The sequence below is a fragment of the Rhineura floridana genome, chromosome 3 (assembly GCF_030035675.1).
Source record: "Rhineura floridana isolate rRhiFlo1 chromosome 3, rRhiFlo1.hap2, whole genome shotgun sequence".
In the NCBI taxonomy this organism is placed as follows: Eukaryota; Metazoa; Chordata; class Lepidosauria; order Squamata; family Rhineuridae; genus Rhineura; species Rhineura floridana.
In genome coordinates, this window is record NC_084482.1 from 37,666,807 (window position 1) to 37,777,102 (window position 110,296).

The 110,296-nt window shown below is 42.2% G+C and overlaps 1 protein-coding gene, 1 long non-coding RNA gene and 1 other non-coding gene across 5 annotated transcripts; all 3 read left to right on the forward strand.

Moving 5' to 3' along the window:
- Window positions 1–1,147: 1,147 nt before the first annotated feature.
- RAB11FIP4 (RAB11 family interacting protein 4) lies at window positions 1,148–63,939 on the forward strand. 3 transcript variants are annotated; one of them, XM_061615337.1, is made up of 13 exons: window positions 1,148–1,617; window positions 28,408–28,631; window positions 32,386–32,577; window positions 33,599–33,733; window positions 36,978–37,013; window positions 43,448–43,547; window positions 44,334–44,437; window positions 46,324–46,464; window positions 50,458–50,539; window positions 52,728–52,865; window positions 54,780–54,938; window positions 59,453–59,596; window positions 61,693–63,939. In XM_061615337.1, exons 1-13 carry the CDS (start codon window positions 1,390–1,392, stop codon window positions 61,807–61,809), a joined length of 1,800 nt encoding a protein of 599 aa, XP_061471321.1. In that variant the 5' UTR covers window positions 1,148–1,389; the 3' UTR covers window positions 61,810–63,939. The 3 variants fall into 3 exon arrangements, with proteins under 3 accessions (XP_061471321.1, XP_061471323.1, XP_061471322.1); XM_061615339.1 differs by lacking the exon at window positions 1,148–1,617 and adding an exon at window positions 2,166–2,221; XM_061615338.1 differs by lacking the exon at window positions 1,148–1,617 and adding an exon at window positions 22,661–22,755.
- Window positions 63,940–81,531: 17,592 nt separating this feature from the next.
- On the forward strand, window positions 81,532–86,118 carry LOC133379657 (uncharacterized). The gene is made up of 3 exons (XR_009761234.1): window positions 81,532–83,409; window positions 84,304–84,467; window positions 85,296–86,118. It is a non-coding gene; the product is annotated as an uncharacterized LOC133379657 (long non-coding RNA).
- On the forward strand, window positions 82,646–82,717 carry TRNAT-CGU (transfer RNA threonine (anticodon CGU)). The gene has a single exon. It is a non-coding gene; the product is annotated as a tRNA-Thr (tRNA).
- Window positions 86,119–110,296: the final 24,178 nt, after the last annotated feature.

The following is a 110,296-nucleotide window of genomic DNA, read 5'->3' on the forward strand; positions in this document are numbered from 1 at the left end:
AAAGTGGAGATGGGGTGCAAACCAACCAACCAACCATGTACTCCCATCTTGGGAGCTGGACTTAAACGGAGATCCCAAGTCTGAAGAGAGTGAAGACCACTTTGCATGCAGAAGGTCTCAGCTTCAGTCCCCCAGGACTGGGGAATGTTTCCAGTCTGAATCCCTGGAGCTCTGGCCTGTGTAATAGACAATACTGGGCTATGTAGACTAACAGCCTGATGCAGGATTGTAAGAAGCTGCTCAGTACTGAGTAAAATATGCTTATGACAGCCCAGGCTATAGGCGGTATAAAAATTTAATTAATTAAATAAATAAAATAAATAAATATTGTGGTGTATAGTCCTAGGCAAACTTCCTCACAAGCAAAGGTGTAGTCACCCAGTGTCTCAGGGTTCTTAGACCTTTTACTATTTGGGGAGCAAGGTCCCTATGTCTCCAGCATCCTACAAACCAATTAGCATGAAAGGGGAGTGTGTTAGTCACTGAGAAGAGTCTGCTAACATGCTTCCTTGTCCTTTCCTGCTGATTGGAGCCAATCAGAGGGAAAGGTGAGTCATTCATTCTCTGAGAAGACTCTTCTCAGTAGCTAATACTATTCCCTTTCATGCTGATTGGCTCCTAGGGTTGTCTGTTGTAGGAGAAGGCATTAGCCAGGTTCTCATTCTTAGCTCAACAGCAAAAAATGGGAAGGGGCTGGCTGTGACTATCATGAAGGGACCCTGCACTTACGAATTTGCCACTACACTATAGCTCACGAGTAACACTGCAATCCTAACCATGTCTACTCAAGTACGTCTTGGTGAGTTCAGTGGGGCTTATTCCCAAGTAAATGGGGTCACGATTGCAGCTTTAGTTCCGCTGAACTCCTTTGGATTTACTTTTGAGAAATCTTTCACCTTGTGCTGCAGAAAGTCCCCAGGGCTATGCGACTTCAACAGCCGCCTGCAGTTCCGCATTTCCCTCGTCGATTGCAAGATTGTTTCAGACGGGAACGCCACCGCTGGTTAACGCAAGCCCGTCGTCGTTTATAACCGCCTACCTGGGGATCAAACTGTTTCACTGAAGAAATTGATAAAAAGCGCGAACCGAAGCACTCACAAGGACTCCCTACCGAAGTCAATTGGGCTTCCTCCCTAATGAGAATGCGGGACTAGAGCGTGGGAAAGCGCAGTTTCGATTTCGGTCAGCCTCTCTAGCGAAGGAGGACTGTGGCATATTACAAGGAGCTACACAATAATACCACTCCCGAATGTCTATTGCCTGCAGCCTGCTCCCCTCCGCGACCGTCTGTCTTGACCTCTTCAGAAGTTGTTACCTCTGCCCTCCTGGCCCCTCCCCTTTTTGGAATCTTCGCACCCCCTGCCATTGTGATACCGCCGAACGGATACAATGAAGCGCCCTGGGCGCTTAGCAACGGCCTGCGGGGGCGTGGCTGCCGCACAACGCCAACTGTTGCCCAAGGTAGGGAGGAGAGAAGGAGGAGGGCTGTTTCGTGAGCGTGTGGTGAGAGAGCGGGCGAAGAAGAAGAAGGGGAATGCGAGGACCTGCGGCTGCAGCTTCTTCCCTTCCCGGCGGCTGGGGAGCGCAGGCGTCGCCCAAGTTTCGCTACTGAGCCAGGTGAGAAGAGGATGGAGGACCCGAAGAAGGAAAGATGGACGGATGGGATTGAATGGGGATGAAAGAGGCGGAGTTAGGGATGCACGGAAAGAAGGAAGAGGAGGGGAGGCTTGGGAGAAGGAAGGAAGGAAGAGGGGGGTCTTTCCTCGCCTCGGGCTAAGCCCTGGCTGGAAGTTGAGGGTCTACCTAGCAAGCAGGGGTCTGGTTTCTTTGTGCCGGTGCGGCGCCTCCCTTCGCCCTCTTTACGAAGCCCGGGACCCTCTTCGGGCTGGCCGCTTCCTGATGCATCAGCTTTACGCCACCTGCCTTCCCCCCCTTTTGTCATTTCTCCTCCCTCTGTTGTACGAGCTTCTGGGGGCTCTTTCCTCCCCCACGCCCCCGTTTGTTCCTCTTCTTCGCTGGAGGAGGGAGGAGCGGCGACTGGCGCAATTGCATCTCGCCTCCAGATTTCTCTCTTCTCCTCCCGTCCCCCTCCCGCGCACTTTCGAATCTCGATATACTATCAAAGCAACATTCCAGACGGAGGGGGGGTCCCTCGGGCTGGCGGCGACTACTTTTCTCTTTCCTCAAGCGGGGGGGGGGGAGTCGTACGCTGCAGCACCAGGCAAGTGGATTAGACACAACTCCTACAGATTTCATTTGGTTTTTCTTTTTAGTTCCTCGGATGGCTTGCTTTGGTAGGAGGAGGGAAGTAGGGAGACCGCGTGGGAAGGGCGTCTGATCAGTGACCTTTCAGGTTGCTGTTGCAGCGTGCGAGAGCCTGGCGTTAGGAGAGGCAGCCAGGCAAGACGGTGCAAAAAGCATCGTTAGTTTGGTGCTTAGTGTTCTTCGTCCCTCTTGCATGTCGGGCGTGTGAGAGTGGGGATGTCTTGAAGTCTGAATCCATCGTAAATACTGATTGTCTCTGTACGTTATGACTTTGGGACGGGTTCTGACCATAGAATCTAAATCAAGGCCTGGCTGAGTCCCGATGACTGATTTACTCTGATGGTTTGTGGGGCAAAGCGCACAAACAGTTTTGAGGAGCTTGCATGCAGTGTTTGATATTTCAAAAGCTAGAAATCGGTAGACCCTACCAAAACAAAGATGGGGTAGCCAACGTGGTGTTCTCCAGAGCTGCTGGACTACAACTCCCATCATCCTTGACTGTCGACCATTCTGTGTTGGGGTGATGGTAATTGGAGTCCAAACAACAAATGGAGGGCACCACATTGACTACCACACAATGTTTGCTTGAAGGAAGCTATTTTGAGGTAATCTCAGATTTTTTTTTTAAATTGTGTGCAGTTTGATTAGTGGGGGTGTCGTAATTTGTTGCCATCACTGGTAACATTTGTGCTAGGCAACCTGTAATGAGTGCTAGTAGTTTTAATCCAATCTTTTGAAATAAAAAATGAGGGACATTAACGTATTTAGTGGTAATCCAGAGAGACTCCAATGTTTTCTAAGATGCTCATGTGAGACACTTTTTATGGTCAATCATTTCTGTTACAATATAGGAAATTCCTTATGAATTCCTGACTTATTTGTTTCTCACAGCAGCTCTGGGAAGTAGGCTGAGACCAACATGGGAGGTGGAGGGCTTCCTGACTGAACAGACTTGTAAATCTGGGTCTTCACGCTGAACACTCTAGCCCTGTGTCACAATGGCTTTTTAGGATGGATCAGTACCCTTGTATCTTGGTAGGAGTGTTTGTTGTGGCTCCTTTGAATAGAGAAACGTTTGATTCCTGAAATGTGTGAACAATGCATGAAAGTGAATGGTAGCCACATGGTAGTTAACTTACACTGAAGCATGCTGTACAAACAAGCAGTGTGTGCAACTGGTTTTGCTGTGCTTATTCCCAGGACATCGGTTTCTGCAAGTTAAGGATTTTAATATTTCAACCCAAGTTACCATTAAGTTGTTCAACGAGGCCTGTGTTTTGCAATTGCTGCATAGATATACTTGAGAAGGCAGTTTCTCTTTGTAACTGTATAAACGTCCACTTTAAAAGTTTTTGCTAGCAGCAGAGAGATTTTGAAAAGTCTTGCCTGTTTGTAGTTCAGCATGTTTTAGGACCACTCATAAAAATTGAAAGTTTGATTCAGTGTTCTGTATTTTAGATTTTTTTTATGCCATAATACTTTTTATGAGTTACAAAAATAAATAAAACAAAGTTCTTAGCTGCTGAGTTGAGCAAGTGGCTGCATTGCCTGTTGGAGATATTCAGTACATCTCTGCAGTTCAGTAAAGGTGTATCAGCACTCAGGCCTTGAGCCCTATTGCTGTATAATCGGCAGGTGCTACCAGCAGCGAAGGAATACAGTGAAAGATCTGGGATCCTTTTGGCCATGGCTGCCTTAAAATGATGTCAGCCTGACATACATGTAGATTAGTTTGGAATATGTTTTTAAACTGCATGTCAGGGTGCCCCTGGGATTCCTCAGAAGCTTGGGGTATTCACTCATGATTCCCATCCATTATTGATCTTTCTCTGCAGTGTCCTACCATAAGGGATAGTTGGGTATAACCTGAGGAATTAAGACTGTGTTCCCCATGGGTGACAATGAGGGAGATAAGTGAAGTTAACACCAGGCTGTTGCTTCAACTAGACCAGCTTTCCTTGACCTGGCGCTCTCCAGATGTTGTTGGATGCCAATTTCCATCAGCCCCAGCCAGTGTGACCAGTGGCCAGGGATGATGGCAGTTGTCAAACAGCACTTGGAAGGCTGAGCTAGGCTGTTCTCTCTCACCACAAGACCATCTACTATCCACTGCCTTTGGGGAAGGAATAGATGGCTAAGCAAGGCAGAGCTTGCATTAACTGGACCCTTACCCCCCCCCCCAAATCAGGACTTTCTAGAACTACTAGCTGCACTCTGTTGGAAGGAATATCTGATGCCAACTCACGCTTCAGTGGCTTTGGTATTTGTTGTTGTTGTTGTTTTGAGTATGTGGTTCATGCTGTATCTACTGCATTTCATGAATGTTGTAAGCCACTAATCAAAAAGAATGTAAATCTAATTAATTGTGCCCAACAGAGCTGGCCTACACTTGTATCAGCTGTGCACTCTGGAATATTCCCGTTCCCAGACTCCTTGATGTTGTGCAGGGATTCCTTGGCAGGCAAGCCACTAAGAGATGTGTTCCCTGAAATGAGAAGGGGTGAAAATCAATGGTGTTGATGAATATAGGATATTTGCCCAGATATCTTGGGCTGTTCCTTCTTTGGCAGCTGTGAGAACTTAACCCTGCACTCTGCCTGTGTCTGTGGTTCAGCTTCCTGTTGAGCTAGTAATGCAAATGAAACACATGTTGGAATGAGAAGCTTTTGTTGCCCTCTTTTTTTTCCTCGAGTGGAAATATCACATTTCATGAGAGACTGTGAAGGTGCTTTGTTTTTATTTTGTTTTTTTGCAAAGACAGAAATGACAGATATATGGTTCAAAGTGTGCTTACAGTACATTCCCTTGGGAAGGCTCAGGAAGCATGGATTGTTGTTTTTTGCTTCTTTCATTGTTGCTCAAACTTGCGGTTTAGAAAACCTGATCAGATTGGCTCACTGTGACCACTGGTGAGTTTTTACTTTCCCTGTGACATATGCTATAGTTTGATTGTTTTAACCAGCTTTCTCCAGCTTGGGGCTGATGCACGTTATTGTCCAAAGCATTTGGGGGGCACTAGGTTGGGGAAGGCTGGTTGGTAGTGGGGCTGGAGATAATTGCCTTGGAATTGGTCAGTGGATAACTGACTTAAAACTGCCCACTTGGCTATGTTCAAGCAGGCTGCCACCAGGGCAGGACATGAAGATACTTGCAATTTTCGTAACCTTTTACATAACAGTCCTCCACTTTTCCCGCCCTTGTACCTGCATGGCTAAGATATGTACAGAGCAACATGAAGGAAACTACGACTGGGAGGGCCTTGAACATGCGTTGAACTGCTTTCCCCTTGGGGTGGGGGGATCCTTTAAGCTATGTCATCCATGCTAGCCAAACATGGATCACACAAACAGCTCAGGGACCAGATCAAAAGCAGAGGAGAGGCTAAATCTGGCTGAAGTAGGTGGGTTACACAGGGTTAAGATGATGAATCGACCTGGAGTTTTCCACCACATTTATCCAATATGTTGTATTTTTATCCTCCTTGTTTGAGTTCTTTCCTGCTTCTCTAATGCTCAAAGTGTCCATGGTGCCCCAAATAAAACAATAAAAATAATAGGAGCAATTTAAAAAAATCTCTCAATAAGATGAACCCAACAGCAGCAACATAGGGCCACAATGTTTACTTTGCAGACATAGATTTAATCCTCTCTGAAAAGATTTTAAGACCAGAACAGCTCTTGAACCTCTTTATGCCCGTGGAACAACTATGGTCAAGGCCCTGTTCCCTGCTATAGATATCTTTCTCATACTGAATGGGTACCTGGAGACTTGCTGTGGAGGATGTTGTCTATAACTGAGCTTATATGGGAAAAGACTTTCTGTGAGGTATGTTGATCCCAAGGCATAAAGATCTTTCAAAACACAAACCAGCACCTTGAATGAAAGCTAGAAAGCTGGCTAGTAACTAGTGCAGTGGCTACAGAATAGGGTGGATATGTTTAATCTCCCAGCTTCTCCCAAGAGGTGAGCAGCAGTATTCTATTGGTCCAATTCTTTAGGATACTATAAAGAGCCACAGCTCAATGGCAGAACATTGCAGACAGAAGGTCCCAGCTTCTCCAGAGGGGGCTGGGAGAGACTCCGGCCTGAAAGCCTTGACAGCTACTGCCAGTCAGTGTGGACAGTATTGAACTAGATCAGTGGTTCTTAACCTGGGGTGCGAGACACATTTTCTAGGGGTGCAAGGCATTGTTCAAGAGATTTTAAAAATTCATTTATCTTAGCTAAGTTAGGCTAAAACACACATTAAAATAAAATAATGTAAAAATAATGTAAAATATGAACAGTATTTTTTCAGGGGGTGTGAGAGCATATTTTGGAAATCCAAGGGGTGCTGGCAGTGGAAAGGGTTAAGAACCACTGAACTAGATGGACCATTAGTCTGATCTCAGTATAAGGCAACTTACTATGCCTCTGTATTCAGTGTTAATTGTCCAGTTCAGATCATGCCTTGATGTTGAAGTGAATTCCAAAAGACATCGCATAAATCCAGTAGATTTGACATTTCCCTTAGTTAGTTGGCCAGTTGAGATAACTAACCACACCAGGTCAGACCTATGAGATCAGTTTGATTGGCAGATATTTTTCTGAGTGTAGCAGTCTGTGCCCTTTTCTGATATTTCCTGCTGAATATCTACTTTTACAGCCATCAGAAATGATGTGGTTTCTTACAGAAATGTGTAAACTTTCCCCCCAGAGCACCATGTTGGTTTAATCACATTTTTGCCCCATTCATGTTTAAAGAGGTCTGAACCTTAAGATCCAAACGAGGCACAGGTTGAAGGGAGCCAAACCCTTCTACCTTCCCCATTCTCGATAGTTCCAGGAACTTCTTGCCCAGCCTAGTTTGTTTCTAGTATTCGATCCAGGCTTGGAGAAAAAGGAGCTTGAGCAGCAGACTACAGAGAGTTAAGGTGGAGGAAGGCTCAGCTCCTCTTATCCACATGCCTCTTTTGAGGATAAAATCAGACTTCCCACCTCACTTCATATGTCCACCCTATTCACATATAATTTAGCAAACGGCTGCTGGTGTTACATCAAGTTTGATCCTAGGATACAGTTTCATTTAACACCCCAATTACTAGAGCTACAAGAGGCCTGAGAGAAACATCACGGTGGACATATATTTCAAGAAAGTCCAAAATGGTGGTACAGTAAACTTGTGCAAAATAACAAAAATAAATTCAAACGCATCTTGAAACACTGTCCCATTTTTGAACAGAGATCATATTTGTTTCATGTGGTAAAAAAGTATAAAGAACTCTTGCCCTGTTTGGTTCTACAAAAAATATGCTTGTTTACAAACAGAAGGCAAGTGCAGACATAATACTTAGCTATGATTAGCTTTAACTAGTTTGTTGCCTTATGCTGCAATCCTATGCATGTCTACTCAGAAGTAAAACCACTGAGTTCAGTTAAGTTTATTGACAGGTAAATGTGAACAGGATTGCAATATTAATCCTGGTTAGGATCCCAAACTTACAGTGCAATAGAAATATAGAAAGTTACCTTATACCAAGTCAGACTTTTGATCCATCTAGCTTAGTATTATATGTACTGACTGGCAGGTGCTTTCCAGAGTTTCAGACCACTTTCTCTCACAGATGCCAGGGATTGAAGTTGAGACCACCTGCATGCAAAACAGATGCTCTACCACAGAGCCGCAGCCTTTCCTCAAATCATGTTTTATTTTGCTGAAATAACCCTGTTCCCTTGGAAGTGTTGATAGGGAGGCATCAGTAAGGTCCAAAGAGGTTGGAGAGGCAGAGAAACTCTTAACCATGGCTTGCTCACTCCAGAAGTAATGCTGGCCATGGTTAATGCAAACCATGGTTCTATAACCTGCTTGGCAGCCAATCAAGCATGGCTTAGATATTCCGTTTCAACCATAGTTAAAGAAAACAACCCATGGCTAAATGTTATGTCTGTAAAGGGTCTGAAAAGTAGACACACCCAAGCTGCCTTCCATTGCAGCTTCATGGTGTGTGATCACCATATGTTGTTAACCATATAGGTCATAAGACATGACTTCTGTATAAAGTAGGAATTGTATTTCAGAGCAGTCTTGTGTATAACTGCTGTCAGTTGAAGTAAAACCAACTAGTTGTATGGTTTCAAGTTGCTTAGAATTTGGCACCATGTGTCAAGAATCCTTGCCTGTGCTTTTATTCTTGCCCTGAACTGGTCAAGATATCATTGTATCATTTGTTGTCTGTGTTTGTTATGCCACAACGAGAGATCCGGTTTCCTGACTGGCTATAATCCCGTTCCGTGCCTGGTACTGCCAGGCAAAGGGGCGAGCTTGCGGCCGCTGCCGAAGCACAGGCCGCCATCAGGGGGGGTGTGTGTACGCGGTGCGTCGGCGCGCCGGCGTAACACGCAAAAGGAGGCGGGGCAGCTGAAGGCCATTTAAGGCCACTCCACCAGCCTTGGTTGTTTGTATAACTAATTCCTTTTATATGCTCTTGATCATAAAACATTGCATTCATTAGGAAGTAAATCAGTTGCAAGCGGCACTCTCAGAGAGTGGGTATGAGTTTTAGGGAAAAATTTACCCCATCATACAAGAATAGCAGATGAGCTACTCCTCTTTCCTACTTTGCTACATATGCGGTATCTCTTTCTGGTTGCCCTTAATGTCACTAAGTGATGAGAGACAGACTGGGGATATCTCAGGGGCTCTGCAGTGGCACAAAGCAGTTGGGAAGTAGATGGAGTTGCAGCTAGGATTGCACAAGCATCTCATTGCTAATCCCCAAAGGGGTTGAACTTGCACTCTGTTCAAGCACTTGTAAAAGGCTCATAAGCACTTAAAGTGTGCTTTGCTGCCTCTCCTTCCGTTTTGGAACAGGAGAAGAGGAAAGAGGTGGTGGGCATTGCAGAAGCCCTGGTGGCGGTTGTTTCGCTGCAGGAATGGGACTGATCTGGCCCATCAGCCCTATGCAAGGTGAGACTGGATCAGCCTGATCTCACTTTCTTCATACTCATTAATTGGACTTTTGCATTGACTGCCACCTATCTTTTCCAGAAAGGACTTGTATGCCTTATTATATGCTGCTGCCTGCTGTTACTTGCAAAAAAGAAAAAAACTTTCTGCATGCACACTGATTCTGCAGGAATGATATGTACTGATTTACTGCCTGTATAGTGATTTGTAATCAAACATACATTCTCTAATAAAAAGATTAATCTCCAGTGGAAAATTGAAAATATATGTGTGTTTTATTAAATGCTTGTTTTACCATTGATATATACTCTTAAGTGTTGGGATGGAACAGTTTAGAAATTAAACTAAATAAATCCAGAAGTGGTCGCTCTGTGTGAAAATGCCAATTGCATTGAAGTTAACTTAATCTCATCAAAAGAAGACTTCAAACCAGGGCTGTGGAGTCGGTACGCCAAACCTTCGACTCCGACTCCTCTATTTTTCTACTCTCTGACTCCAACTCCTCTATTTTTCTACTGTCCGACTCCGACTTCACCCAAAATTGCTTCTTGTCAATCAAAATTTATTTGGAAGTCAGAGTTGGTACATTTCTACCGACTCCGACTCCACCCAAAATTGCTCCCGACTCCGACTCCACCCAAAATTGCTTCCGACTCCACGACTCTGACTCCACAGCCCTGCTTCAAACCACAGTCCATGCTGTACTCACTGTAAGGATGTCACTGAACATGGCATCCCTTTGGTGACTTTTCCATCTTCATCTCTCTAGTTTCCAAAGGGCTAGCTCTATTAGTTTGTTGCAGCACAAACAACAAAGAGAGCACCTTAAAGAATCACACATGTGAAAATTTGTTAGTCTTTATGGTGCCACAATACTGTTGTGTTTTTACCCTCTAATTGTAACCTATGGAAGAGCTTGTCATGCAGGTGGCCACCCGTCATATAGCGTCTCCACACACATACACACGTACACACAGCCACCAAAAATGTGGAGTAGGGGTGTAGACTCATATCACATGGTGGTAGCCATCTATGAAATAAGTCATGCCACATACTTATTTTAATGTATTTTAACAATCTAATATTTTTTGTGGACAATTGAATGTGGTTTAATATGTTAAAGCAAAGCAGGGAGTGATAGAGAATTTAAGATGGGTATGTTTTCAGTGATATCCCAGGCAAGTGTAATTTAGTGTGCTGTGGCTGTTGATGATTGCATGGTGTTGACACCAGGCTTTTTAAAAAAAATCCCTCAAAAGATCAAGTTTCAGTTGTACTTCAATTTTAAAATAAACAAACACATGGCTCTCATGTTTGTCAGTGAGTGAATGTGTTGGGGATGTTCTGCCATTGCCTTTGAATGTGCCAGATACTGTATACAATAGCCCAAAGGAAACTATTGTGGTCCGCTATAATGTCAGCCTATGTTCAGCCTTTAGAAAGAACCACAAGTGGAGTCACAGGTCAGGCAGCGGTTAGCATATTTCAAATCCCAAATACATATTCTAGGCTGAAAAAGAGTGACAGATCAAGTCAGAAGCTCTGATGGCCTTGCCATCAAGCCATTCAGTTTCTGCTACCTATAACATACCATCTTCTTTGGTCAAATGCCTTTTTTATTACCACACTTTGGAAGCATCCCCAGTCTCTTTGGGTTTTTAAGCCAAACTTGTATATTAGTCAGTGTTCTTGTATTTTATATTTAACAGAGAACTTCATTTTCATTTTTAGTTCTGGTTAAGTTGGCACCCTTTGCCTTGTAAGCTGAATGGTTCCTCCCTCCCAATAAGCTTTGTCAATTTTCACACTTAACTATGGTGTTGCAAGAAATGTGGCTTTTATAAGCATGAACTTGAAGCTTGTAAATGAGATGTAAATTGTGTGATACACTCAATGCCTTGGAAACATGTGAGTGGTCTAATTGTGTTTCATTTTAAGACTCCTCTGAGTCTTGGCAATCTGTTGGTAATATCCTTTGTGTGAAGGCAGAAACATCTTGCCCAAACATTTTATATCTTCTTGAAGGCATGTTAGTTTTAAAATTTGTTGATCAAATGAATGAATGGATGTTGCTGTTGTAACTTTAAATTTGGTGTCTTGGCTGCAGTCTGCAAAGGCAACTTTTCCCTGAAAATGTGTCATCCCATATAGGTATATTGCTTTTTCATTAAGTGAGCAAGGGGTTCATAGTATGAATAAGAGCAAAAGTTGCTTCAGACAGTTAAAGAAATTCATGAAGTAGTAACTTAAAAAACTGTCATTTTGTTTCAGTTCAGAAAACATGTTTTTCTTAAATGGACAGATCCATGTGTTGTTCTCTTGCCCTTCTACATTTTCATTTGAAACATGCTGATAGCTTTAGAACCGCAAAATGGGGTGCCTGCTATTAAAATGTAAGGGCCAATTTTCAAGCAAGACGAATGGTGTTGCACCTGTCAAATAGGTATATTTGGCAGGTGAGTTCCAGCATTCAATACAGTGGGGTGGGGTGTTCTCACTGGGATAGATGGTTCACAGGTGGCTCCCTCAACTTTCCTCCAAAGCAGCTGGCAGTCTCACCTTACTACATAGCTGGAGGGTAAAGAGACACAAGCTCTCCACATGAAAAGCTTTAAGCTTCAACAGCATTGTTAGTAGTCATTTGATATTTATCTCTCACTACAAGACTGGCTGGTATTGTGATGTTAAAAGTATTGTTAATTATTTCTTTTTTTTTTTTACAATAATTTTTATTCAAATTTTCATAAAACATACAAAACAAAATCATAAAACATTCAAAGACAAAAAACAAAACAAAACAAAAATAATTAAACAAAAAAAATAAAATATTGACTTCCCATTTGTCACAGATCAAATCAGTTATAGGTCTACAATATATAACAATCCTGTCTCTTAAATCATATTATAAAATCACTTTCCTCCAGTAGTTATCTTAATTAATCATCAAATCTCATAAACATTACTTTATTCTTTCCACAAAAAGTCAAAGAGAGGTTTCAATTCTTTAAGAAATATATCTATCAATTTTTCTCTTTATTTTTTCTTTTCTTCTCATCTCTGTTCTCATTCTCCTCTCTCACAGGATCCCCTATTTCTTTAAGCTCCTGCGTCATTTTGCTCAGTTCAATTTTCAGCTCCTTACTACCCTGTCGCAGGGTTTGTTTCATTATCTCAATCTCATCCATTATTTTCTGAAACATAGTTACTTCCAGATTCTCAGCCACTTTCTTGATTGCCATTTTTAAAACCACGAAAACAAAGCAAAACAAAAATAAAGAAGAACCACTTCTTATTTCAGCAACAATTGGGTTAATATTCCAGGCTTGATGACATCACAGTATAAACAGAGCAGCCTGCCTTATCTCTCTATGTTCAAGAATGCAAAACAAATTTAGTTCCCAGCGTCAAAACAGCTAGTGGCGTCGTGAAGGAGCAGATTTTGAGGTTAATCTCTACGTTTCTCCCTGCCCGGGAGAAATTTCATCGGTCAAAAAAAAAAAGTTCTGACTGATTTATATCTGAATAAGCTTCTTTTGAGGCGGGAGCCCGTCCCAAAAGCAGGCACAAGCGAAGTCACCCTTCCCGGAAGTCCTAAAAGTATTGTTAATTATTTCTGTGGCACAATTGTATTCCATGTTCCACCTGTCCTTCTAGACAGATGCATACAGGGTGAGAGATGATAGCTCAGTTCACATGTAACACCAAATTGTGGTTTGGTGTTAACCCAACTGCACTCATGTGTACCACCTTGAACATCTTTAGAGGAAAAATAATTTCCTCATGGCCATCTAGTGAGGGCCAGAATGGTAGGAGATTGTAATCAGATTTCTCACTTATGTTTTATGGCTGAGTGTAGCAACAGCCCCTTCCACCCTCAGTTTGGATCAGAGCCATAGACTGAGAGAGGCAAATTGATCATTTCCATTCCTGTGCGCCATTTTCCCTGTTACCAAGAACTGCTGTTTGCCCTGTGGGACAAAACATGCAGATATGCATATGGTATCTTTAACTTTATAGTTAAGCAGGATTTTAAACATGTGTACAATATTTTGTCCATTACACCAGACTGTCTTTGATGTGCTACAGCTTTTTCCAGAATAACCACATTTTTAGATTTTCTAGATCTAATTCTTTCCTTTCCCCCTTTTTACCTTAAGTTCAACTTGCCACAAAGTTCTTAAAAGCAAGTGAACAAGGCTTCCCTATCCATCTGCCATGTTCACTCCACAAGCAGATGTGTTGCAACTCTGTATCTGGTTCTTCAACCTTGAGCCTTCTCAAAGAAAAACGTGCTTCCCTAAAGTGCTTCAGCAAAATGCTGGCTTGAGCCAAGATCATGTACAGTACTAAACTAAGACACCTTGGAGCAAATTTCATAGTGATTTTTAAAATTAAACAAATACTGATGATCTCTTTCTCTCTCCCTCACCCACATTCATTTGTGTGGGTGAAAAAGATACTTTGGAATAAATTGCAGCTCTTTTGAGTTTAGATAAACAATTACCTCTTTTTTTCTTGTTTACTCTGAGAAAGGAAGATGAGTCAAGGCAGTAAATGCAGGGCGAGCCTGGTCTTGCTACCAAGTCAGTCAATCCTGGCTCTCTAGTAAGTGTATGATGCAGGTTTGTAAACAATGCATCCATACAATTGGCACATCAACACATAATAATTCACTAATAGGCAAAAAACCTTGCTGTTTAAGAACGTACCTATAGCCCACAGATATTTCTATCAAACTTTAAAAAGCAGGGAAATTGGGCAGCTATAGTGAATGCACCAGGGGAGCAGGAGACCTGACCTCCTCTCTGAGATATTGGACTGCCCTACAAATTTATCAGAATGCAAACACAATTTGGGTTGTTCTTTCACAGTCTAATCCACTTGCTGTGTATCTTGGAAGAATTTGGTAACATGTGCCTCTGAGCATATGGTGAGTGGTGGCAACACCTGCCATCTCCAAAAGTAGAGAATTATATTTGTGTATGTTTGTTGGTGTTCTTATTACTTTGCTTCTTTCCTGTGTTACTAATGTTTCTACAGAGAATCTAAACCAGAAAATTTTATTTCCCTCATTATTCATCCTAGAAATCTGTGTCAAATTTATTTTATTAATTTCAAAGTCTTTTTATTGGTCAATGTCATATGATGGTGCAGACAGCCTTTTGTGTTTCAAATTGGAGGTTATGTTCTATTTCTATTTTATTTATTTATTTATTTATTTTATTAAATTTCTATACCGCCCCATAGCCGAAGCTCTCTGGGCGGTTCACAACAAACAAGACAGCAAAATACAATTAAAACCATTTATAGAACAATTTCAACATACTAAAATACAAATATACTAGCATACTAAGATGCTAAAAATAAGTTGAGATGTTAAAATGTTAAAATTAAAATTATTAAATTATTAAATTTATTTTGGGTGAATTAACAGTTGAATCTGAAACCGCAGTTTGATGTAAAATCAGACTGATTCCAATATGTTGCTACTTCAATAATGCCTCTTAGCTGTGGGAAAAAAGAGGATGCATGTTTTCAGCCTCCTATGTTTAAACCACTTCATTTAAGGCAAGGTGGGCATGGACAATTAAAAACATAGAGCACACCTAGAATTTTGCTAGAATATATTTCACCTCCCACTGTTTTTTTTTATCTTGTGCAAATTGAGACACTCCTGAGGTCCACTGGAGACTATTCTGCAGAGGTCAGTGCCATTATTCCACAATGATGTTTGGAGTTCTTTTAGTGCAAATTTTGCTGTACTTCACATATTCACAGAAATAGAAACAAAAGAAAATGATTTCCTATAGGAAACTTAACTAAAATTGCAAAGTAAATCAGACATACTTAAAGTGACCATCTGAACTATATCAACTGTCTTAATATGGTTGCTTCCTCCCTGCTAAAACAAGATCAGCACAGCACATGTCTTCTTTCTATTATTTGGGCTGATTGCAGGTGTTGCCACCACTCACCATATGCTCAGAGGCACATGTTACCAAATTCTTCCAAGCTACACAGCAAGTGGATTGGACTGTGAAAGACCAACCCAAATGGTGTTTGCATTCTGACCAATTTGTAGGGCAGTCCAATATCTCAGAGAGGAGGTCAGGTCTCCTGCTCCCCTGGTGCATTTACTAGAGCTGCCCAATTTCCCTGCTTTTTAAAGTTTGATAGAAATAGCTGTGGGCTATAGGTATGTTCTTAAACCGCAAGGTTTTTTGCCTATTAGCGAATTTCCCTGCTTTTTAATCCGGGAGGTAAGAAATGGGATCCTGTCCAAGTTTGCTGAGAATGGATTGATCATTTGCATGCTTATTGAGTTCAGTGGGATTTACTCCCTTGCAATCCTGCTTAGGATAGGTGAAACTGACCACAGGGGATGAGGAGAGGAAACACAGAGGGAAGGACTGGGATGGGAGCAGGCAGGATGGGGAGGAGAGAAGGACAGTTTTGATCATTTGCATGTTTATTGAATTCAGTGTGATTTACTCCCATGCAATCATGCTTAGGATAGGTAAAACTGACCGGGGGGAGGGAGGGAGGGCTGGAGTGGGCAGGGGAGGAGGAAGAGGGGAGGGGAGAAGGAAGGTAGAGGGGAAGGAGGGAAAAAAGCAGGTCTGATCATTTGCATGCTTATTGAGTTCAATGGGATTTACTCCTATGCAATCATGGTTAGGATAGGAAAAACTGACCATGGGGAGGAGGAGGGGGAGGAGGAAGGGGAAGGAGTGTATTGGAGGAGGCAAAGGAAGGGGGAGGGGAGGGCAGGTTTGATCATTTGCAGGCCTATAGAGTTCAATGGCATTTACTTCTGTGCAATCATGCTTAAGATAGGTAAAACTGACCATGGGGACAAGGGAGGGGGAAGGGGAAGGAGGGGATTGGAAGGGGTTGGGGATGGGGAGGGAGGGGAAAAGGAAGGGGGAGGGAAGAGGAGGGAGGAGAAGGGAGGGTGGGTTTGATGGTCTGCATACTTTTTGAGTTCAATGGGATTTATTTCTGTGCAATCATGTTTGAAAATGGAAATGGACTGTCTTCAAGTCATTTGTGACTTATGTTGACCCTATGAATAGGGTTTTCATGGTAAACGGTATTCAGAGGTGGTTTTACCGTTGCCTTCCCCTGAGGCTGAGAGGCAGTGACTGGCTCAAGGTCGCCCAGTGAGCTTCATGACTGTGTGGGGATTTGAACCCTGGTCTCCCAGGTCGTAGTGCAACACTGACCTGGGGGAGGGGCAAGGAGAGGAGGGGGAGGAGATTGGGTGGGTGGGTGGGTGGTTCTTCTTTATTTTTGTTTTGCTTTGTTTTCGTGGTTTTAAAAATGGCAATCAAGAAAGTGGCTGAGAATCTGGAAGTAATTATGTTTCAGAAAATAATGGATGAGATTGAGATAACGAAACAAACCCTGCGACAGGGCAGTAAGGAGCTGAAAATTGAACTGAGCAAAATGACGCAGGAGCTTAAAGAAATAGGGGATCCTGTGAGAGAGGAGAATGAGAACAGAGATGAGAAGAAAAGAAAAAATAAAGGGAAGATACAAGCTCTGGAGATTGGAACAAATGTGGAATTGGAAAAAGATCTGGAGTTTATGGATATTAGAAATAAAATCTACTGTTTGGAATTTAACGTTATCTCTGAAGAAATTAATGAAGATATTAGAGATAAAGTTATCAATGGCTTGGATAATCTTCCGGACTGGAATGACGTGATGGAGCTTGATATAGAGAAAATCTATGGAATTAACTGCAGCCATGTGACAATGGAAAAACTCTCAAGAGATGAGCCAGTGCATTTTGTAAAAAAGAAGAACAGAGATATGACTTTACAACAATATTTCAGCAACTTATTCAGAATGGATGGCATGAAAATATTTGGGATAGAGGAAATTCCCATCAGACTCTTATTATATGACTATGGCTACGACAGCAAGATTATTATGGAATACTGATAATGGAAGATTGGACACTGAAATTACTGGACTTAACAGGACTACTGAAGATGGAAGATGGAACTAATAGGGATAATGGAATAATGGCTATTGAAATTATTGGACCTAACAGATTTTGATGAGATGGATTAATCGAAATGTTTATTTGGACTATGGTTATGACAATAAGATTATTATTATTATTAACGAGATGGATTAATCGACATGTTTATTTGGAGGAAAATTGATAGATATATTTCTTAAAGAATTGAAACCTCTCTTTGACTTTTTGTGGAAAGAATAAAGTAATGTTTATGAGATTTGATGAATAATTAAGATAACTACTGGAGGAAAGTGATTTTATAATATAATTTAAGAGACAGGATTGTTATATATTGTAGACCTATAACTGATTTGATCTGTGACAAATGGGAAGTCAACATTTTATTTTTTTGTTTAATCATTTTTGTTTTGTTTTGTTTTTTGTCTTTGAATGTTTTATGATTTTGTTTTGTATGTTTTATGAAAATTTGAATAAAAATTATTGTAAAAAAAAAAAAAGACAAAAAGTCTTCAAAAGGCGCCAAAAAGATAGCAGAGAGCAAAAGGAAAACATTGTGACCAGTTATCATTACTTTTCAGAGTTTCCCCCACCTATTTATTCTACAGCAGGCACATGTAGCCTCCCACCCAAATTTAAACCCAAGCTTTCCCTGGCCACATCCATACCAGGCCTTTATTTCACTTTGGACAGTCATGGCTTCTCTCAAAGAATCCTGGGAAGTGTAGTTAGTGAAGGGTGCTGAGAGTTGCTAGGAGACGCCCTGTTCCCCTCACAGACTTCAATCAGAGTGGCTGACTGTTAAACCAGTCTGGCCACTGAAGCTCTGTCAGTGGAATAGCAGTCTCCTCTCAGCACCCTTCACAAACTACACTTCCCAGGATTCTTTGAGGGAAGACATGACTGTCTCAAGTGAAATCAAATCTGGTGTGGGTGTGGCCCTCTGATTAGCCAAGCCAAGTAGCTGTGAGGCTTTTAGAACTCTGACAGTTGGTCCTTACTGAGCATGCTCTGCGTTATCATTGGGTTCCAGCCAAAATTTCTTAAATTAATTAAAAATCAACCAGGCATTTTTTTAACTTTTAAACTGCAGAAGATGAAGGTCAGAGTGTAGGGCAAGGTCAGTATTAAGACTACAGGTACTCTGTGATCATGGCTGAGTTTTAATGAATTTTAACAGATTATGAGCACTCTCAGAGAAAAAAGTCCAAAAGGGCTCTGAGGTTTTTTTCTCTCTTTTTAGAATTTGAACTCTCAGTTCTCTCTGACTGTTTTGTGTATCGCCATGAAAATTGACAGGGTTGTTAAGCAAGCGTTTCTGAGTTCAGAACCATAAGTTTTGTAAGGTTTTGTTTTGAAATGAGCTTATGGGAAGCATCAGAATGGCATGCGGGGGTATTTTCAAATTAACATTGCAGAATGTGAAAAATCCCCGCTGGCTATAGTATACAGCCACTCTCGTGGCTGTATAATAAACCAGACTTTCTGGCTTAGTGGGAGCAAGCAGTGTGCTAGTGCATGATACCTGATGATTCCCACTTTACTCCTTCCTTGGCATGTGCAGGAAAAACAATCCAAACTAGGGATTATGGTTTGTTGCTCCCTAACAAGTCATGATTGCTAGCCAACCTAAAGCTGTGATTTGTTTATCCCACTCGTATCAGGGGAGGAGTAAAGTGGGGGCAATTGGACAGTCTGCACTGACACACTTCTTGTTCCTGATGGACTTGCTTGCTTAAAATTATAATTTTAATATGTAATGTATGACGAGGCTCCTAGAATACCTTGATGGACTGACACCACTGTAGAATGAGCTTGTCAGGAGTCCCCTGCCCACCCCATAGTGGCTAATCATCAGAATGCTTATGGTTAAAATCAATATGTAGCAGATGGTTAGCATTTTCTTGCTTCAAACCTTTGTAAGGGAAGTGTATGCTATTAATTTGTCATATCTGGAAATAATTATAAACATGCCATTTAAAACAATTTCCCAAGAAAAGATTTGCATATAACACTGAAACCACACTCAATGCATTTTGCTTATTTTTTCCCTAATCAAATATTTCAATTCAATTATTTTTGGCTATTAGAAAAACTTCATAGTTATACAGCATGTATGCTTGACGTGAGTATATATAAGGCAAATAAACATGCTAGATCAAAATTTTCTGATTTAAACGTTTTCCAGAAACCACACATCAGTGATACCTACTGAGCAAGGAGGGTGTAAATATCAACATTTATCTTATTTTGAAAATTTCTATGCCGATACACTCCAGAGCACATAGATTAAGATGTCTCGCATATATGAAGAAGCTCTTTGCTCGGCTGATACCAGGGTCCAATGCACTCTCAAATCCACAATTTTGTCTTCCCCTACAAAGAGGGTCTTGAAGCAGCTTCCTACCATCTTCCTGGGCCTCCCTCTCCAGACAACAATTATGCCAGCCAGCTGTCCCCTCTTAAAAGTGTCCTGTCTTTCTTTATTTTTATTTATTATTACATTTATATCTCCAAGGAGCACAAGAAGGCATACATAGTTCTCATCCCCATTTTTATCCTTCCAACAACCCTGTGAGGTAGGTTAGGCTGAGACTGTGACTGGCCCAAGGCGACCCAGTGAGTTTTATGGTTGAGTAGGGATTTGAGCCCTCGCCTTCCAGGTCCTAGCCCAGCACTCTAACCACTACACCACAGTGGTCTCTTGTCTCATACCATACCACTCTCTGCATCAGTTCATGTTGACCTTCGCTATGTATACATATTTTCAGGTCACAGGAACAGGCTAACTTGGTGGTCTTCCTTTTAATATCTCTCCTTGTGGTCTCTCCCTGCTGTTGCCCATTCCCTGGCCTGCTAGTTTTCTTTTGCGGGGTGTCTGTCTCCCCCTTTAAATCCAGTTCCCCTTTGCTTCACCTAGGGAAGAGGCCACTTCTGCCAGTACTCCCTGCTCTCCTGATAGTCTGCAGATAAGGCTTGATCTCTCTGGAATCATGGGTATTTTTAGGACCACATTTTTCTCACAGTGGTAAAACTTGTTCTGTGCCATGGTGATGGCTGTTCTTGTGCACTTTGGGTGTTTTTCCCCCCATGGCTGTTACTAAGGTTACTTCTGCAGCATACTTGCTGGGTGGAAAAATCCAACAGGTTTGGCGTAGGTGTTAAAGCATGTTAAGTGTGAGTTATTCTGTTTTCAATCGACAGATGCTATACCAGGGATGTGATTTTAAGTTGGGAATAAGACTGGGTGTTGCCGTCCCTCATATCTTGAGATGACATGTGATCAGGCAGGACCAGGGTCAGGAGCTGGCATTGCTGGGCATCTGCCAAGACCTGTGCCCCAGTAGGAGGTCCTCGGCCAACCTCTGGAGCCCCTTGATTCAGCTGCATCTTCCTGTTCACCACCATAGCTGTTTCTCTCCTTAACCCCTCCCTCTGTGTCGATTGGGCCTGGAGTAAGCCGGCAAATTAATGGGTCGAGGTAACAGTGACAAAGAGGAGGGAGCCTATTGCAGATGAAACATGAAACCAGCGCTTTGATCAGGCATTCAGTATGCCTATATTTTGGTCCTACACACTGACTCTCTATACAGAGTAACTATGGCTGCAACCCTGTGAATAGTTACCTGACAGAAAGTCTCATTGAACTCAGTAGGACTTCCCTTTGAGTTGACAAATGTAGGATTATGCTGGCAACGCCTTTATCACTTGGACTCAATTGTCTTGTCTAGGAACTAAGTGTGGGTTACAACCTGAAACTAGCTTGCAAACCAAAATGCAACTCATTTGTTAATGGGAGGGGCTGTAGCTCAATGGTAGAGCATCTGCCTTGTATGCAGAAGGTCCCAGGTTCAGTCCCTGCTGTCTCCAATAAGGTTGGGAGAGATCCCTGTCTGAAACCCTAGAGAGCTCTGCCAGTCAGTGCCAACAGTACTGAAGCAAGATAGAGCAATGGCTTGACTTGATATAAGGCAGCTTCCTACATTCTAACTGACAGACAAGAAATTGATTTCATTCCCAAGTCTGCTCCTTTTGTCTCTTGAACATTGTCTGCTTCATTCTGGCCCTCCACAGGGAAACATGGGGGCGGGATTCTGAGATGGATCTTGCTGTGTTCCTAGTATGATGAGAGATTACAGGTGACTAGCAGCATTGTACCAATGTTGCTTGGGAATTCTAAGAAACAAAAAAAAGTGCAATTTTGAAGTTGGTGATTAAAATCAGTGCAGTTTTGCAGGCTTCAGTTTGCCATCTTGATTCAAAATGGCATCCAATTGTATCTAAGCATAGACAAAAATCTGCTTCTTGATCTTGGGAGCCATCGTGCAAAATCTGGCTAAGAGGTGTCCAAATACATCGTGAACAAGCAACTTTCCAAAATGTGTAGCAATTACAGGCCACCTTCTGTTTTCAACCCTACCAGATTACTGGTGCTGTGATATGTCTCTGGGGCAGAGAGGAACTGCTTGGACTGAACCCAGGAAACCCTCACTGCTGAAGATATAATGCAGAGTGCCTACAAAATTAGAGCTCAATTCCCACTTCTTACCTTTTTTAACCTTTGTAGAGCTGTTTTTGTAGATGTTGATCAGTTAACCCTCCAACAGTCACTCCTGTTAATTGGTGAAGAAAATTACTTGCTTAGCAAAACTGGAAACATCATGGTATAGCAAATTGGCTATACAATTTTATACTCCACTGTGAGATTATCAGGATACTCTCAGATGTTGCTGGGTTTTGAGAGGGAGACATTAATCTGCATTTGTAAAAGTTCAGCTTGGTATTTATTAGTTGAAATAAATAGCCTTCAGAACCCTTGTAATAAAAGTGCTGATTTTAAGGCTGTATGATCAGATTATTTGTCCTATTGTTGTCCAACTGGTATTGTCTAATGCCCAATGCAGTCTATTCTGATGGGCAACAGCTCTCCAGGTTTTCGGGAACAGGACTTTTCCATCATCTGCTCCCTGGCCCTTTTAACTGGAGATGCCAGGAATTGAACCTGAGACCATTTTGCCACCAAGCTATGATCCATCCCAAACTTGGCAGAACTGCTGTAATAAATGAATAGCCCCATTACATTCATATATCATTTCCTCTTCAGACATCTAGATGATTTTGCATCATACTCCTGTGTTTGGTATAATGAGGGTTTTAACTACCACTGTACCACTAAAATGTTTCCTACCCATCCTAATTTTATTTTGGAAGCTTTTTAACAGCTGCCATCCCTCTGGTGCATTTGAAGTAAAGTCACAGCAAATACTACCCAGTGTTTTTTTTTTTTTAAGAAGCAGTGCTTTTGATAGGACCTTGCATGCTAAGCAGTCCTAGCACTTCTGCGAACTGCCAGTTAAAATGACAGGTAGTGTAAATACAAACATTCCTGCAGTTTCTGGCCTAGTTCCTGATTCCAGACCAGTTTTTCTTTTTGGCTTTTACCTCACCAGAAAAACACAGTCGGTCTCAGTTGAAACTCTCAGGAGCACGAAGCTGCTTTTCATTTGCTGTCCCTTTTGCCTTCTACCGAAGAAGAGTAGACGGGAGAGAGCAAGTGAGTTTATTTACAGGGGTGCATCTAGATTACAGCTCTTTAAAATAATATACTTCCCACTGAGTTTATTTTTCTTCCACTTCAGCGTCTGGACTTGCATAGTGTTGGTTAACTCCTCAGTAGAGGTTTTCAGCTTCTTAGAATTATTTGTTCACCTTGTAGCTTTAGCTGTGGGACCCAGTGCAGGTAATTAATGTAATTTTACTTTGGGGGTTGTAGAATTGGGGTGGGCTTAGCCCCACTCCTGGTTCAATGGCAAGATGTAGATGGGAGACAGTCAACCTCCAAAATGCAATCCAGTGTATATACAGGGCTGAATTCTGGAATCAGTGCACCTCTCTTCCCACTTGCTTTCTGCCCATTCAATCAACACAGTTTAAATGGTTCTGGGAGAGGTGGGGGCCAGCTGTCAGAATGCAGCACTTTTGTTTAAAAAAATAGGCCTGTTTACGAGGGATTGCCTGCCAGGTGCAGAACAGTGACCACTAGCCGTGTGAATTTGAGCTCCCCATAATCTCCCTCCTGTTTTCTGGGAAACTAGAGAGCGAGTGGTGTGGCATACAATGAGGGAGAGATCTGTGAGTGGCCATTCAGCATGGCACATAGAACTTGGGAGTGGAGGCTCAGGAAAGGAGCAGTCAGAATCATCATCTCTTGGACTTTTTATGTGCATGGCTAGGCTAGACTGCCCTTTTCTTTTTATTTCTTTCCAAGATTTAACTTTTATACTACCACACACTACAATATCACATTGCATACAAATTCATTTTTAATTAACATATCTCAAGAATTAATTGCTGCACTTTTCTAACTCATCATATTAGTTTTATTAGCTGCCACAAACAACATAAAAGGGGGAGAGGGTTAGCATTCCAAACTATATTCTGAGGGAGCAATGTTCAGGTTTCCTCTCATGCTCTTCCCCACTACTACCACCGCCTTGTTCCCATCTCCCAGACTCTGGATTACCATCTTAACTATGATCTGCATTTTGGCTTCCAGGGCCCCACAGCAGAATGAGCCAGAGAGACCCCAAGCACAGCAAGGTTGGCTTGCCATGTTTTGAATTAAGTAAAGTAATGCACATTACCATCTCATCCCCCCCCAGCACTGCATAAAGAATTCAGTATAAGCAACCGTTAAACTCACGCAACAACATAAAAGAAGAGGCAGTAATTGTTTCCTTTTTTAAAAGCAGCAGTAAGCTAAAACCAACTAAGGTTGCAATCCTGTAGCTCCTCGGCATCCCTCCTTTCCTTAGGATAGTGGCCTTTGGCTGAAATTCTATGCATACCTGGGAGTAACTCCTACTGAACACAGTGGGATTTAGTTCTGAGAAAATGGGCAAAGCGTTACACTGCACAGCAATGGACCATTGTTTGAGTCTAAAGCTCATTTGAACAGCCAGTGTCTTAACCTGGCATCTAAAACCAAGCAAGGTGGGGAACCAAGTATGGACCCTGTGGCAATGAGTTCCACAGCCTGGGCAGTACTTTGCCATTAAGGCCCTCGCATATGTACTAGCCCAAAATATTATACAGCCACAAGAGTGGCTGCATACTATAGCCAGCGTGGATATTTCACATTCCGCAATGTTAAATTGAAAATACCCGCATGCCATTCTGATGGTTCCCATAAGCTCATTTCAAAATAAAACCTTACCAAACTTACAGCCCTGAACTCAGAAACGCTTGCTTAACAACCCTCTCAATATTCATGGCGATACACAAAACAGTCAGAGATAATAGAGAGTTCAAAGTCTAAAAAGAGAGAAAAAACCCCAGACCCCTTTTGGACTTCTCATAATCTGTTGAAATTCATTTAAAATCAGCCATGTTCACAGAGTACCCGTAATCCTAATACTGACCTTACCCCATACTCTGACCTTCATCTTCTGCAGTTTAAAAGTTAAAAAAATGCCTGGCTGATTTTTAATTAAGAAATGTTGGCTTGAACCCAATGATAACGTGGGGCATGCTCAGTAAGGACCAACTGTCAGTGTTCTAAAAGCCTCACAGCTGCTGGGCTTGGCTAATCGGGGCCACACCCACACCAGACTTGATTTCACTTGAGACAGTCATGTCTTCCCTCAAAGAATCCTGGGAAGTGTAGTTTGTGAAGGGTGCTGAGAGGAGACTCCTATTCCCCTGAGAGAATGGTTTAACAGTCAGCCACTCTGACTGAAGGTCTGTGAGAGGAACATGCTGTGTAGCTTGGAGGAATTTGGTAACATGTTCCTCTGAGCATATGGTGAGTGGTGGCAACTCCTGTAATCAGCCCAAATAATAGAAAGAAGATATGTGCTGTGCTGATCTTGTTTTAGCAGAGAGGAGGCAACATTATTAAGACAGTTGATATAGTTCAGATGGTCACTTTAAATATGTCTGATTTACTTTGCCATTTTAGTGAAGTTTCCTATAGGAAATCATTTTCTTTTGCTTTTATTTCTATGAGTATGTGAAGTACAGCAACACTTTGCAAAATTTTCACTAAAAAAAACTCGAAATATAATTGTGGAATAATGGCACTGACTTCTGCAGAATAGTCTCCAGTGGACCTCAGAAGTGTCTCAATTTGCACAAGATAAAACAGTGGGAGGTGAAATATATTCTAGCAAAATTCTAGGTGTGCTCTATGTTTTTAATTGATCGCAAACACCTTGCCTTAAATGAAGTGGTTTAAACATAGGAGGCTGAAAACATGCATCCTCTTTTTTCCAACAGCTAGAGTCATTGCTGAAGTAGCAACATATTGTAATCAGTCTGATTTTAAATCAAACTGCAGTTTCAGATTCCACTGTTAATTCACCCAAAATAGAAATAGAACATAACCTCCAATATAAAACCCAAAAGGCTGTCAGCCAAGGTCTTAAGACATTAGTGATGGCTTGATAATGGGTCAGAGTCTCCCCCTCCGAGTTCAGAAGTTTTTGCCTAAGTGATTGTAGGGGCTCACGGGACAGGACAATGCAGTGTGTGCATGCTCTTCTAGGGCTGCATAGCTGCAACACTGTTGATTGTCATCTTGTCTTAAATATCTTTACTTCTCCAAAACCAGCATCAAAATGACACACTGAGGATGCTTTCCTCAAGTGGTAAATTTAATTCTTGGCAGGGCTCCCTTAAGACATTTTTCTGCCTGAGGCAAAGCCACAAATGATGTCCCTCCTTCCTGAAGTCGAGATGTTTACTACCCAGGGTTGGTCAAATAATTTTGGCAACTGAGACAGAAAATCCTAGAAGGGCATCTCTCCCTCCGTGGTAGTAGAAATACAATGATAATAAATTAGATGCCTAACAATTTGCTGCCTTTTCGTGACATCCAAAATAATGTCTCACTCTGCCTAATGGTAGGGCTGGCCCCAATTCTTGATTTAACTTTGTTGAACCTTTTAAACTGGAAAGCAAATTCACACATCTGTCCAACTCTTAATTCAAAAAGCAGATGTAGGTTCTTCACTTGAATATGGGTTCCACTCCATTGCTGCCTCCTTACCTCACCAGTAGTGAAATTGAAGCAAAAAATCCCCAATATGTCCAGGTATAGAAACTTGCATTTGTTCAGATCATATTCCTATACGTGTATGTTGAAATTCAGCAACATAATGATTTATACAATGCTTTAAGGCTGGAGAAGTAAACTTAAATTTGTTTCACTCTGTTTCTAAATTTAAGTTTACTGACTATCACCTGTACAGCTAGTATAGCACAGTGGGAGGAGAGCCTGGCTTGGAGTCCAGATTCTGTGAGTTCAAATCCCAGCTCCTGTCTCCTGGGTGTCAAGGGCCAGCTGAAGATCCACCCCACAGTGAGTAGCTCAGGGGTTATGTGCCCTGCCACCTGTGCAGCCGTGGGCAAGCTGCATAGTCCCAAGGAGCCCAGTTGCCCCCCAGCTGGCAGTTGCGGACAAGGAAGGGGCCGGCTTGTGCAGCTGTGGCAAGCTGAGCAGGCTCTAGCCAGCTGGGGAGGACTAGCCTCAGAGGGAGGCAATGGTAAACCCCCTCTGAATACCACTTACAGTGAAAACCCTATTCATAGGGTAGCCATAAGTCAGGATCGACTTGAAGGCAGTCCATTTCCATTTCCAACTATCACCTGACCTATTGTTAGCCTGGGCTTGTTTATCTTGCCTAGATTGCTTCTTGTAATGACTTCAGTGTCGTTCTTGAAGTTAACAATTTTGCAAAAAGCTCCACTGTATTGAACAGCTCAGATTCAGCATAGTTTATCTTGTTTATCTAGAGGTCTCATATTATGAACAGCTGATGATAGGATTGAGCTGTCCTCGATCATAGGTTTCAGCACTGACACACACACACCGTTTGTTCTGGCATGTAAAGGCCTAGCACTAGTGCAGCAACAAGGAATTCTATACATTTAAAAGATGTAGCTTGTCATTCATCATCAGACTTAATGGTTCAAAATATGCATTATAGAGGCTGAGTTCAAAGGTCTGTAATAGTAGTGTTTATACTTGAACAGGAGAATTGCCTGTAAGTGCATGGGATTCTTTTCTCTGACAGAAAACTCTGAATAAGATTTTAAAGCTTAATGCATAAATAAAAACACATTCTTCTCCTGTGCCATTTTGCTTACTTTGGTATTTCTGATGCCAAACTCCCACAATTGGCTTTATTGACAGACTTCCAGGAAAAAATGGGGAGATAAGAACTTGTGTTTCTGGTAGTTACGGTACATGTTGAAACTTAAGGTACAGTCATTCATCTTATCAGTTTTGAAATTGCAAGAGAAACCACTAGGTCAAAAGTGGATGTTTATGCTTTCTGGAGCATATAGAACATTAAACTATAGATTTTTTGGTTAGCTTTGTACAATTGACAAGTGCTTACAGCTCCTATTCCTGTTTAACATATTATTTTACGTGGGACTCGGTGGGGCTTCTTATTACAGCTTGACATATAGCTAGGTCTTCAGCTAGGCACTGAAAGGAACTCGAGGCCATCTATGAGCTTGAAATCTTGGGCTTTTCTAATGTAAAGCACTTTAAAACTTGGGAGTTGAAAGATCCTAGTACAGTCCTGGAATTACAAGGCTAGAGTCCCGAAAGTCATCAAATGTAAAACTCTGCTGCCTCACAGGAGGCTCTTTCATATATCAGCAACAGTCCACATAACCCATACAATGGATTTTTGTGTACAGTCTTGGTCCGGTGAAAATTCAAGACGTGTCCAGATTGTGATTGGGGGTGGGGTTTGGGTTATAGCACAAGTGGGTGAACTAAAATTTGACAAGGTGTGATTTCTGTGTCTTCAGAACCCAAACCATTCACACTGACTTTCATTGAATAGGAATGGTCCTTGAACCCTCTTCTCTCCCTCTCCCACCCACCACTGCTACCAGGTACAGGCATACCCCGCTTGAACGTTCGCAATGGGACCGAAGAGTATACTTTAAGTGAAAATCTACTTTAAGTGAAGCAATTGTCTTCACTTGTACTGCACTCAATCACCACTAGATGGCAGCGGCGTCATGCCAATAACATGTACGTTATTGCGAAGCGCACGAACGTTAAGCGGGGTATGGGGACGAATGGAGCATGTACGTTATAGCGAGGCAACGTTAAGCGGGGTATGCCTGTACTTTTATCTTGCTGCAATCCTAAAGTCTCTCTTGCTCTCCCACTCTCCGCTAGTGTCCTGAAATTCAAGACAGTGGCTATTTGGACAGCGAAAGTGTGTACATTGAAGCCGATCTCTTTCCTGATGAAGACAACATGACCCTGGCCCAGCAGGAAGTCCACCATGAGTCTGATATGGACAGTGCCATTGAAAGCGCCCACAGCTCAGAGGCATTGGATGTGTGTAGGAGTGAGGCGAAGGATAGCATGCTGGGTGGCCTCTTCCTGCCTGGAGATAAGTGAGTAAAAAGCTCTTGAGTGAAGGGCTGCTTTATATATACTGCTTTTCATCTTAACACACTGACCTGGTCCTTCCAAAAACATCATACTTGTGCCAAGTTCCCCTCTTCTTCCCTATGCGTGAACAGAACAGCTGAGACAAGGACACAAGCAAAGAAGCGAGGCAGGGCCAAAGCTGGGCAGAAATCAAGTGAAGATTTTGTAGCTGCAAACATGATGTAGCAGCAAAATACAGAATATGCTCCATTGCGCAGATGGAGACTGCAGGAGGCAGAAGATTCAAAGCAGGAGTAGCCAACATGGTGCCCTCCAGATGATGTTGGACTCCAGCTCCCATCATCACTGACCATTGGCCATTCCAGCTGGGGCTGATGGGAGTTGGGAGTATAACAATGCCTGGAGAACACCAATCTATATTATCCTAAGTTCAAGGCTTCCACCCTGAGGCCTCAGAAGTCTACAAGACTTATGTTCAGATATTTATTTATTACATTTCTATCCTACTCTATCTCAGCATACACCATTCTCTTTTTACCCTGCAACATGCCTGTGAGCTAGGTTGGGCCAATTTCTCTTTCTCAGCCTAAAGTCACTGAGTTTCATGGCTAAAGTGTAATTTCAGTCTAGCCTAATCAGAACTTATAACCATTGTACCACGCTAGCTAGCTCTCTTATCAATGTATGATGTGCATGGTGCAATTTTCCTCCCTCCCGTTATGTCTTTATGATGCAGGAAAAAGTAATACTAAAAGCAACCTTTGAGGTTAGCCAAGTACAGTTTCAGAGAAGGCTGCATCCAGCAATCTATATGCCCGGCCCAGTAACAGCCATTATAAAGCTAGACTAGACTATTGTGGAGTGAATTATATATGTACAATAAGATTTGTTAAAATGTGTTAGGATTGGAATAACTTTTCCAGGACATATTTAATATTCTGTTTGCGCTGGATTTTTCTATGAGAGCCTAGAGCTAGTTAGTATCTGTTGTTGTTGTTTAAAAACAGCAATGTGGGCTGTCTCATGAAGTTACAAACAATTACTTAGGCCAGTGGTTCTCAAACTTTTTTGGTTCGCGGCACACTGTAAAACATATAAAATTTTCTGGCGCACTTTGTGTACAAAATTAAAAATATATTAATATATTTTAGGGCCTAGCCTAGATATTAATTGGTCATGGATGCAATAAATTTCTATACAAATGGGTTTCTTCTCATTTTTAAAATACACTTTCATAATATTTGCGGCACACCTAGCCACCTCTTGCGGCGCACCGTTTGAGAATCACTGACTTAGGCAAATGTCAAGGACACCATTTCAGATGAGAGTGGGGAAGAGCTTTCATCAGGGAAGAGCGACATTCAGCTAGGATAAATCACTAAGTATACATTAAGGGTGTGTGGTTGTGATTGTTGCCTTTTTACATATATGCACACACACAGTGAGTTTAAAAAAAAGCGCAATGGACAAGTGTCAACATACATACCAAGTGTATGTAAATTGACAGGCTGACAGCATATCATGTATATATAACAGTAGTCACTCAGTATTGTAAAATCAGTGAAACTGTCAGAGAAATAGATGTTCTCTTTATGTTTTATGGGAATATATTTCTAGATGATTTTTATCAAGTTTTCAAAAACATAGAAATACAAAAAAAAAGATCCATAGATAAAGAGAACATACAAAGTGAAAACAATCATGTAGAATAAATGCATGTGGTCTAAAACCTGAGTAGAGGAGGCTTCTCTTCTCTTCCCCCTCCCCCCTTGGGACAAAAGCTGGATTGTCCCATTAATCTTAGGGTGGCTATTATAACACATCTCTTGCCCCATTTATCCCTACCTTCTCAAAATAAGCAATGGCTGTGATCCAAATTTTGAAAGGACCTTCTGGTCTTGAATTTGGAAGGGGCCCTGTTAGAACTGCAGGCAAAGAGAGAGAAACCCTCGACGTGCTGAGCCAGCAACCAGCCAAAAATAAAAGTGGTAATTGTTTATTGCAGCCTGATGCATTTTGTGTATCAAAAAACACTTTGTCAAGGGTAATCTGTAAAAGTATACATATGAACAGCATTCAAATCAATTATAAGTACTTAAAATTTAAACTATAATACAAAGTTTATGAATGTATCTATTAAAAATGAACAATACCATCATACCTGAATGTATACATTTATAAATGTATCTATTAAAAATGAACAATACCTGAAAGCTGAGTCATGAACTATAATCAATAAGGAAGAGGGACAACTAAACTGGAACAAAATACAAAATAAAACTTCACAGGATTATACATACACCCCAAATTGTGAAATTCGTACAGAGCTTCTCTAATTTGAATAAACCTGGATTAAGCAAGTAAGTGGAGAGGAATACAGAGGTCCAATATCTTGTATACATAACATGCTGTTATCTAATCAATACAACAAACTGAATTTTTGGGAGTAGCTGGTGTGATGCCCCTGTATTTCGATTACTGTAAATATGGTAAGTGCAGGTTTTGTAGGGTAAAAGTGGTAAGTAGAGTGAGTGAGAGGGGGGAGTACATGGGCTAGAATGCTGTATTGTGATTGGCTGAGTGTTTGAGTGGCTGAAGGTATAAATGAGAGGATGACAGCTGAGAAAGTTCTGTTGGTTGGGTCGGTTGGTTGTGGAGTTTGGGTTTTGGAGTTGGTTGTGGGTTGGATTATATTTGGCTGGTACTGAGGCAAATTATATATGACTAGAAACATAAAGAGGAGCACAATATCTGAAACCATACGCTTGTTAAATACACCTAAAGTAATTTGTTATTTCCTGGTGTTTATAAATAAATATTTTATTGGTTTACCAAAAGTCTGATCCTTGGCTGGGGCTTTCACAGACCAGAAGGGTGGGCAGGGTAATTACCAAGGTTGGGAAACAGTATCAGTGGTAGCAGTGGTGAAGAGATAGTGTATCATCAAGTATCCAGGGCAACCCAGGGCTGTATGCTTTATAGGCACAAAGATACAGGGGGGTTGTGGCCTGCAAGTGCACCCAGACACAAAGTAACAATAAGCCAGAAAGGGACTAAGGCAAAGTCCCAAAGCAATATTGTGAAACAGGGAGTGGTTGGTGGTGCTGCCTAGCAGTGGGATCTTGCGAGATCTGTGCTAGAGCCGGTGAGAGAACAAATAAAACCCAGGATCCTGACTGGAGGGAACTGACAGGTGGAGGTCTGAGGTGGGATCTTCACAGCTGGCTCTTAGAGAGGGACAGATCAAAAACATGCAAACTTCAAAAATGAAATCAGAAAAAGCTCTGCAAAAAATCTTTTTAAATCTTGAGTGCATGTTTACTTTCAGTTGTTTGTGAAGTTTTCATGTTTTTGATCTGTCCTTCTCTAAGAGTATTATGTTCCATTTTAGTTGTCTCTTTTCCTTAACGATTATAGTTCATGAGTCAGCTTTCAGCAGATCAAGGTATTGTTCATTTTTAATCGATAAATTCATAAACATTGTGTTATAATTTACATTTTTAAGTACTTATAATTGATTTGAATGTTGTTCATATGTATACTTTTACAGATTACCCTTGACAGAGGGTTTTTTGATACCCAAATGCATCAGGCTGCAATAAACAATTAGCAATGTTCTTGCTGGTTGGTGGCTTGGCACTTTGAGGGTTTCCCTCTCTTTGTTTGTGGGGCATTTGGGGTGCCTCCCTCTTCGCTCTCCCGCCCTGTTAGAACTGCCTCTTTGCATATGTTCTGATGTTCTCTTTTCACCCCAAGGTCAAGCTCCCTCAACCCTTCCGCAGCATCTGACCTCTCCACCTATTCCACTGCCTCCTTGATCAGTAATGAAGAACAGTTTGAAGACTATGGAGAGGGCGATGACGTAGACTTCACCCCAAGCAGCCCTTGCCCTGATGATGAAAGCAGAACAAATGCCTACTCGGACCTTGGCTCATCAGTTTCTTCCAGGTTGGGTATTTCTGTTTTGATATTAACCTTTCTTTCCCCTTCTTGGGGGTTGGGGAAACTGTCTACATATTCTAGCCCAGTGACGTTTTGTAGTTGCTTCATTTTTCATGAATGCAAAATCCAGGTTTTGCCTTTGCATCCCCTTTTTCAGAGAAAGCTTTGTAACTATCTTTCCCAAACCCTAAGAAGATTTATGGAAATGTGGCACATCATGTAATCCCAGCTGAAAAAAATAAAAACAACAACACTACGAGTGTTTTCCTCTGTGTGCTATTTTTTAAATATAGTCATTGAAGACAGTCTTGGAAAAATATTTAGAAAGCCTGAATAGCAAAATAATTGCATCCTAAATCATTGTTCGTTTAAATAATGAGAGGTGATTGTTTATCTGCACAGGGAAACGCTAGAGCAGCTTTCCCCAAGCTGGTGCCCTCTAGGTATTCTTGGACTACATATCCCATCAACCTTGTCCATTTGGCTGGGTGTGATGAAAGTTGGAATAACATCTGGAGGGCAACAGAATGGGGAAGGCTGCTTCTAGAGGCCTTTCATCCACATAACCTGCATTAGTCACTGAAATGATATTGTTCATTTGATAACATATCCTAAGATAAAATGGAGGTGTGTAGAGGAGGGCCAGAGGAGCCTAGGGCCTCTACAAAATTGCATATATACATGTAAAGGCCAGAATCAATCCTGCCAACCCATCTGGACTGTCAGCCTTGGACACAGTTTAGCATCCATAAAACTGGGCCTATGGAAGTGTGGAATTACTGGCCAAGGACTGTGATTCTCAGTTTCACCTTCATGTAGAGAGATCAGAGACTGAAGTGAGGTAAATAATAATAATAATGTTAATAAGCAGAAATTTAACTAGGAAGGAAGAAAAGCATCATGGAACATTTACAGCAGAATCTTATAGATGTTTACTCTGGAGCAAGTTTCATGAGTTCAGTGGACTTACTTCCAAGTAAATTGATATATTTAACCCATTTTAATATCTCTGCCTTTCCACCAACAGTGCTGGTCAGACCCCAAGAAAAATGAGGCATATTTATAATAGTGAGCTGCTGGATGTCTACTGTACACAGTGCTGCAAAAAAATCAACCTGCTCAATGACTTGGAAGCCAGGCTGAAAAATCTGAAAGCAAACAGGTGAGTAAGAACAATGGAGTGTCAACAGGACCTGCTGGAGCATACATATTGGGAAAGGGGGGCTTCAGGCATGTTGATGGTGAGGTTGTATTACTTCTAGTAATAAACCAGGAATGAAGGATATAATTTCATCATGGTTGTCAGCTGGAATAACATTTTGTAGGCTGCAATCCTGTATGCACTTACCTGGAAGTAGGTCCCATTGAACTTGATAGGCCTTGCTGTGGAGTGGACCAAGGTTGGATTGCACTGCAAGTTGATTTTTAATTGATTAAATAAGTGTATGTTAGTGAAACCACAATATTAGTGTCCTTTTGAGGGAAGTACAAGATGGCTTATTCCGGGATAAACAAAAGCTATAGTACATATATTAGGCGGAAAGTCATCTAAGACAACTTTGAATGACAGTCCAGCCAGTTTAAATTTGGTTTTTATTTCTGAATTCAGTAAAGTTTTATAGTTCACTCCTGTATGTGTCTACTTGGCAATAAACCACTACTGAATTCAGTGGTGTTTACTTCCAAGTTGGGATGGATGATCAGCCTGTTTTTGTCAGTTTCTCATGCAGTCAATTATAAGCCCCCCCACACAAATATGTGCATTTTAATTGTACATATTTAATGCATTCTTCCCCTAAAATACACATTTTGTATGCTTTTCAATGTTTCCCCTAAAATACTATTTTTAGGCATTATTGTAAATCTGTAAAATATCTGTCAAATATGCATATTGGTGGATAGTCTTGGAACCAGATTTGCATTGCTGTATTCTGAAAAGCATGTAATCTGTCTGGAATATGTAAAGATCAGACTGGACCAGTGAATTAGGTCAGTTTACTTCAAAATGTGGACCAAAAGCTCATTTCTTTTTCTCCTCTGCTTCCAAGTTAGTGGGTACAGGATTGTAGCCTAAATGTACTGATTAAACCATTTAAAGAATGCAACTATAAAGTACATAAAAATATTGACTATACACAAATCAATCACTATGTTTTTGTGAGATTTCAACTTCTTATCATACACATCTTGGCTGGCATTAATCACTGCCAAAGGCTTTTAGGCTGTTTCAATCTATCCTGTCTTAAAGCGGGAAGAATACCAAGAGTTATTCTGTCCACTGCGGCACTATAGGATGAATCACTCTGTGTTGCCTTTGGTTTGAGGCTTCCTTTCTCTTCAGAAGCCAGAGCTGCTGTTTCTTGCTTGACTATTAAGCACAAACTGATCACTGTGTTCTTCCAACATGTTTGTGGCAACTTTTTAGAAGAGCTTAAAACATTTACCGTTCCTAGGCCTTTTGAGGGACATGGTCATAGCTTAGTAATCAAGTACATGCTCTTGCATGCAGGAAGCCCCAGGTTCAATCCTTGGTCACTCTGTTTATAATTCTCCTTCTCCTTACACTCTACCCACATCTAATTCCAGGAGCTAGTCTGTCAAGCAGAAACCTCTGAGCTTCCTCAACTTGCCCAGCACTGCTAGGCAACCCTACCATTGCAAGCTAGGCCCATCCTCAGAAAATTCTGAGATTTTATTTTGCTGTTTAGTTTTTCTCAGGATTCAGTTCCTGTTGTGTCTGCCTGAGAATGTGCCATTGCAAAGACTATTCACAGTCCTGCTTCTGTTGCACTGAAGGAAGCCATCCTTCATATGAGTTGGGGGTGGAGAACCGTTTTCTTTTTTTTGTCAAGGACTGCATTTCCTTGAGGCTGACCTACTGGGGTCACATGCCAGTGACGAGCAGGGCCAGAGCCAAAAGTAGGTGAAGTTTGCAGCATTGTAAGGTTGCATAGTCTCTGTTCTCCCCACCCCATCTCTCCTTCTGTTTTGATTCCCCCCAACCCCCAATTAATACAGTTTGTAAATGATCACTTGCAAGAGAGCCCATGTCATTTCAACTGTTTGTCAGCTCTGTCCATTTCCATTTTCTTTTCTCCCACCCTCCTTCACTTCCCCGGGTTTCCCCACCCCATGGTGTACTGCAAGGCTTCCCTCCCTCCTAGACTCAGCTTGCAGAAGCCACAAGTCCTTCCATGTACATGGAAGAGAGAGCAGCTCCCAGAAGGGTGGAGAGCAAGATTGGGGCTGCAGAAGATTAGGTCAGGGCCGCAGGTCCCTTACCACTGATCTAAATGCAACAGACTTCACAATCTGAGCATTGAAAGGGGAGAGAGATTCTACACTCTGCTGTAGGAAATAATTTTTGCCATCTTCTCACTATGCCCTAAAAAAATAGTAGTGATTCAAGCTTCTTAAAGCCTCTCAGACAAATGTAAAAAGCACATTAAATGCCTTTTCTGAATGCTTCTGTCTTTTTATGTTACTGTATTTCATTTGCTACATAGTTCTTATTTATACAGTACCTTGAGTATGCATGGTATCTTAGACTTGCATATAGGCCCCTGTTCCCAGGGAGCTGTCAATCTTAAATGGACAACAGAGGAGAAAATAAGAGGAAGTGAAGGGGGAGAGAAGTGTACTGAGGGATGAAATTTAGCAAATTTTGCTATATTTTGTGATTAAGGAGATAAACCAAAGACCATGCGGGAAAAGTGGGTTTTGAAGGAGCGAGTTTTGTATTGTTTTAATCATTAGTCTTCTGTGTACCCAATGTGGCGTGATATCTTCTGAAGTCCAACATTTGCAAATTTCTTGGGCAAGCTATCTATGGTTCTTACTTCAATTATAATATAATAATAATGGGTTGTGTTCTGTGATGCTGTTCTGCTAGTGCCACAGACTTCTGCTTGTGCAAGAAATGTTTCCTCTTTTCCCTGCAGCTTCCCACACACCCTCAAAATCTGTTCCAGAGAGTTGGAGGACCCTCCAGAGCAGATCTTGAGGGTGCACAGGGAGAAGGAGAAGAAGGGGAAGTCCAGTTGTGAGAGTGGAACTCAGCACATGCAGCTTCGGATACAGTCCTACATTCAACATCACCATACTTGGTGCTTTACAGACTACCAATCTCCCTTAAAGATTTGCGACATCCTATTTAAAAATTGTCCTGCTGTCGGCTCATGCTTCTCTAGGAATGCAGTGATCACTCCTTGAAATGAAAGGAGATTCAGTGTGATCCACTACTTGGTGGGACAGACTTAAGCATGTTGACCCAAAAGCATATCCCACTGAGTTCAGTGGGACATGCTCACTGGTAAACTTTCTTAGGATTGCAACCATAATGCAGAAACTGCAGATTAAGGTTAAACCTAATGTGTCCTATGTCATTCCTTTTTTGTTTCTCCTAGCCCAAACAGAAAAATATCTAGCACAGCTTTTGGAAGGTAAGTAACATTACACATTTCTACATCAAACTTTGCATTTACAATTAACCCTCCTTGAATACAAATGTGCACACAGTTGAGTGTATAACAAAGAACTGTGTGGGGTTTTTGAATGGTATCTAAATTGTGTCAAAGCACTACACTCTGCCCTTATCGGGGCCGGTCCTACTGTTAGGCTTGAAGTGACAGATGCTGGGGACAGCAGAGGCAGTACTCTTGCTGTCCCTCCTAAGCTCCCTAGCCAATTTCCTTCCAATGGAGGGGCAGAGCTATAAATGCTATCCAGCGTGTCCTGTTCCCCCACACACACACTAGCCTGCTGCCTCAGGTACAGTGGAGGACACAGTTCTGTCACCAGGGTTGAAGTAAGATTCAGGGAGGAGCCGGAGGTGTTGGAGGAGCCCAGAATAGTGCTGGGTGATTTCAGTGTCCATGCTGAGGCTGCCTCTAGTATTCCGATTCGGGACTTCATAGCCTCCATGACAACCATGAGGCTGTCTCAAGTTGTTACTGGCCCAACGCATAGGGCAGGGCACACCCTCAACTTGGTTTTTGTTCCAGATGGAAGAAGGGGTGGTCTGGAGATGGGTGGTGGTGGATGTCACCCTATTGTCACGGTCAGATCACTTCCTGGTGAAGTTTACACTTACGGCTCCAATCCTTCCCTGCAGGGGTGGTGGACATGTTAAGATGGTCCACCCCCGGAGCCTAATGGAATCCACAGGATTCCTGAATGCCCTGGAGAAGTTCCCAGTAGATAGAGCAGGTGACCCTGTTGAAGCCCTTGTCACACTGTGGAACAGCAAGGCAAGTTGGGCTCTTGACTCGTTTGCCCCCGAGCGCCCTCTCTGGCATTGTGGAGCCCGGCTTGCAGCTTGGTACACCAGTGAGTTAAGGGCAATGCAACAGGCTGGACAACGGCAAGAGCCCAAGTGGCAAAAGATGTGCTGTGAGGCTGATCATGCACGAGTAAAACATCATAACTGTGCCTACTGTGTGGCGGTGAGGGCGGTGAAGAAGGCCCACTTCTCTGCCTCCATCGCATCCTCAAGTAGCCGTCCGATGGAGCGTTTCCATATTGTCAGGGGTCTGTTGACATCAACTCCAGGAAATGGAGTTTTAGACCCTTTGGAGGCCCACTGTGAATTGTTTGCAAGGCACTTTGAGGGTAAAGTTGCTCGCCTCCGTAGCAGTCTTGATGCCCCATCCACATCTACTGTAGTCCCCAATGAGATGTCCAGTGCAACGTCTGCTGCAACTTCTTGGGAACGGTTTCAATTGATGCGGCCTGATGGCGTGGACATGGTGCTTGCGATGATGCGGCCAGCAATGTGTTCTCTCGACTTGGCTTATTAAAACTTGCCGAGGGGGTCTGACCGAGTGGATCCAGGGTGTGGTCAACACATCATTGCGGAAGGGAGTGGTTCCAGCCGCCTTGAAAGAGGCAGTGATCCGACCATTCCTGAAAAAGCCCACCCTGTACCCATTGGTTTGTGACAACTACCGACCGGTTGCAAATACCCCCTTTTTAGGGAAGGTGATTGAGAGGGTTGTGGCAGTACTCTTGGATGAAACAGATTATCTTGACCCATCCCAGTCTGGGTTCAGGCCTGGTTATGGGACTGAATTGGTCTTGGTCACCCTGATGGATGACCTTTATCAGGGGAAGGAAAGGGGAAGTGCGACCCTGCTTTTCTTACTTGATCTCTCAGTGGCTTTTGATACCATTGACCATGGTATCCTTCTGGGCTGACTTGGTGAGATGGGTATTGGAGGTACTGTTTTACAGTGGTTCTGATCCTATCTCCAGGGTCGCTCTCAGAGAATAGCATTGGATGACTGTCTTTCGGCCCCCTGGCAGTTGTGCTGTGGGGTGCTGCAGGGTACCATCTTGTCCCCCATCCTGTTTAACATCTATATGAAGCCCTTGGGAGCAGTCATCAGGAGATTGGGGGTGAGGTGTCAGCAGTATGCTGATGATACCCAGCTCTATTTCTCCATAACATCCGAATCGAGAGAGGCCATGCAAACCCTGGACCACTGCCTGGACTCGGTGGTGGGCTGGATGAGGGCCAATAAACAGTCTGAATCCTAGGAAGACGGAGGCACTGTGGGTTGGTGGTTCCCAAATTCAGATAACTGGTCAGTTGCCTGCTTTGGATGGGGTCGTCCTCCCTCTGAAAGAGCAGGTCCTTAGTCTGGGGGTGCTCCTGGATCCATCTTTGTCACTAGAGGCCCAGGTGACCTCCGTGGCTAGGAGTGCCTTTTATCAGCTTCAGCTGGTAAGACAGCTGTGGCCATTTCTGGACCAGGGTAGCCTGACCACTGTTGTCCATGCACTGATAACCTCTAGGCTGGATTAATGTAATGCGCTCTGTGTGGGGCTGCCCTTGAGGTTGGTCCGGAAGCTGCAGCTGGTGCAAAATGCGGTGACGAGACTGCTCACTTGGGCAGGGTATTGCCGACATGTCACTCCGCTGCTGAAATAATTGCACTGGCCAAGTTCAAGGTTCTAGTTTTGGTGTACAAAGCCCTATACTGCTTGGGACCAGAATACCTGAAACACCGTCTTACCGCTTATATACCCATTCGATCACTGGGCTCTGCAGGTGAGGGCCTCCTGCAGATACCATCTTATCAGGAGGTTTGTTCTGCACAATATAGGAAACAGACCTTTAGTGTGGCAGCACCTACCCTGTGGAATTCCCTCCCTTTGAACATTAGGCAGGCGCCATCTCTGCTATCTTTTTGGCGCCTTTTGAAGACTTTCCTCTTTCAACACGGCTTTTAAGTTGAGACCTATCCCAGTCTGCATCTGTGTTAGAATTGCTTGTAGACCACTTCCGGGAAGGGTGACTTAGCCTGTGCCTGCTTTTGAGACGGGCTCCTGCCTCAAAAGAAGCTTATTCAGATATATCAGTCAGATTTTTTTTTTTTTTGACTGATTAAACTTCTCCCGGGTAGGGAGAAACGAAGAGATTAACCTCAAAGCCTATTTTTGTTGGGACGACCAGATCTCATTGATTTATGGGACGAGGTCCAGCCGACGAAGGTGGGACGGATTTTCAACAACAAGCTCTATCTGATAAAGCGAACGTTCATCTTGTCTTCTAAGAGAGAACGCACTAACAGGCAAGCACCCTTCTTTCTATATTTTTCTTTTACTTGACTTAAATTGTTGCTGTTTAAAAGAGATTTGCCAGATTGATCGGTTTTTGACATCTCACTGGGGAGCCATAACTTCTCTCTGCTACTCACTAATTAATAGCTTATCTCTGTTTTTGTTGCAAAAAGCTGTCCTGGATTTGCATTCTAAAGATATACACAGAAGAGGGATTTCTATTCCAGATTTTTATTTTGAAGAATATTATATTGTCTGAGACTACTCTCTTTTTGGTCTATTTTATTTTGACGAATCTGTTTCCTGACGACCGCCATTAATTGTTTCGATCCTGGGAACTGCATTTTGTTTACTTAAGCATGGAGAGATAAGGCTGTCTGCTCTGTTTATACTGTGATGTCACCAAGTTTGGAGTATTAACCCAATTGTTGCTGAAATAAGAAGTGGTTTTCCTATATTTTTCTTTTAAAATGGCAATTAAGAAAGTGGCTGAGAATCTGGAAATAACTATGTTTCAGAAAATAATGGATGAGATTGAGATAACGAAACAAAACCTGCGACAGGATTGTAAGGAGCTGAAAATTGAATTGAGTAAAATGAAGCAGGAGATTAAAGATATAGGGGTCCCTGTGAGAGAGGTGACCCTGGAAGGGGTCCCTGTGAGAGAGGAGACCCCGGAGATTGGAACAAACGTGGAACAGGAAAAAGATTTGGAGTCTATGGACTTTAGAAACAAAATCTATTGTTTGGAGACACAGGAGATTAAAGACATAGGGGTCCTTGTGAGAGAGGAGACCCTGGAGACTGGAACAGGGGTCCCTGTGAGAGAGGAGACCCTGGAGACTGGAACAGGGGTCCCTGTGAGAGAGGAGATCCCGGAGATTGGAACAAACGTGGAACAGGAACAAGATTTGGAGTCTATGGACTTTAGAAATAAAATCTATTGTTTGGAACTCAATGTTATCTCTGAAGAAATTAATGAAGATTCTAGAGATAAAGTTATCAATGGCATGGATAATCTTCTGGACTGGAATGATGTGATGGAGCCCAATATAGAGAAAATCTATGGAATTAACTGCAGCCATGTGACAATGGAAAAACTTTCAAGAGATGACCCAGTGTATTTTGAAAAAAAGAACAGAGATATGATTTTACAGCAGTATTTCAGCAACCTATTCAGAATGGATGGCAAGAAAATATTTGGGATAGAGGTAATTCCCATTAGACTCTTACTATATGACTATGGCTTTGACAGCAAGATTATTATGGAATACTGATAATGGAAGATTGGATACTGAAATTACTGGACTTAACAAGACTACTGAAGATGGAAGATGGAAAATGGAACTAATAGGGATAATAGAACAATGGCTACTGAAATTACTGAACCTAACAGATTCTGATGTGATGGATTAATTGAAATGTTTATTTTGACTATGGTTATGACAATAAGATTATCATAATTAGTAATGAGATGGATTAATCGATATGCTTATCTGGAAAAAAAAATTGATAGATATATTTCTTAAAGAATTGAAACCTCTCTTTGACTTTTTGTGGAAAGAATAAAGTAATGTTTATGAGATTTGATGATTAAGTAAGATAACTACTGGAGGAAAGTGATTTTATAATATGACTTAAGAGACAGGATTGTTATATATTATAGACTTATAACTGATTTGATCTTTGACAAATGGGAAGTCAATATTTTACTCTTTATTTTTTATTTTTGTTTTTTTTTCTCTTTTTTTTTTTTTTTTGTTTGTTTAACTATTTTTGATTTTGTTTTTTGTCTTTGAATGTTTTATGATTTTGTCTTGTATGTTTTATGAAAATCTGAATAAAAATTATTGAAAAAAAAAAAAAAGAATTGCTTGTTAATATGTTTTTTTAATAATGTTTTTAACCCTTTTTAAAAGATGTTTTAAAGCTTTTAAAAAATGTTTTTAACATTATTTTGTTTTAATGTATTTTAAGGTCTGTTTTTATCATGTTTTAAAGTGTTTTAGCACTTCTGTTTGCCACCGTAGGCTCCTGCTAGGAGGAAGGGCGGGATATAAATCAAATAATAAATAAAATAAAATAAATAAATAAGATTCAGCTGTCAGCATCTATATCCGGAATGGGGCAGGGGCACAACCTTGTCCTTCATCTCAGGTAGCAAAATGTCTTGGGCGAGCCCTGGCCCTGATGTGGAGATCTTCTTTGACCTTCAAGCTGCTTCACTTCATCTTGACCAAAAGTCAGAAGTCCATCTGGTGTTTTGTGTTGGTTAATAATGCCTGCTGGGAAAAGCTCCCACATGTTGAATTTCTGCTTGTCATCCTGCTTTTACAAAAGCAAAAAGGCTTGACTACCTTAGGTCCCAGTTTCACACTTTTTATGGTCAAACAAGGTACACAGTCCTTTTCTCTCATATCCTATGAGTGTTTCCTCATTCTGGATTTACCACAATATTTTCCTTCTCTTCCAACACGAAATGTACATTGACATAGCAGAATTGCTGCTTTAGCTATTGGCCTGCTTTCTTTTTTCTGTGAAAGATCATCTTAAGCAAAACAAGGGCTGGACAATTTCTTGATGCGTAGGATCACACTGGTCGCTGTTTCTTTGAGAGCGTGGCTTTATTAAAGATGATGTGGGCATGCAACATTGAGAATGAGGCAAGAATAAGAATAAAGTAGAGCATGGCCCAACGCTTGCCACCATGACCTCTCAGGTATTTTCCTTATCTTCTGTGAATGGAAATGCTCCAGCATATATGGACATTCACAACTGCACATGCAAATGTGATGTATAAGGATGCTCCATTCATGCTGTGGAGCTGCAGACTCACAGCATTATTGTGACCTAAAAGAAAGTTACTACAGAAGTGGTAAAATATAGCCAAGTTCCTAGGAAGTTAATATCAATATTTCAAGAAGCCTTTTAAGTAGGGACTTTATCTCAGTCTGCGTCTCTGTTGGAATTGCTTTTTTAATGCATTTTAAAGGTTTTTGTTTTTTAAAAAAGATGTTTTAAAACCTTTTTGTTAAGAAAAGATGTTTTCCAAGGATGTTTTGTTTTAATATATTTTAAAGTATGTTTTTATGATGTTTTAGAGTGTTTTTAGTGCTTTTGTTTGCCGCCGTGGGCTCCTACTGGAGGAAGGGCAGGATATAAATCAAATAAATAAATATCTGCATTGGTAATTGTTCTGATTTGTGGCTTTTCAACATCAGAAATGTCCCCACTAAAGTGACATGCAAAGCCCTCTTCCTTTCCAGGTGCCTTACAAAGAGTCACAACAGCTGTCCTCTTGTCTTCCTGACAGGCAACTTTTCCATAACAGCAACTTCAGCAGCAGCAATGGCAGCACTGAGGACTTGTTCAGAGATAGCATAGATTCATGTGATAATGATATCACAGAAAAGGTGAGGTGCTTTCACATCACAGTGAAGAAAGGCTCTGGGCCTGGGGGGGTGAACCTGTGGCCCTCCACATAGTGCTAGACTACAACTCCCATTATCCCTGACCATTGGCCATGCTGGCTGGGGATGATGGAAACTGGAGTTCAACAGCATCTGGAAGGGGCATAGGTTCTCTGCCTTTGCCCTAAGGATTTGTCAATACACCCAATATACTTTTTTATGTGTCAGTTTATAGGATTGAAGCTTTCCTGAACTATAATGCAGCCTTACCCAACCTTTGGGTCCCCAGATGTTGCTGGACTACAATTTCCATAATACCTGACCATTGGCCATGCTGGCTGTGGCTGATTGAAGTTATAGTCCAGCTGCATCTGGGGACCCAAACGTTGGGAAAGGCTGCTGTAGTGCAATATATGAGTATGATACATATCGAAACTAGTGAGTAGTTGGGGAAGTGTGTAAATAATGCCAAGTTTTTAATATGGTTTTTTTGCTAGGGCTGGTAAATCTACAGCCTGCATGACCATTGCCAGCCTGCAAGGGCAATTAACCAGCTGCAGTGAAATTCTATTATGGTAGCAGAATGGACACTCTGACTCTGTTCCCTTCACGCACTCACTGCATACAGGTCAGAGCACTCCCAAGACACCAAGGTACATTCCAGTATGGTCCGATGTTTCCTGAGCCGTTACCTTAATAAACTGTTAAGGTCAAACTTGCTCTTTCCCCAGTTCTGTTTCCCATAAGCCATGTAGGGGAAGAAGTTTACATCCTCTTTCCTTTTTATAGGTTACCTATTTAGAGAAAAAAGTGACAGAACTGGAAAATGATAGCATGACAAATGGTGACCTGAAGAGCAAATTGAAACAGGAGAACACACATCTGGTCCACAGGTAATCTGGTATGCTGCCTGCTGTTTCCTTCCTGCAGTCTCCACGGAGCTATAAGGAGAGACCAAAGACTCTAGCAAAAATTAAGTGATAATGATCAGTTGAACCTGCTGGCTAAATGCTTTCAAAGCTGAAGAATTTCCTCAAAACAGATGCTCTGAATGTTTGTAAGAGTTGTGATATGAGGTTGGGCGAGGAAGTCTCTTAAAAAAGAGTCAAACTAGATGCAATCCTAAATGCATTATTAGAAGCTATGCCTATTTAAAAAAAATGTAGTGATAGATTTGGAGAGGGTGACTTTCATTGGGGCTGCTGCAGATGGGGAGGGAAAATTCCCAGTCATGACTCCAATAAATATTCTTTCAGAGTGGTTTAATAGTCCCTCTTCCCAGGGAACTCTGGGAATTGTAGCTCTATGAGGGGAATATGGGTCTCCTAACCACTCTCAGCACTCTTCACAAACCAAAATTCCCAGAATTCTTTGGGGGAAGACATGACTCTTTAAAGTGGTATGATGCTACTTTAAATGCACAGTGCAGATGCAGCCTAGCCTGACTGTCATCTTTCCCTCCTTTGTCAGCCTGCCACCACCCCCACTTTCAGTTAATAAATCATGAAACAGAAAGCCATAGTCAAGAAGAGGTGCAAGTCAGGATCGCCACACCCACAGTGGCGACAGAACAGCTAGCTCAAGCAGACACATTCTTGAGGCAGTGTTCATTTTGGGCTCAGCCAGGCTAAGTTACCAAGGCCAGCAATGCAGGCTGCCCAAATGGCTTGACCACTGCTGAAGTAAAGGGTCATCAAGCAAGCAAGGGAACAGGAAGTAGTGAAAGGAATTCAAACGGGGGAATAAAAGGTAAAGAGGCAGGGTGGGCAGTAGTGGGAAATTGGAGCTGCAGAGCCACCCCACTGACACTGTGAGCTTTGCAGCAGCTTAATAGGGCTGGGATGGGCAGGGAGGTTGAGATTTTGTGGGTGCACATTGGCTCCCCTGGTGCATCCACACAGTCCTGATCTTGCCAACACCCTGTCCTGCCCCAGCCCTGTCCAGGCAAGCTGCAGTGATGCTGATGTCAGGATGGCGGCTCTGCAGTTCCGACCCACCAGCTGCTACTGAGGGTGGGAGTAGATGTCTAAACCCCACTCCCAAACTCTACCAGATGTGGACTGTGTTATTACTTTGGTCAATAGAGCAACAACTTCTCTCGCTGCTTGGGATCAGATGATATCTTTCAACTTGATACATACATACTTGTGTGTAGACAAAGGATGGATGGATTTGGGTGGGATAATAGGCAGAGTAAGCAAGTGGAGAGTCCAACTGGATCCTAAGAGCAGGCCCAATTTCCCCTAAGTTGGGTAGCCAATGAAGTGCCTTCCGAATGTTGTTGGACTCCAACTCCCACCATCTCTGACCAATAGCCATTCTGGCTGGGGCTGATGGGAGTTAGAGAACACCAGGCTGTATTATCCTGATAGACAGAATAAAATTGTGTAGGGGGGATGGGGAGGAGGATCCACTTGTGGCCAGATGCATGAGTGAGGTGAGAAACTCTGGAGAGGGCTTCACAGGCGACAGATTGCCATTGTGTGCCATCATCTCCAGGTTTGCTGCATCTGTTTATCATACATTTTTTTAAAAAAAATACAGTGGTGTCTTACTTTTTGCAGAAATTGTCATAAATTGAGTATTTTGTGAATGTTCAGGAGATGGTGTCTTGGAGAGGATACTGGAAATTGTCATCTGATTGGGGGGGAAATATATTGTGCTGGCAACAGCCGAGTCCAACAGGGATGCTAAAAGAGCTGTGTGCGCTATCTCCAAGCATGCCTGTTGAAATGGTTGTAGTTAAATAAGTGACATGTTGTTGGTTGTTTTGCTTTAGAGTTCATGAACTTGAAGAACTCTTGAAAGACCAAGAGACGTCAGCTGAGCAGACTCTGGAAGAAGAGATAAAAAGGCACAGAGAAGCATATAGCAAGTACGAAAAAGAGAAGAGCACTGAAATTGAGTTGCTGAGTACAAGGTAGGAGCTATAACTGTGCCCTTCCTCTCTGGATGGCTTTGTTTCCAAGGTGCTAAAGCACGTTTTCTTGTGTTCCCGTTAACAGACCAAGAACCAGCAAACCTGTTCTTTTGCCCCACAGTTCCAACTTTCACCTATTTATTTATTTATTTTGAAAAAGAATCTATAAAAGCACTTGTTTTTTTTTAAAAAAAATTGCAAAGCAACATGTGAAAGATAAGAACAGCGCATAATAAAATAGCATAAAACCAGTATAAGAGAACATATTCACATGTTACTCCTGAATATACAAGCAACATAAGTGTTACTAAACACACACGGCAATGCCGTCTACCATTGTATGCCATCCATAAAGTTCTTCTGTGATGATGGAACTTGTTCTGTTTCATTTATATCCCACTTTTCCACCGTGCTCCATAGTTTTCTTGTTTCTTCCCTGCTGCTCCCTTGCAGGACCCCCATTTTATCCTCTGGACATGCCTGTGAGGTAGGTTAGCTTGAAAAAGAATGATTGGCTCAAAGTCATCCACTGAGTTCATGGCTGAGTAGAAATAGAATCTGGATCTCCCTGGTCCTAGTCCAACACTAACTGAGGGGTGGGAATCCTAGGCTCAGGGGCCAGTTTCAGCCTTCCAGGCTTCTCCGTCTGACCCTCAGAACTCTCCTCAGGCCACACTTCTCACTGGCCCTGCTTCACCCCCCCCCCAATTGTTTTGCCTGGCTGGAGTGTGTTCTTCATCTCTGATAATGCCTCCTGCTTGCCTGGATGAAGAGAGAGCGGTGTGTGAGTGTGTGCAGAAACCAGCCTACTGTGTAAAGGTGAAATTTACATCTGTTGCTCTACCCACTTTTACTTCTGACCCTGTCCGTTGCTGGCATGTGGCCCTTGGAGGATTGCCCAGAAGAAAATACGGCCCTCAGACTGTAAAAGCTTCTGTATTCCTGTTCTAACCTCCTACACTGATATATCAGTTTGGTGTTGGTGTTATCTGCCTATTCTCATGTGATTTCCCCCCCCTGCATGACTGCATTCCTGGGAGCACTTGGAAATAAACACATGGGGAACAAAATGTGTGTGTGAACATGCCCTAAGACTAGGGCTTATTAAAGTTAGCCGGAGTGGGGTGACTGAATTGATCACTGGTGTGGTAAATGCATCTTTGTGCGATGGTGTGATGCCCACTGTCCTTAAAGAGGCAGTGGTGCATTCACTTCTTAAAGATAGCTCACATTGGTCTCAATGGAGTGTAACAACTATAGACCAATCGCCAACACCCCTTTCTTGGCAAAGGTGGTGGACAAGATGGTTGTAGAGCAACTGCAGATATTCCTGGATGAGAATGATTATCTAGATCCATCACAATCTGGTCAGACTCAGTTTTGGAAAAGGATCAGTCTTGGTCGCCCTGATAGATGACCTTTATTGTGAGAGAGATGGGGAATGTGACCCTGTTACTTCTGCTCGATCTCTCAGTGGCAATTGATATCATTGACCATCATACCCTCCTAGATGAAATCAGTGGAATGGAAGCACTGTATTATGGTGGTTCTGCTCTTACCTTCAGGTCCATGTTCAGAGAGTAACACTGGGTGAGTGTTCCTTGGCCCCCTGGCACTTGTGCTATGGGGTTCTGCAGGGTACTATTGTCTCCCCAGTCTATTTAACATCTATATGAAGCTGGTGGGAGCAGTCATTAGGAGTGTTGGAGCAAGGTATGCTGAGACACACAGCTCTATTTCTTCATAACATCTAAATCGGAAGAGTCTGTGAATGCTCTGGATCAGTGTCTGAATGCTGCAGTGAACTGGATGAAGGCCAATAAACTGTTTGAATCCTGGGAAGATGGAGGCTCTTTGGGTAGGTGGTTCCCCTATCTGGGAGATAGGCAGGTTACCTGTTCTGGATGGGGTCAAGCTCCCTCTGAAGGAGCAGGTCCGTAACTTAGGAGTACTCCTGGATTCATTTTTGTCACTAGAGGCCCATGTATCCTCTGTAGCTAAGAATGCCTTTTCCCAGTTTTATCTGGTGCATCAGCTACAGCCGTTCCTAGACGAGGAAAGCCTGACCTCTGTAGTCCAAGTGTTGGTGACCTTGAGGCTGGATTAATGCATGTGCTCTAAGGGGCTGCCCTTGGCCCTGGTACAAAATGCAGTGGCCAGACCACTGATGGGGGCACATGGCCAACAATATGTGACACCACTCTTAAAACATCTGCACTGGCTGCTCATCTGCTACAGGTTCACGGTCCTTGTTTTAATTTACAAATCCCTGAACAACTTAGGTCCAGGGATATTTTAGGAACCGCCTGAACTCGTACATCCCAGCTCAGTCACTGAGATCATCCACAGGAGCGGCTTTGGTCATCCCCTGAGTAGGTGAAGCTCATTTAACATCAACATGAAATCAAGCCTTCACTGTCATCAGTTCAGTTCTCTGGAATGCTCTGCCAACAGATATTCAGGCGGCGCCTTCTGTTTTAACTTTTAAATGCCTGCTGAAACCCTTTCTGTTCAGCCAGCCTTATGCACGCAATTAACAATATGTCTTTCTGCAATAGTTGATCTCTGTTTTTACTGTATTTTTAATGGCTTTTACTGTATGGAATTTTTAAAGCTTGTAAACGGCTTTGATTTTTTTAATGAAATAGCGGTATACAAATTAATTAATAAGACTTTGCAGTCATGCAAAATGTGGAGTGTGAAGTTTTGGTTATACGTAGAAGCATATGGTATAAAAACTCTGCAATTCAATGTTGTGTATTCAGGATATGAAATGGACATGCATTTACTTATCTGATACTAATTGTTTTAAAAGAACAAACAAAAATGCAGAATTATGTTGTTTAAATATAACATTTCTAACCATTCTTATGTCTGAACAGGCAAATGTGCAAAAATATATGAAAAGGGAAGAACAAATATCACAAGCATAGAAGTGTATCTGTGGCATAATTTATATTGTGGCAGGGCTTTGTTAACATTACACCATAAAATTCCATGCCAAGGAAAGCTGTATTTTCAAATGTGTGAAAAAATATGTAACTTTCTCATACCTGCCATTACTTTTTGTTCTTTTTACATAATTCTGCACTATTTACATGGACAAGGAGCTACGGAGGATGCTAAAACCCTGTTCGTAATCATTAGAAATTTTATATTGGGCTGCCCTTGAGGTTGGTCCAGAAGCTGCAGTTAATGTGTAATGCTGCTATGTGGTTGCTCTCTGGAGTTAACCATCATAATATATCCTGGCATATCTCTGTAGCTGTAAGGCCTAGAAACTTGCATACGTTTCCAAAAAGAAAACCTGAGATTCTCAAGAAGCTGAATTTGGTGGTCAGTACCACGTTCTGCGCTTTCTCTATGCTCCTGCAGAATTGCTGCATCCCCGCAGCCCTAATTAGTCACTGGCTCTGAACTGTTTTATTTAATTAATTGATGAATTCTGATGTTGATCTTTTATTGCTGTTTTCAGCTTTGTTCTTGCTTTAAGTCATTGTCTTAGCATGTTGGAAGCTCACTGGAATGGAAAAGCAGGATTTAAAATTCTTGTTAATGAATGAAATAAATTGTGGCTCAAATTCTTATGATTAATTTGGAGAAAGACCAAGTTTTGGTATAATGACTCCTGAGCAAGGTGTCCTGCGTTAACTTGATATGGTGTGTTCAACTGACCATGGCTGAGGGCTCTGTTAAACTGAAGATGTCATGGGTCTTAAGACCCAGAATTCATTTCATCACAAATTCGCATGGGGGGGGGGAAATAGACAAGCATGAGAATCTTAGAACTATTCCTTAGGCCAATGGGAAAAACTGATGAGAAAATAGCCCTGATCTTAGAAAACTGATCCGATTTTTAAAAAACCAACCATTATCTTAAAATTTAGCTCCTCTGTAGTTGATGTTTAGCTATATGTTGCCAGATGGTGACAGAAACGCTTCATGTACGCTTTTTGTGTAAAGTCATTTCCTCTTCTACTACTTCAACTTCAGGGTTCAGCAGCTTGAAGAAGAAAACTGTGAGCTCAAAACCACTGTCTTACGGCTGAAATCACAAACTGAGAAACTTGATGAGGTAATGGACCTCTTGAATGTTTGCCATGTGGTCTCTTTTTCAAGCCAAGCCCATTCATGACCTAAGCCAAGCATGTGGATTGTAGCATGTCTTACACTGCTTATTTGTAGAACAAAGTTTTGTTTTTATTTCATTTTATTTATAAACCACCAGCTCCTAATAAAATGTCATGGCATTGTACATCAGAAAATACAGCGACTCATTAAAACATCATAAAATTGTTAAAGTACAGGTTCAAATGATTAACAATGACTAAAATCAATGATCTAAAAATGCTTGATGAAACAATCATGTTTTAGTTTTCAGCATTCTGTTTACATGTGATCAACATGTGATCAATATGTGAGAACCAAACATGCCATGCGCATAACATAAAAACATGAGCATGAGTTACCTCCATCAGTCCCACAGAACAAGACTAGTAAATAAAATGAGGCAGTGCCATTTGTTGGACCCCTGAAGCCTTTGAAATGCATGCTGCTTCAGTCTGGGGTATTAAATAAGACAAAGAGCTATGCACTTGGGCTGTTGGCAATCTCACTGCACCTGGTGCTATTTAGAACAGAGGAGCATAAATTTTGTCAGGTACCTGAACTTCTGAGCATCAGTGGGGGAGAGGAGCAAGAAAAACCAACAGGAAGTCCTTTGGAGAAGTTGTATTTCAGTTACGTTAGGAATATAGGAAGCTGCCTTATACCGAACCATTAGTCCATCTGGATCAGTATTGTTGACACTGGTTGGCAGCAGATCTCCTGGGATTTAGACAGGGTCTTTCTGAGCCATATCTGCAGATGCCAGGGATTGAACCTGGGGCCTTGTGCACAGCATGTGCTCTACACCTGAGCTACAGGCATAGAGCTACTAATGTGACCTTTCCCCCAATGGTAGTTGGTGTTTGTGTGCCTGCTGCAGTTAGTACATGGACTGGCATGCACTGGTGTCCACAGGAATTTTTCCAAGAAGGGGAGCAAAGTAAATGCTCCAAATAAATAAATACATGTAAGTAACATCAGAGGGCAGGTCTACCAAACAAATGAGAAGAATAGAGCCTACAAATGGTAGAAACCTATTCCATTTTTTTAAGAGGAACCTGGAGATCTGAGGGCTATGGTTCATCAGGGTGGTTGGCAACTGCTCTCCTTGTCCCCCTACCCCAATGGACACCTAGGTTTGCACCTTGAAAGCGTGGGTCACAAGTACTGACCTGGGCTCCTTTTTGGGAGGAAGGGCAGGATATAAATTTAATAAATAAATAAATAAGTGAACAGTGCTCTGCTTCAGAGAACCTGTCCATCTCATAATGCTACATCTTGGAAGTGCAGTGTGCTCATTTGGTAGCAAATAGGTTGACCTTTCTTTGAGGACTCCTTGAGGCTGTGGCTGCAATCATGTGCACTCTTGCATGAAAGTTAGGGCCAAACGACATGTTACGTTAATCCCATTGTTTGCCTGGGAATGCAGAATTTTCCCTACGTGAATAGTCAGTGCAAGTGGGGTGGACATGGTGTTATCCAAATCAGGGTTTTGGGATGGAATGTAGGAGGGCTTTAAGCCATTGCTACCCACACTGCAGTACTGATCCAGACCACCACACACACATGCGTACACACACACACACCTACCTACTATTGCATAAGGAAAAAATCCCACTAGTTTCAGCAGACCAAGAGGCCTTTTAATTAAACAATTGAGAATCAGAAATGCTTTCATTGTCTGTAAATCACCAAGCGATACACCAATGCATCCCAATCTACCCCGTGCCTACCCCTGAACTGGGGCAAAAAAGGTGGGAATCTGATAGCTGATGTATCCGTTCAAAAAATTGCATGGCACCACCCTATCTAGATTGTTTCTCTTTAGAATGTGGGTAAAGAATTGCATGTTTTGAATGCTACCCATATCAAACACTCTGTGAAATACTAGCATGCTGGCAAGAACAGTTCAAGCCTAGCATTATCCATGACATTCTAGTTTTCTGTGTGCAAGGAGGGGTGCTTTGGTTTTTGGCTTGGTTCCTTTTTCCATTGGGGAAGCATGTGCAAACACTTCCCTCTCCTCCCCTCCAACTCCTAGCTGCCCTCTGAAATGGCACCATTCCAGGAGGACGATAACAGCACTGCTTTGTCTGAACATACAGAATAATTCTTAAGTGGCAGTCCACTTGTAACTTTATTTTCACCTTCCTCAGGAGAGGCAGCGAATGTCAGACAGATTAGAAGACACCAGTCTGCGGCTCAAGGATGAAATGGATTTGTATAAAAGGATGATGGATAAACTGAGACAGAACAGGTTGGAATTTAACAAGGAGAGGGAGGCTACTCAGGAGGTAGGTAAAAATGTTGTGCCACAGTGCTAATAGCGTTCACGTGTTTTCATGTGTTGTTAACATTTTGCATGGTAATAAAGTAAAATAAAAGACTAAAACTTTTTAAATAGAAATGTCTTTTAAAATTGCAGTGTGGTAATGCTTTGGAGGGTGAGGGTTGTCGAGAACAGTTGTTGGCTGGCAGTAGTTTTCAAACTCTGTCCCTAGAAACTTTGGAGCAGTGCAGGAACTTATCAAATTTTACAATGTAAAGATTGGTGATGGGAGGTAATAAAGCCACTGGGCCTCAGAATGACAGACTCAAGGATGTGGAGTTTGGGTTGGTTTGGAAGTGGCTCAGTTCAGCATCTTTTTGGCCTTGCAGGCAACAGTGAAGCCTAGAACATCTCCAACCATTCCTTTGATTGTGATTATCAGTTACAGAAGAGGCAAAGCTAGTTATGGGTGAGCCCACACCACCCCCAGGCTCAGTTTGGAATAAACCCAACTCAGATTGAGTTATGTGGACATAGTAAGCTGCCTTATACCAAACCAGATCATTGATCCATCTAGCTCAGTACTGTCTGTGCTGACTAGCAGTAGCTCCCCAAGGTTTCAGATAGGGGTTGTTCCTAGTCCTACTTGGAGTAACTAAGGACTGGACCAGGGATCTTCAGCGTACAAAGCTCTGCCACTAATATGGGCTCATTTGGAACCAGGCACAAATAACCTTGGTTAAGCTCGCATCTGGTTCAGAATTGAGCCTGGAGGAGCCCACCCACCATTTTATTACCTCAACAGCCTCCTTATAGCCAATTCCCCCTAGTCTAACTTTATGTCAGGGGGACAGCCAGCTGGGAGGCCTCTAGTTCCCAGGCTTGTGCCTCTGTTGACACAGGGAAGCACTGGGAACTAAACTGCTCTGTGCACATTTCATGGGACAGTCTCGGCTTTCAGCGTGAGGCACCAGTACTGCCGCCAGCCCTCCCTGTCATCACCTCATACTTTGGAGTGGATGATAGGTTAGCTTCCCTTCAAATTAAACAAGTTCTTTTGGGCTTATTCCAAATTGAGCCCAGATCCTAACTCATTTGAATTGGGACCATTCTAAATTGAGCTGGCAGAGACAGGGAGAGCTTGCCTTTCACTGCGTCAAGGCTGGGGAACCTTTTGTAGCTAGAGGGCCACATTCCCTTGTGCCAACCTTTGGAGAACCCCATGTAAGTGATGGGTAGGACCAGAGGCAAAAAGTGGGTGGAGCAACAGATGTAACTCTTTTATAATAGAATGTAGTAGGCTACATTCCAGCCACACACAAATCAAGATTTGTACCCACTCTCTACTGCCATTCAAGCAAGAGATGCTATCATAGGTCAAGGACACATTCTGGTCAGGCAAAAGTACCCAAGGAGAGCACAGAGCAGACCTGGAGGGAGATTTATGATCTGGGAAGGTGGTGTGGCTTAGGGAGTATTCCAAGGGTGAGGTAGAGAGACCGGGAGGGCAGCGTTTGGCTCCTGGCCCCAACGTTTCCCACCTTTGTACTAGGCAGTCAAGCTCTCCTTCCCCTACAATTCATAATTGTAAGGAAGCATTGGATGTGTTCTAGGACATGTTGTCTTGTCAGTTTCTAGAGTTCATCTGAAAAGCCAGAAAAAGGCCTGACTGGTGTCCCATGTGAGCTGAGCACACCCCAACAAAGCACCCCAGATTCCATTGTGATGCACAGACAATCCATTGTGTAGGACACACATTTTTCAACAGACACATTCGTGTGGAAAAGATTCTCTCTTTATAGCAGGAAATCTGAAACCTAACTGCAGTTGAGTTCTTCTGCATATGTTGATGCTTAGTCTTATCAGGCACGCTTTCCGACCTAGTTCTCAGTTGGCTTTGTGCCCCAAATTCAGGTGGGTTTTTTTGTTCTTCACACAGCTTATTGAGGATTTGCGGAAGGAGCTGGAACACCTGCAATTGTATAAGCTTGAGTGTGAGCGGCCTGGCCGAGGAAGAAGTTCTTCCTCCAGCTTGAGCGAATTCAACGCAAAAACTAGAGAAGTGGAAATGGAACATGAAATTAAACGGCTAAAGCAGGTGAGGGTGTAATTGAGGCTGGGGTAAGAGGATGTAAGGAGAACCTTTATGTCTCTTTCAGGAGGAACAGTCTGTGAACAGCCAATGGGAGGAGGCCAAAGGATCTGTGACTTCTATAGAGATTCTGATGGAAACAGTGGGGTTTCATTTTTCTTGAAAGGCTTTCAGATAGCACCTACTTGAGAACTGTGCCTTTTTAAATGTTACATTCATCTGGCATACACAAGTCCCAACACCATGTGACCTCAGGCACTCATGAGCAGAATGGTGATGTCATGGAGGACGTAGTCAAACTGCATGAACCACTCACACAAACGTATAAGGTTTTTTTTTTACTTCTAATAACCAATTATGGATTTGCACACATTTGTCACATCCACATTGAACAGTCCTGAGCTACCAGGCCACACAAGGCTATCTTATAAGACCGTTCAATGTGGATGTGACAAATGTGTGCAAATCCATAATTGGTTATTGGAAGTAAAAAAAAGAAAACTAAATTATAGAATGGAGTGGAGGGTGAAAGAGAAATCTCATTCCACCCTGACAAGGTGTCCACTTCTCTTTCCATTATTTGATAAGGCTAACATGGTGAGCTGCAGGTCTGACCACTGCCTGATAAATCATCAGATCCTCTGCCCGTGTGAAGTGGCAGAGCCCAGCACAAATATTTACATGTCTAATCCACTTGGCAGTCCATATTGCAGCGTGGAAATCTTCAGAATTGTGAAAGCTGTAAACATTTTAATGGGTTGCAGCATTAGAACAGCCCATCAGTTGTGGGTCAAAACAATGATGCAACTGAATTGCTCTCTTAGTGTGCTTCCACACTAGCCTTTTTCTTCAGTGCTCACAACTTTCAGTCATTTATTTCTGACAGCGTTTCTCCAAAACTGTTGTCTTCCCAGTTTTATTTAAAGTGCTACAATGATATTTTTATGCTTTTGTTGCAAATATAGCATAATCCTTTTTATTGCTGTTATGAAATTGTTCTTGTGATTGTTTATTTTGTGATGTATTGCTGCCTGTTCCCATGGTTGTAAGCCACTTTGAGCATATTTTTTTTGTGGAAAGGCTATATACAAATAAAATGGCTGGGGTTATGGTGATTATCCTTTCTAGGAGTCAGCTGCCCTTGGGACTATGGCTTGTGATGTGCCTTGGTTAGGTGTGTACTGTATGAGAATGCTTGGAAACCTCTGGCCTACGGGCCTAATTAAACTGGACAGGCCTCCTAATTTGGCCCATGAGGCTGTTCTGGCCAAGCGACGCCCACCTGTCTTAAATCTAACATCAGCACAGCGCTTTCCAAGCATAGACAACTGATCATTGGGACTTGCAGAGCACCATGCATTGTGCTGTGCAAGCACTGTCAATCAGCTGAAGCTTTTGGAACTGGCAAAGCTACATTAAGAACATAAGAACATAAGAAGAGCCTGCTGGATCAGGCCAGTGGCCCATCTAGTCCAGCATCCTGTTCTCACAGTGGCCAACCAGGTGCCTGGGGGAAGCCCGCAAGCAGGACCCGAGTGCAAGAACACTCTCCCCTCCTGAGGCTTCCAGCAACTGGTTTTCAGAAGCATTAGCGTGCACAGTTTCAAACTGCACAGGCAAAAATGGGTTACCAGATGTCACCAACGTCAGGTGATTGAGGGGTTGGTACTCCAGCCAAATTTAGTTCATAGGGGAGGTAAAGATCTGACATAGTGACCAGATCTAGTTCCCCACCCCTGGAGTATAGCCTCTCCTCTATCCATTACTGACTATTCTGCTATTAATTGTTTTGAAATAGTGTCTCTCCGCTATGAAGTTTCTGGACTTGAAATTACTTTGCAAAAATGATGCAAAACTAGGGTTGCCATATTGCCCAGTTAGCTGGGTTTTACCCAGGTTCTAGCCCTGCTACCTGGTGCACGCTTAACCCATTAGGTGTCCTGGATTCCCAACTTTCATTTTTTTTAAAAAAGCTAGTCTCTAGCCCTTGTGGAACCAGAGATACAAGGCAAAATGTAGAGGCAGTTTTCTGCCCATTTTGTAAGAAATCAGCCTTCTCCCACTTTCCATTGTTGTTAGCCAGTGAGGAACACCACAGCTGTCCTGGGAAAATCAAGAATTTTAGTCTGCTGCATATAAAAAATATAGGCAGTTTAGAAAACTGCTCATGCTCACTTGATCAACACATGCAGCTCCCTAGACTTTCTGGCTGAGTCAGCAAATTGAAGCAGCCTTCATCTCAATTGCCTCTGTGTCTCAGGGTGTCTTAAGTGGTGAATGCAATGAGAGAGTCTGCCTGCTATCATGGAGGATGGAACAAAGGGGTTTGAATCCACCAAATGCGCCTTCCCCAAACAAACACAAATATAAAAGCAAGCCTCTCTGTAGAAAAGGCTGAGATATTAGTATTTGCATTTTTTGGCCCTGTCCCCACCCTCTTAATTGGTGCTTACTCCCAAGTAAAGTTGGTTGGAATACAGCCTCTTTCATCCTGTTGCCCAGCAGAGCCTCTGTTCAGCAATGTAGAAAAGACTAAAATGTATTTTTAATACATTTTCTTCAAAATGACTGGCAGGCATCCCCCCACCAAAGATCACCCTACTTCATTTCTTCCCTGGGGATGGATGGATGTGTGTGTGTATACATATATACATACATACCTACACAGAGACATTATATATATTCAGTGCAGTGGGGGATGCAACCTTCCCCCCCTTTCCAGTAGGAATGAAACAATCCACCCCACACTCAACAGCTTGGGAAAAGTTATTTGCTTACTATGTATTTTATTTTTTGCTCTTGGTGCTACACGTCTGCCCCTTGGCAGTGGCTGAAATCCCTCATTCCTAATGCCAAATTAATAGAAGCAAGCTTAGAATTTAGTGCTGTAAAATACACTCAGCACATATTTAGAGGATCCATTTTCTTTATTACTATGTCACATATTCAAAGCGCAATTCTTGTTTTTGCAAGAACTGGGGAGAATTTCCTTTATTTAAAATTTGAAATTAAAATGATTGGTTTGTAGCTATCTTTTATACAGCCAAATTTCAAACTTTATATATTTTGCTGTGTAAACCACTTTGGGACCTTTTTGTTGATGGCGGTAAATAAATATTTTTACTACTACTACTATTTTTGGCAGGACTCTATATACACTGTGTGCTCAAAATACTCTGAAGTTCAGGCAAACCTTGCTGCACACCAAGGTTCTGTTCTTTCTAGTGGCATATTAAATACACTAAAGATAGAATACAGCATTCCTCTTTACTTGTTGATCTTCAATTTACCGTTCAACATTAGTATAAACTTGGGTGCCTTCAGGTACTTCAGACTTATGCAGGAGTATAGTCTGGAGTTGGAAAGGATTCTATGACAGCACTGCTTGTTTTGAAGCTCAGTAGGTAAGATTGACTGAACTATTTTAAAATCTTGATTTCTATCTGCGTTACAGGTTGGAGCACTCATTTCACATTTCCCAATTGTTGCTAAGACAACCTCTCAGTCACAATATTGCTTTTAATTGACTGCTTGTGTATTTTTATTGTTTTTGTAAAGTGCCCTGAGGGCAGGATATAAACCCTGTAAATAAATAAATATTCCCAAGTGTTTGAAACTAGAGTCTAGGCATTTAAGGCTGAACATGTAAGTTTTTTTAAAAAAAGATTCTTCACATCCTCCCTCAGTTTTTGGTGGTAATTACTAGGCACAAAAACAAAACAACTGGACAACGCAACCATTAATATGCTTAATTAGCATAATTAGCAAATTAGCCTGCCCAGATTTGTGGAACTGGCATATTGCACCCCTATGCAAAATTGAAATGAGATCTGTCAATCGCACTTAATTTTAGCTTTGAAACTGCAGGGGTGTGTGGGGTGAAATATTGTCTACATCCATATTTAAACTTACAATCCTTTTCTCTGCTGCTTTTGGTTTTTTATTTGTTTTACTCTGAAACTGACAAGCTGTCCTTTCCTTCACTGCCGTTGCAGGTCCCCTGTAATTTTTACAAGGTCAAAATGACAAAAGGCTTGTCAATTCCATCTTATTTTTATCTTCTTTCTCCATAGGAACAGCAGTGGCATGAGAGCTCTTGCAATGAAAGGGGTGGCAGGAAAAGCTCCCCCAGCTGACAGGATCTATAGTTTAAGGAGGGTGACTTCTTCTCTCCCTGCAGGAGGAATATCAGCAGCAGGCACTCTTTACATGGTGGAACAGGGTGTCCAGCTGAAGTTTCCCTGGTAATAGCAGTGGCACCAGAAGCTCTAGTTGAGGAAGAGAGCTGGGTAGTGATTTCCCAGCATAGCTATTCTTTCCCCCCAAAAAAGCAATCCATATATTGCAGCATTTGCACTTAATGAGGCTAGCATTTGTATAGTGTCAGGACTTGGAGGAGCAAGGGAAAGCACCTTTTTATTATGATCATGTGGAAATGCCCATAGTATGCTAACTTGTTTCATATTCAGCCTAATGTGAAATTTGCTTCCTTTCTCATCTCCTCCTTCATCTCTTGATAGGAGAATCAGAAGCTTCGCGACCAGAATGATGACCTTAATGGACAGATTCTTAGTCTTAGTCTTTATGAAGCCAAGAACCTTTTTGCAACACAAACGAAAGCCCAGTCTTTGGCTGCTGAAATTGATTCTGCCTCCAGAGATGAGGTAAAGTGCTAAAAAGCATTCCTATGCAGCTAATCAAATGAGTGTATTGGCAAAGCTTACACACATATCTCAATTTCCTCTGTGTCTCAGGGTGTCTTAAGTGGTGAGTGGGGGGGGCTGCAGGAGGAAGGAGAAGTCCTGTTGCATGAGCAGAAGTCTGCTTGTGTGGCATTGGATTTCGCCCTTATGTCTTCCATGGACCTCAGGGTGGTATGCACAGGGTTCCTAGGTGGTGTCCCCTCCAGCCATCACACACACTTAGCTTTAGCAAGGTTGCTGCATCATCTGCCTTCAAACCCATATCCTTGGAATTCTTAAAATGTGCTTATCTTCTTAATTTGGCATACCCTTGACTCCAGCCTTGGATATTCATTGGGTTTACCTTCCTTTCCTGGATCATCAGTGTACTCCATCCTTAACGCCAGCTTGTCTCCTCCGTGTATAGAGTCATGCCATGCCATTGCCTTGCTCCTGCAACCCAGTTTCATCTCTGACCTCAGACTTTTAGGCTTGCAGCAGTCAAGGACTGGTTAGCCTATCCATCCCCATTTTGCCATTCTTCATGGGCTTGTGTCTGATAACTGCACACTTCTGAACTTTCTGCAACATGGGAGAAATTTCTACCTAGTATTACATCCCTCTTACCCTTGGGCTGTTCCTGCAACGTCAGATTTTCATTCCTTATTTGGAATAGTTACTACCTTTTATTCTAGATTTCGATTACATCCTCCCTCTTAGTTATATGCAGATTTTTTTCTTAGCATAATTTATTGAACTCGCAGAATTTGGCATTTCCTAGTACAGAACGTGGACCTTTTTTTTTTTTTTTTTGTCTATTTGCTGCGTAGGTTAAAGTATCTGAATGAGTAGCTAATTCAAGCACTTCTACACCCAGCACATAGTTAAACTATAGAATTCATTCTCACAAGATGTGCTGGCTCTATAAGGGGATTAGACAAATTCATGGAGGTTAAGACTATCAGCGGCTATTAACCACCATGCCTCTGTTCTGCCACTACTTTCAGAGGCAGTATAACTATGAATACCAGTTGCTGAGAATCGCAAGCAGATAGAGTGCTGTTGCATACAGGTTTTGTTTGTGGATGTCCCATAGGCATCCATTGTGAGATGTTGGACTAGATGGGCCTTTGGCTGATCCAGCAGGGCTGCTCATACATGGCTTAAAATTCCATGTATCGACAAATATCACCAAGAAACAGAGTCCAAGGCTGAGCAATACAGGTAGGGGTTGATCTTGATTCTTAATAGTGGAAGAACAGTTTTAGCCCCCACCCAAAGAATGCATCTTTTTGCTTTCTGTCCATAGAAGTGAGCATCTGTTACTTACTCTTATTGAGAAAAGTAAAATGCTGCATTAGGGAGTGGGGGACAGAGAGAGAGGGAGGAAAATACAGTGGTAGGAAGAACAGTGTCCCAACAGCTCCAGATAGTGGATGCTTGAACCTCCACATGTGAGCAACATCTTTTCTTTCTCTTCCAGAAGCAGCTTTTCAGGGTTTCAAGACAGGTTAATTTGTTTCTGTTCTCTCCCCCTTTAAACAACCCAGGTTTCTGATTGAGGAGGAAATGGATACAGCTCCTGATCTGAAGGGACAAACTTGCTTTCTTAGGGCCTGGATGCTTTGGGAAACATTAGACAGAGCTAGGTTTTGCCTTGCCTATAACAATTATATTTATATCCCTTCCCAAACCATCAAACTTCACGAGCCTTTTTGCTAGGCTGTAGTCTGCCTTTCTCATGGAGAAGGAGAAGAAACTGACAGAGCTATACAACTAAAGGCTGGTTTAGCTCTCAGTGGCTCCCACTTAGGTTTGTTTGTTTTTTAAAAAAATGAAAAAACAATAAATGGAGGAAATATGGTTTGGCCTGGAAGAATGTGCCTGAACTGTCCTTTCCTCTTCCTGAGCTGGTGGGGAGTTGGGAAAGATGGAGAAATCACTCTTTTCCTTCCTCTGCCCATCAAAATGCTATCTATTGAACAAGCTGAAGGTCAAGGTTTATCTAATTGTTGAGTAGCTTGGAGCAGCTGTATCACTTGCAAAAGATGTTTTAATTTACTCTTTCCTTGTTTCAGCTAATGGAAGCTCTTAAAGAACAGGAAGAGATAAACTACAGACTGCGCCAGTACATGGACAAGATCATCCTAGCCATTCTAGACCACAACCCATCCATCCTGGAAATAAAAAATTGAAGATCTGGAGCAGGAAGGGAAGTGAGCAGGGACTTGTTCCTGATAAGATGCTGGTGGATACAAATATCACTCTGCTACTGTAAATGAACCTATAAATATATATATATTATATATATATAACTTGTGTGGATACACAGGACGTGTTTATATGAGGTTTGCTATACCTTATATGTGAATCATAATTTGGCTTGGTCAGTTTTTCATGCACTTTTCACCACTTGAGGGTAAACAAAAGACTGTTATGGGGTTGTAATGAAATAACCGTGTAACTGGATTTGCACTCTTTTAGATACTGGACAGGAAAAAAATAACACTACCTCTAGATGCAAGGTTGATAAACAATGGAAACATGTCTCGTGCCAATCTTCTGCTCCTGCCCCGCCAAACCATGCTGAGTTCCATGTCTTACCTGCAGTCCTTTCCTCATCTTCCCAGAAATGTGTTGCACGTCCAAGTTTGATCCACAGGTGCTGAATTGCTTTTCATTTTTGTTGCAGTTGTGCTATTGAAGCTACAGGAAAGTCATTGACATCAAAGTGTGTGTATGATACAGAAGGAAAAAGAGTACTCTAGAAAATTGTTTAAATTTTAAAACCCCATACATTTGCCTTCTTTCAGCATAAAGCACTTTTTAAAATATCCAACATATCTGGTTATGAATCCTTTAGGATGGGTGTAATAGTGTGAGTTTTTTGGCCATTGTTCTTCTAAGCTTCACATCTGCAAAGCTGTTGTCATCATATCTTTCTGAAATTCAAGATTATCACCGGGATGCAAAAGGGTTACTACTGGAGATTAGACTTTTAACTTCACCGGGCACTAAATGCAAGCTGACTTTTGCTGCATAAAACTCACCGCACTTTCACAGCCTTGGCAACCACTCTGTTAAAATGTGGGCTGGCCAAGAGGGCTGCTTGGCCCACCCATGACTAAGGGTTGTAAATTTTTTAAGGGGGAAGGCTCTATGCCATTGTCTTGACAAGCAGAAACCAAGCAGGAGATCTGATTTTTATTTTTATTGCTGCTTTTCAAGTCTGGGAAAAGCTTCCCCTGCTGATTTCTGCCTACTTACAAAGCCAATAAAGGCACAAATTAATTAAGAAAAGGTGGCAACCCCACCGCTGCTTCATTTAACAGGCACCCAAAGCTTTTCAGAGACCTGTGGCTGCAATGAACCATGTGCTTATTGAAGAACAAAGGTGTTTTTTTAAAACAGCTTTTTTAAATACTCCACATTTACCCAATCTGATGGCCCTTGAGCTCAGCTTTTTGTGAAGTCAGAGGGCATATAGACAGGTGCATGACTGATTGTGAGTGATCACTCTGGAAAGTTGGGATTGATTGCCCACACCAAGCTGCACAGTCACTCATCATTATAGAGAAGCATCTGCCGGCTGTGTGCTGTCTAAAAGCACTCTCAAGTTTTACTCTGGCTCCCTCCTCTTTTTTTCATTTTTTAACTCTGGGATGACCAACCTGCTGCTCTACAGTTGTTTTTGGACTCCAACTCCCATCAGCTGTAGCTAACATGGCAAGTGGTCAGGGATGATAGGAGATGTAGTCCAGCAACATCTGGTGGAGCACAGGTTCTCTGTCCCTGATTTAAACTACTGCTTTGTTCTGTAATCATCCATTTGTTCATTTTGCTTCTAAGGTAAATCCACACAATTTTCCCTTCGCACTGTAGGAAAACTGGTAGGGAAATGGTGGCTTATAAGGGCTGCTTCACACATCTCATTTCCTGCACGGAATGTTAGCTTTAGTGAAGGAAATGCCATGAACGCTGCATGTCTGTTGTTGCATGCAACAATCAGGCACACATGTACATGAATTAAAAGGCGGGGCAGGGTGAGAGAACTTGGCCTTCATGTGAGTTTCATGTTTTTTCCTACTCCAGAGTAGTTCACATGCAGTAAAGGAATAATGTGTAAAAATATGTGCAAGACTTTGATGTCTGTATCTGTTGGCAGATATTGTATTTTCTCTCCCTAATTGATTACAGCCTACAGTTCCAAGTTAAAATCCTATCTTGCGTTGTTGTTTTCTTTAAAAAAAAAGAAGCATGCAGTAAGTTATAGTAAGTATGTAGACTGCTAGGGATTATAGCTACCAAAATAAATTGAAAGTGAATCTCTTGGTATTAATCATTTTGAAAACCACTGGGATATATCTAGCAAAGGTATTTTCTAGTAAACACTCTGATCTCTAACACACACACAAACTTTTTATTTCTAGATATATAAAAATGGTTCTGTGGGAATCATTGTCTAATTCTTCTGTGGTCTAGCACTTCATGTCCAAACAACTTTTTTGCTGATATTTCTCCTCTTGGTTGTCACTTATATTTTTCTAATTGTTCTCAGAAAGAGATGGTAATAAAATGTATAGTTAGGTATATATGATCTATCTGAGAGCAGGCAGTTAGCACACAAATGTGAAACTCTCATATTTCCCCCCTCGTAAAGAAGCCCCCATTCAGTGCCCTCCAGATGTTTTGGACTACACCTCTTATCACCCCTAACCATTGGCTATGCTAGCTGAGGTGATGGGAGTTGAGGACAAGCAACAGCTTGAGGGCATCAGGTTGGGGAAGGCGGCTGGATACTATTAATATGACATGCAAAAGCTATTTAGAATCTCCTTGGTATCAAGCAAATTTTTGCAGTACATCCACGGCAAATTCTTCCAGAGTAGTAATTACAAGTAATTTTGAAAACAAACCCACCAGTTGTCTCCTTTGAAAATATCTCTCTATATTTGAAACTAGGAAGAAGACAAAATGTCAAGTAGAGTAATATTCATGTGTAATGAGCAAAGACGTGCGTGCCTCTCTGTTCATCTGGATATACCTAGGTTCACTTAACAAAACAGGCTACCCTCCACAAAATGGGCAGAAGGGAGAGGTAGTGATGATTTCCCCTGAATGGGTTAACCAATTAAAATTCTTCTATGAAGCGTACTCTAAATTTCACTCAAGGTGGTGCTCTTTTATAGCTCTCTTCTCTAGCTGCAGAGTATGCTGCAGAAGTGGATTCTCCAAACAACAGTTTGCCTACAGTTCTCTTCCACCTATTATGCTAGTCATATATACTAACAGCAAGCTAAGTTCTCTGAATCCCTATCCTTATGAAGTCAAAACAGTACCATATGAGCAATCATCAGACTTGGACGAACCCCAAAGGTTACAGAAGTTCAGAACGTCTTTAGAGTTTAAGGAAGGGGATATCAAATACATCTCAGTGGACACAGAATGTTGACTGACAGTTAGGGAGGAAAATGGGAAGGATGGAATGGAGTATTTTGGAAAAAGGCATGGCTGGCTGGAATGCTGAACAGTAGCACTCCACACTGCAGCATTTGGTTGCAGGTCCCGCTTGTAAGGAATTGATTTCCAATCTGCAGTAGATTGAAGAGATGGGCAGGCAGATGAGAAAGATGGGAAACTGATAAGATGAATATTAGCAAAATCAAACCAGGAAGCAACCAAAACTTGAACTAATCATAGCACTAAAAGAAAGAACTGGATAGTCATTTGGAATATTAACAAGAAAACAAGAATAACATCAAGTTTATTGGATGTATATTTATTGTGGTTCTGAAAGAAATAAGAGTAATAAATGGGTGAATACTACTTGCTAATACTAGCCATTGTTTTTAATTGCATCATCATCTAAACTTCTAACATCACCTCTCCATTTAACACTTATATTTGAAATGTGATGGACTTAACATTTAGTCCAGCATGTCACTGCTGCCTCTTTAGTTGCACAGCCATGGTTAAAAAAAACACAGTGCTGATTTACCACCACCACCCTTTCAGTGCATGTTAAGGAGATTTACAAAACCATTAGCATGGACTAGAAGCAGTTGCTCTCCTTTTTAAGGCTCTTTGAAAGAACAAAAATAATTATCAATACTGTGAGAATGACAAAAAGAGATTGGTGGATTTTTTAAAGTATTGTGTGGTCTTTTGACCATTCACTTTTTAAATACCTTAACATTCAATGGAATATAAAGCAGTGTCTAGCAGTTCACTTGGGTTGCATGTGTTCATTTGCTTGAGCTTTATCTTTGCTTCATCGTAAGTAACATATTCTAATAATGCACACATATCTCTGTCTTTGGGGAATGGCAGGATGGATGCTCCCAACATGTCAAACAATTAGACTTTGATACCTGGAATTGCTAATTTCATTGACATAGCTTTACAGGACGGAGTCAGTGTGAATCTGAAAGTTTGATTTCATGCCAGTTTGAACAATGTGTCATTTATTCTTTATAAGTTGAAAGAATCAGGCATGTCGAGATTTGAGAAGACTGAGCAGGGGAAGTTGAAAGTACAGAGAGAGAAATTGCTTTTCTTTCTCGGGGGCAGTAGATAAAGCAATGTATGGAAACTGCCAGAAGAATTGTATGTTAAAACACAAGAGTATTCTGACTTCGAGGACAGTGGAGCAGTTTCCATGAGACATTGGAAATGCTGGAAGTATTTAAACTAGTTTGGATAAGCATGTGTGGAGGGACCAGTTTGGATTAGAGTATACCCGATTCGTTACAAGGTGGTTGTTATTAATATTATTATTATTAAATTAATAATAATATTTATTCGTTGCTTTCCTTAAAAAGCAACCCAAAGCATCTTACAATAATAAGATTAAAACCAGTTATAACAAACAAACCCATTAAAACAACAGATGCAACACAACCTAAAAACAGCAGTACAAATAAAGACAAGACCTGCCATATTAAAAGAAGCCACTGATACCTAAAGCCCTTCAAGTTAAAGATTATGACTTTGTTGGGTCCTCAACCCAAGGACTTTATATTCAAGGCAATATTTAAATGAGCTTTCTAAGCAATGTGCCAATGCTTTTGTTTTTGTTTATAGATATTGATGTATATGATGTTGCACAGAAATACGGATGACTTTTCAAGTGGCTAACTGAATTTCCTGAACTACCTGTCTTTGTTATATTCTAGTGCTTTTCCCCTAGTGCAGCCATTTTGAAAGAATAGGAAGAGCAGAGAATGGGGTGCCTTTTGGCCCTCCAGATGTTGCTAGGCTATAACTTGCACCATCCCTGTCCATTGCCCATGCAACAACATCTGGAGGGCCACAGGTTCCACATCCCTGGGTGAAGGTACCTGGCTGGCTTGGTTCAAATACAGACTCCAATAAGTTAATCTTGTATTTGGACCTGCGGTTTCCCAAATAAGTGTAAGATCCAAATAGTGTGTTGGGGCCAATGATTGTTAGAAGGTTAGCAAATGAACATTGTGCCATGCACAGATGCATTGTATAGTGCACTATAGAGGAGCAACACCTCAAAAAGAAAGAAAGGAATGTTCTTATTAGTGGGGGAGCTTTCAGGGGGAAAAGTTTGAGATGTGCTAATGTATGTACAAAACATCTGGAAGACACCTGGTTGGTAAATGCTGATATAAGTGGACTCCATAAAGCAGAAGGAGTAAATGGATTATCTGCTACTATGTATTCCAGCCCTTTTATCAGGGGGGCCATCAGTGGAGAGCAGGGTTGAGTAGTGTGTGTGGTGTTACACACGCCACAGAGAGAGAGAGAGATGCCTTAGGTTGTAATCTTATATCTACTTACATTGGAGTAAGCCCCACTGACTCAGTTGTACTTAGTTCGGTGTAGACATGTACAGGATTGCACTGATAGATAGGAATACAGGTGCTGGCTGAGTGTTAGCACATCACATCCGCCTACAATTTTACATGAAATGGATCAGATTAAACTCTTGAAAGTAATTGCACGCACACATATTTAGCAGTGTCACATTAAAGGAAGGGATTTGTATGATATTGTTAAATCTTGCAAGGCACGGTGTTTCTAAGCCACAGTCTCATACATATCCCCTTCTCCACCAGATTGCATAAACCGATCCAAAATGATGACAAAGGGTTCTCTTCCTGCTCATTTGGCTTGTCAGTGTGTGGTGCAATTCATAAATCAGTCTGCAGTGAAGCTGTTGTTTTAATCCACTTACATATCTAAGTATGAGGTGTAGCTGAAGAACTGGGTATTGCTATTAGGGCATACAATGCCCCAGGGTTATTCTGGACTTGTCATTTCTAAAAGTGTAAACAAGGGAAGAGGAGAGAGAACCTGCCAAAACAATTTTTCTCAGAGTATTGATTTCCCATCATATTTTCAGAGCCTTCATGGGCTTGGTTCGATAAGCTTCTTGTTTCTTCCATGTTCTAGAAGCTCTGTTGTGCCAGGACTGCTTATGCATTTTTACAGTGCCATGTAGAATAGGTGAGGCATTGATTCAATAAGTAATAGACTAGCAATTGTCAGCCAAAGGAAGTTGCTGCTTGTTCTAGCATGATCTGATGGTTTGATGTGTTGATGGAACTCTGCATTTACTTGACGAACGCAGCTGGTTAAAGCTATTATTTTGCATCTCTCACACTTACTCCTTTTGTGTCTCTCCAGCCAACCCAAGCGCCACTGATCTTTAAGGCCTAGGAGTGTGTAAACTGCAAAAAAAATAGCTACATTTGTGAACAGCAAAATGTTGCCTTTGATATATAACAGTTTCAAACCCAGTAGGGGTCTATATAGATGTTTAAGACATTCATCATAATGGAATTTCCATGAAAGGCCTGTTCTTGACTTGACATGAATGTTATAGATGTAGCAGGGTGGTTAAGACACCAATTCCACAAGGAAGGGATACTTCAGAACTCTGGGCTATGGAATATGGAATGTCTAGCAACTTTTCCTGCATGCATAGTTTAAAGCTGTTGAGAACCTCAGGAAACAATGTTGATCTCTTCCAGGAGATCTATGTATATGTATTTGTGTGGCCAAACAAGCTCACTGATATTCCTCTGTCTAGTGGCCTAGAGTGACATAAGTTGACCTAGAGCTAAAATATATTTTACTAATACATTTCAAAAGTGTGTGTGTGCGTGTGTGCATGCTTATAAAAATATATAAACTACAAATGTCAAAATATCTGAATGTTAAGTGTGAATGATTAAATCTGAATTCTAAAATTCACAACCTGAATTTGGTATATTGATGGGGAAATTTGACAGCCAGAAGGCAACGTTGGGTCTGAATGTTGGGACCTAGACAGCAAAAGTCAAATTTTGGCAATAAATTATATAAGTCTAAAATCCATAGTTGGGCAATATACTTCTATTAGGACTAAACAAAATGTCACAAAATATTTCCAGGTTTTATTCCAGAACTCCTTCATCAGGCAAATGTTCTGGAGCATTTGAAAGCCTGCCAATATTTTGTGACATTTTGATTAGTCCTAATAAAGGTATATTGCCCAACTATGGAACTGTTATCTTTTACTTACAGACAATATGGCAATCTTTTGCTTTTTTAGTACTGTCATTGGTGTGAAAATCACTGCACTTCCAGACAAAGTGATGTTGGGAAATCCATCAATTATGTCATTGTGCAAATGTTTATTCTGGTTATAATGAAGACATGAATGGCAAAACAACACTTGCATGTTATGGAGAAGGACTACTCAGGCAGCAAAGACCAACGCAAAAAGGAAAAAAGGGGAATGCTGCAACATATCCATTCAATTGTCTGGAATCATGACCATGCATATCATCTGTGTAGTCCCTTGGGGTTATATCTAAGAAGACCCATTGCAATGAATAGACCCGAGTTGGCTATGGTCATTAATTTCAATAGGTCTACTCCAAGTACATCTAGCACTGGATACAACCCATAGCTTTTATGGTTACTTACTTTTCTTTGTAAATGTTAACATTCTGCCCTTCCAAAACTAGCAAGACAGGAAAAATAGCAGCCTGTATGAACACCCCCCTAGTATGCTACAAGGCAGTACATATGTTGCACTTCCAGTATGTTTTGGTACTGATATATACCGAGAATTACTGTAAACGTTTGTTGTGGGAGCCATTAGTTTTGCTTTGTTGCACAGAATGTACTTGTAAGGACTGGATTTAAAAAAAATATTTTGCATGATTTTAGTTTTTAGTATTTGTGCCTTTAACTTGCCTGTCATGACTGTGTACAGATACCATTTTTCCCCATCTTTGATCATCTGTTTGCAACAGGTTTTACATATTTTGATGGCCATTTTTGTTCATTCTTCCTTTTGGCATCCCCCTCCCCCAATCTACTGTAAATGTGTATATATGAAATAGAATTGGGTTTGTATTTCATGTGCCTCAGTAGGATGTAAGAAAGAAATTATTCATTTTGTAAAGATGTTTCTTTCTCTTTTTTTCATAGAAGCACTGATTCTTGTCCTGAGTATTTAGCAACTTTAAAATTACTAGCTGACTTGTCATCTTTCCAAATTGTTGTGTTGAATGAAAGGAGTACTTCTCTTTGTAATTCTCTTTGTAAAAGCAATCCCTCTCACACGCAGTCTCTCTCCCCACCCCTGCATGGTTTGTGCTTGTTATTTATAATGAGTTACATCTATTTTGTCCATTTTTAAGAGTCTGGAACAAATTAAATTGATGGCTTACGCAAACCAAATATGCTGTTTATTCACTTTTAAGAAGGGATTAGCAGCTTCTTCCCTTCCAATGAATTGAAGTGGAATCTTCTCCAGAGAGGCTTCTTGTTCCAACCTGGTTTTTCTCAGCCCCCACCTGACCTGTAATATGAGGCCAGTAATACTCACCTAGCTTGTTAAGAATTACTGAAATAATATATCTGAAGTGCTTTAAGACCTTGAAATGGATTTGTGGGCCCAGGCCTAATTGTATGTGGCCCTTACCACACCACAGCCCCGCTCTTGCTCACCCAGCCACACCTCTGGGGTCTCCATGTTTGCGTGTGATAAAAAAGGGAGGTAGAGAAGGAATTAGAGTAGCATTGCATTTTTGTGTGTGTGTTGGTTGGAGTGGCTGTATCCATATGCGTGCATATGAGAGAGTGAGTTGGAGTGGCATAGATGGGGGGGAGACTGCTACAAACACTTTGGCTCTAGCCCTCCCTACCACTGGCATGTGGCCCAGCCCAATTACCCCCAAAGAAATGCACCCACTACAGAAAATCACGATGTCATCAGCACTATACGAACAGTGGTTGCATTAATCCCTTTGGAACTTTGCTTTATCCCAGCTCAGACTATTTGTCCAAGCCCATTATAGCCTACTCTGACTGGCAGTGGCTCTCCGAAGCCTTAGGTTGAGAGAGGTTTTTCAAATCACCTGCTACCTGATCCTTTTAACTGTAGTGCCAAGGCTGAACTGGGCATTCACGTGTGCTCTACCCCTGAGTTATTGGCCATCCTCCACGTTAGTTAATTTCTCTGAGGGGTGTCACCAAAGCCTTTCCCCTCTAACATTTTTAGAAAACTGATGCTTTTCTGTCACTGTTTAGGAGGCTGCATGTTGATCCTTTGCACATTTTCATACGGATCTCCCTTACATGGGGACAGGAGCAGGAGTGGGGATAGCTAGTTTGTGCACAGCACTAAGAAGTGTTTCCAATGTCCTTGCAGAACTGGACCACAGCATGCATATTATCGGATGTCATCATTGTTGCCAACTTTATTGTGAGTGGTCAGGACAAAAGGAACTTGGCTATGCACTGGAAATATTTTTATTGCATTTACAGTATCTTCAAATTCCTGCAATCTTCTATATGCTCATCTGGGAATAAAATCCCATGGAATTCAGTGGGACTTACTTTCAAAGATATGAGTTTAGGATTGGGCTGTAAAGATATATGGATCAGCAGGCTGGACCATCTTGCACATTTCTGTACAGAATTTGGCATCTGAAGCAGAATCCAAAGAGTAACAGCTTTTGTTTTTTAAAAAATAAAACACCGAGCTCATTTCAGATAAACTTGAAACCCCCTAGGCAACATCTGTTGCAAATGGCTTCAGTCTTTAGGACTCTCCTTTATCCAACACAGCTTCATTCCCTTTCTTTACGCCATCCATTCACTGCTGTTAACCCCAATCCTTTATCAATATGCAAGTTGCAACTAGGGGTGGAGGTTCTGTAAGCACAGACGCTGGAACAATTTATGCAACTTTACATCTGCTATAGTGAACAGCTCTTTATGAATTAAGTGCACTTTAAATGTTCATAATTGGAAAAAAGCATGGATATGTGCAAGGTGTAAGAGCTCAGCAGCATTGTTTCTTGATAGAAAATTTGAATTCATATGACACAACATCTTACCAAAATCAAATGTGTGCATGTCTATAGAGACGGCTATAGGTTTGGGGAGGGGTTGCTGAACCCAATAGTGTCAGATCCTTGGCCACCTTGATGCAGTTGGCAACAGGGGAGAGGCACCACAACTGTAGTGCAAAAATGACACTATTGGCAACACATCACCACCACCTAAATTGGAATGTTCTATGGTGTACTATTTCCACCCCCCTCTCCCTACTGCAGGGATGGAGAACCTTGAGACTCTTAACAGCTGATGTTGGTCTACAACTCCTAACATCCTTGACCATTGGCCATGCTGACTGGGACTGATGGGAGTTGGAATCTATAAGCCCTGAGGAAAATGGTTCCCTCAGTCTCAATTTTTCTAATAGTTTAGATACTTGTGCTGCTTTTATTTTTATATTGCAGACTGAATTCCCTAAACCCTCCACCCCAGCCAAATTCATTAACAAATTCAGTCCAGCTGCTTAGTACCATCTGCCTCTGACCCCAAAGCTCCTCAAGTTATCCTTCTGGCTGCTTGGACAGTTTTGCTGATTTTTCAAACCTGCTCATGTGCCCTTCTTCTGGTAAAACCTTTGCACAGGACACCTGGATAGCACACAAGGAAGGAACAACTAAATATTCAGGCTTCAACTATCCACTTTCCCCTCAGCTTTCTCTGGTCTTTGCATCACACCTCCCTCATCAATGGACTTTTCCTGCTGATATTACTTTTCCCAGATGACAATTAACAGCTCATTCTTCACTGGCTAGAACCTCCAACCAACCAGAGCTTGTTGTTTTCCAGACCAATCAGAATGTGTTTACCTGAGCCAGACCCATCTATACTAAAAAGGAATGGTTTCTCTCCTTTCAGAACCTGTCACCAAGCAGCTACTGCTAAACAGGCCTGCAACGTAAGAAGAGCCCTGCTGGATCAGGCCAATAGCCCATCTCGTCCAGCATCTTGTTCTTGTAGTGGCCAACTAGATGCTTATGGGAAGGCTGAAAGCAGAACCTGAGCGCAAAAATTACACTCTTGACATCAACAGAGCCATAGATATCTTTTCCAAAGCACAAAACACAGACATATAAACAGCATTTCTCCACAGATTCCAACAACATCTGGAGTGCCACAGGTTCCCCAAACCTGCTCTAGACCTGCCAGCAAGGGAGGAAGACCACCCTGTGGAGCAGCCATAATGCACCTTCATTCCAAATGTAGTATTAGTGTTTTATCTCTCTGTGTGTGTAACTGCGTCTATATCCCACCTTTCCAATTTTATAATTCCTCACTGAGGTCTTAAACTCACCTTTTGTTCATACTGAGTTACAGTATTAGGATGCCTTACTTAACTATTGATCTTGAGACAGAGCAACCTTAAGAATAGGAAGTCTCTAATGATGGCTGCTTTGATCCTGGCAACAGTTATCCTTTTGCACTCAACAGTACAGAACCCTGCCTACTATGAATGTCTCCTGCACAAGTTCTATTCCTTGTGCATTTATCTCTGTCAGGATTGCACCAGAACAGTTTCCATTGGATTGCAAATGGTGTAATCCAATGTGCAGTCTGTGACACTTAACATTATGGGACACTGCATGGATATGTTGATGTTACACATATTACATCAGTGAAGGTTTATAGGTCAACAGCAGAGCACATGCTTTGCGTGCAGAAGGTGTCAGCTTCAGTCTCTGGGATCTCCATGTAGGGGTAGAAAAACTCCTTATTTAAAACCCTGCAGAGCTACTGCCAGTCTGTTTGGACAATACTGAGCTAGATCAATGGTCCCTCCTCCACACATCCAATACATGGAGGGTACTTGTGAAAAGGGTGAATGTGGCATCATCAACTTATTTATTGCACATGGCAATGGTGCAAAGCTGCTGACCAAGGAAAGAAGCAACTAAAAACAAGCGACAAACACTGTATGAAAAAGGTAAGCAAGTTGACCTACATAGGATTGTCTACCTATATTATTTTTTTGTAAGCATTCACTGGTAGCGTGACACTTACAGGTGAGGCAGGCAAGGACAAACTGCGAGGCCCAGAGCAATGGTAGGCCTGCATGGCAAGGCCCAGAACTCGACCTCATCAGGTAGATGGAATGCTGGCCAGGTGAGGGGAGGTCTGGCACCCCCCGGGGTGGTGGAGGAGAACGGGGAAGGGAGCTGTGGCAAACTCCGGGGTGGGGGGGGGAAGGAAATTCTGCCGACCCTTGGAATAGGGTGGGGTAAAGGGAGGGGAGCCCTGGTGACACCTGAGGGGAACAGGGGAGAGCTACAGTAAACCATGAGGGGGGGGCTTTGGTGACCCAGGAGGAAGGGGGGTTGGCGACAGTAGGCAGGGCTGGTAAGCCCTTAGTATGGTAATAAAAACCCTGTCTATCTGCACTGCTCTTCGATCCTGGTCTGTGTCAAGTGGCTATCAATGGCTACTAGCCATGATGGCTATATTCTCTCTCAGGTATTGGAGGCGGAATGCCTCTGAATGCCAGCTGGTGAGAATAACAAGCTGTTGCATTCCAGCCCATGCTTGCAGGCCACTGTGAGAACAGGATGCTGGATTCTATGGGCCTTCAGCCTGGTCCATCAGCACTCTTCTGATCTAAGGTGCAGAGTTACTAAATTCACATGGACCCCAAGGTGTCACCGAAGTAGCACAAATCCTATGGCAGTATGAAAACACCAAGCCATACAGTTCAAGTTTAAACTAATAGTAATGTGCTAGGATGAACACACCTTAACAATACGCACTTATCAAGCAAACAGCATAGGTTTCTGTGCTGTTATTGTCCTGTTTCGTTTTTGTGAAGATTTGGGTAAGTACCAACATATAGCAGCAGCAGCCTGCCCTTTTGGAGTGATTAGATTTGTATTTAAAACATTAAAGGTCACTCAGAGGAAATAAAGTCAGTAGCTATATGGTTTATTGCTGAGCGACACCTGCTGGGACAGACTTCTATTTTAATTGGCACATTAGCATTGAAAGTATTTCCTCAACTGAGCTGAGAAATGCCAGGCCAATCCCTTCTCAATTTTGGGGTACCTACACAAGATCACACCTTTTAATATTTTGCATTAATCCAGAATGGCACCTTACCTGGACCTATGTTCAGAATCTCTAGTGGAGTCTAGCATTGTTGTACAGTATGTAGTTTTCACTAATGTACACATTTTTGCAAGTAATTTTTCCAAATATGATGCATTTTTGTATGCTATTTTCACTAACGTATGCCTTTTATGGACACTTTCCCCCAGTATATGGATTTTTGTATACATTGGTTAGAGAGGTACATCACAAAATCTGTATGAATTTCAAAGGATAATTGTGTTTGAGTTTGCATATTGGTTTGAGAAGTGTGAATTAGGTAGTTTCTCATTAAAATGCTAACAAAGTCCATTTTCTCCCCCCCCCCCCACGCACAAACATTCAAGGTGCAGGAAGAGCCCTGACTGCTTTTCCACCTGCCCCCTCTAAGCATGGCAGCTCTCTGGTCACCTAGAGTAGATAATCTAATTCCTGGCAGTGAAACCAGCTTCTTGACAGACTCCTCCATCCACCAGACAGCCAGGACGTAAGGTGGGCTGACAGGCTGCAACCCACAGATTGCCTCTCTGCTTTGAATTCACAACTGAATTGGGAACATCACTGTGGATTCTGATGCCTGTTCTCCTAATCCTTACAGCCACCCTTCCTTCCCCACCTGTTGTAATAAACAGGACTTCGGGCCCATAATTCATCACCATAAAAAGTGGTTAACAGCATGATTCTAGCAATGTCTAATCAGAATAAAGTCCTGTTGAGTTGAGTGGGGCTTATTGCCAGGTCAATGCAACATAAAAATGGAAATGGATTGCCTTCATAAGCCTATTTAAATCAATAATCTTAAATGTATGCCACTTACAGATGATGGTCCAGGAGTAGGTGGACTGGTAGGGCAGAAGGGAGAAAAGCCCAAGAGAAGGTGGAGACAATGACAGGCAGAGCCAACTAATTTTGTTCCCAATCCTCCTCCCTACCAGGGTCACTCCCTGGGCTGGTTGTAAGTAAAAAGGCAGGTGGGTCTGGAGGAATCAAGACTGAGGTTGGTGGTGCAGTGCCTTATGGAGCAACCTCCACTGAACCAGTGATGTAGTGATAAATTCTGAAGATCAGGCACTCTTCATTACAGCTTCCATAGCCATGACCCTTCAATGACTATACAATAAATGAGCTTTTGATCAGGCAGTTTAACACTTGGCCTGCCTATCTCTTCCTCTGCTTAGCTCATTTGTGGATTTCTCTCTAAGAAAGGCATGTTTATTTAGTATGCAGAGGATTGGCAAATAGCACATCATCATCCCTACTGTGAAATGTGGCATCCCTGCCCATCTCTGCTTCACTACCCTGGAGCAGAGGGAGAGAAGGGGGAGGGGACAGACAGATGGACTTTGGAGAATGTGCAGAAGAATCCTCACCTGTTGAATCTCCAAAATTAGAGATGAATGGAATAAAGCAGCCCCTGGGTAAAAGATAATAGGACTCCTGTACCTTTCACAATTAGTTTCCAAATGATTTTTATTCAAGACATAAATGCACAAAACTAATATACCTTACAATAGCTACTCAAGATATTAATTAATGGGATTTATCTGTTCCCAAAATCCTGTAGTGGGGTGGACCTTCATTCTGTCAAGGGCTGCATTCTCTCAGAGGCAATCTGTAAAGAGCAGCATGTTGGTGGTGGGTGGAGGCAGGCAGAGACAAACATTTTCTGGATTAAGTAATCTGGAATAAAGACTGCTCCACTTCAGTTTTCACCATGCCTACTTCAAATTGGGATTCTCAGTCCTATGTGGTTCTACTGAGAAGTAGGCTCCACTGGATTCGATGGGGTGATGCTCAGCATACAGAGGATTTTTTAAATTCATTGGACAAATACAGCTACTGTTCTAGAAAGCTAGTGAAAGTAATTCCTTTCTCACATTAAAGTGCTACACCCACCCATATACACATATAGATTATATATAATATAAATATATTTGCCCACTGGTGTCCTATGGCATAGTATACTATTTTTCTTTGAATTTACATTACAGCCCTCCATCTCAGCCGTGTCTAATAGTGTTCTTAGCTATTCTGATATAGATGGAATGTCTGCAGCCTTCCCTATTTAGACTGAAAAATTCTAGCAGCGAAATAGGGCTCCTCTACCTAATTGCAAAGAAGAGATAAATTCTGGCAAGTTTAGGAAGATATATATGGGTTGGAAAAGCTATCCAAATTTCCATCTTCTATGCAACTATAGAAGATACAGAAACCCTTTGTATTTGGCCATCCCATTTATAAGGAGTAAGTTAACAGCGTATCAGTTTGCCAAGGTCAAAATGAGAAATCTAGGGCTGGCGTCAAGGCTTAGTATGATAAGGCACCTGCCAAGGGCCCACATCCCAGTTGAGGGTCCACTGACAAGGGCCTCCCCAGACATGCTACAGTGAGAAGATAGGCTCATTACAAGAGAGTGCCCGTGAAAGGTGTCCTGCACAAGGGCTTTCCAAAATCTGGAGCTGACCCTGGAGGAATCAAAACTAAATATAAACTTGTCCTGACCACAACACAATTCCTTGTAACAATCAGCCTTTTTTTTATTACACATCAATAAGATCAGCTTGTACTTGGCAAGTATGCATAAATGTTCCTGACTATAGAGATCCTTGCAAAACTGGTTGAATCAAGGAAGGAACCAAAGCACATGCACGGGTTCAGTTTCTGGCATTTTAAAAAAAGAACCAGATAGCAGGTGATGGCAAAAACCCAAAACCCTAAACAGCTTCTGCCAGTCTAAGTAGACAATACAGCCACTCTTGTGGCTGTATAATACTGGGCTGCATGAACAAATAGTATGACTTGCTATAAGGCAACTAGGACCTATGCATGCCTCACTTTCTCTGTGCTAGCAGACATAATTCCTCAAGTTTTGACAGTTAGATGTGAGCATCTCCTATTTCCAGACTTTTCTGTAATCAAGATGCCTTGACCTAAATGTATACCAATTTGAGCTTATTTCTCAGAAGAAGTATATACAAGTGTCATATTTTCTGCTTCCTTAGCAGGATCGCACTAGTGATCAGTGGTAGGATCATGCCAATTTTTTTCTTTTTCAAGTTACATTTTTTAAACATGTTATTAATGTATTATTTCTAGTACCTCTCCAAACTTGATCATATTCATTTATTTAAAACATATATACCCTGCCTTTCTACTTCAACAAAGATTTTAAAAAACACAATACAGTCCTAAAATAACAGGCAAGTAGTCCAAGCCTATGATTGGCATTTTAAAATGTTTAGAGAAGATTTGCCTCCATCATAGGCTGAGTGATTTCTAGCTCTCAGCTCCAAACCTTTGCTTCAGAGGACCTCAGTCGAGACCTGTTGCCTGGAGAGTGCCAAATCAGCAAGAGAAGAAGTGCCTCCATCATATGCTGAGCGGGTTCCAGTTGTTCTGCCCCACTCCTTTGCCTCAGAGGATCTCAGTAGGCTCTGCTGTCTAGTGGGAGGAGGCTGAAGGGCAACACCAACAAAAACCAAGGATAATGGCAGGAAATGCCAGCGGAGCAATCCTGGCATGCTAAGGATGCCATATTATTTCTGTTGTGGATACCAGACTTCAATGAATTTTTTATTGTGAGAATCTTTTGTAAGCTGCTTTCAAAGCTTTTCAGGTTATAAAGTGGGATATAAGTATTCTAAAAAACTGTTTTAAAAAAATAATAAAGCAGCAGAATAAGCTTCATATTTTTTCAGTAAAGGCTTCGGCCACAATTATTTTTTAAAATTGCAGTCTAAAAAACAAAAGAAATGGTATCAAATATCTAGGTATCCCACAAACAGTTCACTGCCACAGAAAAAGCCAGCCGCCAGTCATATATCATATACTAGCTAGGGCTCTTTAAGATGACCTGTTTGTTCTGCATTCACCCTTGTTTGCTTGCACGAAGCTCATGCGGTGGTTAGAGTATATTCTGTCTTTACTGAGAATTCGTTCTTATTTGTTTATGGGATGACAATGAGCATTCATCCTGATCTGTTTGTGGGGTGTATTTACATGTCTTCCCATTAATCATTTGATCATCCTGCACTTTTCAGTGCATTTCCCAGTCACTTTCCTAACTGCAAAAACTCTTGTGGGTGTTTTTTTTTTAAGAGGATTTGTTACCCTAGGGCAACAGAGCGCTTTAGTCCACTTTAATTTTGCAAATCTAAAGTTCTGGCATGTGCTTGAGTCCCTCCCATAAAATAGTGACAGTCTGGCAGAACCCCTAATCTCATAATAGGGGTGGCAGCTGTAACAGGCTTCTCAGAAAAGCAGTGGTGCATTTATTTATTTGTTACATTTATACTCTGCCTTTCTTTCACCGTGGAAAGCAGCATACATGTGGTACCCAGGCAGTCTCCCATCCAGCCACTGGGATACTCTTCAGATGGTAATGTGTATGACTTCAAAAGGGTAGCAAGCCAGCCCTGCTGTTTTGGGGACCCTACTCTTTCTGCTGAATGGGGCTCTGAACTACTGCCCCAAAGTCCTGCCCTGATGGTGCTACTGAGTGAAAATCATAATGCATGGATGGGCAGGTTGATATGGGAGAAGATGGTCCTTCAGTTAACACTGTCATGTTTACAAGTGATGACAGTAGATGGCGCTCTAAGATCTTAGTTAAATTTTTAAAGGCCACCAGAAAAGAGGGGGAGGGGGAACTAGACAGTAATCTAGAATGTCAGAAGTTGCCTTAGCTTGTAAGATCCCACACAAACAAGCATGTTATATCTGATAGATCTTTGCATCTGCTTAGTAAGTTATTATTATTATATTTTTAGACCGCCCTTCAACTGAAGTTCCCAGGCAAACGCTCTGATGAGTTGGTCATGGTAACTGCTAGTTGGTTGGGTCACCTCATCCTGGCAAACCGCAGCAGAGGCAGTGGTGCCATCAGAACAGTACTCGAAGGGGGAGAAATCCAGGGCCCCCACTCAGCAAATGAGCAGGATTTGGAGCCCCAAATCCAGCAGAGTTGGCTTGCCACATTTTGAAGGAAGTGAATACATGTTACCATCTAAACTAAAGAGATGCCTCCCCATAAGACCATTTCAAGTAAAGCCGCGTCTCACTAGATATTTAAAGCAGTATCAGACTGCTTTAAACAGTCATGGTTTCCCTCAAAAGATCCTGGGAAATGTCATTTGTTAAAGGTCCTGAGAGCATCCAACAATATCCATAGGGCCCACAGGTCTCCTATCCATTAACTATCTCACTAAGCAAGGAACAACTGCAATTGAAGCCACTGGAAAAGTTGTGTATGTGTACTGGATTGATGATATAAAAAGCGTACGATAACGTGTCACATGAATAAGGATCTATGGCTTTTTAAACTGATTTGTATTATTTGCTTTATTTTAAGGTTTTCTGTCTCACTTTTCAGTCAAATGGTCTCCAACAGGTTACCCCCCCCAAAAAATATTTACCCCCATTGCCCCTTGTCCCTCAGGTTGGTGCCATTCCCCTTCCTTCTGCAGTCTCAAGGCAACTACATTTATATGTCCCATTCAACTCTTCTTGCATTTAGGCTCCAGCTCCTATTCCAGCTTATATACATAGTAGGGACCCTCTGTGAAGTCCCAACACATTCTCAGCCAGCCCACGTGTACTTGAACCACATGTAAACCATCCATTAAGACTTCAATGAAAACAAACACACGTTTGGCCCAAATGCTGACCAAGTAAAGCATGCCTAAGCCCCCTGGAAAGGGCAAAGGAAAGGAAATCGAGGGGGAGCTGGATCCTACTCTGATAGAAGGCAGAATATGCTCTGAAAATGGTGGCAGCCCAGCATAGTTCTTCCTCTTCTTAGTAAAACCTATCTCATGCCCCACCCACATCATTCCTGTCTTTCGTTTGTGATGGGAGGCAGCCCTACTTAAGCATTTAAGTGTTGTTTGCTGCTCTCGGCTAATACGGATATTCCTATTCTGTTTCTCAAAAATAAAGAGATGCAAGGGTGTAAAACCCCATTGCAAAGCAGGGTAGCTAACCAAACTGCCATCAGCCCATCTCATGTTTTACAATCTGCTCTGCTACCAGTATTGAAAAGGTATCAGAGCTGGTGTGAGAGTGTTTGACTAGGCTCTGGGAGACCAGGGTGAAGCTCAGTGGATGATCTTGGGTCAATCAATCTCTCTGCCTAACCTACCCCACAGGGTCGTTGTGAGGACGAAAAGGGAAGGGGAAGAGCAAAGCACACCACCAACTATTTAGGGGGGAAAAGTGGGGTATACAGTAATTATAATAATACCTTAAGTTGAAGAGATGAGGGGAGAGAATACGTGTTTTCACTGTTTGCAACTTTGCATATTTTCAGAGACATTCTGTGATTTCCGTTTGTTTTTTAAAAGCCACTTCCTGACAGAAGGAAAAGAGATTCTGCAGGTGCTCAGAGGCACAGTGTCCTGAAGCCCTTTTTTAAAAGAACAGAAGCAGGTTCCCATCCCAAAAGGGAGACGCCCCCTTTTTCCCCCGCTCAAAGGAAAGGCCGCAGATGCTCAGAGGCACTCAGCCTCGGCTGGCAAAATTCAAGATAATCATTTGGCAAATTTTGTGCGTTAAATAAAATTCGAATTAAATCAATATTACCCAAAACCACGGGTACACGGATGCCCGTTCGAGAAAATTCAAGGAAGCCCCGTATATAATTCTAAGCACGGGAACTCAGTTTGAATAACGAAATCTACTAGTAGTTGTTAGGAGAGGCCATCTTTAACCTTTAATTTCTTCATGAGTTGGGGATGCAGAACGTGCCCCAACCTAGCGCAGCAGCACGACGACATCCGGGCCAAAATGGCTTCTAGAGCGAAGGAGTAATCACGGCCAGCCATAAATCGAGCCTTGTATGTCTTTCTCCACTCGCTATTTTTAAGCCGTCAAACCCTTCAATAATCGCTAACGTATTATTTTGGTCCTCGTCCGTTTGGAAGCCAGCAGAGCTGCCCGCCTCCCTCCAACCGGGGCTGGGGTTGAAAAATGGCCGCTTTCCAGTCGTCCTTCCCCACCCGCACCCTCCGCCTCGGCTCTATCCCGAAACTTTCTCTGATGGGCTTTGATTCGAAATTCCAAGGGCTCAAAAAAGAAGAAAAGCGGGATCGGGTGCGAGAGATATCTGCCGGCTGCAGTTTGCATGCTATTTATTTCAGTCTTGTTCTTAAAATACGAATAGCACGTGCATTTCTTTTTGAACATTAGAAGGGAAAGGAAGAGAGGAGACAGATGCATCGTAGCGACTCCCAGTTGCACGCCTGCTCGTCTTCTGCGTCTCAACTGCCCGTGCTGCTCGCCCATTGTGGAGCAACTGGTGCCTGGCAAGGGAGTTCAGTGAATGGGGTGGGAAGCCGTTTTTTGCTGCTTGCGTCTAAAGACCGCACCGCAAAGATCGTTCGCGGAAGGCGCCGAGCGCTGCAGCCGTTGGGCTTCGGACAGCAAAAGGAGAAAAAGAGCCCGTCCCTTTGCCTGAGCCAGTCTTTTCGGTTTTTTGAAGCAGACGCTGGAACCCGGAGCGCAGTCTGACGGAACGTACGGCCACACAACTACAACGTGAACCCGGAACCTTCCTTCCACTGGCTGCTTTTCCCTGCTGCTAGCCCGTCAGGCGCGGTGGCCAAGTGGTAAGGCGTCGGTCTCGTAAACCGAAGATCGCGGGTTCGAACCCCGTCCGTGCCTCAAAATTGGACTTGTTAGTGTCACGGCTTGCTAATGAGGGGGATGGAAAGGGATTCCCTTTCACAAGCCGCTTTTTGTTTTTCAGGCTCGGCTTCCTTCATTGATTTTTTTTTAAGAGGAGTGGGGGAAGGGACAGCCTGCGGGCTGCCACCTTATACCCTTGGCCCGCTGCTCCCTGGGGAGGTGCTCTGACACTCACACAAGTCTATGTTAGCAAGGATGCCCGCTGATTTGTTCTTGCGGGGATCGGAGCAACCCACGCTCGGGGTTATCTTGCAAGATGAGCTAGAAAATAGTCATTCCCCACAAAACACAGCCACCCGGTGGAGCTTCCTCCATTGCGCGGGAAACAGGGTTATAAAAGACGGGGGAGGTGTGCGTGGCTCATTTTGCGACTGACTATTTTAAACGTCGCGGCGCTGGTGGCATAGAAGGGAAAGAAAGAGCAGCCTACGGAAGACGGTCATTTTCTATATTGAGCGCGAATGGGTGGCAGTGCAAAGGAGCGCAGTGCACGCACTGGAACCGCGAATCTCTGTTGCCGTAGGAAAGGAGACCGGCTGTGCAGTGGCTTTGCGCGGCGCTGCAAGAAGAACCCCTATGGATTCCACCGACACGCTTTCATTACGCCGGATCTTTTAAATATGACCACACCGCCAGAACAAATAAATATCTGAAACGCCGGCTTTGAGGTTCCTGCTTCAGGCTTGTCTTCTGCGCGGGGGGGGGGGATAAAACCCCGCTGCTGCAAGAAACCCGAGAGAGCCCCGGCCGCTCCTCTTGACGGGCGCTGCATCTCTAGCACATACATGAAAGTGGGTGATCCGGGAGCGTCCTCTGGCCCCGGAGGCGGGAATGTTCGCTCTGGCGAGGCAAGAAGCAAAGCCTTGCCTAGAGAACAGAAAGGGAATGTTGGTTGGGCTGCCTGCCTGCCACGGGGAGCTGCATCAAATTAATAGCCGTCCAGAACGGTTCGGCCACCGCTCTGCACCCAATCCAGCTCAGCAAGCGAGAACAGGCTGTTTTTCGCATCCATCTGGAGCCTCTTTATTTGGGGGGGGGAAGGTGGAGTGACGGGGACCCCCATTTGGCGCTATTAGTTGTAATGGATTAAAGCTACGCCGAGGCCTTGTTTAGCTTAGAAAAGGAGAGATCCAAAATGCAATTCAAAGATGAATTCTGCATGAGTGCTGCAAGGCTGGAACAGGGATGATTATTTCAAGAGAATGTGAATAAAGGAGGAAGGGAAATATACAGAATAAAATTTATGCATATCCCAGATCTAGTTCATGAAATATTTTTATCTCTACATCACTAAAGGTACCTCTCACTACTTCTCTTTCAAGATATTTGTTTAATATAGAAGAGAGGCTAGGGGGAATCCTCCAAAACAAGCAAACATCATCGTTGTTTGTTTTGTGGAGAGGGGTTGGGAAGGCCGATTGTCTCAAGAGGTATAGAAGGCAGCCAGTGGAAGAGCTGGTCTCCTTCCTGTCCAGCTCTCTCCTAGCTGTGGTTGATGCCTAGAAGGAAATGTTTACTTACATATTTTTCTTATATTTACATCCCACCTTTTGTCCGTCAAGGAACCCAAAGATTGGCATACCTGTGGTTTCTAGATGGTCACCCATCCAGACACAGACCAGACCCATGCCTGCTTCATGTGCCATACACTGTACATTTGTCGTGTAGATCAGAGGTCCCCAAACTCTGGTCCATGAACCACCAGCGGTCCGCAAGCTTCATTCAGGTGATCTGTGGCATGTCCATATTAAATATTATTCTTTTTTTTTGTATTTTGTTTGCTTTATTTCTTAAATTGTATGTTCTTGTATTATAATTTGAATTCTGTGGAATGCAAATTGTAATACAATAAAATACAATATAAGAAGGAAAAGCAGCAGTAATAATATTAATATAATTAAAAATCAAACAGCATGTTACAAACTGCTACAGGAGGCAGAAAAATCAAGGCCATCAAGGCCATCAGCAATATTCAAGCGGTCCACGGGAAAAAAAAGTTTGGGAACCACTGATGTACACCATACCTTGGAACAATGTACAAAATCGTACAATGTACAAAATCTTAATCATATGCCTCTTATTTTCATAGGAAAGGCACAAATGTGGAAGTGGGCAGTGCCTCTGCACCACAGCCCTACCTGTACATCTTCAAGCCTTTTAAAAAAACTCACAGATATAAGGTTGCAAACTTACTAGGTTAAAAACATCCTGGCCTGCTTCTGTGCCTTTAACATCAGCTTGATCTGTAGAAGTGAGCAAGTAAAGCTTTCCATGGCATAGAGACAAGCATCATCGCCAGCTGGTGCCTGTGATTCAAGCCACTGTTAAAGCCCCAGGAATAACAGCTGGGGGGGGAATTGGCAACCCTACTCATGTGTATGTGATACGTTGGTGCATTTCTCTTTATTGATTTTTCTCTTTATCCTTAGTGAATTGGAGGGGGGTGCATTTCCAAATGTTGTGACTTGCAGTTCTATCAAAAGCCAAAATTATGTAACATTTCTTGCAGATGATACATACAAGTTATTAATTGGGTTTTCCATTTAACTTGAAGGTCTGTTTAAAAAAGAAGAAGTGTGGTCTAGCAGTACCTGAACAAAGGAGGGATGGAGAAACATAATGGAGAAAGAACGCTCTTTTCTTCAGCGTCCTCTAAGGCCTAACCACATGCAACAATGAGGCATGCATCTCTTCTGTCCTCCTTCCGCATCTCCCCCATAATTTCCCATAAACACATGACATCAGTGCAAGCCTGATGCTACCTAAAGTGGAGCCCAACTGGTGACCCCCCCCCTTGGGCCAAACCTTCCTGCACCTTTCAGACATCAATTCCTACTTTCATATATTTCCCGCTCCCCAGTGCTGTCTGAAGTATATCTCTTCACCCATTGGCTCTGCATTCTGTGACATCACTGTATGCATGAGGTTTCCTCAACACCTGCGCCAGTTTGTTGGCTGCCACTTGTAAAAAAGGTAAAGGTGTCCCTGTGATGTTCCTGTATTAATGTATATATGGTAAGTACTGTTTGTATGGAAGATATGTGGTAAGTGGAGTGAAAGAGGAGGGGGGAGTAAATGAGCAGTAGAATGCTGGATGATTGGCTGAGTGTTTGAATGGCTGAGAGTATAAATGGAAGGATGACAGTTGAATCTGGGTGGACGTTGGTGGGTTGTTTGAGAGGTGTTTGGTGGGGTTTTTGAGAGGAGATTGTGTGGAGAGTTGGTGGATGTGAGGAAAGTGTGGAGTTCGGATTAATACTAAGACAAGTATCACAGGAATAGATGAAACCATATGCTTATGAGCCTTTATAAAGTAATCTTGTTATTTCTAATATTTAATAAACACTATTTTGGTTTACCGGAGGCCTGATCCTTGGCCGGGGAATATACAGACCAGAAGGGAGGGCAAGGTGCTTACCAGGGCTGAAGGGAAACTGTAACAATTGGTGGCAGCGGTGAAGGGAAAAATATAACACCACAAGTATCCAGAGCAACCCAGAGTTGTATGCTTTTTATATAAAGATCAAAGGGATTGGGGACAGCTTAAGCACACAGTCACAGAGGTAACCTGATAGAGAGACTCAGGCAGAGTCTCTGGGAATACTGGTTATAGGATGTGACTGGTGGTGCTGCCTAGCAGGGGAATCTGGTGAGGTCTGTGCTAGAGCGGAGAGAGAAACCATAAAAAAGGACAGTCCGGACTGGTGGAGTCCCTGGTGGTGCCTAGTGACAGGCAGTAGCCACAAGCAGGTAGGAACCTGACAGGGAGAGCCAGGGAAGGGCGTCACAGTCCCTGCACTTATAGTGCGAGTCATTTCTGACTCTTAGGATGATGTTTACTAGGCAGACCGTATATATGGGGTGGGTTTGCCAGTTCCTTCCCCGGCCTTTCTTTACCCCCCAGTGTATGCTGGGTACTCATTTTACCGACCACAGATGGATGGAAGGCTGAGTGGACCTCGACCCCTTTTACCGGAGATTCGACTTCCTCCTTCCGTTGGAATCGAACTCCGGCTGTGAGCAGAGCTTCAGATGCGTTACCGCCGCTTACCACTCTGCGCCACAGAGGATCACTTGTAAGGGGTGGGGAAATGCTGAAAGTGATTATGCCACATCAGTGGCAAACGTGTTTTCCTTTTCTGTGTAGATGAGTCCAAAGTCAGGAGTATATCTGCATTTAAATTAACTGAGTAAATAAGCAAGCCCCCCATGACGATGAGGAACTGCATATGACCACAGTCTCGCCAGTTCTTTTCATTTTGTTTACAAGTTAACGTTTAAACCAAAGTCTGGCCCATGCTACATTCTGTCCACAAAATGCAAACTTGCAGTTCAAAAGGGTGACTCAGCAGATAAACATATTGACTCAAAAGACCAGGCAACACAGACTTCCTGGACTGAAGCCTAGAACTTGTCTATGATTTCAAGTCAAATATCTCTAATCTTTCTGAGTCTCCCTCCTCCTTCTCCATTGGCTTATAGACAATTTGTCTGCACTACTGAGCGCTGAGCAAAATAAAAGATTACAGGATTTCAACAGCAGGAGAAGTGAAAGTTAATACGGGAGTAGCAGCGGCCCTGGGATTTTCATAGAATCATGGAGTTGGGGGAGGCCTTGTCCTAGGCCATCTAGCACCCCACCCCACTGCTTCAGATGCAGGAAATCCAGAGCTAGAGCATCCCCAACAGATGACTGTCCAGGCTTCTCAACTGGTTCCATTGATGAACTACTTTCCTGTAGTTAAAGAGTTGCAGATATATATATATTTTGCCACAGTTAATAATTGGTTTTATTTCATTTTTATCCCTCTCTTGCTTCAAGGGACTCACAGCAGCATGCATAAGTCCCCCACCTCAGTGATCTCCTTAACAATCTAGTTAGGTTACACTGGCCCAATGTGAAACAGAACAGTTGACTTCATGGCCAAGTAAGGATTTGAACGGTATATTGCCCTGTCTAATACAAAACTCTATCTGCTATATACCACACTGGCATTCTGTGCCACATTCTCAGAAATGGGACTTGCCTCTGACTAAACATGCTTAGGATTGCACTATCTGTCTCACTGAGATCAGTGGGACTTAATGGGGTGTCCAGAGATGGCCCAAGACATTTTGGTGCCTCAGCCAACCCCCCCCCCCAAAAAAAGGCTCATCCCACTACAGTGGTAAAAATATACAAAACAAAGAACCATTTTCTACCCTTTAATGATTCCCTACAATTTGATTGCTAAGACAAGCTGCCCCATCCTCTGCAATAAAAGGGATAGACTTGTTGGCATGACTGATAATGTGTCTGTCGTATGGGGCTTGTTCCCAAGCGTATGTGTAGAATCAGATTGTCAACTCATCAGAAAAAATGGCCTGGCCTGCTGCTGTTGCTGTTATTATTAATTGGTTCATATACTACTTAATGTCTGAGCTGGCCTGTAAGCAGTTTACAGTATATAAATGGCAAATATACAAAACCAGTTACGATCTGTGATTAAAACGAACAATAAAATAGTATCATAAAAACATTACAATGGTAAAAACAGTTCTTACAAATCAACAGATCAAGAAAATGCTAGTGTAAAGAGTTATGTAAGCTTGTGGAAAATTCTGTTAAGTTGTTAACAGCTGCTTGAGGTTTATTAACCAGCAACTGAAGCTTTTTACAGCAGGGAGATAAACAGGATCACTGTGTTCATGCCTGTACACCAGACTTCATTGGCTAACTGGAAAGTAGGAAGTTCTCTATTGGGTAGTTCATTCAATTATGGAAGTCCTTTTAGTGGGATTCATGTAATGGGACTAACTTGCCAGATTGTGTCAAATGGCTGCAATCCACATCTCAGTGAACTCAGTGTGAACATTCCCATGGCCGTAGTTAAGGCCAGTGGTCATGATGAGAGCCCTACTGGTGGCTTTTGCTTTTTTCATCCTCTGTTTACTAAAAATGGCTTCAAATCCCAGAGGGACAGCTGTGTTAGTCTGCTGCAGCAAATACAAAAAAGAATCTTGCAGCACCTTAAAGATCAACACTTTTAGGCTGCAGTCTTATACTCGCTTATCTGGGAGTGTGTCTCTCCCTGCACTGCTGTTGTGGCATCAGCTTTCAGGTACTAGACCCCACTTGATCAGATGCATGAAGTATTATCTGTCAACTGAGGATAAGCCTTAATGTGTCTCCACTCTTGCCTGCTACTGTGCAACATTGTAGACTCAAGTAAAGCAAAGTGAGAGAAAGAAATATTATATTATATTTCTATGCTGCCTTTCATCTAAGCAGCTTAAGGTGGTGTATATTGTTTTCCCTCTTCCCATGTTATCCTCACAACAACCCTGTGAGGTAGGTTAGGCAGAGAGACAGTAACTAGCCCAAGGTCACACAGTAAGCTTCATGGCTGAGTCGGTATTTGAACTCTGGTCCCAAGTCCTAGATCCCATCTGCACTATGAATTTAAAGCAGCATTGCAGCACTATGAACAGTCATGTCTTCCCCCAAATAATCCTAGGAACTGTAGTTTCTTAAGGGGGGGTGAGAGTTGTTAGGAGTCTCCTATTCCCCTCACAGCTAAATTCCCAGAGTCAGTCCCTCTTCCCAGGAACCTCTGGGAATTTACCTCTGTGAGGGGAATAGGGGTCTCCTAACAACTGTCACTTCCCTTAAGAAACTAGGATGCTTTGGGGGAAGCCATGACTGTTTAAATTGGTTTAATACTGCTTCAAAAGTATAGTACAGATGGGGCCCATGTCAGCTAAGAATGTATTATTGTTCTTGTTGTTATGTGCCTTCAAGTCGATTACGACTTATGGCGACCCTATGAATCAGCGACCTCCAAGAGCATCTGTCATGAACCACCCTGTTCAGACCTTGTAAGTTCAGGTCTGTGGCTTCCTTTATGGAATCAATCCATCTCTTGTTTGGCCTTCCTCTTTTTCTACTTCCTTCCTACTTTCCAGCATTATTGTCTTTTCTAGTCAATCATGTCTTCTCATTATGTGTCCAAAGTATGATAACCTCAGTTTCATCATTTTAGCTTCTAGTGACAATTCTGGTTTAATTTGTTCTGACACCCAATTATTTGTCTTTTTCGCAGTCCATGGTATCCACAAAGCTCTTCTCCAACACCACATTTCAAATGAGTTTATTTTTCTCTTATCCGTTTTTTTCACTGTTCAACTTTCACATCCATACATAGAAATCGGGAATACCCTGGTCTGAATGATCCTGACTTTGGTGTTCAGTGATACATCTTTGCATTTGAGGACCTTTTCTAGTTCTCTTATACCTGCCCTCCCCAGTCCTAGCCTTCTTCTGATTTCTTGACTACTGTCTCCATTTTGGTTAATGACTGTGCCGAGGTATTGATAATCCTTGACAAGTTCAATGTCCTCATTGTCAACTTTAAAGTTACATAAATCTTCTGTTGTCATTACTTTAGTCTTTTTGACATTCAGCTGTAGTCCTGCTTTTGTGCTTTCCTCTTTAACTTTCATCAGCATTCATTTCAAATCATTACTGGTTTCTGCTAGTAGCATGGTATTGTCTGCATATCTTAAATTATTTATATTTCTCCCTCCAATTTTCACACCTGCTTCATTTTGGTCCAATTTCCGTATATGTTCTGTGTGTAGATTAAACAAATAGGGTGATAAAATACACCCATCTCACACCCTTTCCATATTCTCCTTACAGTAGCCTCTTGTCCAGAGTATAGGTTGTGCATCAGGACAATCAGATGCTGTGGCACCCCCATTTCTTTTAAAGCATTCCATAGTTTTTCATGATCTACACAATCAAAAGCTTTGCTGTAATCTATAAAACACAGGGTGATTTTCTTCTGAAATTCCTTGGTTCATTCCATTATCCAACGAATGTTTGCGATATGATCTCTGGTGCCTCTTCCCTTTCTAAATCCAGCTTGTCTGGCATTTTTCGCTCCATATATGGTAAGAGCCTTTGTTGTAGCATTTTGAGCATTACTTTACTTGCATGGGATAATAAGGCAATAGTTCAATAATTATTGCATTCCCTGGGATTCCCTTTCTTTGGAATTGGGATATATATTGAATGCTTCCAGTCTGTGGGCCATTGTTTAGTTTTCTATATTTCTTGACAAATTTTTATTTTTATTATTATTATTATTATTAACATTTAATGTTGGGCTGCCTTTGAGGTTGGTGTGGAAGCTACAGCTGGTGCAAAATGTGGTGGCGCAACTGCTCATTGGGGAAGGGTATTGCCAGCATGTCACCCTGCTGCTGAAAGAATTGCACAGGCTGCCCATAAGCTACCGGGCCAAGTTCAAGGTTGTTGTTTTGGTGTTCAAAGCCCTATGCAGCTTTGGACCAGGTTACCTGAAAGTTTATCTTATCCCTTATATACCAGATCAGTCACTGCACTCTCCAGGTGAGGGCTTCCTAAAGATACCATCTTTTCAGGAGGTCTATTCCACCCAACACAAGACTCGGAACTTTAGTGTTGTAGCATCCACACTTTGGAATTCCCTCCCCTTAAATATTAGACAGGCACGATCTCTGTTATCTTTTCGGTGCCTGCTGAAGATCTTCCTCTTTTTACAAGCCTTTTAAGTAGAAACCTTATCCCAGTCTGCATCTGTGTTGGAATTGCTTTCTAAGATGTTTTTACAGCTTTTTTTAAAAAAGACATTTTTAAGATCTTTTGTTTAAAAAGTTTTTAAAGATGTTTTGTTTTAATATGTTTTGAAGTCTTTTGTTTTTACAATGTTTTAGAGTGCTTTTAGTGTTTTTGTTTGCCACCCTGGGATCCTTTTGGGAGGAAGGGTGGGAAATTAAATAAATAAATAACATAAAGAATGGGAAAAGAAAAAAGGGGGGATTCTCCCAGCCTAGACCAGGAGTTCAGTATTCCCAAATGATTCAGATCCAGGTTTTTAGAGAATTTAGAATGACCATATTCAATTAACTTTCAGGGAATAATTATCGGCCCATGGGGGATACTCTTTCTTATAAATGTGCCCCTTGTGGGAAGTCAAGGTGCATCAATAGAAAAACCAATGTTATGGTTGTTATCTCCATGTATAAGAACACTAAGTAAACATGCAAGCATGGGGGCAATGAGAAAATAAGAATTCATCATAATTTAATGTGCATAAGCTGGCACTCGGATCATCTTTAATATTATCTTTTTGATAGATAACCTTTGGGGGCAGGGCACTTATGCCTTGAATTACTGCATGACAAGCAGAAATTCTAGCTCCAGCTGCTGAATTCTTTGTTTCTCCTGCAGCTGTTAAAATGCACAAGAGACCTTCTAGGGGGAAAAATGGTTAGCAGTCCTACTTTTAATTTGTTTATAAATACTTAAATATTTTGAATACATTAAAAGCAAAGCATGTCCACATTCAGTGCTGGTATAAATTAGTATCATTTAAAAACTGGGGTGGGTGGGAACTAACAAAGAAGAAATATGATGGGGTGTGTGCGGTTTGCCACCAAGCAAGATGGCCATGTAGTCCTGTCTCTTCTCGCCTGAACTGGATCTCTGATGATTAAAGCGGCAGTTGAATAGCAAATTTGCTCCGGGACACCAAGGGAATGCACTTGGCTTTGAGTAGGAAGCTGCTGAAAGCTTCAGACTTGCTGAGCTAGAGCTAGCTGAAAAATTGGATCTGTCAAGTGATGAAGGCATTCACATGGTTCACGGAGGAGCAAAATTGACAAGTGTCAAACAATGGGGACTTGCCGGCTTGTCTTAAAACACTTTGAAAATAATTAGCGGCTCACTTGCATACTGCTCTTGGGCCCATTGATCAGAAACTCACATGTTTGCGGGAGCAATTAGCTGGGGTTGCCAAAATGTTGAGTGAGGCCTTTGATTTATTTATTTATTTTATTTATTTATTAGATTTATTAGTCGTGCATCTGGCTGGTTGTCCAGCCACTCTGGGCGACGTACAGAATAAAAACATACAAATACATTAAAACATTAAAATCTCAACAGTAGTAATAAACCTAACCCACCCCAAAAGCCTGTCTGAAGAGCTAGGTCTTCAAGGCCCAGCGGAAGCTCATCATAGCTTTAAGTGTACACCACCAGCAGAATGTTGAGAAGCTGTAAATGGTGGCCAGAGACATGCACTCCAGGGTTTGCTAGAGAGGGACAGAGGAAGGTGGGGACCATCATTTGTTTTGCAATAGTTCCGGGACTTAAAACTTGCTACAGAGGTCACTCAAATGGACATTGAGTCAGTTGATTGAGCTCCAGGTCCAAGAGGGCCCAATGGCAATTGGGCTTGGAACCTGGTGATTAGATTTGAAAGGCTCAGACTTAAAGAAATTGTGTTTAAAGCTCTCTACAATTTTTGTGTGCTGAAATGTGGAGAGGTCACAGTACAACTATTTCAGGATGTATGTGTCAAAACACTACAAAGGCGGATGAATTTCAGACCGGTAACAGATCTTGAGGAAAGCAGGGATGCAATATCACTGGGGGTTCCCCTTCAATTCCAATTCCAATCTTTATTCAACCATAGGTCAGCTTAAAACATAGTAAGACAAAAACATACATGTAGCAATATGCTATATGACATTTTAGTTAATACATAGTTTTATATATAAAAACATGAATTTTTAAAATAGCTTAAGAACATTTAAAACTTAGATTTATTAATTAAATTTAAGTATGTTGTGCGATACAAGGACAAGGTTTTTTTCACATCTACTCTATGAGATGTGAGCCTGATTCTTGCTGACTTGCAGTTGGGGCCCCTAGAGGAAGCAATGGCTGACGGTGCAGATGAGGCAAGGGATGGCTGTGATTCCTCCTGGGAGCAACAGAAGAAGAAATCTAGAAGGAAGAAATGCTCCTCTCCTGACACTAGGCTGAGTAGGGGGAACAAGAACACTTTTATGTTTGACGCTGTTGAGTGGCAACAATTAAGCACTTTTCTGTTTACCTTTTCCTCAATCCTGGTCCATGTTTGCCCTTTTAAGGCGGGCTCATTTGAAAACTATCCTATGAAGGGGTCCCTTTGTGATCCAAATGTTGGTCAGGCAGAATTCCTCTAAGATACATTGAGGGCTTTGGATACATTTAAAGTGGGAATGGTAATTCTGGGAGACGATTTAAATGCAGTAATGAACCCTTCTATGGATAGGAGCTGGCACAGCCGCCTAAATAATGTGGATTCCTCTCATTTGCATAGCATCATTGCTGATAGAGGCCTGGTGCTTTTTTTTACACCTTCAGAATGTCATCAATCCTACTCAAGGAGCATTCATCTCTTCCTGTCTTCTAAAGTGTGGGATAGGGCAATAGATGTCCACATAGGGGTTATTGCTGTCTCAGGCCACACCCAAGTCTCTGCAGAGCTTACCTTATATATGGAATGATACTCTTTAATCTGGTGTCTTCCCTCTGGCTTACTTCTAAAACCAGAAGTCAAATCTACCTTAGCAGAAGATAAAATCAACTATTTTACCAAGAACCTAACTCTAGGTATGGACTTGGCAGTGATTTGGGATGCATTCAAATTAGTGCTAAGGAGTTACTGTATTAAGGAAAGTGCGCTGCTCAAGAAAGCTAAAACTGCTACTAAAACTGCATTAGTAACTGAGATAGCAGATTTAGAAAGGGTGCATAAAACCAAAGGTAGCCTCAAGGTTCTCAGGCGACTCAATCAAAAATATTCTGAACTCAGGGCTCTAGATATTGACCATGTTTGTACTACTCTACAGTAAACAAACAGAGCTTATTACGAATTCGGTAATAAGAATTAAAGACTTCTTGCTAGAGTGTTGCATCACAAATTTCATGGCAACCATATAACTTGCATTGTTAGTGCTATATTACATCTGCCATCTGTAAAGCTTTCACTGACTCTTATACAGAACTCTAACCTTTGGTGTATCCCTGTCCCAGAACTATCAATCCTTACCTAGCAAAAGCTAATCAACCTGTTTTAGGGCAAGACCACAAAGACCTTTTAGAGTGCCTGACTACAGACTGGGAAGCTAAAAGGGTCATTAAACATCTCAAGTCCAGGAAAACTCCGGGTATTGATGGATTCAATGGGGAGTTTTATAAGATTTTTGCTGATTTGTTAATTCCTCAGTTGGTCCCACTATTTAATTCTGCTTTGGAAGGGTGAGTGGGAAGATGCAAGCCTCTTGGATTGAGTTGAGCTTCATAGTCATCCTGAAGCCCAGAAGAGACCCCAGTGACATGGGTCTTATTGCCCTATCGCCTTGATTAACTAAGATGCAGAACTTCTGTTTTCAATTTTAGCTATGAGATTGGGATAGGGCAATATGTGAGTAATGATCTACAGGAGCTTGTTCCACACAGGCAGATTACAGACTCAGTCCTGCAAGTGCTAAATATTGTTCACTTTGGAAGTTCTCAGAAGCATCCGACAATGTTGATTTCTTTGGATATTTACAAAGCATTTGACTGCCTTAATTGGTTATTACTGAAGAAAGAGTTATGTTGTCTCAACTTTGGGGAATGGTTCCTAAATGTGGTTAAGGACATTTACTCCAATTGTGCTATGGCAAAAGTTCAGATTCATGGTGTGGACTGTCCCTCTTTTGCTTTATGGAGGGGGACATAGCAAGATTGGAAACTTTGGTGGCTATAATTCACAGCAGTCTGGCGATCCAAGGAGTGCAGATGGAGGATGCAGTTCACATCATTAATCTCTTTGCAGAAGATATTCTACTATTTGTAAGTAATCCTAAGGAAGCCATTCCTGAACTAAAAAAACTACTTGATGAGTTTAGGTGGTGTCTGGCCTTGACATCAATTACCAAAAGTCTGCCTTGCTCTGTGTAGCAACTCCTCTAGAGGAGCAGTGTCACTTGGCCTGCACTTCAGGGTTTTCCTGACAACCAGTAGCATAAGAGACTTAGGGGTGATGCTCCCCAAAGACCTTCTCTAGCTCCAAGAATGAAATTATGCCTCCTTAGTAAAATTGATTAAACAAGAGCTCGCAAGTTAAAACGAATATATCTCACCTGGTTTGGTCTCACCTGCCAAAGGTTTTTGATCTATTCCATACACTCCCAGGGCCTGATGTGGCTACAGCAAGCTGAAATTGAGAAATCACACTGGCTACTAAATAATTTTGTTCTTGAAGGTAAATGGGCCTGGATTAATAAAGTGTTGTTTCAACAGCAAACAAAGAGGTCTTGGAGTGCCCTGTTTACAACTATATTATGATGCTTGTAACCTCAAGCAATTGGTACAAGTCATTATAGGGTGCATTGGGTAGATATGGAACTGAGTGAGTTGGGTCTTGGTGTTCCTCTTTTGAAAATAACTTTTGCTAGCCTACAGAAAATAACAAATCCTTTTCATAAGATGATGCTTAAGATTTGTAAAAGGTGGGTGCAGGTATTGGCACCTCTGTTGTCCCCATTGCTTTCTTTTGGTGCTCACCCCCAATTTTGTGATGCTTTCCAAACTGGACATTTTAATGCCTGGGAAGCCAAAGATTTATACCAAATTCTAGACCTCTTTCAGGATGGCCAACCTCTCACTCAGGACCAACTGCAAGCCAAACTACAGAATGTTTCTACTGGTTTCGGTTGGCACAAGTCCTAGCCTTTCATGCACATATTTTCAGAATAGCTGGCTCGCTCTTACCTTGTTTGAAGCCATTTGTGTTTGTTTTGGGAATTTGAAAGGGCTGATATCACTTCTAAATTAGGGTCTTTTGTCTGATAAGAGGGGGTCAACCACTGCCAACCACTGGGCAGCAGATTTGGACACAACTATAGAAAAAGAGGATTGGAAGGTGCTGTGGTGAAAGCTTCCATTCTGCAAGGGGTCTGCCAGAGTTAAAGAGTCAATATATAATGTGGTTCTGTGCTGGTACTATATGCCAGTTAGGATGGACAGGATGAACCCAACTTTATCCATGGAGTATTGGATAGGGTGTGACCTGTTGGACACATACTATCATATGTGGTGGTTGCGTCCAGTGGTGTCAACCTTCTGGATTAATATTTTTCAGGAAATTTCAGCAATATTTTTTGCAATTCATCTACCTGGACCCACAGTTAGCATTGCTATCCATTTTTCCTGATACAATGCACCAGGTCACTTATAAAAAGCTTACTCTGTTTTTATTGGCAGCTGAAAAACTAGGCAAAGTTTACCATTGGCACTCCAGCTCTCCATTTACACTTGAGGGATGGTGGAATGAAATGTGGCATCTTGTGTTAATAGAACAGCTCACACACCACCTTAGGCTATATAGGGACATAACCAAGGTGGATTGATTTGAAGGCAAATGGAGGCCCCTCATAGCCTTTGTTGGTCAAGGGCATTCCACCCAACCTCTTAAATCACAACTGAATTTCTCAAGGGGGCTAACTCATGCATAAGGTAGTCTACATCTCTGAGAGTATTATTCCTTTACGTTTTGCTTGAAGCTTTTTTACAGCTTGTTTTTTAAAATCTACTGTACATGTTTAATGTTGTTCCTTTATTCCTCCCCTTGTTGAAAAACAATAAAGACACACATCAGCTACCCAAAATCTAACAAAAAGACCCCATATTACAGGAGTGGCCCTCCAGGTGTTGCTAAACTACACTTTCCATCAGCTCCAGCAAGCATGGCCAATGGCCGGGCTGATGGGAGTTGTAGTTCAGCAACATCTGGAGGGCCAAAGGTTCCCTACACCTGCTATATTATATAAACACATTTTTTCCTAAATTGATTAACAGGACAATGCTATGCATGTTTACTCAGAAGTAATGTCACCATGTTCAATGAAGTTTACTCTCTAGTAAGTGTGTTTAGGATTGTAGTGTAAATCTTACCCAGACAGATGTTTCTAATTTTACTGATTTAGCTATATACTATATTTTATTAAGCCATTGTGTAACAGATGGAACACTAACAGGTTTCAATTTTAGAGGCTGCTAAGATTCTTCCTGATAACAGCATATTACCAATTAATTCTATATTTGATGTATCTATATGATCTTTTGTTACCCAATAACATAAAACGTCCTGTAATGAGTTTACCATATTCAGTTATGCTTATCTGATGCTTCATAATATGTAATCAGTCCCACAATATATGTTTTAAATCAGCACAATCCAGCCCACATCTCCAGCATTTTGAATTAGTAAGTATATTTTTTGTACTTTATCTAAGGTCAAATACCACTGAAGCAGAATTTTATAACGATGTTCTTTAAGATTTACACATGAAGAAACAACTGGAGCTAAGCTGAAGTAAAAATCGGCTTCCATAGTTTACCAAATAATGATAATCCATCTTGATTAAATCAAATTTGAGGGCAAAGAACGTGAAACTTTCCCTGGTCTCTAGTAGTCCGTAATTAATTAAGACTGCAATCCTAACCTGATTGACCTGGGATTAAGTACCATTTAATTCAACGGGATTTACAATTGTGCTATAAACCTGTGAGTTTATACTTGGATCCTATACCTTGGAGCAAGATGCATTGAACTCAGTGAGACTTAGTTATGGATAGACAGGTAGGATTGCACTGCAAGTCAACTATGCTGTACAGTCTTGCAGTCCCAATGTCTATACTTTGCCATCACAGGGAGCAGGGGAAGGGCTGAAGTTGCCTTTTTAAAAACTGAAAACCTCATTTGTCAAGACATCTGCTTCTACATCTGCTTAATGAAACTGCAAGAGTATCCAAAGGCCCTGCTCTTTTTACAAAATGAAGTGGGAGTTCTGGCCTGTTTTGCTTATTAGAAATAAGGAGAAAAATACATAATCATCTGTCACCATAAATTCCCTGTGAGCGGAGCAAGCTCTGGAGAGGGTGAAATAATCCTCTGATTCAGCACATGGTTTCTCTGACTTTTGCACCACATGAGGCCCAGGGTGCTCCTGGAATTTGACCCCCTTGGCTTTGCAGAAGTCCAGGGAGGAAGGAAAGAATACTTTCAGTTCTGTACAGTAGCAACTGAGCTCAAGCAAGGCATCAGTTTGAATTCCAGCTGAAATGGCTCTTCACAAAGCGTCAATTATAAGGAGATCCTTAACTCCCTTCCCTTGCCCATCCCCTGCTGCCTTTCCAAAGGGGCTACTTGTATTCTCATTTCCCCATTAGGAAGCTGCACAGCAACACAGGAAGCTGACTTATGCTGAGTCGTCAGACCATATCGGGCCGGCCATCTAGCTCACTCCTGTCTGCACTGACTAGCAGTGGCTCTCCAGCAGGGAATCTTTCCCAACCCTACCTGGAGACGCCAGGGACTGAACCTGCGACCTTCTGCATGAAGAGCAGATACTCTACCACGGTGGTGGCTGGTGGCTCCAGGTCAGCGGGGATCTGATCTGGGAAGCACCTTGAACAGCTCCTTGAAAGTTCAGAGTAAAACCTGGAGCTCATTCTACTGCCCCACTGACATGGTGCCTCCAGCCACCACTGCCCTACCACTGAGCGACAGGCCTTCCCAAGTTAGTACACTCGAACTCTTGCAGTGATAAGAAGGAGCCACTTACACCTGATCCTGCAACTGAGCTCATGGCCAGGAGAAGACAGGACTTTAATGCCTTTAATAGGACAGCACCAGGATTCCACCTGGCGTGCTTCTTCTTACCATTGCTATACAACAAGTCAACCTTGCTCAAATTGTACACCTTGTATACCTATTGATATACAGACACAGAAGCCTTGTTTTGTCCTTAGCATCTGGTTACCCTAGCACAGAGATGGGGAACCTGTGGCCCTCCAAATGATGTTGTCCTACATCTCCCATTGTTCCTGACCATTGACCATTTTGGCTGGGGCTGATGGGAGTGGGAATCCAGCAACATCTGGAGGGCCACAGCTTCCCCACCCCCAGCCCAGCGAGTCATTTCATGCTAGAACCAATCATGTCTGATCACAATCAGCTGCAAGTTCTAGCTCAATAACGCAAAGGTCTGACCAATGCATTTGTATTTCTGGTAGTATTCATAAGCTGCTTCTCTATCAAAAGTAGCTTACAACTAATAAATTAAAAATCAAATAACTGCAAAAGTAAAACATCACAGAGAATTCATAGAACAAGAGAATATTACAACAATGAAGAGAGAACAACAACAAAAAATAAAGATTGCAGTCCTAATACTCCACTTACTGGGAGTAAGCACCTTTGGGAAAGGGCTGTAGATCAGTGGTAGTAGGGCATCTGCTTTGCAAACAGAAGGTTCCAGGCTCAGTTCCCAGCATCTCAAGGCAGGGCTGGGAGAGACTTCCCGCCTGAAATCCTGGAGAGCATTGCTAGTCAGTCTGACTCAGGACAAGGCAGCTTCCTATCAGAGCCTGGAAAATTTACTTTTTTGAACTCCCATCAGCCCAATCCAGTGGCCATGTTGGCTGGGGCTGATGAGAGTTGTAGTTCAAAAAAGTAACTTTTCCAAGCTCTGCTTCCTATGTTGTTCAATGGGTCTTGATTCTTAAAAGACATACTGTATATAGGATTGTGCAGATTGTCACTGAAGGCCAAAAGTACGACAAAATCAAACAGACTTGGCTCCCCAATGAGACACCAGTGGTGAAGGAGCCAGGCAGACCTCCACAGGGAAGGCACTCCACAGGCTGGACTCTTCAACTGAAAAGGCCCCATACCTGGTCACTGCCAGCTGCACCTCCAGTGGCAGCAGGACACAGAGCAAGGCCTCCAAGTCCCAGTCAACACTTCTATTACGACTTATTGATTTCAGTGGTAGAATTAGGACGGGTCTACACAAGCAGCAGAAAGAGGTGGTAGGTGGAGCTTTCTCACTTGAGGCTGCAGATGCTTGCAATATATCCCTGCAATATATAAAATTAGCATATGAAGGTTCTAGCTCAAGCCTTTGCCTACTGCTGTGTTGGTTTTATATTCACACAGAGTTTTTAATGCAGGAAACAGTATTTTTAAAAACGTGACATCCCCCCCCCAACTTCAGCATGTTGTATTGCCTGCTGTCCATTCTAGCATGTCAGCATGCTTCCACCTCGCCCTGTTTCACTTGAAGCTGCAATTCTATGCAGGTTTACTTGGGTGTAGGGATGGCAGGATCTGTAAATTTTGGTTCTCTCGGTTTTTCACTTTTCCAAACTTAAATTCAGTTCTGCAGCAATTCGGGATTTATTTATTTTTAAATCCTCATGAAAATTCTTCAGCATTTTAGTCTAATCTCCTAACAAGATTTTTATATGCAGTTTTGACTAATGCACACAATTGTGCAAGCAATTTCTCATAACATAATGCATTGTGTATGTTATTTTCACTAATATATTCATTATTATGCACATTTCCCCCTAATATATGCATTTTTGTAAACGATGGCTGTAGAAACACATGACAGCATGAAGGATGGCTGTGTTTCAGTTCTCACATTGTTTTGGAAAGTGTGGATTTGGCAGATTCAGCTCTATATACAAACTGAATCAAATTTCTCTCCCATCCCTACTTGGGAGTAAAGTTCACTGAATTCAGTGGGACTTCATTATGAATTAAAGCAGCCTAAAACTGGGCTGTCAGCTTCTCTCGCTGAAATCAGTGGGCTCTCCAAGTATTGAACTGTGGCCGGGTTGTGTCCCAGTCAGTACTTTCCTTTTTCCCAGCTGCCACCGTCTGCAGGGTGGATTGGCGAGGACAGGTGAGGGATCAGCGCAGGCTCAAATTGCTGTCACACTTAGACTGCAGGGGTCAGGCTTGTGGAAAGGTCCTAGATACAGTGCTTCATTTTTTAATGTTAGGCCCACCAGCAAAGCTTTGTAACTAATAAGTGGAGCAGTTAATCAACGAAGCTCTCATTGCAAATTCCACCCCCACTCCTGTTCATCAATGGAACCAATAACAAGACAAAATTCTGGAACTCCTGAGAGATTTGCCATCATGTGTGTGTGTATCTATCTATCTATCTATCTATCTATCTATCTATCTATCTATCTATCTATCTATCTATCTATCACAGAGCTTGGAAAAGTTACTTTTTTGAACTACAGCTCCCATCAGCCCAATCCAGTGGCCATGCTGGCTGGGGCTGATGGGAGTTGTAGTTCAAAAAAAGTAACTTTTCCAAGCTCTCTCTCTCTCTCTCTCTCTCTCTCTCTCCTGTATGTATATATCTGTATGTGAGTGCATATATATCCAGAGGTGTAGACATCCAGGGTCTTGGGGTGTGTGTCTTAGACCCCTTACTGTTTGGGGAGCAGGGTCCCTATGTCTCCAGCATGCTATGAGCCAATCAGCATGAAAGAGGAATGTGCTAGCCACCCAGAAGAGTCTTCTAACTTGCTTCCTGGTTCTTTCCTTCTGATTGGAGCCAATCAGAGTGAAAGGAGGCGAGTCAGCCATTGAGAATACTCTTTTCAATAGCTAACACTGTCCCCTTTCATGCTTATTGGCTCCTGGGGACATTGTGGGCGAAGGCATTAACAAGGATCTCATTCTTACCCCATCAGCAAAAAAGGGGGAGGGGCATGGCTGTGACAACCAAGAAGGGACCCTGCATTTCTGATTTTGCCACTATGCTACCATATGTATCATTATTTAAAAGATTAATATCCTGCCATCCAGCAGAGATTCAAGGGTGATTTACAAAAACCAATATAAAATAGGGCACCACCATGATACCCCACAGCAGCTTTACGTTGAACTGTGCAAATGTTGCAGTATTTGAAATCTTCATTGCAGACTGTCAGGAGAAGTAACAGAACAGAAGAGGCTGTAGCTCAGTGACAGAGCCATGCTTAACACCCCTGGTTCAAATCCCTGGCATCTCAGGTAGGGCTGAGAATGTCTCCTCTCAGTCAAGTCACAGACAAGTCCCCCTATCTGTAAAATGGGCTTCACAGAGGGATGATGAACCGAGGAAGCATTTTGCATTGCATATGAAACAGAGCTTTAGAAATCCTTCATGCTGCTCATCCTTTCTCGGTATATGTCAACAGACACTCAGATCTGTTGTACAAATCTTTTGGCAAATGCATGCAGACTTTCACCTCCTAAAACTGGGTACATTTCTCATTAAAGTCTTATTGACCTAAAACCCCTTTCATTGCTCAAGTGCTTAACAATGTCACGCTTGCAAATTACCAAATATATAAAATGTGCAGAGCTTATTTTGGAGACTGAAGCTAATAATGACAGGGGAAAGATGTCACAGACTCCAAATCCCCAACAGAGAAAATCTCAGTGTGAATAACATGAGCTTGTTGAGCTAATCTCCAGGATGTGGGATTACCATGGGATAAAGGGCATTTCCCTACCAACAGCTGTTCACGTCTGTGCACATCATTTGTATATGTAAATTGTTGCTCAACCTATAATAATTTTGACAGGACATGGAATCTTGTCAGCCATGGCCAATGTGTCAATTGTAAGAGCATCTGGTTAGGCATGTCTGTCCTTGCAAGCAATTGCTGTGAATAGCCAAACCTGGAATGAGAGAGCTGTAGCTTCACAGTGGGACAGAAAAAAATCCACTGGGGGCTTTAGTTAGTTCATTAGGTACAGTGCAGTTCTAACCATGTTTGCTCAGCAATAACTTCTACTGAATTCAGTGGGGCTTATTCCCAGAGAAGTTGGGTTAGGTTGCAATCCTAACCCCACATACCTGGGGAAAGCTCCATTTAATTCAATAGGGCTTTTTTCTGAGTGGACAGTGAGAGCCAGTGTGGTGCAGTGGTTAAGGTGTTGGACTACGACCTGGGAGACCAGGGTTCGAATCCCCACATAGCCATGAAGCTCACTGAGTGACCTTGAGCCAGTCACTGCCTTTCAGCCTCATGAAAACCCTATTCATAGGGTCGCCATAAGTTGGAATCATGCTTATTGGTTCCTGGGGACATTGTGGGCGAAGGCATTAACATTTCAACAACCCTACATTAAAAACAGTTCAGCACAACTTATAAAATCAGATTTAAAACACAGCATATCCTTAAAAACACTCAGGGAGCCACAACCTGGGCTGCTCACTTGCAGCAGTAATAGACTCCCTAGTAATGCAGAGAAGCCCCAGCTAACAACTGAGATTTCACCTGCCACCCAAAGACTCTTTGGTTGTTTTTACTGCAAGAGACTCATACAGCCTCTCCTCTAGAAAAAGAAGCGTAGTTCAGATTTATGCCATCTGCATAGCCCTCTGTATCCTGCTCTGGAGAAGACTTTGGGGGAAAACCTTTAGGCACCTTGTGAATCCCCTACTGCTTTCTCAACAGTGTCACAAGGTGGTTCACAGCTGCTCTTATAAGAAAAATCTCTGTGTTGATGTCATCGAATCAACCTGAGCAAGAGCTTCCCCTGACTCAGATCTGGAAGGCCAACATTCAGCATCAGTATTGGTTGACAATGCTTCCCACAATCCTTCTAGAAAGCAATCTTCCTTGTGATTTTTGTCATGTGTGTGACAGAAAGTGAGTAGCACAATTATCTGCTTTTGTTTTTTAAAAAATGATTAATACATTGGTCAATACATTGTCATGTGGCCCCCGAAATGGTTGCCAAGAAGGGAATGTGGCCCTCAGGCTGAAAAAGTCATCCCCCCTCCAATATCAGTGCATATAAAAACTGCAGATGGCAGGAACCATTGCAGAATGCCATTGTAAGTGCACCTTATAGACTAATATAATTGTTGTAGTGAAAATCTGATTACTTTTATGGTGGTGTGTTTGTATGTGTGCATAAAACCTGCTTTGCATTTTTATGGTGGGCATTTTGCACTAGTACAGCTAACACTCATAGCTTCTTCCTGTCTTCTGTACAACGTATTTACAAACAGCCTAATATTTGGAGTAATGTTTGCAATTTTAACACCAATTCATGACTCTAGGGCAGGGCTAGCCAACATGGTGACCTCCAGATGTTGTGGACTCCCATCATCCCTGACCATTGGCCATTCTGGCTGGAGTTGATGAGAGTTGGAGTCCAAAACCTATGGAGGGCATCATGTCGGCTAGCCCTGCTCTACAGTACTTTTGGTCTAACCACTTCATGGTAAAAATCCCTTATCTTCAGAGAGAATCTAAAGAGAGGAGCAAGAGCAACTCATAACATTTCTTTTATATTTATTGTAACATTTATTACTTGTGTCTCCCCTTCCCCCAAAAAACCCACTTTTGTCTAAGAGGATTTATGTACATGTTTAATACATGTTTAATAAATGCAATAGCAATGGAATAAACCAACAATAAAATCAGTTACAAAAGTATCTAATTGCAACAGAGCACTGTATTTTTTTGTTATTTGACCATCAAACTAAAGACCTTCTTCAGTTGCCATCTAAAAGTGATATGCAATGAAGGATTTGGGATGGCCTCTCTTGGAAGGGAATTCAACACCATAGGTGCCACAACAGCGAAGATCCTGAGTGCAGGCTGCTTAGAGTGCTACTGATCATAGCCAGGCTCTTGAATCATGCCCGGAAGACAAGAAAGAGCAAATGCAGATTTGTAAGAAACAGTGTTACTTGTTCCTTTCTACCAGCTCCAACTAACAGATCAGCAGCAGTATTTTGCACTGACTGTCACTTCCAGACAGTTCCCCAGGACAGCCTCACATGGAGTACATTATAGAAATCAGTCAGAGAATTTACTAAAGTGTTTGTGACAATGGACAGGCCCCTGATTTGTAGGGATTTGTACATCAGTTGAACTAGATGAAACTGAATCAAGCTGCACATTGTTCTTGGGGATGGAGGAAGGTATAGAAGGTTGCAGCGATTGGCCTTTTTTCCCCCTCCTGCAACTCCCCTTAGAACAGGGGTGGGGAACCTGTGGTCCTCCATATGTTCTTGGATTACACCTCCCATCATTCCTGCCCACTGGCTGGGGCTGATGGAAGGGCTGCAGTTTCCCCACCCCCCTGCCCTAGAGAATTATGCATGGTTGGGACTCTGGGTCTTGCCACACACCCTTAGCCTTCATCTGCACTATACACTGAAAGCAATATCATACCACTTTAAACATCCATGGCTTCCCCCAAGGAATCCTGAGAACTGTACTGTATAGTTTGTTCACAATGCTCCTATTCTCCTCACAGAGCTACAATTTTCAGAGTGGTTTAACAGTCAATCCTTTCCAGGAAACTCTGGGAACTGTAACTCCGTGAGGGGAATAGGTGTTTCCTAACCATTTTTAGTACCTATAACAAACTACAGTTCCCATGATTCTTGGGGGGGGCACCACCACTGTTTGAAGTAGCATGATACTGCTTTACATGGGGCCTTAGACTGACTGAACCACAGCGACTCTCAGAGCTTGGAAGATTACTTTTAAAAAGTAATAAATTACAGTTACAGTTACATGGCCCCCAAAAAGTAGTAATTACCGTTACAACTACAACTGCTCTGAAAGTAACTGATTACTTTTACTCAAAAGTAATTGCTACAATTACATTTTAGTTACTTTAAAAAAAATGTCTACAAGGTGCTGGCCTTGGCTGCTGCACATCTAAGTAGCCTAAAACAACATTAACAATAAGCACACACAGAGAGAGGGTAGTAGATTTTTTTTTTATCCATAAGATTAACAGAATGGCATAACAGAATCTCACATCCCCTCACCCCACCCCACCCCCAGCAATGATGATACCCCAACACACATATTTTTTGTATATATGCATTGCTTCCAGCTCTTTTCTCTTTCCACTCCTGTCAATTTTAAAACAATTGTTTCCTCTACCCCGGCTTGCTCTCCACCTCCTCCCTTGTCGCCTCCTAAGCACCCATAGAGCATGAAGGAAGAGCAATGCTGCACAGAAGCCCAATTTGAAGCACATGATTTTTATTAACAAATCAAAGGAGCAGAAGACTTTCCCTGCTCCCCCCCCAAGTAATGCACAAAAGTAATACTGGAAACATTACAATTACTCCTCAAAAGTAATGAAGTTACTACTCATTCTATTACCAGCAAAATGTAATGAAGTTACTCACTCGTTACTCAAAAAAGTAATAAATTACAAGTAATTTGTTACTTGTAACTAGTTACTTCCAAGCTCTGGGGACTCTGTATGTTGCTACTATTACAATGAAGTGCAACAGTGATTATTGATTATTGATTATTTATTTGTTGCACTTGTATACCGCCCCATAGCCAAAGCTCTCTGGGTGGTTTACAGCAATCAAAAACATTAAAACAAATACACAATTTAAAAACATATTTTAAAAACAATTTAAAACACAAATTTAAAATTCAAAACAATATAAAAACAATTTAAAAACACATGTGATGGGGCTTTGGGATACTGCATTAGCTGTGTACTGCCACCATCACAAATTGTAGACAGGCTTTTGGTCCATGAGATGACTAGCTGACACGTATTGATGTTTCACATGCCTTTTTAATGTTTTTGCTTTGTATTTTATTTAGCAGCCTTGGGCAACCTTTGGTGGGAAGGTGGGATACAAACTTAACAAACAAATGTTGATGTTGCCTTGCCAGAAGAGACTTTGCACCAAACCCTGCGTACCACTTGCTCATGTGAAATGGACCATCACATTATACCACCATATTCCATCATTTAGGCTAACTGGGTGTGAGCTCTGCATATTAATAAGCCAGAATAGCAAAAGGGATCATGGTAGACTGGAAGGACTGGCCAAATATTGAAGAAAGCAAAGAAAAATGAATGCATGTAAGTATAACCCGAAATATGGCAACCTTATGTGTGTGGTGGGCTGGAAAAAGTCTCCTGTCTTGATACCTTGGAGAGCCACTGCCTGTCAGTGTAGACAATAATGAGCTAGATGGGTCATCAGTCCAACTCATTATTAAGGCAGCTTTCTATATTCCTATTATCAAGGTTGCTGCTTATAACTCTGGTGCTACCCAGTGAGCTTGTATGAGTGCAGCTGGCAGAAAAGAAGTCTCTTTTAAGAAACGTTCTTGTGTTTGAATCAACTGCAACCTGTTGTTGAGAGAAGATTACAGGAATAATCACCAAACAGGAAGGGAGTCAGTGAATTGTGGGTCTTTAAAAAAAAAGAATCTCAACAAGGATGAGATTCAACAACTTTTCTGATTCTATTATTGAACTGCTCTTATATTCTCTGCAAATGATAGATTCTATAACGTTTATACTGACGCAAGTATTTGAATTATTGTCCTATTTTATACTAAGAGAAAAATCATTGTGGCTGCAATCCTATACCCATTTACTTGGCAGTAAGTCCCATTAAACTCAGCAAGACTTACTTTTAAGCAAGTATATCTAGCATTGCTCTGTGTTACCCTATATCACTCATATGAGTGGTTTATGTGCTTATTTGTTTGTCACAGATCAGCTACTTTGTCTTAAATATACTATTTACCATTCTATGTTGAATTGAGCACATCTCCCTGTCCACTGATGTGGGTCCCAGAATGGATGTGATGGGCTTGCAACATCCTGTGACCTCCAGAGATGCAAGGACAGGGTTCCTTTCACTTGCTGGTTACTTATTTCAATCTCAGGTTCATGCAAGCAAATCCACTTCTGAAAATGAATTGAGATCGACACTGAAAAGGAGTTATGAAAAGGCTATCAGTGGCTACTAACCCTGATGGCTATCTTTTACTTCCACTGTTGAGGCAGTATACTTCTGAATTCCGGTTGCTGGAAACTGCAGGAGGGAAGAGTGCTGTTGCGCCCCTGTCCTGCTTGAGGGATTCCTGCCCTGCTTAAGGGCAACTGGTTGGCCACTATGAGAGCAGGATGCTGGACTAGATGGGTCATTGGCCTGATTCAGCAGGGCTTTCTTATGTTCCTGGTGCAGATCTAATGAGAGTGTTGCATCAGGTTCTTAGGCTTAGGTGTGTTTCCCATCAATGCCTGTCAAGCTGCTATTTTCAGTAGCAGGTTAATCTGTTGTTCCATGCCCCTGAGTGTCAAACAAGTTGCTCACATATTAGCCTTTTGACTGCCAGATTGGCATGAATGACATCTTTTTACATTTATTTTTAGAGATGTGACAGCTAGGATGTGTCTCAACTTGCTGTGGTTGTGATCACATCTGAACTGAATGTGCAATTAATCCTTTTCATCACCTCCTCCTCTATGCTCCCCTTTCCCCAGTGCTTGCATGCACAGGTGCAAACCATAGCAAAAAGCAGAAGGGGACGATATACATATTCAATAGATTAGTGTCCTGCTACTTGTAAAGCTTCCAGTAGCTATGTATCCTCATAGTCAGCTTCATCCTAAGGCTAGACCACCACTTTCCCCTTGGCAAGGAATAGAGCAGTACAAGTGACAAGTAGTACTCATGTGCAACCCAAAGCCATGTTCATAGTCTTGCAGAGGAGAACTTCCTAATGGACTTCGCCTTCTGTCTTTGTGTGTATGTGAGTGTGCTCGTGCGTGCATGTTTCAAAAATACTGTAGTATCTTTTTTCATTTTTATGCCAATGCCTATCAAGTAACAATCTTGGCTGGTCTAAGGGCAATACTATGAACGTATTTGCACAATATGGGCATAATCCAGCCTTTAGGATGCAAAGTTAAGCACTCATCCAGCCACAGTCCCATGCATTTCAATGAGGAAATTAAATGCTCGTATCAATCTCTCCCACTGGAATAAATGAAACTTTAACGTATTTAACATTGGCTGCACAGCAGGCTTTCAAGATCCCACTGAACTCTGCCTTGGGCTTGGAACTTCCACACTCTCAAAATTACCTGTTGTTTGGATTTGTTTTATTTATTTATTTATTTTAAAAAAAATGTTGATTGAGCAAGAAGCATTTCCTTATTTCTGTTTTCCTCAAGCAGCTACCACTTAAGACAGCCATATCAACGCCAGCATCACATGAATTGACTGCCTTCAAGTCGATCCCGACTTATGGCTGCCCTATGAATAGGGTGTTCATGGTAAGCGGTATTCAGAGGGGCTTTACCATTGCCTCCCTCTGAGGCTAGTCCTCCCCAGCTGGCTAGGGCCTGCTCAGCTTGCCACAGCTGCACAAGCCAGCCCCTTCCTTGTCCGCAACTGGCAGCTTGGGGGCGACTGGGTTCCTTGGGACTATGCAGCTTGCCCACGGCTAGTTTAGCTGACTCACATCCAAAAACTACATGAGTGATAATCACATGAGACTATCAACACCTAGGAAGCGACCTTATATCGAGTCAAACCATTGGTCCATCTAGCTCAGTATTGTCCACACTGAATAGCAGCGGCTCTCCAGGATTTCAGTCAGGAATCTCTCCTAGCCCTACCTGAAGATGCCAGGGATTGACCCTGGGACCTTCTGGGTCCCTTCTGAGAACCTGGGACCGTGCAAGGCACATGTGGTTCACACGTATTTCCCATAGAAATGTCAAGCTACATAAGACACTGCCTTACACTTAAATGAGGTAACTTTGGGACATTTAAGTCACACTCCATCCAAGCCATTATTTTCTACTGGCTGGCAGTGGATGCCCAGGGTCTCGGAGATTTTTTCCCATCCCCTGATCCTTTTTAACTAGAGATGCCTTTAGGGATTGAACATGGAACTTCTGCATGCAAAACATCCTGTACCACCAATGACAGACCCTTTATGTTTATCTTGAATATGCTTAGGCCTGCACCTGTGATTTAATCTTTACCTGACATGCCCTAGGACCAAGTGACAATGCTAAGCTCTCTCACAAA

Bases quoted from the DNA above. Each gene is read 5' to 3' on its own strand.
- RAB11FIP4 (XM_061615337.1), top strand. From the start codon at position 1,390: ATGAAGCGCCCTGGGCGCTTAGCAACGGCCTGCGGGGGCGTGGCTGCC. The intron at 43,548-44,333 runs GTGAGGTGCTTT...TCCTTTTTATAG, and splicing joins ATAATGATATCACAGAAAAG to GTTACCTATTTAGAGAAAAA. The intron at 46,465-50,457 runs GTAGGAGCTATA...CTTCAACTTCAG, and splicing joins ATTGAGTTGCTGAGTACAAG to GGTTCAGCAGCTTGAAGAAG.